The sequence below is a fragment of the Silurus meridionalis genome, chromosome 4 (assembly GCF_014805685.1).
Source record: "Silurus meridionalis isolate SWU-2019-XX chromosome 4, ASM1480568v1, whole genome shotgun sequence".
NCBI classification, from domain to species: Eukaryota; Metazoa; Chordata; class Actinopteri; order Siluriformes; family Siluridae; genus Silurus; species Silurus meridionalis.
In genome coordinates this window covers 24779511-24922618 of record NC_060887.1, presented here as the reverse complement: position 1 = coordinate 24922618, position 143108 = coordinate 24779511, and the positions used below count along the sequence as shown (strand labels likewise).

Below are 143108 nucleotides of genomic sequence, written 5' to 3'. Positions count from 1 at the left end.
CTTGGATGGAAGACACTTTGGGATTTGTGGTGCTGATCTGAGTCACACACAATAACGGTTCAGAGATACTCAATCCAAAAGACAAATCCAAATTCATGGACAATAAAAACAGGAAAGTGCTGGCACACAGAATATCAGAGGCAAATTAAACAAAGGAGAATTCACAGTGGGAAAAGCGGAGAAGGTTTTACGATTAGTACAAGGTCCATGTGCTTTATATATGGTTGTGGCAGGAAATTAGCATAACATAGAAGAGTTCAAAATTCAGGGGAGGCTGACCCTCTGTGGTTTGATTGAATGAAATTTCCATGACAGTATTAACAATACAACAATGATATTTTATATGAAATCTATACAGGGCCAATGTTGTTAGAGTGTAGAATTGTAAGAGTGTTTAGGAATAGCAATGTAATAAAATCTGATTAAGATTAGTGGGAAAGTGCAGGTATGGTAGGAGTTAGATAGGCTGTGGTAGGCGCCTTACAAATTGTGAACAGGCAGACATTGCAGTCATTTCTGTACCCATGTAACTACTTTATTGCTCCTTATGCTAACAATATGTTTAGCATTTTCTAAATGGAAAAGAATGATAGTAAGTTTCTCTGTTTAGCTGTAATAAAGAAAAACAACTAGTCTCTACCATTCTATTAAGTAGAGTGTCTTTATCAAAGCATTATAACCACAAGAATAGTTAAATTTGCTTGAATATTGCACACATTTCTGACTTTTATATGACCCTGCATATGAACTGAACATATGAATGTTTTCCATTATTGCCTGCATCATGCATACAGTTGACCAGCATATTTTTGAAAACATGCTGTAAATTATTTAACCATTGCTCATTCATAAACATGTTAAGAAACCCCAGTGGATAAGTAGATAATAATTATAACATTACACTGATTACTAATTGGAACAGTTGCTCATATAAAAAAATACATTATTGCCTATAGTGATTAAGCATTATTCCTAAAGATTACTGGTAATTAGATGCTGAGTGAAAACCGACTGTAAACACATATCACTTGCAATAGACTAGGCTATATATTGGGCATGCGAGTGAATAATTATTAAACCTATGCATGAATGCCCTCTTCTGGATACACAGAAACCTTGTGTTAATGTGCACCCAATAAGAACCCATAATCCATCAAACCTAATACTGCAATGCATTGTAATGCATATTTATTTTATATATTATATAAAATATTAATTTATGCATGCATGTATATAGATTTAAATGAATCAATATAATACAGATAAATTCAGGTGGAACATTCCACAATTTGAAAAAGTAAATAAGAACCAGTGTACACAATGGCTTAAAGGGTAAAAAGAGAGAAATAATTTAGCCATCGGTAATGCAGGCTACAGCTTGCTGCTAACAAGCTGGTGAGGAAAACAAGTTTTTATAATTTTTGAAAAGCTTGAGCTATGTGTTGCATTCATTGCAAACTACTTATGAAGGTAGATCTGACCAAATTTGTAGAGCAGATGGATGAATAGTTTGGTGCCAGTTCTGTTGAGATGGAGATTATTAATCTGCAAAATGATGTACAGCTATAATTTAAACAATATGTATAACCTTTCTAGATTATTATTATTATAACATTTTAGGAATAATCACCAAGCAGCATTGAAAGAAATAACAAACACAAAACATTGTGCACGTTCATTGTGGACTTGACTGATCTCACTAAATGTGTAAGAATGATTAAATACACACCAATAAACTCTAAAGTGACAAAGGGGCAAATGATGTGATAAGCATTTTTTCAGATGAGCAAGAGGGTTATAAACATTTTGTAAATTGTTATCTAAAACAGTAACATTGCCCAAAACTAGATAAATAAAAATATTCAAATAATATATCAATATTAATATTATATCTACAAGCTCTCTCCCCATTTAAAAAGTTAAACAGTTCCTAATCTATTAAAAAGATGACAGAATATTAAAAAATAAAAATCAGCATGTTAGAATATGGAAAATTATAGCATAAAATGAGCAAAAAAAGCTCATTACCAAACTCATTATCAAGCTGATGGTATTTCAGATTGAAGCTTTATAAATCCAAATCATTAAAAAAACTGCTTTGAGGCACCTAGTGGAACAATTATGTTGAAAATCTAAACTGAAAAGTATGTATTAATTTTAACACGTCAATTTGAATTGGCTACGTATTCATTCTGCCTCTCACTTTAATGGCATTTCCATTCTGAAATGACAAGAGTGATGTGGAGAGGTCCTGTCAGGCAAACATTGCACAGTCGCCTGTACACTGCAGCTCTTTAAGCATTCACTGCAAAGTTTTATGAATGCTTGGAATCTAATGAAAATCTTCACCCTCTGAAGCCCTCCAACTTTACTGTCACCACTGCCATTGCAGTAGTACGTACATACTGTGTAGGTGTCCGGCTATTCTCTAGTTTGAATGGCTCATCTAGGCACCACTGTGTTCAGGGGTCATAATCAGCAACAGCTTTCTGCACATTCTTAGGCTTAATCTGCACAATTTTTTTTCTGGCCAAGGATTCTGTCAAAAGCAGCTTAAGCTTGTTTGGTGTTAGATTTAAGTACTTTAACTACTTTATTAGCTGCTTTAAAAACATTTTCAAAACATGTAGCTTTATGCTTTTATTCCGTAGGTGTAATCTTTTTTTTGCAATACAATTTCCTCTGCAGGGAAGCCATCAATGCCCAGGAACTTTTTAGAGAGCATAGACAGTGTATAAAACTTTCACAATAGTTGGTGTTTGGTTGAGGTTGAAAGAGGCAAGTTCACTGGTAATTTGTTATGCTCTGACCACCTTAACAGTAGCTTATTTTGGTACATCGGAATTAAATATCTTTTTTGAACATTGGACCTCTTTGAGTGTTTAAAGGCTCTGGCATGGAGAAGCTGGTGTTGGATCTATGATGATCGCAAATGTTGAGCTCTTTTATAAGTTGCTCAGTAGCTCCTGGTTATATTATCTCAAATAACTGTATAAGACTGTAGGAAGGACATTACTCATATTCACACTTTCCAGTGCCCATGATATTAGTTCTCACTCTCCAGTGTTCAGTATTGATTAAAGATGTATAATCACACTCTTGATATCACCCAAATGAGGATGGGTTCCACTTTTAAGTCTGGTTCCTCTCAAGGTTTCCTCCTCATAACATCTAAGGGAGTTTTTCCTTGCCACAGTTGCCATGGCTGCTCATCAGGGGTTAAATTCTATAAAGCTGCTTTGAGACAATGTCTGTTATGAAAAGCGCTATAGAAATAAACTTGACTTGACTTAAAATATTAAATGGAATAATTGGAATAAAATATCACCCGCAGTTTCAAAGGTGGGATGGAACAAAAATCTAGATGTTTTGCCATAATCATACAGAATTCTGCAGTTATCATTGCCTTTGTTATGCAAACATCACTGATGTCCCTGAACTTCACTATAATGTAATTAAATAAGTTTCAGTATTTAAATTGGGTGGGTGGGTCATGTTCAGAATAGAGGTTGACACTGTAGTGAATTAGGCAAAACCATGTGTATTAAGCAATATTCCATCCATATTCCATAAACTGTTGCTGAATTCCACCAAGTATTGAAGACATCAATCAAAGTATTATTATGTTTGGGGATCAGATGAACACCTTCATTCATTTGTTTTTGCGACCTTTCCATGTGGAATTTGGGTGCATAAGTACTGAGTTAATGACCAATGTGCCTCTGGGCTGGGGGAACTTCTGGGCTGCAGGAAACTTTCAGTTATTCCAACAGGTGTGTTGGCCAGGTTTAGAATTAACTGCCTGACTGCTAATCTTACACCATGCAGGTAATGACTACTACAGGCATAAACTTACCAGAATAAAATAAGTATTCCAATCATTCCTCATACACTGTATAGCCAAAAGTATTAGGGCACCTAACCATTTCACCAACAAGGATTGTAATGACGTCCCATTCTAATTACACCAACATTAACATAGAATTGGTCCCCTTTTGCAGCTATAAGAGCTTCCACTCTTCTGGAAAGGTTTTCCAGTTTCAGCACTGATGTTGATCTACATTCTAGTTCATCCAAAAGGTGCTCAATGGTGTTGAGGTCAAGAGTCTGTGAATGCCATTCAAGTTTTCCAATCACACTCATTTAACCATGTCTTTGTGGACCTTGATTTGTACACAGTGGCACAGACACGCTGGAATAGAAAATGGCCTTCCCCAAATTGGAAGTATAGCATTGTCCAAAATGCCCTGGTGTGCTTAAGTATTATGATTTTTCTTCACTGGACCTAAAGGCCTTACCCCTGAAAAACTGCACAGTTAGCACAATGCAGTAAGCCGCAACATTCTCTTGGCATCCACCAAACTCAGACACCCATCAGAGTGCCAGACAGAGAAGTGTGATTCATCACTCCACAGGTAACACAATTTCATTGCTTCATAGTCCAGTGGCACTCAATCCAAGTCTTGGCATTGTACTTGGTGATGTGAAGCTTGCACGCAGCTGCTTGGACATGGAATTCATTTCATGCTGCACGAATATTTTGCTGGTAGAAATTACAATGGAAGTTTGGAGACCTTCAGCTATGTAGTCAGCAGAGCTTACAGTTGACCATGGCATATCTACAGTAATATATTCTTTCAACAGAAATACATACAAACACACACACACACATAAATATACTGTGTATATATATATATATATATATATATATATATATATATATATATATATATATATATATATATATATATGCCTGTCTGAGATCCTCCAGCACTGCTCGACTGGTACTCACCTTCTCTAAGTAAGTATCCTTCAAGGCTCTGTTCTTGCACCGAGGTGGTGGAATGAACTTCCCCTAGATGTCCGTACAGCGGAGTTCCTGGCTATCTTCAAGCGATGATTGAAGACCTACCTCTTTCTGAAACACTTAAATTAGCACTTTTCAAGTTTGTTTTGTAGAATTTAAGAGTTATATTTATATTAAGTTTGTAATCTTGCGTACCAGTGTAGATTTATTCATTCCTAGAGACTCAAAGCACTTTTGTACGTCGCTCTGGATAAGGGCGTCTACTAAATGTCGCAAATGTAAATGTAAATGTATATATATATTTTTCGCTCAACACCAGCTACATCACTAAGAAAGCCCAGCAGCATCTCTACTTCCTGAAAAGGCTGAGGAAAGCCCATCTTCCTACCCCATCCGGACCATGTTCTAAAGTGGGACCATTGAGAGCATCCTAAGCAGCTGCATCACTTCCTGGTTTGGGAACTGCACCGTCTTGGATCGCAAGACCCTACAGAGGATAGTAAGGACAGCTGAGAAGATCATTGGAGTCTCTCTTCCCTCCATCATGGACATTTACACCACACGCTGCATCTGCAAAGCCAACAGCATTGTGGATGACCCCACACGTCCCTCACAAACACTCTTCACCCTCCTGCCATCAGGACAACACTCACTTTGTTACTGAACTGTACAACCTAAACTCAAACACACACTCATTACCCATCTCAATCCATTTCACCACCATTTATTTATTATTTATATTTCATCTTATTGTACTGTTTACTTGCTGTTTTTTCGACCTCTCAACTGCTGCTTCTGTGTTTTTGCACTGCATTGTGTTTCTGTTTGCAAATACTCTTTGTTCATAGCCCTTTATAGTCCTCATTTGCACAGTACTGTATAATCAGAGCAGTGGCAGGCGGTCAGGGCCAGCAAAGCCTTCTCGGCTGGCCTAAACATTATCAGAAACACTGACCTACATTTATAACCTATATTCTAATATTTGTTCCATGAAATAGTATTTATTTATTTCCAACAGTCTATTCTCTTCATTTCGTTGAGTTTCTTTTGGCTGCACTGCTTCCAGTACGTGTATGTGGATGTTAGATCTTTTGTCCAATCAGATTTCAGCCTCTATGTGCTGCCATGTCAATCTAATCTGTCCAGGACCTGCAAAGTCGGTACTGCTGGCCCGTTTACCATTGAGAATATTACCAACGGGTGTGTTTCTTTAACCAATCAGATTTCATAATCGCCTCACAGGGCCAGCTAGTTGGCCCAGAATAGAATTTTCATGCTCTTCATTCATGGTCTTTGACAGGTTATCTTCAGCTAACAGTTTGTAGGCTTTCTTGTGAGCCAGCTTCATAAGAGGCTTCCTTCTGGGATGATTGTCATGCAAACTGACTTGTTGCAGTGTGTGGCATACAGTGAGGAAAATAAGTATTTGAACACCCTGGTATTCTAAGTTCTCCCACTTAGAAATCATGGAGGGGTCTGAAATTGTCATTGTAGGTGCCCACTGTGAGAGTCTCTAAAAAAAATCCAGAAATCACAATGTATGATTTTTTAACTATTTATTTGTATGATACAGATGCAAATAAGTATTTGAACACCTGAGAAAGTCAATGTTAATATTTGGTACAGTAGCCTTTGTTTGCAATTACAGCGGTCAAACATTTCCTGTAGTTTTTCACCAGGTTTGCACACACTGCCGGAGGGATTTTGGCCCACTCCTCCACACAGATCATCTCTAGATCAGTCAGGTTTCTGGCCTGTCGCTGAGAAACACAGAGTTTGAGCTCCTGCCAAAGATTCTCTATTGGGTATAGGTCTGGAGACTGGCTAGGCCACGCCAGAACCTTGATATGCTTCTTATAGAGCCACTCCTTGGTTATCCTGGCTGTGTGCTTCGTGTCATTGTCATGTTGGAAGACCCAGCCTCGACCCATCTTCAATGCTCTAACTAAGGGAAGGAGGTTGTTCCCCAAAATCTCGCAATACATGGCCCCGGTCATCCTCTCCTTAATACAGTGCAGTCGCCCTGTTCCATGTGCAGAAAAACACCCCCAAAGCATGATGCTACCACCCCCATGCTTCACAGTAGGGATGGTGTTCTTGGGAAGGTACTCATCATTCTTCTTCCTCCAAATACGTTTAGTGGAATTATGACCCAAAAGTTCTATTTTGGTCTCATCTGACCACATGACTTTCTCCCATGACTCCTCTGGATCATCCAAATGGTCATTGGCAAACTTAAGACGTGCCTGGACATGTTCTGGTTTAAGCAGGGGAACCTTCCGTGCCATGCATGATTTCAAACCATGACATCTTAGTGTATTACCAACAGTAACCTTGGAAACGGTGATCCCAGCTCTTTTCAGGTCATTGACCAGCTCCTCTCGTGTAGTTCTGGGCTGATTGCTAACCTTCCTTAGGATCATTGAGACCCCACGAGGTAAGATCTTGCATGGAGCCCCAGTCCGCGGGAGATTGAGAAGTCATGTTTAGCTTCTTCCATTTTCTAATGATTGCTCCAACAGTGGACCTTTTTTCACCAAGCTGCTTGGCAATTTCCCCGTAGCACTTTCCAGCCTTGTGGAGGTGTACAATTTTGTCTCTAGTGTCCTTGGACAGCTCTTTGGTCTTGGCCATGTTAGTAGTTGGACTCTTACTGATTGTATGGGGTGGACAGGTGTCTTTATGCAGCTAACGACCTCAAACAGGTGCATCTAATTTAGGATAATAAATGTAGTGAAGGTAGACATTTTAGAAGCAGACTAACAGGTCTTTGAGGGTCAGAATTCTAGCTGATAGAAAGGTGTTCAAATACTTATTTGCAGCTGTATCATACAAATAAATAGTTTAAAAATCATACATTGTGATTTCTGGATTTTTTTTTTTAGATTATGTCTCTCACAGTGGACATGCACCTACGATGACAATTTCAGACCCCTCCATGATTTCTAAGTGGGAGAACTTGCAAAATAGCAGGGTGTTCAAATACTTATTTTCCTCACTGTATGCTCTGAGCACTGACAAGCGGACCTTCCACTTCTGCAATCTCTAAAGCAATGCTGGCAGCACTCATGCATTTGTTTTTTGAAGCCAGCTTCTGCACATGATGCACAGTATGAGAATTCAACTTCTTTGATCACCCTTGCAAGGCCTGTTCTGATTGGAACCCGTCTTGGAAAACTTCTATATGACCCTGGCCACTGTACTGTAACTCAGGGTGTTTCAGGGTGTTACCAGTCTACTTACAGCCTAGACCATCTTTGTGGGGAGCAAAATCCTTAGAAAGTTCTTAAATCTTCAGAGAGTCTTTTGTCATGAGGTGCCATGTTAAACATCCAGTGGTCAGTATGAGAGAATTGTACTCAAAGCATCAATTTTTTAATTTCTCTAATACAAGATACAGAAATTTGTATGGTCCTGTCAAGAAGACAAAAACATGAACATTATAACTAGGACATGGTTCTTTGCATGGTTAAACAATGTACAGCTGTTATCACTTAAGGTGTACTCACTTTTGTTGGCAGCTATTTTGACAATAATGGCTGTATGTTGAATTATTTTCAGAGGACAGTAAATATGTACTGCCATACAAGCTGCACATTGACAACTCTAAAATATATCCGTTTCATTTCTATATTATTGTCCCATGAGAAGATATACCAAAATGATTGATGAAATATATATACTTCTTCAGCAATTTGAGCTCCAGTAGCTCATATGTTGCATCAGACCAAAGAACTGGCAAAAACCAATGCACACAACTCAGTGGCGGGCCTTCAGTGAGGACCTACTCAACTTAATCCACCTCTTGATACCACCACTATCACGTCGCAATTATAGAAACCATCAATACCATAGAAAAACGCAATATAACAATGCTGGACATTACAGAGAGAGGAATTTTGCATATGGAGGGTGAATACCATTTTACAAAAGCAAGAAACCCAGTAAAGACAGCTCCAAACCTCTTCACTACAACCGCAACTGTGCACCTACATTATCTGAAACAGTTCAGAATCAATATTTGACTAATAGCATGACAAAAACCATAAAAATGTCAATTAAATACAACCTACTCAACAGAGATTTCTTTCCTGGGCTAAGACATGCTAGCTAGCTTCGGGGTTGGACGACCTCTCCACGCTTTTCTTGAAAATGTATTTTTAAATATGTCCGAGACCAAATCAATTTCTCTTCTTCCGTTTTCATTTAAAAAATCTAACTCAGATGTATTAATGTGTGCAGCGCTCTACAGACGTGTTTTGCCAGTTGAACTTGGCTGAAACAGTTTCCCTCCCAATCAGAGGACAGATCAATGCTGACGCTATTCTTTTCCAGATAGCTGGCCCTGTGAGGCGAATATGAAATATGATTGGTTGAAGAAACAGAGCTATTTTAAGAGACAATGGTAAAAGGACCAGCAGTATTGACTTTAAAGGCTCTGGGCAGATTAGATTGACATGACAGCACATAGAGGCTGAAATCTGATTGGACAAAAAATCTAACATCCACATACACGTACTGGAAGCAGTGCAGCCAAGAGAAATGCTACGAAATAAAGAGAATAAACTGTTGGGAATAAATTAATATAATTTCATGGAACAAATATTAGAATTTAGGCTGTAAATGTAGGTCAGTGCTTCTGTTTTGGCCAGCAGAGAAGGCTTTGCTGGCCCTGACTGCCCACCACTGACCCAACTACTGTACATAGAAGCCTGGCCAAAAGTCGTCTCGATGGAACAATTGGGTCAAATGGCAATAAAACCATACCTCTGACATTAAAACATGACACACAAAATGCATAGAAACTGGTGTGAATAAAAATTACAGCTGGAGGTCTGGACTGATGAGTCAAAATCTGAACTATTTGGCTGTAGCAAAAAAAACCAAGTTTTTTTGTTTAACAAAGAGTTGGAGAGCAGTACAATGATGAATGTCTGCAGGTAACAATGAAGCATGGTGGAGGTTTCCTGCAAGGCATCTCATTGGCCCCAGATTTATACTGCAGTAGGACAATGACCACAAACATATAGCCAATGTAATTAAGAACCATCTTCAGCTTAGAGAAAAACAAGGACACCTAGAAGTGATGGTTTGGCACCCATAGAACCCTGATCTCAACATCATCAAGTCTGTCTGGATTTACATGAAGAGACAGCGGGATTTGAGGTCACCAACTTCAAAAGAAGATCTATGTTTGATTCTCCAAGATTTATGGAACAACCTACATGCCAAGTTCCTTCAGAACTGTGTTCACGTGTACCTAGAAGAATTTATTGTTTTGCAGGCGAAGAAAAATTACACCAAATATTAATTTGATTTGGATTTCTTCTGTTCATTTAAATATAATTTTGTTAATTGATAAAAATAAATTTTTGAAAGGGTGTGCATTATTTATTTTTTTATATATAAAATAATATTGAAGGCACTGAATGTACCATTGAACACTGTCAAAAACTTAATCAATACTATGGAATGAACTAATAAGAGCCATACAAAAGAGATCACCTTGCAATTTTAACTTTTTTTGCAAATAACAGTGGGATAAAATTCCAAACTTTAGATGAGTGAAGTTAATAGAGACTTATTTACAAAGACCTGATGCCGGAATAAAGACAAATGGTGCTTGCACAAATTATTAGTTGGGGGGGATGTGCAGACTTATGCAATCAAGTTGGGGTAGTTTATTTTATTGTATTTTATTTTGAAGTGGTGCCAAATTGTTTAATATTTGCTTTTTTTTAGGATTTTTGTTTGCTAGATCACAATAAAGATATAACAAAACAGTTCACATTTATTTTGTTATTATTGTCTTTTATATTTATATTTATATAGGTTTTTTTATATATTTTAAAAAAAAAAACCTGCAAGGTGTTTAGAATTTTTTTATATCCACTGTACTTGCACACGTCCGTCATAATGGGGAACTCCAAAGGGCTTTCAATAGAAAACAGTGGTTAAATTATTAAGGTAATGGTTATGAAACATACACATACTTTATACAGAAACTCAGTCAACCAATTCACAATATTTACATTTACGGCATACACCTTCATCCAAAGTGACGTACAACTGAGCAGGGGAGGGTTAAGGGCTTTGCTCAAGGGCCCAATAGTTGCAGCTTGGTGGGATTTGAACTTGTGACCTTCTGATCCAAAGTCTTAACCACTGAGCTACCACCTCCAATATTAAGTTATGGCATTATGCAGAACTTTGAAAGTCTGGGACAACATTTGCATGTTTGATAGAGAAAATCAGCTACTAAGGCTATAAATTTATAGGTGAAGATTTTTGGTGGCTGTTGTAAAGATTGATGACATTATAAGTTCTGCTAAGCACTGGGATAGTTTAACCCAGAACAGCTCTGATTAGCTCTGCTATTTTTTAAACTATATCACGATTTTAATGCAATAAGACTGCATTTTAAAAGACCAAGCTCAGTAAACACATAAAAAATAAAGCAGACTATGTTTAGACAAGCAGTTTGGATGAGTGTGGTCTTTTAAAAAGGATCTCATCACAATAAGCTAAGTTAAGCTTTTTTCCTGGACAGTTTTTTTAATGGGTAAAAAATGCTTTAGGGCGTTTAATTGGTATTCGGGACTCTGCACAAAGTATCCTTTATTATTAATTTGCATACCGAGTTTGGTCTTTTAAAAAAGCTGTCATTGCATTAAACCATGTTCAACTATTTTAAATGCCACTTAAAGAAACGCTGAAACGCGTCACATACATTGCGGAAGTATGTTCAAGCAGCCATAAGCAGTCGCCTGATTGATGACGTACTTCCGAGTCGCCCGCTGAACTCCGTAATAACACGTGTGCTACTACGAGACGAAGTTCTCCACTTCTTTTTGTTTTATTATTTTTAATTCACGAATAGTGATCTTGAACTAGCGAGCAAAATGGTGAAACCACAATTCAAGGGGAAAAGTTCCATAAATCCGTCCAATTCCAGCAGTAATCCAGGTAAGAGACGGCTTCCCCCGTCTGAACGTTGAGAGCTCATGTTAGCCTGATCACTTCACTGTTATATTTAAAAATCAGACCACCATTGTGTAATTCCAGAGCATTGTGTACATTAAACACTTGAACAGAAGACAGCTTGGCTCATACACAACGCGTATAAAACACTAAAGAAGAGCGGAGGGGGTTTTGTGTGTGTGTGTGTGTGTGTGTGTGTGTGTGTGTGTGTTTTCGGGAGACATGGTGCTTTGGTGTTGGGTGAAACTGCCCTTCTTAGGTTTAAAAGCAATCGCAAAAAAAAAAAATAATTCCCTTGACTTCACGTGAGAAAAAAAGTCACGCAAGCAGTCACGATTGTCTTATAAAGAGCTCCTGGTTGCTATAGGCGGATACATTGGTTGTTGTTTACTGTACATAGCGCACAATTATTCATTAATTCTATCGACTCAAGATAAAATTGTAGCACTACGAAAACACGCCTGGGTTGTTTTTGTCAAAAGTCCGTTCTCAGGTATTAAAACGATATTGATGTGTTCAGAAACGTTTGCAGCTGTTTTTGTTGCACTGTTCAAGCGTGCAAGATCTAAAGAGGAGTCATGTGCTCCAACTCAGTGTTGGTCGTGAGCTATTAAGGCACATAAGCCACATGTTTTTTTTATAGGAAGCTGTGAAATTGGAAAGTCTTTATTTCTTGTAGTTTCTCACGAAAAGTGGCACGTATTCGCTGTTCTTGTCTTGTTTTTTGATCTGCTACTGTGGACTGCATGCAAATGCTAACAGGAAAGACTAAAACTGTAAGCAATAGATTGAGGGAAAAGAGGCATGCTTTTAGATTGTCGAGTAATGTGAGGATCTGATCCACACTTCTAAGCAGATGATGACTTTAGACAACCGCTTTTAGTGATTTTGGAGAAGTAATGCAGGGTTATCATCCTACTACAGCTTTGACTTTGACACCTGGTATTACAAACCAAAATCTAAAGGTTTAAGGAATGGCAAAAAAAATCGTCTGACCTTCATTACATGGAATATATTGAATAAAACACTACATTCACTAGTGTTGTTATTATTGTCATTTGATTGTCAAGAGATTAGGCATATATGCATCTTTGGGCTGCCTCGAATGTTTTCTGTTCTTGTCCTTAGGTTAACATCAGCATCAGATTTCTGTTTTTTTTTTCTTTCTATTTTTACATTTTATTTAAATTGCCTATGTGTAGTATAGATTTCTTATGCAGCTATTGGCATTAATACAAGATTTTATTATTTAATTGTTTCCTCATATAGAACTGAAAGGTTTTACACATTCGATTTAGTGGAACCCTCTTCTGTTCTAAGAAAGCTATTTATTTAGTTTACTTTACTTTACTTTTTTCTTTGATTGTAGTCCATTTACTTATTCCTGTTCATAGCCTTTAAGTATCATACAACATTTTTTCTAGATCGTGTTAAGGGCTCTGGAGGGAACAACATGAGGGACCGTGCCACTATCAAACGTCTGAATATGTACAGACAGAAGCAGAGATGGTAAATGTGTAACACGAACAAGGCTACAGTTTAACTAGTCTGTAAAATAGCATTTTGATGTAATTACTGTGTGCTTACTAGATCACAGGTATGTCATATTTTCATTCATGTGCAGATGTGTGTACTAACTATTGGTGTGTATACTGTTAAAAAGATTGTAGACGACAAGGTCCAGTATAAGGTGTCTTTCATTGTTAAGATCAGTGATGGGAATTCAGTTTTGTTTGTACATTGTCACCAAAGCAGTTTTAAAAATCAGTCCATATAATTTTATCCCAAATAAATTTATCCATAATGAGCAAACCAGTAGCAGCAGTAGGAAGAAAACACTCCCTGAGGTGGTATTTGGAAGAAACCCTGAAAGGAACCAAGAACTCAAAAGGGAACCCATCCTCAGCTGGGTGATATCGAATATCCATTCATTATAGTTCTATCACTGTTGAAATTATAAACCAAAACTGTAGTCCTAATCTATTGTAGCAAACTGTTTACATAAATTACAGACCAAATCCCATGGTTTCTAAATTTCCTTCTGCTATGTAACATTTAATTTTTTAGACTATTTATGTGGAACCTTCTTCAGTACCAGTGAGTGGTCTCCAGTTGAAAATAACTCTATCCAGAGGATGAATAGGGCTGGTCTGGGAAGAAGAAAAGGGTGCGCTCACTGCTAGCTTAGGAGCATTTTTAACTCAACCTTGATGAGGGTGAAAGAAAGAACTTTAGCAAAACTATAGTGGTTTAAAAAAGTTTTCCTAATTTCTTTTTTTTTTTTGCATGTTTGTCACACAATGTTTCAGATCATCAAACTAATTTAAATATTATTAAGGGATAACACAAGTGAACGAAACATGCATTTTTTTTAAGTGAAGATTTTTATTATTGAGGGAAAGCAAAATCCAAACTGCATGGCCCTGTGTAAAAAAAAGTGTTTACCCCCCTGTTAAAACTGCGGTTTATCACACCTGAGTTCAATTTCTCTAGCCACACCCAGGCCTGATTACTGCCACACCTGTTCGCAATCAAGAAATCTCTTAAATAGGACCTGCCTGACAAAGTGAAGTAGACTAAAAGATCCTCAAAAGCTAGATATCATGCCGAGATCCAAAGAAATTCAGAAACAAATGAGAGAGAAAGTAATTGAAATCTATCAGTCTGGAAAGGGTTATAAAGCCATTTCTAAAGCTTTGGGACTCCATTAAACCACAGATAGAGCCATTATTCACAAATAGCAAAAACATGGAACAGTGGAGAAACTTCCCAGGAGTGGCCAGCCATTCAAAATTACCCCAAGAGCACAGTGACGACTCATCCAAGGGATCATGTAAGACCCCACAACAACATCCAAAGAACTGCAGGTCTCACTTGCCTCAGTTAAGGTCAGTATTCATGACTCCACCATAAGAAAGAGACTGGGCAAAAATAAAGGCTCGTCTCAGTTTTGCCAGAAAACATCTTAATGATCCCCAAGACTTTTGTGAAAAATCTTCTGTGGACTGACGAGACAAAAGATGAACTTCTTGCAAGGTGTGTGTCTTATTACGTCTGGCGTTAAAAATTAACTCTGCATTTTATAAAAAGAACATCATAGCAACAGTAAAATATGGTGGTGGTAGTGTGATGGTCTGGGGTGGTTCTGCTGCTTCAGGCCCTGAAAGACTGTGATAAATGGAAACATGAAGTCTGCTGTTTACCAAAAAATCCTGAAGGAGAATGTCCGGCCATCTGGTCGTGACCTTAAGCTGAAGCGAACTTGGGTTCGGCAGCAGGACAATGGTCCAAGACACACCAGCCAGTCCACGTCTGAATAGCTAAAGAAAAACAAAATGAAGACTTTGGAGTGGCCTAGTCAAAGTCCTAGTCAAACCCTATTGAGATGCTGTGGCATGACCCTAAAAATGTGGTCCATGCTCCAAAACCCTCCAATGTGGCTGAATTACAACAATTCTGCATAGATGAGTGGACCAAAATTCCTCCACAGTGCTGTAACAGACTCATTGCAAGTTATCGCAAGCGCTTGATTTCAGTTGTTGCTGCCCAAAAGATTGCACTTGGTGGCCCAAATGGTGGTTAGGTTTATGGGGCAAACACTTTTTCACACAGGGCCATGTAGTTTGGGATTTTGTTTTCTCTTTATAATTAAAACCTTCATTTAAAAACTGCATGTTGTGTTCACTTGTGTTATCTTTGACTAATATTTAAATTAGTTTGATGATCTGAAACTCTAAAGTGTGACAAACATGCAAAGAAATAAGCAATCAGTAAGGGGCAAAGGGAAAGCAAAAAGATAATACAGACATGAGGGGTATCCGGTATATAAGATGGCCTGCCACTCCATAATTAAAAACTTGAGTGAACATGTAAAAGTGGAGGGACAACAGCACCCAAACATCTCAGTTTATACATCTGCACAATTTAATTCATTCAGATATTGCTGAGCTGTTATGAAATTTGGCAAACCTAGTATTATTACTCCTCACGTCCCACACAGTAATAGCCACTGATGTTATGCTGGTCCAAATGTTCTCACTGCAATTACTGTAATGTAATGACTCATTTTTATTAGCTCAATATGTTTGATTATACATTTTTATAGATGAAAAAAAGATAGAAACTGTTTCTTAATTTTTGTGCAGTAACAATCGGGGTAAGGTTATCAAGCCTTTACAGTACCAATCCACTGTGGCACCTGGAACTGTGGCGAGAGTTGAGCCCAACATCAAATGGTTCGGTAAGTATATCTATCCTCATATTTTTTTAAATATAAGCATCAGCAGTGCAATAAAAATAGCAGTATGGATATAGTTGAATCAGGACAAAAAATATGCAACAGTGTCATTAGTTGTGCTACCAGTTAAGAAGGATAGGATGTTTCCACTCTGGCTTTTTTGCTGTTCAATTCTGGTAGTGCAGCTGAACATCAGGAGAAAAAACTAAAACAACTAAATGTTGGCTTTGCTTAAGATACATTTTCAAAAGCATGCTGTCTTTTGTTCCACTTGAAATGCATTCTGATAATTTAATAGCTTTTTTCTGTCTTGCCCCGGAACTTGTGCAGCCAATACTCGGGTAATCAAGCAATCTTCACTGCAGAAGTTTCAGGAGGAAATGGATGCAGTGAAGAAAGACCCATACAGAGTGGTGATGCGCCAAAGCAAGCTGCCCATGTCCCTCCTGAATGACCGAATCAAAGCACATGTACGTATACTCATCAGTACAATATGCTTTTTAAAGCTTTCCTAGAGAGCGCACAGGATACTGAGATTGCAGCACTTTATACTGATTTTATAATCTAAAAGGTGATGACAGAAATTGGGTAATGTTTTAGATACACCTTAAGAACATTCAGAGTAATCAATAGTATGTTAGAAAAGTTTCTTTTTTAAGATTGGTGAAGTATATTGCCCTTTTTGGCGCTATTCTTTTTATTTTTTTATATATATATTTTTTTTGTGAGATTAGTAAAGTATATTGCCCTTTTTGGCACTTTTAAGATTTGCTTTTGCCAAGACTAAAGAACAAAGAGATTAAAACATGCTTGAAATAACACTTAACATTTGCTTGGTTCCTTATGTTCCAGCAGCAAATGTTGTCTTTGAAGGATTTTTCTCTCTCCTTAAATGGTTCCAGGTTTTAGTAGGGCCTTTATACACTCAAAACAAAGTCTGGTGAATGTCCTTTACTTTAGTTACATTTTTCATGCTTTTGTTTTTTTTTTCCTTATATCTGCAAAAAAAAAAAATTACATTATGCCCCATTGTTGTGTTGATTATTGTTCATGTCATATATTTCTTAATGTTAGTATGGTTGTGGTAAGCATCTGTGAGCATGGATCGGCAGTCAAACCAGTGTGCGTTGGCCCTGTCTCAAAATTGTGTATATGTAGAGCAGTCAGCTGGACATAATTTCAGCATGTTTTCTCTTTTTGCTCACTTAAAGACATGTATGATGTGATCATTTATATATATATATATATATATATATATATATATATATATATATATATATATATATATATATATATATATATATAATTTTATTTATTTGGGGGTGCTAATTATGGGATTTATAGGTTGAGTGCTCTGTATGTGGTACATCACCAACAACTTCCTTTTTGTTTTACATTTTTTACTGTTTAGTTCATGTCTGATTTTAGTTTGGCACACATTTTTGCTTTAATAAATTGTGGTTTTGGTAGATTGTTCTATTGTTGGAAAGTTTTGTCTCCTAATTTAAGGCTAGACGCAAATGCTGGTCTATTTCAGTAACTGTACCAATTATTTGTGCTCAGCATTGTAATGAAAGTAAACACAAATCTTGTGATCTAAATACATGATTACCACAACGTTTTTCTGTGAATTACTAGTACACCAGCACATCCAGAATAATCCAGAATAAAATTTAAATTAAAAATTAAATCAGTGAGTATGTGATTAGATTGATCAATGTCAAATTTGAATTTGAGGGCATTTATATTATTTACACATTTACATTTATGACATTTAGTAGACAACCACTAGACATGACTAACTTGGCCTCTTTTCCCCGAGGTTACGTTTGTTTATTATGTTTTGGTTAGTTTATATATAGTCATTTCTTGATTTATATAAAAAAAAAGTTGAAGGTGTGTTGTAATGTACACCTCATATATACTATATATAAAACTCTTGCCCACCCATATACATGTATGTGCTTATATGTACAGTACAGACCAAAAGTTTGGACACACCTTCTCATTCAAAGTGTTTTCTTTATTTTCAAGATTATGAAAATTGTAGATTCACACTGAAGGCATCAAAACTATGAATTAACACATGTGGAATTATATATGGAATTATATACATAACAAAAAAGTGTGAGACAACTGAAAAATGTCTCATTCTAGGTTCTTCAAAGTAGCCACCTTTTGCTTTAATTACTGCTTTGCACACTCTTGGCATTCTCTTGATGAGCTTCAAGAGGTAGTCACCTGAAATGGTCTTGAAGGAGTTCCCCGAGAGATGCTTGGCACTTGTTGGCCCTTTTGCCTTCACTCTGCGGTCCAGCTCACCCCTAAACCATCTCGATTGGGTTCAGGTCCGGTGACTGTGGAGGCCAGGTCATCTGGCGCAGCACCCCATCACTCTCCTTCTTGGTCAAATAGCCCTTGATGCCTTCAGTGTGACTCTACAATTTTCATAGTCATGAAAATAAAGAAAACTCTTTGAATGAGAAGGTGTGTCCAAACTTTTGGTCTGTACTGTACCTATTAGTTCCTGATAAAGGAATTCTTTTTTTGCATCATAGGGAAGCGGTACATATTATACAAGCCCTTTATGCTTTCTCTTATGTTCTCTGAAGCCTTTTTTGACTTTTGAAATGAATTTATTTATTTTTTGGTGCAATATACTTTTTTTGGATTTCAGTAAGTAATACCTGGGATTGTGATTGGTGTAGAAAAAGACATTTAATTTTCTTTCTACAATAACATTATATTATTCAGGGACATGGAAGGGAAAGAAAGAAGCAAACACTCTTTTGAGGTTGGGAAGAGCTTTTTCGGTTGACCCATGTGTCTTTTGCTCATGCCTTTCAGAACTCAAAGGTACATATTCTGGACACAGAGACGTTTGAGACCACATTTGGGCCTAAGGCCCAAAGAAAGAGGCCTAATTTAATAGTGGGGGAGCTGAAAGAGCTGGCAGAACAGGCTGAGGCTTCGGCTGAAGGTTACATTGCAGAGAAGGACCGTGACCTGGTGACTGAGGACAGTGGGGTCAGGTGAGATAATTGTGAAGCTTGGTGGTGATTAGATTTGAATGCACAACCTTCTGATCAGAATTCCAGTATTTTAACCACTGAGCTACCATTGCCACTAACTTTATATCAGTTCTGTACTGTAATTTATAACAGAAGACTCCTTCCTTTGATATATTCACATCTTTGGTTTGTTTACTATTAGGCTTACATTATGTAGAGTATCTACATTATGAATACCTGTAAATGAGTTGTTATTATACAAATGTTGTTTTAAAGCGAACACATTAATTTAAAGCATTTGCCTTACACTGTTTCTATGAAAGCATAAGGATCAGTTCAAGAATTCAGCCACACCTGAACCTTTCTGTATCCCTGGGTGAAAGTGGACAAATCAGGACAACGTGTCTCATTTACTTAAACGTTATTCTACTTTTGTCACAGGGATGAGGTTCGTGAGGAAATCTTCAAGAAGGGCCAGTCAAAGAGAATATGGGGAGAACTTTATAAGGTACTTCAATTTATTTTAAAAAAGACGTTTAACATGTTGTGTATGTTGATTATACATATCTTTTTTATATGAGCTACATAGAATATTCTCTAACATTTCTTTTCAGGTAATCGACTCTTCAGATGTTGTGATCCAGGTGCTGGATGCTCGGGACCCAATAGGTACACGGTCTCGAAACATTGAGATCTACATGAAGAAAGAGAAACCATGGAAACACCTGATCTTTGTGCTCAACAAGTGTGACCTCGTTCCCACCTGGGTAACGGTGAGTCCATCTGCAAGGCTTCCATACCCTTTATATTGACTGTATAACTAAGGATTTCTTTGTGGTGGTGGTTTTTGTTTTTTTTTGTGTCTAGGGTTTTAGCCTCACCTCAACATTTGTCAGTAATAGTCAGAATTCTTATAGGGCACAATTTAAAACAAGCTAGACAAGTTTACAACAGCTGTTAATTTTTAAGTGCTTTTGTTTTTTTATAGCCTGTGAGCTCTTGGATAATTTAATGAGCATTTTTGCTCCTAGTACTCTTATAGAAATGTTGTTGTTTTTGTTGCTTGTTGCACTTTAAGCATGCGTCACTATAGCCGCTGATACCAATGTCTTATTTCCAATGAACATGGGACCAATAAGCATTTGTCCAATATGTGAGCAATAAGCATCTGTTTGTCCTGTATGTGTTTTTCAGAAACGTTGGGTTGCAGTGCTTTCTCAGGAATACCCCACATTGGCCTTTCACGCCAGCCTTACCAACTCCTTTGGGAAAGGCTCTCTTATTCAGCTCCTCCGTCAGTTTGGAAAGGTTAGAGCTCACCCTAGCTATTTTGGCTTAAGCATGAGAATGACGTGTGAAATGTAGTTACATTTGCCCAATTGCTGTTTCAAGTTATCTTATTCCTAAAGGTATCAGTGTTGAAGTTTTGAGAACACCGTGTCTCCCACACCCAACTGCTATTACTACCTTTACAGTTACTAGGCTCCACTTCTACTTCCACATCTGTTTTGCACTATGTTTGAGACCCTAACCATAAACGTAGATTTGGAAGCACACAAAAGGAAGGCAGATTTAAAGTATAAACCTAACTTGAAAGTTATGACAGAAGCAGTATTTTAGATTTAGAAAACAACAGACATCAAGGTGACTATATGATGGCTATATATGTGTTCATCTAATGATTTTTTTTGTTTGTTTTTTTTTTTTGTTCCAGCTTACCTGAAGTGTGTATCAATGTGATTTATTTTCATTGCTTAGTTCCCCTTTTTGGAAACCAAAGTAGCTATTTTTGTTGTGCTGTTTATATTCTGCTTAGATTTTCATCTGAGATAAAAGCAGAAACACTTTTGAACTATGTTTGACTATTTGCTTGCATGGCACTGGGTTATGCAATTGATTCTTTTTTTTATTTATTTACTTTATGTTTTGATGTTCATACGTCCATGTCGCTTTTTTAAAGGTGGTTTTTATTTAAAACCTTGATGATCTGCTAGTCTATTTAAACAGACATAATGACCGAAACATCAGAGACAGTTGATGTAAATGTCTCTATATTAAATTGAGTTGTTTTCCTTTTCTTCCCCAGCTCCATGTAGACAAGAAGCAGATTAGCGTGGGTTTCATTGGCTATCCCAATGTAGGGAAGAGTTCAGTCATAAACACACTTCGTTCAAAAAAAGTCTGCAATGTGGCACCTATTGCTGGTGAGACTAAGGTAAGCATTGAACTAAATAGAATTTTAGTACAACATGATGTTGTACTTTAGTTTGCACACTTTCAGTCCATCCTACCATGTTTTATTGGTTAGAGATAAATTATTCCCGTGACATGAATGATTAATCATCATTAGCCAGACTGAGCAATCTTGCAAAACATTGAATACATACTATTCAACAAATTTAGATTTGTTTATAGCGGAGTACACTGGCGATCAAAAGACTACATGCAAGCAAGACAGTGCATGAGTTCTTGACATATGTTAACATTTTGGGTGTCTTTACGTTTCCAGCAGTTTGATTTTTAGCCACAACATGGTTGCATTTATGCCTGTGTGTGAAAATGGGTTGTTTATCCCGTCTTCATCTTGTCAAACTTTTCTTCTCACTGTACAAACAGGGGACTGAATAATGGTTTTCAGGGAATTAGAGAGAGATTAGAGAGCAGGATCAGATTGAAAACAGGCAGCTTTCACTAAGTTGTATTTTATTTTTATTCTTTTTACAAAAAAAATAGTTCAGAACAATCTTGCTTCAGATTTCCTTCAAGGCTTGAAACTACAGTGTTGTTATTTCCATTTACTCTTTTTTTTTAATTTTTTTAATTTATTATTATTTATGTTTAAGTTGTTTATTTTTTGTCAACTTATTTTTGTGACTAGGGTAGAGAATAAGGGACATGACAGATTACAGATATTTGTGTACCAAACTGATCTACAAATATGTGAAACAATATACTGCCACTTTATTAGGAATATCTGCCCATTACTGCAACTGCCCAGTCAACCAATTGTGTGTCAGCAGCACAATGCATATGCCAGTCAGGAGCATCAGTTAATGTTACACTGAGCATCATTTTGTTAGTTGGCTGATTTTGGGTGTTTCAGAACCTGCTGATTTTCTGGGACAAATCAGTTAACAGTGTTTATCCAAAATGATGTGAAAAAACATCTAATGAGCTGCCGTTCCTGGGCCTTTTGTCAACAAGTCAGACTAGTGATGGTTGTGTAATGGTGTGGGGAATCTTTCCTTGGCACACATTTGAATATTTTTGTTGACCACATCATCTAAATGGCTACTTCCACTATTATAATGCACCATGTCACAGTCATCTCAAACTAGTTTCATAATCAACACAAAAATCATCATTGTATTTCATTGGCCTCTTTGACCATCAGATTTGATTCCAATAGAGCACCTTTGGGATGTGCTAGAACAGGCGTTGAATGTGCAGCTGACAGATCTTCAGCAATTATGTGATGCAATCATGTCAACATGATCCAGACTCTTGAAGGAATGTTTCCAATGGTTTGTGGAAGCCATGCCGTGAAGACTTGAGGCGGTTCTGAGAAAAAAAAACTGTCTCTTACCCAGAAATTACTATGCTGCTTGTAATAGAATGACCAGTGTTTTATGCATATCACTTTATATTCTGTAAATGCATAATATAGTTATACAACATACTTATGCATATTTACACATCTTTACATAAAAACTCGTACATTTATGATTTCTGTTATAAAAGTAAATTATTTGACGTCTTCAATCGTTTTCATAAGAACTGGGGAAATTATTAGATTTACATTTAAGACAAGCCACCTGAGTTCTCATCACTCTTCTTACATACAGTAATGTTGCTCAACTAATTATTAGCAAATAGTCAGCTAATTAATCTTATTTAGATCACTAGGATGAGTATTCTCTATGGCTGTAACTGTGGTTGGTGGTCAACAGCAGCCCCTTTGGAACAACAGATTATTTTTACATTATTCTGAAGTTTTACGTAGGACTGTTCAAATGGCTGTTTACTGAAATCTGAAAGCAAATGTGCTTGCCACAGGTTGCAGTTGTAGTTTCAGGCCCCATTTTTATTTAGTCGTGCATTTTCCACAATTTATAAAAGCACCTCAGGGCAGTTTTTAGCCTTAAAAGGAAATGAGATGCTTCGAGTTTCCTTTGTCACATAACAAGCATGATGGACTGAATCCCCAGTCTATAACTTCAAAAGGTCAGAGGCAGGATACTGTGGCAGCTAAATAGTTATTTATTTCAGTTAGTTGTTTATTTATTCCTTTATAGGTATGGCAGTACATCACACTAATGAGACGCATTTTCTTGATTGACTGCCCTGGAGTTGTGTACCCCTCTGAGGACAGTGAAAGTGACATTGTACTAAAAGGAGTGGTAAGTTTGTCACATTCAGTCTGCTTCTGTTTACTTTTCTTTGTGTCCCCACCTGAGCATTTTGTCTTATATGCCTCGTACCCCAATTATAGGTCCAGGTGGAGAAAATCCGTAACCCAGAGGATCACATCAGCGCCGTTCTGGAGAGAGCAAAGGCCGAATACATACAGAAAACTTATCACATCCCATCATGGAGCTCTGCTGAGGATTTCTTGGAAAAACTGGCCTTTCGCACGGGAAAATTGCTCAAGGTGTGGCTTATAACTGTGGTCAAGCACACGGCACGCTAAAGTACAGTTCCAACTCAGAATTTGTTTACTCTGTCCTTTCGCAGTAAACAAGCCCAAAGCTCCGTTACATTCGTGCATGTCAGCAGAAGTAGAAGAACGCACATAATGGCTGTAATCTGTTTGAGTGGATATGTGGGTTTTTATTCCTGATTGTTAATGAAAGCATGCTTTTAACTATTCAAATGTTTCCATTTATAAATACTGAGTAAACTCTAAATGAAAATAATGCCAATACACTTTGTAGATCCTGCTGCTTTTGGCTTCTGCAGTTTTGTCAAACAGTACAGGCATCTGTATTTGGAAAGAATGAACCATCATGCACGGCATGATGGTAATGAAATTTATGGAGCCAACGTGAACTTGAAGTATTTTGTCCTTTAATTCTACAATTCTTAACAAATTTAAATTTAGAAATATAAATAGTGTGTTCAGAGGTAGTGTGGTGCAGTTTCTGAGTGTTGAACCATTCCATGCTCCTGTCCAATTAATTTTGAATGATGTTATTAGCCTCTGCTTAATTTTTATAATGTAGGATCGCATGTCTTAGTCCTGAAACAATAAAAAAAACTGGCCTGAAACAAGAAATGTAATTCCCATTGCAACAACTGCGCTTAGCTCCAGTTGGATCACTGAAAATTAATTGTCTGTGAAAAATATAAATGTTTTTAATGCATTCGTATTCAGAATTGTTAGTCATTTTAAGTAAAGTCGTAAGTGTTCACCAACAATGTTGTTTAAATCCTTACATTTATAATCACTTAGTATTCATTTGCGGTTGCTGTATTATGGGCACTAAGTTTCTGTGCTTCATGTGCAGGGAGGGGAACCCGATATGCCCACTGTCTCCAAAATGGTGCTAAATGACTGGCAGAGGGGACGCATCCCTTTTTTCGTCAAACCACCTGGACCTGAGATAGACGTGGAGGTAATATGAAAGTTGCTGATGTACAGTATTCTAGACCAATGGTCTACTCTTATAAGTGTAAAAACACTAGCTTATCACTTTGTAAATTAGGTCTGAAATATTTTTTATAAAGCTGTTGTGAACAGGTAAATTAATGAGATCCTAGTGAATGATTGTTTTTGTTTGTCAATGAATCAACCAATATGAGTGAGTGATACATTTGTGTCTCTATTTTGTATCAAGGCTAGTTGGCTAGCTTCTAATTGTGGCTTCCTGTGCAAGCATTATACTATGGAGCTACCAATACACCTTTAACCAGAACTTACATTTTAGCTAACTATTCACAATTGGAGAACTACTTCATTTTGTAGTTAATGTGCTTATGATTCCTTCCTATACACATTCTTTATCAATGTATATAGACTTAACATTCACACCTAATTTATTAATCCACACATTGGAGAATGTTGCAGTTAAACTTCATTATTAAGTATTATTCTCTGCATGTAAAAGCATTCTCTCACCAGAGAGGTCTTCATACATTCTCTTGTAATGATCCTCCTGATGACAGCCAAGAGCACGAACCAGAGGTGCATGTCATGACAGGAACACCCGTCATTTGTCTAACATTTCTATCACCAACAAGGTCAAAATGACCCAACTAAACCATCTGCAAATTAACATTTGTCGCAATAATTTTTCAAATGTACTAGGCAAAGTGATCCAAGCACACATTTCTGGCTGGAAGAATCTCTGGTGTTATGATATTTCATATTTATAAAACAATTTATAATGGGTTATTTTGACCTGAACAGAATATATGGTCATTCCTGCCAATAGACTTTAGAGAATGAAGGCATTGTTAAACTCTGAACGTGAACAGATTTCAATGTAAATAAAGAAAGTAAAGACACCCCTGATCCTATATTACATTAGCCATGGTTTAAATGTGGGTTGTTTTTGTGAGAACTGTTCATGCCATTATGATTCCACCCAAAAAACTGCTTATATTGGAAATATTACAGTCTGGCCTGAGGAACATAAATGGTTGGCATAGCGAATAACAAAATAAAATAGATTTAGAATCTGACTGACATTTAAACAGGAGAAAAAACAAGCTCATGTTGCTTAAATCTCCTAGTTGTAGGAGGTCATTGTAGGCTATCCAAGATATTCAGTTGCCTTGGAGAATCAACATTAAAAGACAGCAGAAATATATTTTCCAAAAACTTTGCAAACCTAAAATATGAATCTAAGAAAAAAAAGAACAGTTTGTATACATATACATTTAGTGTAAATATAAATGTTTGTATGCTTTCTGAGCATTGCAATATTTGGTATACTAAGTTCTTATTCTCTTATTTGCAGTTTTATCAATATAAGAACGTGACACTCTCTGACGTACAGATTTGGCAATGCCACATTATTTTCATCTCTGTTAGTCAGTGTTCTATTTATTTCCTCAGACAATTATTGTTTAGTGTAGTGTATAAAAAAAATATATACTGTATTAATGTTTTTTTTTTTTTTTTTTATTATTATCGTAAGGGCACAAGGGAGCAATCTGAACAGATTTTAATTTGATAGACTTATTCCAAACAGATATACTAAAAGAAAAACATTTGCATGAGGTCACTGCTTTGTTCACATGAGTGGCCATTTTTAAACAGTTGATAGGACCTAGTAATTTCATCTTTAATTAACTTTATCAGAACCCAGCAGGTTAAAAATCCACGTTATGCAAACTGGCTTTTAGAAGCTTTAGATTAGCCATTTGTCATAATTGGGTGTCAGAGTGTTGATTGAAAAGAGCCTGCTGTTCCAGACAGGGCTTTTTTTGCCCATGATGACACTTAAAAATCCAAGCAATTTCCTTCGGAAAAGTTTCTATACAACCTAACAAACTACAAGCATCTGTACAAGCTATTAATAAAAAGAGCACCATCAGAGTTGTAAAGCAATGGGGGTGGCAGCTATTTTGAAATAGACTAGCATACGCCGGCCATGTAAATGTCTGGGACTTCCAGCAAAACAGTGATGCGGAGCATGTTGCTAAGGTTGTAACAAAATGGCATAAAAACCTTAAATTACTGGTGTATTTGGCAAAGCCCTGATCTGAATCTCATAACAAAGCTGTCCACTGAACTAAAATGTTGTGTCTGAGCAAGGAGGATCACAACAGTGGCCGAGTTATACCAGTCCTGTCAAGTGGGACAGACTCGAGTCGTGGAAGGCTACACCAAGAATTTAGTTTGGTTTAAAAGCATTTAAAAGGCAGTGCCTTAGAACACTTAGTGTTTAACCATTTGCCCCAAAAAACTTGTAGTTGTTGTTTTGAAATGACCTATTAGGGAAATAAAGTAAATATCCCACTTATTAGAGGGACTGCGCATATAGGACTTTTTTTTTTATTATTTATTTTATTTATTTTTTTATATAAAAATTTAGTTAGCCGAGGAGTATACAACTTTTGGCTTTAATTGTTAATGACCTAATAGAATAATGGCATGTATTTTGTCCTTCCTCACAGGCTAAGGAGCTCAGTGCAGTGGAGGAAGTTTCCGAAGCCCATTCAGAGCAGCAGCATACTGAGATGACCGAATCCACCGAGTGTGATGCAGAGCTGCAGCAGAGACAGAAAAAAGAACATGTGCAAAGGATCATTGCAGGTGTCAAGCAGAACTTTGGCAAAATTAATGTAGCTCCCGAGTTCACAGAGGAAGATCTTGTACCAGTAGAGATGCCTGATCTGCCAGACTCCTGTGGATTAGAGGAGGATGAAGAAGAGGCGAGTGAGGATGAGGATGAAGAGGAAAATGGAAATGCAGAAGAAGAGTGTGAAGAAGCAGAGGAAGAAAACGATTTACGTGCAGCTGGGTCTTCAACCAGAGCAGGGGCCAAGAGTACACGCGAGGTGAACAAAGAGTTGGATGAGAAAATCGCGAAATTGAAGAATTTCCTGGATAGTGCCAAGTCTAAACGTTTCTCCACCATTCGGTTTGTATGCCCCTTCATTCTTTTTTCTGCTGAATTTTCATGTGTGCTTCCTTTTCTTTTTACAAGCTTATGTGAGGCTATGCAAGCAGGGTTGTGTAAGGCGAACCTTTTGTGCTTTTTCCACCTCAAGACTCATTTCTGTTAACTCTGGCAAGAGCCTTGACTTGCCTAATGATTTATGACGTATTTTATAATGTTTTGTGACATTGCATTGTGTTTTTCTGGGTTTTGGGATCTGAATCAGTCTTGGAAGCTCTGAGCATGATAATAAGATGGGTGGCCTGTAAGTAATAAGATGTCTGCATTTGCTTTCAACAGAATCCCTAAAGGCCTTTCGGAGAAGGTTTTTGTTTCAGGTGAAAAAAAAACGGAACAGAAGATGATGAAGCCACAGCCTAAAGGTAAATTGAATGTTGTGAATTTTTTATTAATAATTTCTATTCACACAGTAGCAAATTAAACATCAGGATGGCATCTGATATAAGAGCAAAGGGGAGGGGGATCCACATAAACTTTTTTTTGTGTAACCATACACAATCAGGTTGACAGGATGAAGGAGGTTTAAATTTCAGGGTACTGAATATTCACACGAATCACCTTCTCTTTGTTCTTTAGCTACCGGGCATGTAGGCAGAAAGAGAAAAGCTTTCGACACCGAGGAGCCGACACAGCAGAACAAACTCACATCTAAAGAGGTATGTACTTTTCTCTCAGCACCCCACTGATCCCAGGCATTCTCATATATCTACCCAGACACTGCAAATTGATGTGTGCATTTTTCAATGTTGTTTGTGTACAGAGAATGTTCCTGGTCTTCATCTAAACAATTCATAACCATACATATATATGTTCTTTTGCTTTTAATCTCCACAGAAAAGAAGGCTCGACCGTGCACAGAAAATAAAGAAGGTTGGCGTCCGTTATTATGACACCCACAATGTTAAAAACAAAAATAAGAACAGAGAAGTGCCCACTGAAGGCAATAAAGGAAAAAGAGCTAAGCGATAAAAAGAAATATTTGCTTGGTCACCGCTGTATTTCCATGGACTTGTCTGGTTTGGGACAGGGGATGTGAGACTTGCAGATGTATATGAGGAGCATTTAATTTGAGGATCTGAAATTTATACAGAACTTCTCAAATGCACTTTATTCAATGCACCATCTATTCACATAACAACAGTATGGACCCCTACACTAATTTCTCACAATAAACTCCAGAACAGTGAAGGACTCGCTGTTTTTAATTTAACAATGCTGTCGTTCCACAGTTGTGAAAATGTTTATCACTGGAGAACTTATCAATAAAAATGGACATGTCAAAGCAACGTTATTGTAGTTATATTTAAAATCAGATGAAACATAACACCTTCATTTCTTTGGGGCGACGAGTGCATCCAACTGCGCCTGAAAAGGTGAAAAAGTATTTCCAGATGTAAATATCAGTGTCTCACAGCTGTTTGTCTTAAATGTAGTGTGTGGCTTATAAAAGGCAAACCTTCATTTGCTGGTTGGTGCTCTTGAGAAACTGAATCTCTTCGGTGTACCTCTTCTCTTCGGCCTGTCGCCGTTCATTTTCTCTTCTCTCAATTGCCTCACATTTAGCTTTCTCCTCATTCAACTGTCTTTCCAGTTCCATCTTCTCACTTTCCAATTCTGCAATCTGCCCAAGTTACAATTTTAATTACAGAAGATGTATGAAGATGGTATAATATGTTTATGAAATGGGGATGAACAACAGTGACTACCTTCTTCTCAGTGTCTGACCTCCCTTGCTCAGCCTGCAGAGCTTTCCTTATCCCGAAGGCCACACTGCTCTCGTATAGGGTCTGAAAGGCATCGATGGTCATCCGAATCTCATCTCTTACTCGTAGAAGCAGCACTCCTCTCTCAGCACAGTTAATAGTGACTTGTCTGATTAGTTCATCTAAATTACAAAAAAAAAACTTTAGTATATTTTAAAAATCAGTGTGAATTTATTTCCATAGTTTTATTCTTTTTTTTTTTGTAGCTGTTTAAAACCAACATCAACGATTACACCAGAACTTTTTTCCACAATGTTGCTAAAAATTTACAGTCTGCTGTTTAATACCAATAATTTACCCACAATGCATATTATTTAATCCTGTTTTAAACCAAACCCTTTTTTTAACCTACCAAAGCACTGTGTGTAGAGTTCTCTGCGGACAGGGCAAATGCCTGTATCTCGGGCCTGTTTCTGCTGCAGTTTGAGGTCCAGTTCCTCCTGCAAACGAATGACGTCTGTCCGTGTGCACGGTGTACTGGACACCTGCTGTACCCACAGCTGATTATTCTCCATCCATTCCCTGTGACATGTTCACACACACTCTTAAACTGTCACATGTTAGGACAACTATGAAATAGTGGAATGGTCTTACCTTGGTGGTAGGAGGGCATTAAGAATTTCATCTGTTTGCTGCTTACTAGCATCAAATGAAGGGCTTATGGGTTTTGGTGGAGGAGGAACTGGACCAGAGATGGCAGGCTGTTGGAGACTTGCATTCAGAGCCTTAGGACATGAAACGTGTGAAATTTTCAGTGATGTGAGGTAAGTTACAAGTTTGTTAACATGAATAATTTAACACAGTTCTCAGGTTTTAACAGTAGCAATTAAACTCAACTCTCTGATATATGTATCATATTGAACTGCAGCTAGTATGTTTTTCTCCAGTTCTATTGAACTAGAAAGGATTAGAGCTGGTGCTAGTAATCGTTACCTTTGGAGATCTCTTGTCAGTGGTTTTGCTGACCAACTCCGGATTGTCATACTTGAGCAAAGACTCAACAGCAGGAATCATATTTTTTTTTTATATAAATTTTCCTTCTTCAGTTGAAATCAGTAAAATAAAGCAACTCTGATCTTCTCCTGACCGTCCGCCCGCCAGCGTGCTTGTTCGCTGTTTACCGTTACTATAGCAACTCATGGAGTTTTGGCGAGTTCAGGTGATGAGGCGAACGCAGAACTTCTCACCACGTGTTCATATTTAAAGTCTCTAAGATTTTTTTTTTTTTAGCATTATTATAAAATATTTTTACTAAATACTTTTTTGTTTCAAAAGCAGAGTGATGAATAAATATTAATTAAATCAACCAAATCCTGTGTTCATTTGTTGGGTTTTTCATACTGACCGCAATTTCCGAGTCAAGACTTATTATTATTATTATTATTAATGTAACAGATTTTATTTAATTTTGTTATGCTGTACTTATTCTGGATCAACTGGTGCTCATTGTATGTGTAATCCATTTTTTCCCTCGGGGCTTGCCATAGCTAGGCAAGGGACATGCGCACTTGGGGGTGCTGAAGTGTCGGCGACAGAGGGTAATGGTGTGTAATAAAGTTGTGAAGAGTTTGGATAATCTCGTTTATTGTTTTACTTAATATAAAGTGTTTAGGCGAACCCTACACGAACGCTCGGTTACAATAATAAGCTCAAATGTCCAGTCATGCATCAGTAATAATCTGCTCTATAGTTATTGTTTAACGCATACATGTTACCAATAGAGCTGTTTCCTGTTTGAAAACAATGTAAGTCAAAGGTGATCTTAATGTCTGACTTTCTCAAATACTGTTAAGAACAGCTAGTTTCATGTATTTCAAGAAGCACACTTTCTATGACCGTTAGTGCAGCACTACCAATGTAAAACAAATTATTATATTTAAATTTGAGATGTATGAACTTGAACAGGCAAAGCTGATCAATGTGGAATGTAGTTGCAAGAGTCAGGTAGTCAAATAGTGCAACTGTGATAAATGAATGTCCCTATATTATTATTACTAATATATATATATATATATATATATATATATATATATATATATATATATATATATATATATATATATATATACACACACACTATACTATTATTTATATATATATATATATATATATATATATATATATATATATATGAGGGCCAACAAGTGCCATGCATCTCTCGGGAACTCCTTCAAGACTGTTGGAAGACCATTTCAGGTGACTACCTCTTGAAACTCATCAAGAGAATGCCAAGAGTGTGCAAAGCAGTAATCAAAGCAAAAGGTGGCTACTTTAAAGAACCTACAATATGACATACTTTCAGTTGTTTCACACTTTTTTATGTATATAATTCTACATGTGTTAATTCATAGTTTTGATTCCTTCAGTGTGACTCTACAATTTTCATAGTCATGAAAATAAAGAAAATTTATTGAATGAGAAGGTGTGTCCAAAATTTTGGTCTGTATTGTGTGTGTGTATATATATATATATATATATATATATATATATATATATATATATATATATATATATATATATTTAAATTTAAATTTAAATGTTAATGTAAAAAGTAGCCATTACTACTACGGTTTTAGTGTCATTCTGATAACTGGACCTCACATCATATTAGTATAAAGGCTGTCAATCGATTAATATGCATGAAGACAATATATTCTTGTTAACATTTTAAAGTAATTTTTGTTATTATTATTATTACGTAAATGATCAGTTCACCAAACGGAACCTTTGCTATGTTTCCACACGGACGGTTAATGAGGTGATACCGGAGAAACTGTACTTATAACTTTCATACAGATTACATAAACAGAGAATATTTGTATTTGATTTCAATTGGTTTATTTAAAAGTAGACATTTCGAGCTTTCTATACATATATTTATTATGTCTGTGAGGCAGATATTTACTGAGATTCAGGTTATTTTATTTATGTATGTGAAGAGAGGAGACGGAGATTACAGATTTGAATAATATATTGCTTTTATCTGTACGATCGAAAATTATGAGTCATTTAAATTCGTTTCGGCGTTACAAGAAAAAAAATGCCACAAAACACGCTGGCGTATTTCCGACCTCAGAGGGTTAATTGTGTTTATCATGCCAGAGTTTGGTGCTGATTTGAGACTTGGCGCATCAGTAAAACAAATGTTTACTGATTAAAATGTATTTTTCGGTGGTTTATTTATTTATTTTATCTAGTAAGTATATATATAGTAAAGAACGGACGTTTTAAATAAACGCGTGTCACGCTGAAGGTTTTAATTTTGCATCTTTTATATTTATTTATTTATATTTTTAATAAAAATGGTCAAACAGAAATGCGCAGCACATTAATCGTGCGTTAATAAAACCAGTGGTGTTAAAATTCATTTGCACTTTAACAACAATGATTAATATATTAACACAAAATTATCTAAAAATGTTGTAACCTAATGAACGTATCCAGGCTGAACATCCACCATATAGAACAGAAGCAGAGAAAAGATGATGATCTGCTATTTTCAGCGACTGGCAGCTTCAGCGTCTACGATTCTCACCTCCACCACCGTAGACATTAGGGTTGCACAAACCAGTGCACTCTTAGTGTCGGTCCCATGCCCAGATAAATAGGGAGAGTTACGTTAGGAAGGGGATCCAGCATAAAACGTGCCAAATCAAATATGCGGATCACGATTTAGAATTTCTGGCCTACTGTTGGCTATAGGAGAGAAGCAGAGGAGGAAGACGTCTCTGTAGACGTCAACTAAACTCTTTCTTTAGGATCACCCCTGGCCTTATTCCCAGAAACTTTTGAGGGGTGTTTAAACTGTTTTATCATGGTGTGGATGAAAAGAGAAATGGTGTAGGGGTGAAGGAAGAGTTTAGTAAGTGTTTTGAAGGTGAAGAGAATTTCTGATAGAGTGATCAATGTGAAGCTGGAATTTGAAGGGGTGATGAAAAAATGTCATCAGTGCTTATGCTCCACAAATTAGATGAAGTGGTGGAGAGTGTCACTAGAAAAGAACAATTGGTGATTGGGGCAGACTTCAATGGCCATGTTGTTAAAGGGAACAGAGGTGATGAGGAGGTTGTACCAATTAGCTGGGCAGAGGATGTGTTGCAAGTTATAGCAATGAGGGATGAAGATGAAAATGTGTTGACTAGTGAGAAGAGTGTGTTAAGAAGGTGGAAGAGAGTATTTTAAGCAGCTGATGAATGAGAGAGAGAGAGAGAGAGAGAGAGAGAGAGAGGTTGAATGATGTGGAGATGGTGAAGCAGGAAGTGGTAGGATTAATAAGGAGGAAGTGAGAGCAGCGATTAGGAGGATGAAGAGTGGAAAGTCGATTGGACCAGATGACGGGAATAAAGTTGATCAGACACACCATGAATTTATGGTAAAAAGTATTGGAAGTTAGGCTGAGGGAAGAGGTGACCATCGGTCAGCAACAGTATGGTTTCATGCAGAGAAAGAGCACTACAGACAAAATATTTGCTTTGAGAATGTTGATGGAGAAATATAGAGAAGGTCAGAAGGAGTTGCATTGTTTGTTTGTGGATTTAGAGAACGTGTACGACAGGGTGCTGAGAGAGAAGTTGTGGTATTGTATGAGGAAGTCAGGTTTGTCAGAGATGTATGTGAGGGTCGTGCAGGACATGTATGAGGACAGTGTGACAGCAGTTAAGTGTGCAGTAGGAACAACAGACTGGTTTAAGGTGAAGGTTGGATTGCATCAAGGATCGTCTCTGAGCCCTTTCCTGTTTCTAGTGGTGATGGACAGGTTGATGGACGAGGTCATACAGGAGTCTCTATGGACAATGCTGTTTGGGGATGATATGTCAGTAGAAGTAAGACAGAGTACATGTGTGTGTGAATGAGAGGGAGGGCAGTGGAGTGGTGCAGGTGCAGGGAGAAGAGGTGGTGAAGGTGGATGAGTTTAGGTACCTGGTGTCAACAGTGCAACGTAATAGAGTGTGTTAGAGAAGTGAAGAAAAGAGTGCAGGAAGGGTGGAGTGGGTGGAGAAGAGTAGCAGGAGTGATTTGTGATAAAAGGGTATCTGCAAGAGTGAAAGTTTATATATAAAGTGTGCAAGTGGGAAATGTTAATTTTCTATTGGAATGAATAAAGTGTCTATCTGCCTGTCTATCTAAATTCAGGGATTTCTTAGGACTAAAGTCAGATGTATGATTAACCAGTTATAGCAAACAGGTTTTAATGATAATTAATTTCATATGTAGGGTGAAAACACGATTATTAACCAATACAGAAACAGCTGTGTAGGATGATTAAAACAGGCTGAGAAACAGCCAATCTCTACCACTTAATTAGAAATTACATTTACTTTGTTACTGTCCGCCACTGCATACACCATAGCAAGACTGAGCGCAGCAACAAGACACAAGGTCTCCTTCAACAAGGTCTCTCCTGGGCAAAGATTTCAATTCACACTACAGTTCCAAAAGAGGTGCTGTTCAAGCTATTTTGAAAAAGCAAAAAGAAATGGACAATGCTGAGAAGCACAGGCACAGTGGTTGGCAAAGGAATCTTAATGAAGCAGATGAAAGACATATCATGCTCACCTCCCTTCAGCGTCGGAAAGATGTCCAGCAGTGTCATCAGCAAAGAACTGGCAGAAACCAGTGGGACCAAAGTACATCCATCTACTGTCTGGAGATGTCTGGGCAAAGGTAGTCTTTATAAAAAAAAAGTGGCCAAAAAGCCATACTTCGAATGAGATAACAAGGCAAAGCAACTCAAATACGCATTAAAACATAAGAACTGTGGTACAGAAAAGTGTCAGCATGTGCCCTGGACTGATAAGTCAAAATAAAAAATATTTGGCTGAAGCAAAAAACAAGCTGAAGTGTATACAACGTGTATCTGCAGTAAAAAGTGAAGCATGGTGGAGGTTGCTTAGTTTGAGGCTGCAATTCTGCAAATGGAGTTGGAGATTTGGTCAGAATTAATTGTGTCCTCGGTACAGAGGAAAACAAGCAGATACCTAGCCATCATGCAGTACCATTAGGGTACTTATACACCAATTATTTTGTATATTGATAAGAAACTATTAGAACTTCTATTTTTGGAAGCATTCTTAAATTACTGCATTTTTTTTTACACCTGCTTAAAACAAGGCATGCTAATAAAACCATCAGAGGCAGGAAGCAAGAGATGGAGATAAGATGCAGGGTAGGGGATAGGGAGAAAATAACATGTTTCAAACAACATGCTGTGTTATAGAGCAGGTGAGCAATAATAAATAAAATGTACATTGTGTGTTTTTATTAGAAGTGTCCTGGCATTCACAACTCTGACATGAACAAGTTTTATTTTCGCATTCATCAATGTGTAAATGGCAGTAAAATAAATAGCCATATACGGTCTGCTCCAGAATAATTTTCACCCCTCATTAAACCTAATTATTAAAAAAAAGAAAGAAATCTTTGTTGCTGATGAAGTGAAAATATGATGGAGCTAAATGCAGGTACAATGTACTAAATGCAGGTTTGCATTTAGTACATTGTGCAACCTTTTATTGCCAACATAAGTCTTAATGCTTCCTGAAATAGAGAATACAGAGCATTTTATCTGATAAGGACATTGTCAGACCCATATCCACTGTTAACACTGAGACATTTTTACTGCCATCGCCTGATTGATGAAGTTAAATGCACCAGTGTCTCATTTAATTTGTGCTCTTTAATCTTTTCAATTCTGATGAATAACTGAGTAATCAGACCCTGTCTCTCACCTTGTATTCCTGAGTGAAACAGGAATTCAGGGTTGGCCAGACAAGTGTTCCAAAACACAAAAATACATAGAAATCTGCTTAGCTACATTTTCAAAGAAATTTTAAGGTCACTTGTAATATTATTATTATTATTTTTTTTTATTTTGTTGTCTAATAATAAATTTACTATTAAAGTTAAGATAATATTAGACTCGTTGCTCAATTTTTTTTTATTAAGATGTCAATCTCAGTTGATATTTAGACAAGTATCTGAGCTCTGCCAATAAATAAATAAATAAATAGAGCCAGTAATGTGCCAGTGATGAAATATTGAATATGTACAGTGGCAGGTTTCGGATGTGACTATAAAGAGAGGAATGAAATACAAGCCTGTATCTGATGTTCCCTAAAAATAACTACTGTGCTAACAACAGAGCACTTTATATAAGTTTATAGCCACTAATGTCTATTTAAATTCCATTTTTCATCTTCATATTAGTGGAGTTCACACGAGCAGATGGGACCACAGGCAGGAGAGTGAAGCCCTACAATATTGACCTTGGTTCAGGTCCTCATACCTCACGTACCTCGTACCTTAACTATCAGCATATATAACCACATTGTTACTATGAACTCAAAGCTCAGTGCTGAAATTAGGCTTCAGCAGCTGCAAGTACAGAAAAGTAAGATCCCTGGACTTGCCTAATAATTTATTACAGATTTTTTAAATGTTCAATGACATTGCGTTGTTTTTTCCTGGGATTCGGTATCTAAATCAGTTTTGGAAGTTCTGAGCATGATATTTAGATGGGTGAACTGTAATAAGCTGTCTGCATTTGCTTTCAACAGAAGGGCCTTTTGGAGAAGGTTTTGGTTTCAACATAAAAAAGCCACGGCCTAAAGGTAAACTAAATTTACTAGTGAAGGCAGCAAGTGTTTTTATATACACTTGGAGGAAGGGGTAGCTCAATTGTTAAGATGTTTCTTCTGATCAGAAGTTTGTGTGTTTAAATCCCACTAATTGAGCAAGGCTCTTAACCCTTAACTCAGTTGTATGATTGAGATAATTGTAAGTTCAGAACTACAGTTTGCATCTGACCACGATCACTGCACACCTCAACATCGTTTATCTGTAATAAATGGACACCCAGATAAGGATGGGTCCCTCTCAAGTCTGGTTAATCTCAAGGTTTCTTTTTAATGCATCCCGGGGAGTATTTAATTGCCGCAGTCGCCACCGGCTCGCTCATCATGGACAAACTTACACATAAAAAACGTTTGTTTTGTTTTTTTTTATCACCACATCACTACATTATCTGTGTAAAGCTGCTTTGAGAAATGTTAATTGTTAAAAGCGGTATGCAAATAAAAATTTATTGAATTTAATAGAATGAGGTCACTCTGGATAAAGTAAATTTATTAGTCATATATATGAACTGTATTAAACAAAGTACAGATTATATTTTTATAATGGGAACTATTTTGAGGCACATATAAATTGTTTCTGTCTAAATTTTTAATCGCTACATTTTTCTGAATAAATTCTATTTACACAAAGTAGCAAAGTAAACATGGAAGTGGAATATGATATAAAAACAAAGCAAATAAAAAGCATGCTTCTACATAAACTTTTTTGTGTAACCATACGCAATCAGGTTGACAGGAAGAAGAAGGTTTAAATTTCAGGGTACTAAATATTTACACTAATCACCTTCTTTTGGTTCTTTAGCTACCGACATGTAGGCAGAAAGAGAAAGGCTTTTGACACTGAGGAGCCGACACAGCAGAACAAACTCACAACTAAAGAGGTCCGTACATTTACATTTGCGGCATTTAACAGACGCCCTTTTCCAGAGCGACGTACAAAAGTGCTTTGAGTCTCTAGCAATGAATAAATCTACACTGGTATGCTAGATTACAAACTTAATATAAGTATAACTCTTAAATTCTACAAAGCAAACTTGGAAAGTGCTAATTTAAATGTGTTTCAGGAAGAGGTACGTCTTCAACCGTTGCTTGAAGATATCCAGGGACTCCGCTGTACGGGCATCTAGGGGAAGTTCGTTCCACCACCTCGATGCCAGAACAGAGAAGAGCCTTGAAGTATACTCACCTCTCATTCTGAGAGAAGTAATCTCAGACAGCGTGGTGCAGTGTGAGGTGTGATGAGGTCTCTAAGGTAGGATGGTGCTGGTCCATTTTTGGCCTTTGGAATCCAGTGAAAAGAAGCGCAGCAGTGGGGTGGTGTGGGAGAACTTGGGCAGACTGAACACAAGTCGTGCAGCTGCGTTTTGGATCATTTGCAGTGGATGAATGGCGTTCAGAGTAAGACCTGCAAGCAGAGAGTTGCAGTAGTCCAGTCTTGAAATGACAAGAGACTGAACAAGCACCTGGGCAGCCTGTGTGGACAGAAATGGTCGAATTCTTCGGATGTTGTAGAGAAGAAATCGACAGGAACGAGCCACATTAGCGACATGTGAGAAGAAGGACAGTTGATTGTCCATAGTTACCCCGAGGTTACGAGCAGTGGCTGAAGGGAAGAGCAGAGGGTCATTAAGAGTTATTTGGAGATCTTGACCTGGAGATGAATCACCTGGGATGACAAGCAGTTCTGTTTTGCTGGAGTTGAGTTTTTGTTGATGAGCACTCATCTATAAAGATATGTCTACCAAGCATGCCTAGATCCGAGCGGAAGCTGTGCTATCTGATGGAGGGAAAGAAAAGATGAGTTGAGTGTCATCTGCATAGCAGTGGTAAGAAAACCCATGTGAGGATATGACTTCACCAATGGAGTGAGTATAGAGCGGAAAAAGGAGGGGACCAAGTACTGAGCCTTGTGGGACACCAGTGGTGAGTCTGCATGGGGCAGATGTGGATCCCCTCCATGTTACCTGGTATGAGCGACCTTCCAGGTAGGAAGCAAACTATTCCCATGCTGTTCCTTCGAATACTGAGGCTCTTGAGGGTAGACGAGAGAGTCTTGTGGTTGACTGTGTCGAATGCTGCTAAAAGATCCAGGAAGATATGTAGAGATGACAGCTTGGCTGATCGAGCAGCATGCAGTTTCTCAGACACAGCCGAAAGGGCCATTTCAGTGGAATGTGCCGCTTTAAACCCAAACTGGTTTGGATAATGGAGGTTGTTCTGTGAGAGATAGATAGACAGTTGGTTAAAAACAGTGCGGTTCAGAGATTTAGAATTAAAGGAGAGAAGTGATACCGGACTGTAGTTGTTGATGTCTGATGGGTCCAGAGCAGGTTTCTTTAAGATGGGAATGACCCTTGCTTGCTTAAAGGTAGTTGGCACATAGCCAGATGTTAAGGACCCATTGATGATTGTGGAGATGAAGGGCAGGAAATCTTGTGTGATGGTCTAAAGCATAGTTGAAGGTATTGGATCCAGAGGCCAGGTGGTGGGATTGCAAGATTGGATGACTTGCAGTATCTCATCTTCTGTTAAGGTTGAGAAGCTTGACAACAAAGGAGGAGTGGATTCCTGGCCATGTTGTGTAGTCATTGTTGGGAAGAAAGTGAAGGTCTGGCAGATCTCCTTGATCTTTTCATCATAAAAGGAGGCAAAGTCATTGGCAGTCAGGGAGGACAAAGCAGGTGTGGCAGGGGGGTTGAGTAGTGAAGGGAATATGTTGTGGATCTTACGAGGATCTTGTGCCGAGGCCTTGAGCTTTTCCTTGTAGAAGGCAGTTTTAGCAGAAGTCACATCCGAAGAAAATTTGGTCAGGATTGCATGGTAAGATGCGAGGTCTACATTGAGTTGTGATTTTTTCCACTTCCTCTCTGCTGATCTGAGTTCTCCTACTCTTCTCCCAGCACCCCACTGATCCCAGGCATTCTCATATATCTACCCAGACATCGCAAATTGATTTGTGCATTTAATAATGTTGTTTGTGTACAGAGAATGTTCCTGGTCTTCATCTAAACAAATCATAACCATACATATATATGTTCTTTGGCTTTTAATCTCCACAGAGAAGAAGGCTCGACCGTGCACAGAAAACAAGGAAGGTCGACGTCCGTTATTATGACACCCACAATGTTAAGAACAAAAATAAGAACAGAGAAGTGCCCACTGAAGGCAATAAAGGAAAAAGAGCTAAGCGATAAAAAAACATTCGTTTGGTTTTAATTTATCAATGCTGTTGTTCCACAGTACTGAAAATGTTTATCACTGGAGAACTTATCAATAAAATTTATTAATAAAATGGACATGGCAAAGCAACGTTAATGTAGTTATATTTAAAATCCGATGAAACATGACACCTTCATTTCTTTGGGGCGACGAGTGCATCCAACTGCGCCTGAAAAAGGTATTTCCAGATGTAAATATCAGTGTCTCACAGCTGTTTGTCTTAAATGTAGTGTGTGGCTTATAAAAGGCAAACCTTCATTTGCTGGTTGGTGCTCTTGAGAAACTGAATCTCTTCGGTGTACCTCTTCTCTTCGGCCTGTCGCCGTTCATTTTCTCTTCTCTCAATTGCCTCACATTTAGCTTTCTCCTCATTCAACTGTCTTTCCAGTTCCATCTTCTCACTTTCCAATTCTGCAATCTGCCCAAGTTACAATTTTAATTACAGAAGATGTATGAAGATGGTATAATATGTTTATGAAATGGGGATGAACAACAGTGACTACCTTCTTCTCAGTGTCTGACCTCCCTTGCTCAGCCTGCAGAGCTTTCCTTATCCCGAAGGCCACACTGCTCTCGTATAGGGTCTGAAAGGCATCGATGGTCATCCGAATCTCATCTCTTACTCGTAGAAGCAGCACTCCTCTCTCAGCACAGTTAATAGTGACTTGTCTGATTAGTTCATCTAAATTACAAAAAAAAACTTTAGTATATTTTAAAAATCAGTGTGAATTTATTTCCATAGTTTTATTCTTTTTTTTTTTTGTAGCTGTTTAAAACCAACATCAACGATTACACCAGAACTTTTTTCCACAATGTTGCTAAAAATTTACAGTCTGCTGTTTAATACCAATAATTTACCCACAATGCATATTATGTAATCCTGTTTTAAACCAAACCCTTTTTTAACCTACCAAAGCACTGTGTGTAGAGTTCTCTGCGGACAGGGCAAATGCCTGTATCTCGGGCCTGTTTCTGCTGCAGTTTGAGGTCCAGTTCCTCCTGCAAACGAATGACGTCTGTCCGTGTGCACGGTGTACTGGACACCTGCTGTACCCACAGCTGATTATTCTCCATCCATTCCCTGTGACATGTTCACACACACTCTTAAACTGTCACATGTTAGGACAACTATGAAATAGTGGAATGGTCTTACCTTGGTGGTAGGAGGGCATTAAGAATTTCATCTGTTTGCTGCTTACTAGCATCAAATGAAGGGCTTATGGGTTTTGGTGGAGGAGGAACTGGACCAGAGATGGCAGGCTGTTGGAGACTTGCCTTCAGAGCCTTAGGACATGAAACGTGTGAAATTTTCAGTGATGTGAGGTAAGTTACAAGTTTGTTAACATGAATAATTTAACACAATTCTCAGGTTTTAACAGCAGCAATTAAACTTGTTGTTGTTGTTGTTGTTGATTGACTTTGAAGCTCCACTTTCTCAAGTATTTCTTTCCCCGTTTGCCATCCCGATTTTCTCTGCACCATTCTTGCGTTTTGCATCTACCTGATGCGTGACAAATTAGAACTTCTGAGCCGCTCTGTAAAGCGCTGTGTTTCTAAATCTCACAAACGTTAAGACACACACACGAACTTGGCTCAATTGAGGTATTCATTATAGTGCTTCCACACCGATTATAGTGCGAAGAGGCCATTTAAATACCAAAATTATACAGGATATTGTGGGGTTCTGCTGAGCCAACCGTTCTGACCCTTAAAATCTGCCTAACCCTCACCCCGTTACAGCGCCCCTACTGGCGTCTGACTTATCCGTCTCCATCTTACTTTCTTGTGTGTTTAGCGTGTTTGTTCTCCACCCATCAATCAATTAATCAATCAATCAATCAATTAGTGCAGTAGTTTGATTTATAAATTTGAACAATACTTCAAAACAAAACATACTGAATTTAAAGTACTGTACAATAATATATTTTCAAAATTACTTTAAAGAAAGTAGAAGTACGCAAAAAAACTACTCAATTACATCAACGTGAATAAATTTAATTTGTTACTTTCCACCTCTGGGTATTATGTAATATGTGTATCATATTGAAATGCAGCTAGCATATTTCTCTCCAGTTCTATTAAACTAGAAACGATTAGAGGTGGCGCTAGTCATCGTTACCTTTGGAGATCTCTTGTCAGTGGTTTTGCTGACCAGCTCCGGATTGTCATACTTGAGCAAAGACTCAACAGAAGGAATCATCAACATTTTTATATTAATTTTCCTTCTTCTGTTGAAATCAGTAAAATCTTTAACGGAACTCTGATCTTACTGACCTGACAGAGCACCTGACAGAGCACCTGGCAGAGCACACGTGTTTACTGTTTACCGTTACTACGGCAACTCATGGTGCCTTGACGAGTTCCGCTCAAGTCAACGCAGATCTTCTCATCACGTGTTCATATTTAAAGTCTTAAATATGCTTAAAATCATTTTAATAATCAAAATCTTATACAAAAATTATGTTTTTACAGACTGTTACGGACTTCATTGTACCCTATTATTTCATAGTTTTAAGCCGTTTTCTACACATTTTGATATTGTTACTTCAGGTTTGTGTTCTGTAGGGACTCTTATTGTGATGGGTGTTATCATTTGGAAATACTAGTTAACGGCATTAATGAATAGGGCGCGCGCGCACCTTGTTCCAGTTCATCGGAGGGTGTTTTGTTTTTTTGCTGGAGGTAGTGAGAGTGTGCAGGTCAAAGTCTCTCATTCGGTCTCATGTTATCATACATGAGAGAAAAACAGTATTGAACACACTATATATATATATTTAAATAACTTTAAACTATTAAATAAAAATGGACAGCCTCCTGCACTGTTTCATAACATCAAACATACAATGAATTAGTACAAAACAGCATTTTATTAATTTTTTCTGATAAAGGTTGCAATATTATGGTAAACAATGACTAAAAATTACAATAAAATCCTTTATTTTAATGAAGCAGCCTATTCTTCAAACAGTCTTTTGTTTCAAAGAGTTTTTGGTGCCACATTTCCTGATGATCCTGAGTGTCTGTCATTTCAGTTCATCATCCTCATGTGAATCCTTAAAAAAGAGAATAAATGTGTATTTACTTGACACATTTGTGTAAATTAGATTGTTTTATAGTGGTAAACAGTGTTGGGGTAACGCGTTACAAGTAACGTGCGTTATGTAATAATATTACTTTATAAATTTACACATTAATAATGCGAGTTACTTTCCAGTTAAATTATTTTGCATAAAAAATAAATACTGAATTAAAATGAACGAAGTCACGTAAGTCAACTCAAGTTTATTTCTATAGTGCTTTTCACAACAGGTCTCAAAGCAGCTTTACAGAAATCAACAGTTAAGGTGAATGGTGTGTATTTATCCCTGATGAGCAGCCATGGTGACTGTGGCAAGGAAAAACTCCATTAGATGTAATGAGGAAGAAACCCTGAGAGGAACCAGACTCAAAAGGGGAACCCATCCTCATTTGGGTGACATCAAGAGTGTGATCATAAATCTTTCAACAATACAAAACACTGGAGAGAGAGAACTAACATGAGTACTGGAGTATAAGATTACTGTTATACAGTACAATGTGCAAAAAGAGATGTAAACAAGAGTTTACTTGTAAACATATACACAAAATCTTGTGCAAAACAGCAACACCAGCAATCGAGTCGGTACAATCGTCACTCCCAATGAAAATCGCAGTATCTTCATCTTCAACTCTGATACCTTCAGTTTCGCTTCCTGTCTTTTTGTTCATACCCGGGAAAAGTCCGCTGTATTGCTGCTATTCCCAATTATTGGCAGCTTTGTAGTGCACAATTCTCACCTCTACCACCAGGTGGGGGTAAAGGTACCGACAAAACGGAACTAAAGTCCTTCTTGAGGTCTGAGGGGAAGCATGTTGAAGACGTACACAACAAAACCGGAAGTGTTCACTGAAAGTGTTCTTTTAACATGCTGCATTTAGAACGTACATTTTCTGGTATTAGTATTACTGTGAGTATCTGTTAATATCGAGGTTGTCGTTCGTAACCAGTCGCTGATCGTGATGGATCACAGGAGAAAAGACAAAAGGTCTCCTGTTCGCGACGGCAAGATGAAGATTAAACAGGAAAAAGTGAGTCCCACCAGGCCTCCGAGATCGCGGCGCTCGAGTTCGGGTTCAGACCGCAGCAGTGCGAGTCCTCCGGCGAGAAGACGGGAGCACAGGTGCGTGACTGACTACTTCATTGCGCTTTCTTTTCCACTTTGCTCTTTTATTTTAGTGGATTAATACACGCAATCGCCACAGTCTTAACAGCTAGTGTGCCACTTGTAGCAACCACCTTGACGCGAATCCTTGCTGTTTTTTGTTTGTTTGTTTTGATCGCCCGCCAGGGAAAGAGACAGATCGCCTGGAGAAAGAGACCGCTTACCGGGACGGCACGGGGACAGACCAGCCCGAGACAGCGGGAGGAGTCGGAGTCCACCCCACGGAGCTGATCATAGGATAAAGCGGGTACATTTACAATACAATTCACATCATTATATATCGTCACGACACTGTGTATTTATTTTAATTTTTTATTACATGTAATCACTCCTATACAGGACTACTTAAACTACTGCAAGACTAGTTAAGACACCAATTGTTATTGTGTAAACTAAATTCAATGCTGTATTTATAGACCATTTTAAAGGCCATTCGTGAGGAAATAACGTCTTTGGTCCTTGAACGTTTCCGGTTAGCTAACGCGGGCATTCTCAACATTAGATAACATTTACTCAGTGATATTGCGAAAGTTTGTTTATTCTTGCTATGTCCAAATTAGATCTAGGACCATGTTGTACATGCTCTTTTAGACCAGGAACTAACATGCTGTCAAATTAAAGTGTTTACATTCGTGAAAAACAAAACGCAAGTAGTTACTTGGAGTGATATCGACTAGAAGATAGATAGATAGATAGATAGATAGATAGATAGATAGATAGATAGATAGATAGACTTTATTGTCATTGCATTGTACAGGTACACAGCAACGAAATGCAGTTTGGCATCTACCAGAAGTGCAAAATGTAGCAAAAGTGCAGATAAATATGTAGCATATTTACAGCATGTAATATATATTTAAGCATATGTACAGTGAATAAATATAAAGGCTATAACAGTGCAAAGATGTGTGGACATCATTAAGATGTACAGAAATGGCTCATACATAAGCCATAGCGGATTATAAAATGCATCTCATCTCTCTCCCTTTGCACTCTCACAACCCCCACACAGACTGGTTTCATTTAATTATCTCCAGATCTTATTTAAAGTTGATGTACTTTATTTATAACCTTAAACGTTTAATGTTCTGAGTAAAAAGTTGCCGCCTCAGTGTCTGATTTAAGGAGTCCTTTTATTCCATATTATCATCTATTTGTATTAGCTTGTATAAATATCTTAACTGTATTATTTTAGCTTAACTTAAAAAGTATGTGTTAGTCATTTTGTTTTGACCGCTCTGTGCTTTAAAAAATTGTGCCACCTGAAATGCTTTAGGGCCAGACATGTGCAGTATCATCACAACTCTTTTGTTATTGTTTACATCCTTGAAATGGTCTATAGGTAATGGCTGTTCTCATATTTTTAAATAGGCTTATTAACTAATAATGTTACCATTGTGTACAGGAAAAAGAGGACCATAATGAAAGAGTAAATAGGTTTCATGAGCAGAGAGCAAAACGAGAAGAACAGCGGCATCACCAACGAGACCGTGAAAGAGGCCAGGAGCGGCACAGAGACCGGTCTCGAGAACGGGAAGCAAATCTGTACCAGAAGCAGCAAGCAGAAAGGGAGCAACAGAACGAGCGTCGTCGAGAGAACCGTCAGAGGCTGGAGGCAACTGATGGAGATGAGACACAAGCCTTTGGCGGTGAAGAGGAAGAGACTGAGGCCCCTGCTGCCGAGAAAGAAAAGCCCAACTTTGAACTGTCAGGTGCTCTGGTGGAAGATACCAACACGTACAGAGGTGTGGTTATTAAGTATAACGAGCCTCCTGAGGCCAGAATCCCTAAAAGACGATGGCGATTGTATCCCTTCAAAAATGACGAGCCACTTCCTGTAATGTACATCCACAGGCAGAGTGCTTATCTGCTTGGAAGGCAAAGGAAGATAGCTGACATACCTATTGATCATCCCTCCTGTTCCAAACAGCATGCTGTATTCCAGTACAGGTGGGGAATAATACATAAAATTTACATTTATTGTTTTTATTAGAACAGTGTCCTGATATATGAACTTTATTTTAAATAGAGAAAATAAAAAATGAGGATTAATGAGAAGACAAATATTATATAAATCCATCTGTCATTTCTTTACTCCCCACTAGGGGAGTGCACCCCACACTTTAAAAATCGCTGCTTTAATTAAACCAAATCGAAGAGTCCTTGTCACATTTATTGGCAACCCTGCATTTGGTACACTGTGCAACCGTTCATTGCCAACATAAGCCTTAATGCTTCCTGAAATAAAGAGTACAGAGCATTTTATCTGAGAAGGATAAAGCCTTCTTAGACCCATATCCATTGTTAACACAGAAATTTTTATTGCCATCACTTGATTGATGAAGGTAAACGCACTAGTGTATTATTTGATTTGTGTCTTTAATCTTTTCAATGCTGATGAATAACTGAGTAATCAGCCCAGTAATTCAGTGAAACAGGAATTTAGGGATGGCCAGTTAAGTGTCCCTTAATATATTAAAAAGAAATTCTAGGGTCACTTGAAATATGATATAAGAATTTAATTTAAAAAAAAATGTAATTTTGTTTACTAATAATAGATTTACTCTTAAAGGTAAGATGATGTGATATTAGATGGATGTTTGATCAGAGGCGTGAGTCGCAGTTGACATTCAAACATGTGTATTTGAGCTCTGACAAAAAAAGTCAGAATGTGCAGTGGCAGGTTTAGGATGCTAATGTCCAGAGAAGAATGAAGAACAAGTCTGTTATCTAAAAATAACTACTGTGCTAACAACAGAGCACTAAACTGTAAAGTCACTAATCTAATGTGTATTTGAATTCTGTTTGTCATCACAGATTAGTGGAGTTTACACGAGCAGATGGCACCACAGGCAGGAGAGTGAAGCCCTACATTATTGACCTTGGTTCAGGCAACGGTACTTTTCTGAACAACCAGCGTATAGAAGCACAGCGCTACTATGAACTCAAAGAGAAGGATGTGCTGAAATTCGGCTTCAGCAGCCGCGAGTATGTGCTCCTGCATGAGTTTTCCGACACGGCAGAGGTCGATGCTAAGAGGGAGGAGGAGGATGACGAGGACGAAGGCGTTGATGAATAGTCACTGCTCAGTTTACCAAAGGGCTTGTTTTAATAGACTTCTACAAAGAGATCCGACTGTACAGTCTCGATCGCTTTGATAGAGCAAAATGTTGCCTGGTTTTATGGTTTTGATGTGACTATTATGTCTAAATGAGGTTTATCGAGAAATACACTGATGGGCTTTGGCCTGCCTGCTTTCTGTATAAATCTATTCTCAGGTGGACAGCATTAGCATCATATCAGATGGCATTGTGTTGTCTGGTACTGCCCAGGGTTGTCCCTTTATCCCAAGTGCTCAACGCCAGATCAAAATCTATATTTTTTGGATAATTTGTTGTCAAGAGCATCTAGATTCTGTAAATATCTTGAATATCGTCGGTTTATTTTAGTTTGTAATTCTTAGTCATGAGAAATGTTTTTTCTAGTTTGAAGACTTTTCTTTAGCATAATGATGACATTATATTCATTATTGTTCTACTCATGGTAATAATCTTTTTTGAATTTTTTTTTTATTGAGTTGCAAAATATTCCATACGTGTTTTGTGTTTTAGAGGCTTTGTATTGTAAAATAAAAACTGGATATAATGTTTTTTTTTTTTTCTTTTCTTTATTTCTAATTTAAAAAAGCAAAATGTGCCAACATTGTCTTACAACCACCAACAGGCACTGAGGGTTGTGCTGAATTCTCACTGAGATTTTCCAGGTATTTATATTTCCACTTCTGCATTATTCTGATTTTGTTGGGGTGAACTGATTGGGGTTGTATACATATTAGTGCAGTGGATGCACATAAACTCTACTGTATGTTAAAATATGGTGTATTATTAAGACTTTTTACGTTTTTTAAACATATTTAGGAAATCATTACTATTGCATATATTCAATTATTAGAATTATGAAGCAATACTTAGATCAGATACAGAGTTTTTGTAACCCACCTGAACATACCACTATATTGTCACTGAAATTCATAGATCATGTCATTGGTGTTAAGTTTTAGGTTCTTGTGATTTGCCACATGGGAAGTATTTTTGTAAGAATATTTTGATGTCCAAAAGTAATCGACAAATAAGATTTCACCATCGTATGATGTTTACGTATCAAAATTATAACTGGCATAAAATTCTAAGCACTTTGTCTTTCATTATTAGAATATTTGTTGATATGTTTTAAACAACAGAAAATTAATCAATGTTTTATATCCATGTAAAGCAGACAAACATTTTAAATTTGGCACAATAAGAAAGGGATATGCAATTTAATTCCAATTATGATTATATTATCCACTCTTATTGAATTATGTAAGTTTTTTAAAATGTCATTGGCACATGTTGTATAGTGTGTATATATAATACACGATCATGGTTTCTTGTATTAGCTACTCTTTACAATTTTGTTCCATCTTTTAGTTGTATAATCACCTGTACTGTTCACCCTGTCTCATGGAACTATGGAAAGATACCAGTTCCACAATAATCACTGGTGAAAAATTCAGACTGGTCTAAAATACCCACCCACTGATAGACTATTTCTATCTGCTGATAGATTATTTTTGCCAACCTTACTATCCTGGATACAAAGGGATACCAAGTTAAGTTTAACTAAAGTGCAACAACTCATCTCCGATGCCTGTTCATTCATGTGGTATCAGCTTTTCGAACCCTTTAATCTTGATTTCCAGTATTTTCTTTTAAAGAAATGATGGTGAGAGTAGGGAGCAGGTTGAGATGAGCTGCTGAGGTGGAGGTACAAGCTGAAAAAAAGAGGAACGAAAGTCAGTAGGAGAACATGCATGTGAATGAGAGGGAGTGGAGTGGAGTGGTGTGGCTGCAAGAAGTATAGGTGATGAAGTGGAGTTTATGTACAGGGGGTAAACTGTACAGAGTAATAGAGAGTGTGTTAGAGAGGTGAAGAAAAGAGTGCAGGGGTGGAGAAGAGTGGCAGGAGTGATTTGAGATAGAAGAGTATCTGCAAGAGTAAAAAGAAAGTTTATAGGACTGGTAAAACCTGCGATGTTGTATGGTTTTAAGACAGTGGCATTGAGTAAAAGACAGGAGGTGGAGATGGAGGTAGCAGAATTACAGTTGAAGATGCTGCAATTTTCATTGCGAGTGACGAGGATGGACAGGATTAGAAATTAGATTGTTAGAGGGACCACACATGGGGGACGTTTTGGAGACAAGGTGAGGGAAACGAGATTGAGATGGTTTGGACATGTGCAGAGGAGGGACGTGGGGTATATCAGTAGAATGCTGAAGATGGAACTCCCAGGGAGGAGGAAAAGAGGAAGGCCAAGGAAGAGGTTTATGGAAGTGGTGAGGGAAGACATGCAGGTAGTTGAAAGAGGCAAATTTAGAGGACAGAGTGATGAGACGGTTGATCTGCTGTGGCGACCCCTAATAGGAGCAGCCGAATGACATATAAGAAGGAATACATAACTTGCAGATACGGTAGTGGTGATTAAGAAACAGTGTTTCGGCGCAGTAACTAGCAAGGAAAACCATGCTTACTATTAGTATTTATACAAATATATGCTGGTTTATCTTCTAAAATGGCATCTGCGTGGCTATCATCCTTACGAATCCTTTAAATAGAGACTTTTATTTTGAAAGTGTTTACCATGACCCGGATATGATAGTCGTTGCATTGCCGGTCTTCAGGTTGTAGGGGAGTTTTTAAAACGCTGTAACGTGCCGTGTAACGTAACTTTTTTATTTACTTTCTAATGGTTTGTTTAATACCATGATGTTGCTTGTTATTTGTTTTGCAGGACGTATCTGTTTGTAATGCGGTGTAATCGCTGAGTGCTTGTTGAATTCATGTGCAGTTTTGACAGTAGAGGAGATCAGGGTACAGGGATTTGAGTGTAAATAGTAGTGCAGTGACACGTTGGATTTCTATTTATACCTTTTTATTTTTGTATAAAATGCAAAACCTCTTGTTTTATTGTGCATTTGTATCTCATGGAGCGCTTGAATGTAACGCATTAGTTTGGTGAGAGCTCTGGGTGGGTTTGTGTTTGTTTGTATTTGTTTGTGTTGTTAAGGCTGTCATGAGCACGTGCACTGGAGCTCAGCAGGCTTCTCTGCGCTTTGGCCAGGTCGTTATTGGGCCACCTGGCTCAGGTAAAACCACCTACTGCAGAGGCATGCAGGACTTTCTCAGCCAAGTCGGGCGCAAAGTAGTGGTGGTTAACCTGGATCCTGCAAACGAGGGTCTGCCATATCAGTGTGCAGTGGACATTGCTGAACTAGTCACGCTTGAAGATGTGATGGAGGGGATGAAACTAGGCCCAAACGGTGGCCTCATCTATTGCATGGAGTATTTAGAGGCCAATTTAGACTGGTTAGAGGCTAAACTCAAGCAGTACCATGACTGCTACATCCTTTTTGACTGCCCTGGTCAGGTGGAGCTCTACACTCATCATGGGTCAGTGCGAAATATATTTGGGCAGCTATCAAAGTGGAATTTCAGGGTGAGTAATGAAATGTGAGTATGGCAGATCTACTTAATGTTGTGTGTAAGAGTTATGACATCCTGTTCTTTTGTGTTGTGTTGGATTTTCGTTCATGGTTCTAGATGACCGCAGTGCATCTGGTGGACTCTCATTACTGTGCCGATCCAGCCAAGTTCATTTCTGTGCTGTGCACCTCGCTGTCTACCATGCTTCAGGTGGAACTGCCTCATGTCAACATTCTCTCGAAGATGGATCTTATTGAGCAGTATGGAAAGCTGGGTGAGTAGCTTCTCTGAATTAGTGGTTCTCATCAAAGTGGTTTCAAGCTGCACAGAGATCAATGAGTGTGTGTGTGCGCATGTGTGTGTGTGCGCGTGTGTGTGTGTGTGTGTGTGTGTGTGTGTGTGTGTGCGTGTAAATAAACACCCCACCAACATTTAATATCAGGTGAAGGGGTAGGCATACATCAGGACACCAAGGTTTTGGAATAAACTACTCTTGCATGTCCAAACAGCTGAGTCACTGTCTTCAAACTATAGGTGAAGACCTACTTCTTCCTGAAACATTTAAACTAGTACTGAGTTAACTACTTATTTTGCCTGTTTGTCTTTTATAATTATATATAGTATAATTCCATCCAACATAATTTAGGTTTATGGAATCCTAAGTTTGCAACCTAGTGAACCAGTGTTGGTTTATTCACTGAATAAGACTTTAACGCACTTCTGTACGTCACTCCAGATGAGGGCATCTGCTAAATGCTATAAATGCAAAATGTATCAGTCTTAATTTAGATACGCCCTCAAAAATAGGTAGGTATATAACTTGTTGTTGGAAAATAAAGGGATAAAAAGCTCAATGGGTCGGAAATAAAAACAAAATCTTATTGCACACATTTAATCAATGAGTCCAATATTTTAATAATTTGATTATAATACACCATTTGTGCAGAGTAGTACTGTGAAATAGTTTATATATATATATATATATATATATATATATATATATATATATATATATATATATATATATATAAACTATTTCACAGTACTACTCTTTATATATATATATAAAAAATACACACTAATGAAGTGTATCTGGCTGCAAAAAAATCCTGTCCTACATGATAAACGTTTCATTGTGATATTGTGTTTTGCATGTCCAACATTGCTGATTATATAATAGAATAGTCAAAAATGTACAGCATGATGAATTTTTTAAAGGCTCTTTAAAACCCCCCTTTCACCATCTTTAACCAAATGTAATATCGTAAAAAGGCCCCATGCTGTAAATTTGTAAATTACCTTTAGCAATAACGATGCTATTTTGGATCCAAAGGGATACCAAGTCAAATTTAAACTACAGAACAACAACCCTTTTCTGATATCTGTTCATTCATGTGGTATTGTCTTTCAAAGCTTTCAATCTTGATTTTTACACGGAGGTTATGGACCTGTCATACCTGGTGGAACATTTAGCCACAGACCCATTCTTTAAAAAATTCCACCGTCTGAATGAGAAGTTGGCTGAGGTGATACAGGATTATGGCCTTGTGTCCTTTGTTCCTTTGAATGTGCAGGTTAGTTCTCAGTTAGTTCTCTCTCTCTCTCTCTCTCTCTCTCTCTCTCTCTCTCTCTCTCACTCACTCACTCACTCACTCACTCACCACCACTCACTCACTCACCACTCACTCACTCACTCTCTCTCTCTCTCTCTCTCTCTCTCACACACTCTCTATCACTAAGTACAAACAAGTATCAGATGTCAATTACTTTTCCCTACTGCATTTCCTTATACTTTTCCTACAGGACAAGGAGAGCATGATGCAGGTCCTTCGTACAGTGGACAAGGCCAATGGCTACTGCTTTGGTGACTTGGAGGAAAGAAATCTCCAGGCCATGATGTCAGCTGCAGTTGGTGCAGATTTTCAATTTAACTTGTATCCTTATTTAATCCGATGTCCTGTTTCTTTTTTTTTTTTTTTTTGTCATTTTTTTGAATAAATAACCTTTATTAATTTGGCAGATCGATATATCATAAGTGACAGATATAATTAAAGGATAAATCCAACCATCAATTCTCCACTGCTTCATATTCCTGTTTCTGTAACTGGTTGGATTTTAGTGGTTAAATCTATTCTGTCTTTGAAATATTTATTTATTAATGTGGGTGAAATAGATTTCCTTAATATTTTTTATTCCAGAGCTCTTGGAGTACAAGAGAGATATGTGGAAACCAGCAAAAAGACTTTGGAAGACGAGATCATGGATTTGTAATTGTAATAAATGCTGACTGTAATGACTTGGTATTGATGATCTTTTCTTTAAACTTTAAGATGAGCTTTATTGTAGTATGCAAACCGATTAACACTTGTATGAAATAGCACACTGTGAGCATCTACATTGAACATTTTCAGAATGATGAATAAGCAAGAATAACATTATTTTATTTATAAGTACATTTAGATATAAGGAATCTTTCCCATGTAAACTGAATTTTTAATATTGTATCAAATATTTTTGCATTAAATCTACATTAACTTGAATAAGACAAACATACATAGACACCAAGCCTCTCGTGTCTACTTAATTCTTAAATTAGGGAAAATGTATTTATAAAATAAAACATTAAACACACTTCCACACTCAGTGTAAATAGATTCTCCTAATTTACTAATATCAGTGACTACAGAAAGATTTTCTAAAATTCAAATGTATAAATACAACCTGGGTGTTTTGGAAAATAATAGTCAGCTAAATATTATAAGATATGAAATGCATGATGTCCTTATGTTTGTTTTTTTCCCCCCTTCGCCTTCCTCCCATTTTTATTTGAAAAGGTGTAAACGTTTTTAACCAGGACACAATGCACCTCCACCATGCTGTACACGGTAGTATTTTTCAGGTCCTTGTGGCGAACCCCATATGGGAGGAGCCGAAAGAAGAAGAAGAAGTTTCGAAACCTTGCGTACAAACGTGTGCTCAATAATGACACTCGATCCAAATGATCGAGTTAAATACATGATCTCTGTGAAAACGGGATGGATTTAATACTGATCTCCAAACCATTTTAAAATGACATTTCAAAGCTCATCCACTAGAGGGTGCTGTGGTAAAGAAGACCTGATAAATATAGGTTGCTTTCATGGGCTGTGTAGGCCTGTACTTATTTCAGACCTATAGGCGTCTTATATATTTTTTTTTTCAATTTATAGCTGTGAGTGTATGGTGAAATAAAGGTGTAAGGCATGGTGGGTAGGTTAGGTGTTAAATGAACCAAAAGTGATATGATGTATATATGTATATAATTTTTTTAACGAATAAGAAATAAAATACACGACAAATCGCAACATAAAGTACGCAGCCCCGGCGTTATAACACTTGTTTCTGCGCTCATTTGAGAGTCTCATAGTGGAGAGACTGCTGCATGCGGGACACCTTTCCCATCATGTGCTGCCTGGACCTTGTAAAGGCCCTGTCACCCGCGGAGGAACACTGGAATGCATTGTACACGCGAGGGAGAGATGACAACTATGTTACCTAGTGCCTTGTGTTTTTAAAACCAGTCTTTTCTGGTTTTCTTTTCTGTTTAAAAATTACGATTTTCGTGTTATTTTGGTCGATCCGTGTCACCCTGTACGATTTACGTCGCCTTACAGTCTCCTTGGGGTTTTGCGCTAATAATCACCTTAACGCATACTTGTGTGCTTACGCGGAAGGACTTGTGAGACTCCAGGGTTGTGCGTCGCCTCCTAGCGCACTCGGTGTGTGTGGGCGTCGCTAAAACACGGAGCGGAGCCGCAGCTTCACACATCCTCATTCCACTTTACTTACAAGCACGACCGCTCCTTTGTGAGCGACGAGATATATTTCAAGTGTGAAATGAAGCATTTGTCTCATCTCACTTTCGAGAATATGATGTCTTTTTGACAAAAAAAAGCCTTAGGAACATTTTAACATATTAGAAGAAATCTACTGTCTAAATGTACAATGTAAGGAGTAAACACATGATGTAATCTAGAAAGAAAATGGTGTGTAATATTGTACAAGCCTTAGATTACTTTTTTTTTTTTTTTTTTTTTTGACTGGATTTATACAGTGGAGGACTAACAACATGAGCTAACTATAACATTAGAGGTGCAAAGTTTATGCCTGTGAAATGTACAGCCTTTTAAAAAGAGAGGGAAACAGTTACTTGTCTTCTTTGTTGGTTTGTTTGTTTGTTTGTTTGTTTGTTTCTGCCCTCAGGAGTTTAAAAACAATAGTTATCGAGTCTCGTAAAAGTACTGAAGACTAACACAGACTCTGAACTTTAGTTATGGCCTAGGAAACTGTGAGTAGTAGGCCTGCCTCAGCTAAGAGGAAATGTTTCTTTTAATGTTTGTAAAAAAAAAAGTTTCTACCATTACAACAATTCAGTTTCATTTTTACTTTCTAGACATGAACATATTTAACTTTGTTGATGAATGTGCTTGCTAAAATTATAGCAGAGATAATAGATAACAGTAATGTATAGCCTTAATAATGAGTCTTTGTGCAGCCAAATAACTGCAGGACTATTGGAAGGCAGCACAAATATAATAAACTAGCTGTTTTGTGTAAAATCCTGTTCACGCTCCGCACCGCTCCTCTATCATTATAAAGCTGGGAAAATGTATAGTACTATGCAGCACCCCCTCCTCTTTTTAAATAATATATAAATAACTATTTAAGATTGCATTTTATATGAGATATATATATATATATATATATATATATATATATATATATATAAACTAAAAGAAAACTTCAGCAATGTGTCAGAAGGAACATGCATGTACTTTATTGCATTCTGTATGTAGATTTTCCAGATGATCAACATATGTCTTCATTTTTCATTCTTCACTATGCGGGGTCCATATCTTATGTGCAGTCACATCTTTGTAACATGTTATTGATGATTCTTTCAAAAAACAAGCGCAGGGGGTTTGGTAGACATGGAGCAAAGACTGAGAAAACAGGACGCAATGAGAGAGAGAGAGAGAGAGAGAAAACAGTGTGAGCTACTGACTCGGTCCATGATCCAGTCCACACTTTAGTTCGAGCTGCATGGTAAAATCAGGAGCCAGACAGGCAGGAGTTAGTGATGTGAAATTCGCTTCTGCCTTCCTAGGCTTATGAATGTACTAGTTTGACAAGTTGCCTACCCTATATTTCTAGTTTATATTCTGGTAGATCTCTGAGCATTTGGCTCTAAATTGTATGGAACCGGAACCATTTCAATTATATACAATAAACAAAAATGTACCTTTCTTTTTTATGCATTTGAGTCTATTCATCATGCTGTTTTTTTTGTTGTTGTTTGTTTTTTTTTTGAGCATGTGATAAACATGATGACTCCTATCTTCTCTCTGGTATACTTAATATTTCATTCTATATAGTGAAGTCACTATATTACCTACTCATGGTCTCATGCTTGAAACAAAGGAAATGTAGCAGGTTAATTGTAATAATAATAATTATTATTATTATTATAATAAAAAAGTAATGTGGGCTTATAATATGCCCATGCCTGTTGTCTTTTGGTTTGTTGTGTGTCTGTGTGTTCTGAGTGAGGGTGGGGGGTTTGGTTGTGCGAATTCACCCACATCTATGCTTTCTTGAGCTGGTTTCTCAGACTGCCACTTCTTTCCTTAGCACACTTGAGAGAGAGAGTTTGTGTGTGTGACGGCTGCCCAGCAACCTGCTGGCCAAGGCCCAACTTCCCTGTGTGTGCTCTGGTTACTTTGTAGATTCCCATGTGGGGGTGTGTCTGAGTGTAAACGATTGAATGAACCACTAATTGAAAGAATGGCTCCATACAACAATCTCCACCTTTTTTTTTCATTGCCTTGACTCTAGCTTATGTGTGGTTTATTTTCATGTTTATGGCAATGAATTTGCCTGGTTCAATGTTAATATATACTATATATTTTATGCATATTGTGTATTTTCAATTAAGTATATTTTATGTACATATCTGTATTATATATAATAATCTTTATAAATAGTTAACACCTGTAACTGTCTAATTCAAAATAAATTCAACAACATAGACATATCAAAAACATATACAAATATCTATCATATATCATTTCATCATCATGCTTTTTCATAAAAAAAAAAAGAAATATACACATAATAGTAGAAAGAAGGCTGGGGTTGATTTCTTTCTAGCCCAGTGTAGATTCATGCAGCTTGTCAATGGCCATTGTGTGAGGTGATTTGATCGTATGTTTATATGGGCTAATATTCTTCAGTCTGGGGAAAAAACACATGAAATATAGTTGCAGGAAATGTCAGCATGATGGAATTGGAATATAACAAAAAAACGGACAGACTTGAAACAAATAATATATAAACATTTGTATCTTCCCTCAGGTGTGATGTGTAACAGTTCAACCCACATCGTTCTTATTATGTAATCTATAATATCCTGAAATGCATTGCTCAACACTAATACTTTTATTGATGAGCCTTGTTACTCTTACATTATATAATCGGGACAATCATTTCCTACTTTTGGTGAACAAACGTTTTATATTTTAGTCAGCTTAAGGCTAAGACATACAGCATTACTTTTTATTTTTACATTAACAAACAGTGACACCTACATATAAATAGCTAGTTGTACAACTATGATGGAGTTGGAAAAATTAACTACATGTTATCAGCTATTAATGAGGTCCAGAAGTAAAACCCAGAATGGCTTAGTTTGATCTGTGCTAGGTTTGACATTGTTGGTATTCTAAAAAAAAAAAAAACAGTAAGCAGCACAAAATAACACTTATATTTGCTCACTATGAGGTTTTCAAATAAACCCAGGTCCACGTCTACTTCTCTTGGGATCACTGGTGGCAAAATAGAGAGACAATAGTCACATACCGTGTGAGACGCCAGTCAAATGCAGTACACCATACACAAACACATTCACACCTTAGGGCCATTGAGAGTCAACCATCCACCTACTGCTGTGTGAGGTGGGAAGAAACAAGAGACCCTGGAGGAAACATGATCACCAAACAGTGGCCAATTCCTATGTTGTTGCATGGCATAATATGTATTTAATGTACATGTATTATTTCTCAATAACAGTTCTATGATTGCCCAGCCACTATTGTGTTTGTAATTAATTAAATCTAACACTAGAGCTACATGAATATAATCCCACTCATATTGTTAATAATTGTAGTTAATTTAAATATAAAAAGTTAACTTTTCTTCAAGAAAATCAGACAAGATTTGATTCCTATACTCAAGACTAACCCTGGCCTTCACATTCTTGGCCATCTATGGCCTGTAACAGACACATGGTTTGATTTATCAGCCTTCGGTCCATTCATTAAAAAGGGAATATATTGTTTTGAATAAATGCAAAAAAAAATTATAAGTCACAAAATTAGGTAGAGGAACACTGTGAAAGGGATGTTAAATCATAGTTCCAGTGTACTCAGTTTTAGTTACTGTTTGCATTGAATTGTTGTACATCTTTTCTCTGTGTCTCCATGTGTTTCTTCCAGGTTCTCTAGATTTCCCCCACCTCAAAAAAAAAACCATACAAATAGGTGGACTGGCAGACTCTAAGTGTGAATGAGTATGTGCATGGCCTGCTTCGATGGACTGGTGTCCTTCAGGGTGTGTCTCTGCCTTGCGCCCACTGTTCCTGGGATAGGCTCCAGATCCACTGCCAACCTGACCAGGATAAAGAGGTTACTGAAGATAAATTAATGAACAGAAATAGTTAAAACTAGATAATTGCTCCAGATGGAAAATTTGTGTGGGTCTAATTAAAGAATTTGGGAACAAATTAAGTTGACGGTCAGCAAAGCAAAAAACATGATCATGATCTTTAAACTAATACTAGTCTTTTTTTTATTTTTACTTCCCTGAGGGAGTATTCTCAGCACATTTCTGCCAGAGTGGCTGTTTTTAAGTCTTTCCTTCCATATTGTTTTTTTGTAAAGAAATCCTGAAAATAAAATGGTTTCAGTAGTACATTCATGAATGATAAAATACTTCAAATGTATTGATTGAAAGAGGTTTAATTAAAAAGAAAGAAGTGTACACCACTGGTTGAGGCTGGAGTATGGAGTAGGCCAGCAGTAAAGCAGTAGAGAGAGAGAGCGTGTGTGTGTGTGTGTGTGTGCGCGCGCGCGCGCGCGCTGCACTGAAGCCGCGCTGTGCTGTGTGCTGTGTTACCCATCCCCCACAGTCAGGCTCTAGCAGCGTTCGGCTTCTTTTGCAAGCAGCAAGGCTTCAGCTAAAGAGAGACAGAAAGACAGAGGGGTGTGGGGCGGGGAGACGTGAGCAACAAGAAACGAGCTTTATTCTTGTGCACAGAAAATGATTGTCCCTAGCGAGATCCTTCTTTCTGTTTCTCTTAGAGGCCAGAGTGAACTACAGGGTAAATAGGCAGAGGTTATTTTGTGATGATAATGTATTCTGCTTTTTCAACCGCTTGCAGTGTTTTATCTGATTTTCTCCTCACCCTCTCTCTCCCTCCCTCTCTCTCTCTCGGTCTCTTTTTTTTCCATTTTCACTTCCTGCTTTCAGTGGAAGCCCCGCCCACCAGCAGCCCTATCTTCTACTGCCTCTTCCTCTGCTACACTCACAAGCAACTCGCCCTTATTCTGGGTTCCTGTCGAAACACAGTAAAGATTTGTAAACCAGCTTCTGCCAAATTTCCTTTTTTTTTCTTTTTTTAAAGCTTATAGGGTATTAAATGTAGTGCCATTTCCCAATACTTCCAACTGAATATCTGTGTGGCTGTATAATGCAGACGCCATATATTATCACATTATTACAGTGTGTATATTGGCACAGGCCTTGTATCCAGACAGTTGAGAAATTCAAGGTGAATGTATGCACATGGCATGAAGAGGCACATTAAATGGTTTGATGAGTATGCAAATCAATCACTTTTGTTAAAAAAAAAAAAAAAAAAAAAAGTAACACAAACCCTAAGTTTCATTGTATGTGATTTTAAGTAAGATTATGACTTGCAGAAAATGATTCCGAAAGATAAATTTTTGGCTGATTTCTGTAACATAACATTAAATAGCATCATCAATCCTACGAAGATCATATAACCGTTGACCTACAGTTAAAGAAAATTATGACGTCCTGCTTGCATCATTAGTCAGCACAATATAGGCTTGTACATAAACAGCCAGTCTGCAGAGCAACATCCTGAACATTAGGGTGTATTTTTTCTAATTCTTTACAATGTTTCGTTTTACATTTCACAAAAATTGCCACTAGCGTGGCTGTGGATGTCCTGGTACTTCTCATAATCCTATGATGTCCTCATATTGGTGGCCTTCAGGACCAGTGTTGCAGTCACACTAAGGTTTTAATAAAACTCTGACACTGTTTGGTCTCAGACAGTAAACCAGTCACTAATCTCGCTCACAATCAAAAAAATTTGTTTTATGATTGACAACAAACCCCGTAAAGAAGTAAAATGTAAGCCATTAAACAAAAAGTTAAAATATGACTAAATAAGCATAAAAAAAAGGGATTATATTATTTTAGCTAATGTTAAGGAATGACCTGATGGGTAAACAGTCAATACAAATTATCGTTTAAAATGCATCATTAGAGATTTAACTTTTTTTTTTTATGTCAATTGATGTATTGCTAATGAAGGTGTTTTTCTTGCTGTTATGCAACGTCAAGCTCCCCACTTTCCCCGCCAAACGAGCCCATTCCGCACTGTGAGGTAAATCCGCTCCGGGTTTTCAGTGTTGCAGTGTGTGTGTCGGTAAAATGGCTGTATGAGCCTCGTGCTGGTGTGATCCGTTCCTCCGCTGTAGTCTAGTTCTGTAATAGAAACCCCCACAAATTCCGTGTCGGGTAAATTCATTCCCTGGGAACACAGTTTACTGCTCAGAGTGCTCCTAAAAAGCAGTGCTAACGGTGCAGCCCGGATTCGGTCCGGCGGTAAGGGGTGGGGATGACTCGAGATACGGGCAGATGGTTGTAAAACTGTTGTATTTACGTTTCAATGTTTAGCGTTCGTTTGTGACTTGACTCGCCGAGAGGGAGAGAGAGCAAGAGAGAGAGAGGGGGGTTATCATGGCCGCTCAGGTCGCCAGCGCTACCTCTCTCAACAGCAGCCCGCCTTCCGAGCTGAAAAAAGCGGACCGAGACCCAAAGGAGGAGTCGGTACCGGTGGAGAAGCAGCAGGAAAATAAGGATCCGGGATCAGAAATCGGATCACCGGGCCGCGGCGAGCTGCATGAGCGGCCCGAGCCTGGCAATGCTACGGGAGGAGGGGGAGGAGGAGGGGAGTCCGAGATGAAGAACGGCAACGGCAATCCTCCGCGGCTCGCCAATAATCAAAATGATCCCGCTGGACCTGAGGCGAACAGCCACACGGGCATGGCCCATCAGCACCACGGTTCCGGTTTCGCGCCGCCGTCCTACGGCTACGCTCACCACTACACACGGGGCCCTTTTCATCAACATGGCGGACAACAAAGCCCTGGCATGGCAGCCGCGGCGCCCAGCAACATGATGGAGCCGTATGGACCGAACTCGCACGACCACGGCTTTCAGAACCATCAGTTTAACAGCTACGGACAATTTCCGAACCGAGCGCCGTATCCGAGCCCGGGCTACGCCATGAACTCGCCGCGCAGCGCTCCGACTCAGGCGGCTAAGCAGCAGCAACAGCAGCAGCCAGCGGGAGGATCTCCGACCATGGCCGCGTCCTACAATAATCAGCGTTATAACATTGCAAATCCACAGGCCACGTCCACACCGACCCTAAATCAACTCCTAACCTCGCCGAGCTCCAGCCGCGGATACGCCAATTACCCGCCGAGCGACTACAACAACCAGGAAGGCGCTAACAAGGGAGCCGCGGATATCAATGCTGCTGCCCAGTATGGAGGCGGCCATCCGGGCTGGCAACAAAGGAGCCATCACCCGCCACCCATGAGCCCGGGAAGTACTGCTCAAACCCTCGGTAGAACCCAGGTGAGTTTCAAACCAAAGTGGCTCATTTGGTTCCTCTTGCTTTTTTATCATTGGCGCTGTGATGTGGTGCCATGAGCACGCTAGGCTAACTATTGTCTAGCTAAGAGATACGATAAAATGGCTGCCTTCTTGGTTTTTTCCTACAACGCCTGGTTAACGGCTTTATTTTAGGCGAAATAGTGACTGGCTTGCGATTGTAATGCGTATGGAAAGAGGGGGAAAAAAGGCGAAAATACGAGCTGCAATCCGAAAGTCAGCAATAAAGTAGGTGAAAACACGCGAAAAGGCTTATTTGTTAGCTCCAAGTCGCTTTTTCCTCATCACCAGATGGCTTCAACATAATTAGCTGAAGGTTATATTGGTGTTCGGTTTGTTGACGTTTTGTGTTCAATGTGGACTATTGATGGTGGAGAATAACCCCGTATGCATCGGATAAGGCATGGATAACGCTTTTGCGATGGTAATATTTGCTTGAACGTGTTTATTTTGCGGGCTAGCGGACGTTTCACGCCTAGTTATTTGCAGGACTCGGCGTTTGCTTAAGTTTCCAGCCTGGAGCCCAAATAAATGCCCATGCATCTGTACGGCTTTTACATGTAATCCGAAAGGTTAGAAATGCCCCGGGTGTGAGCAGAGAGCTTAGATTTGATCGTAAAAACGTGATAGTCGAGTCGTGAAGCCGGGTTGTGCGGTATTAGCCAGCTAGCGTGTGCCTGTAAACGCCAGCCAAGTGATTTGAGTAAGGCCAGATTGCTTTGCTCTGGGATTTGAATTGTGGAGGTAAAATGCTTGTGTCAAAGGCAGGAGACAGTTGGTCTTGGGTTGACACGCGAGTCGAGATCTGATTGGCTCTCCATCCTGCGCTCATGGCCATTTATAATTTCTCATGATGTAACACAGCAACAATTCCTCATTAGTTAATGTGCTTCATCTCCCTCATCCTCCTGCAATTACTCTAAGTAATGTTTCATACACTTATTAAATCTCATTAATGCATGGATATGTGCACTTTGTCTTTTCATGCAACTGTAATTGAGTTCATTATTTGAGATACAACTAAGCTTAGATTTTTTTTTTTTTTTTATATTAGGGTTTTTTTTTTGCATAGTGAAATAAAATCAACCAACATTTATTTATATGTTTATATATTAGTACTAAAACTAATATTTTTTTTTGCTATTGAATTTAACTCTAATAACTAAAGAGCAGGCAAATTCTGCAACCAGTTGTGGGATCAACAACGGATATCTCAAACATTGATGATAATAGTCAAAACTGATGCTACAATTGAATTTAATCATACACACTTTTACCATACATGTACATATGCATGTGTTTTTGTGTGTGTGTGTGTGTGTGTGTATATATATATATATATATATATATATATATATATATATTTTATAATGTGTTTGGAATAAGGTTAAATGTATTTTGCCGTTTACTGTTTTATGAATTGTGCCACATTTCCAAGTGTTTCAGAGCAACATTCCAATTTACTCTGTTATCTTGGATTGCTAATGTAAATTATTGGCAATTCCTGTAGTTCTGCTCTTCCTGACATGGTTAAATATCATATTGCACTAGCAGTAACACATCTGTGCCTAAGCTCATGTGAAAATGCAACTGCATGTTTGTGACATCAAGTTATGATAATATTTTGCTTTAATGTATATTGTGTTCCTGCTTTTGTGCAGGCCTGTGTTCGTGGGGAAATTGTGTATGATTAAATCTGGCTGTAACAACAGTTTCACTATCATAATAAATTAATTCATGTTTGGGATATCTGTCTACAATATTTAACCCCCCCACCAAAAAAAGTGTGTAAATATATTTAACCGGAATAAGTTTTATTTGCGGTTAATTTAATTAAATACCATAATTATAGTGTTCGTGTTATTGTAGTCGATTAGTATATTAATTTGGGTTTTAATGGTTCAAAAAAACAAAAAGAGAGGCTGAAGAAAACATTAATTTAAGTCAGTGTATAGCACAGTTAGTAGTATAGTTTTGATTCTTTTGCATATGGGTTATTAAAATGCTTAATTTTTATGCTGGGTTTTCTAAGAGTATATAATTTTCTAGCAACTTATATACAAAGCATTTTTGTCATCATGATTATATTAATTGACAGTTTAATTTTTATTGTAAATATTAATTTTATCTAGGTAAAATGGGGTAAGATGCATGTCATTTCTGTCATGTAAATAAAGAGTAGCAGGCGGTGGCAGGTTTTTAACTGAAGCTGATTCATCAACTGGTTGTATATTCACTTTTTTGATCTTTCACAAATTAGATTGACAGTTATATACAGCAAATAAAAATAATTGTTGCTTATTGTCAAACTAAGTATGGAAATTTTCAGTACATGCTTTGCCAAACCTTGTTGTAATCATTGCATAGTTGGCAGTCTATTTCTATAAGCATTTTCTCTCCTAGATTATGGCCTTTTAATTTGTCGTTTTATAGCTTTTTGGTGATAGATTTGAGTAATATCCCAATATTTGTATGCGTGTATCCTCATAGTCACATGACTGCCATAGATTATCTGTACAGTAGTATCTTTTCAGTATTGATAACTGTATGTAGTTAACATGCTTGTATGTCATTGTTAACATTTTAAAGATGTTAACAGGGTTTTTATCTATTTGTGTGTGCTTTTCCACAGCAATATTCTACATTTTGTTTTGGTAATTTTAGTTACACACTAAATAGTTATTCACATGAGCCGGCCCTCATTTCACTGCCTCTTATTTATTAACATTCTACTGGTGTGCTGCCCATAACAATTAGGAGCTTTTCCATTGCAGAGAAGAGTAGCTATTTATTTACTTATTTAATACAAAAAAAACAACGTATTTCAAAGTATTTTATATAAAACTATTTCAAAATTCAATAATTTGTCATTTTCATTTTTAACCTGCATTACCTTTTAATGTTCTCAGTTATACGATTTTATTGGGCAAAATTATAAGATTTCGCAGAGTTTGTTTTATTGGTGTGGGCGTGTTTCAATTCATTTGAAAATATATAATATATATTTTATAGCGAGATGATTTTAATAGTGACGAGACGAATCACGGGGATGCCTCAAATTTGATTAAGATACGTAAAAATTTAATTGAAATGCAATTGCGCAACATTTAGTTTTCTTTGATTTAATTTACTCAAAATAATGTTTTAGTTCTGTGCCCAGCTTTGCAGTACATATAAAAAACATGCTATTGTAAGCATGCTATAGTAGGTGGAGTGTTATATAAATTGTTTTAACTGAAAGTTCAACTTGCATAATGACATTAACCAACTGTTGGAACAGAGATTGACGGTTTGTGCACAACCTCTGACATTGTTTTAGCATTTATTCGATTTTTTTTCTGTCTTAGACAGAGTTTTAACAGTTGAACTCACCAGTGTGCTCTACACACCATATGTAGCATGTGACAGATTTTCTTCTTTTGTACGTGTCTATTAGCAGACACAATTCTAGTCTTTGTTGTATGATGTCATTTTGACAATTACATTGTGGAAATCTCTATTTTATTAATCAAGAACAATCAGTTCCACGCTCTTTGTTGATCAAGCTGTTAGTCTGCACTAAAGTTCTTTTATTTGTCCATATATCTAAAGACATTATATGCCATTACCACATGTTAAATTTTCAGATAGAGCTTTCAACAGTTCGTGTGTTGGTTATTTGTTAGTAAAAAAACGTTAGGGTGTATGTGAGGATTGTGCTTGGCAAGTTTGGTAAAGCGCTTGAAAAATGTGATTAGATCTGTGGTGTCTTTCAACCCTATATAACTGTGGTCCTACATTACAGATGGTAATCTTTCACCCAGTAAATACATTTACTACCTGATTCAGTACCTGATGGATGTGGTTTGAAGATGTTAGCCTCACACAGGTAGCTTTGTAGTTGTTGGTCTTGTGTTTTGCAGTTGCTCAGTGGCTTGTGATGAGAGCAGTGACTGCTGTGCTGTATGATGTCCTCGAGGCTCTCACTTCATATGTTGGTGTGCCAGTGCCCTCCCCATCCCCCACAGCCAATCAAAGAGCCAGGCCAGCTTTGTCTCCTGCCAAGAGAGCCTTCGTTTTATCTTATGCAGATTAGCCATGTGCTGCTTTTATTTATTTTATTTTTCAATTTGGACTCTGGAAAATGTCAAGAGCTGCTATGGCTCAGCCTCTTAAAACTGGGGTTGTTTATCAAAGGAGGCCTTCTGTCAGTCCTGCAGAGAAACACCACTGCTTGTGTAAATAAACCCTAGGGCTCGGCAATATGACCGTTGATATGGCGATACGTTGTGCAGCAATACGTTTTTCTTAAATATTGTGGATATTAGGATAGTATTTTAGTAGGCTAGAGGATAATTTTATACAGAAGTACCTCTTATTTTTTGTTTAATATTTTTATATACATTAAATTGATTGAAGTTCATTTTTTAATTTCATTCTTCTACTGGTTATTAAGAAAACCCATATTTTCTGGTGTGTGTGTGCGTGCATATAGAAAAGAAATGGCCAAGTATAAGGGGTTGTTAAATATCAAGTACATTTCAAGTGGCGCTACATGATTGATTGTCATTTGTTGTTTTAATTTTTTTTTATAGTAAGACTGTAAGTGGTTTATTTTCGAATCATTACAAATATCTTGGCTCTTTTGACCTTTTTTTAATTGTATTACTTAAGTTGACTTACTCATCTAATGTAGATGAAATGTTCTGCACAAAAGGGCAGTTTCTAACAAAATGTCTTTTGCTTCGTCATTTATCAGGTCAGTATCTATAAAATTATTTAGAAAAGGATTTTTTTTAGAGTTAGTTTGAAGGAAGGTTTTTGGATTTATTCTAAAATCCATCCCTCGTCCTGGTACATGTCTATACCATTCTCGGCTAATGTCGTTATGGCTCATGTCATTCATTCGGTGCCAAGAATGCTTGGGGAAGCCAACTTGGCTCAGGCTCAAACAAAAGTACAGCTGGGATGTGTTAAATATTCGGCAGACTGGGCCATTGGAAATGAGTTATATATAGCACTCTTGACTTCCTTAACTAAGGCAGAAAAGGTGACACTCAGGTTAATAACCGTGGGAAAGTGTTTGTTTTCTGTGCCTCTTTTTTTTTATTTTCTAAAACTCTGTTATTGCTCTTGCTTAATGTATTCCCTTTTTCCTATTAACCCTGGTATCAATACTTGTTAGTGTTTCACAAGATTTACTTCCCCACGCTTTGGTTTCTCTAAGAGTTTGTTAAAGATTTAAATGTATGTCTGTGTTAAACCAAAATAATGTAAACTAGAATAAAAAAACTGGAATTTTTCAGATACTGTAAAATTTTTATACATTTGGGGGACATGTTGACGCAGTTGCTGCTTCACAGCTCCAGGGACTTGATCCTGAGCTGTGTGGTGTTTCATAGGTTCTTCCTCTGTCTTTGCTGGTTTCCTCCAGTTTCTCTAGTAGCAAACTACCAAATATCACCCCACACCTTATATATTAAAAAACACATTCTCTCTCTCTCGTTCGTTCGTTTATTCATTCATTCATATATATATATATTCAGCGGCTGAATAAAATCTTTTAAACTACAGTTTATTTCTGTGAAAAAAGCTGGTTCTGGGTTCCAGCTATATTTGTTGAAGGTGGTTAGCTAAGTAAACATTCCTCTTGTGTTTCCTTTTGAACGGAGGATCTTGGAGAGAGGTATTTTGTTCAAGAACTGAACCTGTCTGCTCTTTGTAATGTGGTGCTTAAAATTTAATTGCTGTTTCTTATTGATTTGTCTTCAATGTTTGTAATGGTTTTAATTACATATGGCTGCATTGAATATTTGATAGGAACTGACAGACATTAAAAGTTATAAGCTGTAATTATGCTGATGGGTTAAAACAAAATGGTCATATTACTGGTAAATGCTGTATTATGTCATGTTTTGTGAATTTTCTCATTATACTCTAAACCATAATTCTTGATTCTTTCTTGAGTCTTTTTATTATGTGAAATGTATGAGCCGCATGCTCCAATCGAATCTATGCTGCTTCCTTAGACTCCGGGCACTATGGATCAGATGGGGAAGATGCGAGCCCAGCCATATGGAGGGGGCAGTCCATATTCCCAGCAGCCCCATCAAGGACCTCCAGGAGGGCAACAGGGTCCTGCATATCCAGGCCAGAGTTATGGCCCTCCTGGCCCTCAGAGATACCCTATGGGCATGCAGAGTCGCATGCAGTATGGCCAGCAGGTCAGTTTTTTCTAATGCATAATGAAATTTCTGAGGAACACAGTCATTCAAGGTGAAGATTATAGTTTTCAAAAAGATATAGGAAAATGAAGCTGCTTAAATTGTGCATGTATGTTCTGACAGAGGCAGATACGAAAGCAAAATACATTTTTGTACTGTTCAGGTTGCGGGGCCTTTTTTTGACTATTTAGATGAACTTTGTAAGTTTTATTGCAGTTTTTGATGTTTGATCTTTTGCTGCAAGTTTGCTATGCCATCATATAATAGACAATATACCTTTTCTGCAGTTATGAATGCAATATGTTATTAAAGACAACTCTCATCTGCACAACAGTTAAAAGTAGTTGCACTATACTGTGCGATCGTTTGCTCCATATCAATCATGGCATTAGTGTACTTTATTTTTATATGAAATAACCAAGGTTTTAATAAGCAATTAAACTTGCTTTTTATTTAATGAGTGTGGTATTGCTTATTTTTGTAGATGGCATACGGGCAGCAGGGACCAGGTGGTTATGGGCAGCAGGGGCAACAGCCTTATTACAGTCAACAGGGCCCAGGCACTCTCCCTGGTCAGCAACAGTCACCGTACCCTCACCCTTCACAGCCGTCTGCCCCTCATGTACAGGGTGGCCATCCATACCCACAGCCCCACATGCCTCAGCAATCCCAGGGGCCATTAGGTGCACCTCCATCAGGGCCTTCCCAATCACAGCCTGCCTATTCTCAGCCTCCTACGCCACAGTCCACTCAGTCCCCATACCCTCAACAGCAGACACCCCAGTCCCAGCCTTCTTCACAGGGAGCCTCTCAGGCTCCTCCAGCATCACAGGCCCCGTCCAACTATACTCACAGCCAAGCAGCCCAACAACCACCATCACAGCAGACCCCGCAAGCACCTACGCCAGCCTCGCAGCAACCCACAGTGCAGGGGCAGCCATCTTCATACTCCCAGAATCCTTCACAGCAGCAGCAGCAGTCTTCTTATCAGCGTTTTCCTCCTCCTCCTCAGGTAATTTGGGAGTTTACAGTCCACTATGCTTGAAGATGCATTTTCTTTTGCCAACTGGCTGACACATCCTATCTGCATTCCTTCTAGAAACATAGTCCCCTGTTAGTTTAGAAATAGAGTTGCTTAGTGGCCTTTTATAAATACTGAAAATGTTAAGGACAATTCTCATTTTTATAAATTAACATTTTTATATTTTCAATTTGAATGGTCCGTGTTCAAGGTCCAAAGGTGTTGAATAATGATTTTTTTTATGCAATTCAACCACAAGACTGGTTAGGTATAACATCAATGAAATTACATGAGTGAAGAAATGTTCTCGATTTTGTGATTTAGTCTGACTTAACTATTAAATAATTGAGAATCTTTATAAATATACATTTGTTTAAATACTGGTTGTGTATAAAAGGCTCTTTTTAAAGCCTTATTGGTTCCTTAAATGCAATAAATTATTTAGGATTTAAATAATGTCCACCAGGGGATATAATACAAAAATGTAAATGATTGTTTTCCTATAAATAAAATTTCCAGAAGGGCAAAGTACTTCTTTAAAGAGCATTTACAAATGCGCAATGTTCACGGACTCTTCTGTCTGTCTGCATTCTATTGCTTATTTCTGCCCCTTTCCGGTACTCAGCAGTGCATTGGAGCAGCATCAGCATTACAGTTGAATTAAATAATTGTATTGAAAGTAGAAGTGGTCAACTCATGTTAATTCGCTTGCCTTCTGGGCAAATTAAAGCTATTTTCTTAGCTCATTTTGTGTTTTGGTTGCCATTTTGCTGTTTGTATTCTCATACTTGTGTCTTCTTGAATCAGAAGAGATCAACTGTCATTTTGGCAGTGCTTGCAAACATAGGAATGTAACTTTTATCCTATGTCCAGATAGCACAAAGAGGTGTATAACATTTTTCACCTTCCTGGTTATTGAAGTAATCAGTATTTTTGCTTGTGTACTTGTATTTCAGGAGATTTCCCAGGAATCCTTTAGCTCACAGTCCAGTGCTACTGCCTCCAGTCAGCCTGTGGCCTCAACTAAGAGCTCCTCTGAGGACATGCAGGGACGACCCTCCAGTCTCCCCGTAAGTCTTTTTGAATTTTTTTGAAAGGTCATGCATTGAACTACTCATCTACTTGACAGAGTTCGCAGAGAAATTTTAATATGCAGCGTGAAATCTGTCAAATTTCCACTTATGACACGAGTTCTGTTTCTGTCTAAACAGTTGCAAACTGTGAGAGATCATTAAGGAAATCCTAATTAGCTGCTGTGTCAGCTTGGGGGATTCCTAATGGCCCTGGTGGGGGAGGGCAGGAGTATATCTTTCCTTGTGTTAATAGTGATTATTGTTCAGTTGTATTAGAATTCTCAGAGGTAAATCTCAACTCAGAATGGGACCTCTATTGATTTTTTGTTTCTTAATGAAGTGGATTTGAATGTTGAACACCAGAGACAGACGACAGATGTTTTGACCACTGAGCCTTAGACAGATGGAGTGAACTTGTCTGTGCTGATTCAGCACATCTGCACTTTACCACTGTAGCCATGGCAACCTTGGAATGCCTTCGTTTTTTTTTTTTCCCTTCACTATCTTCAAGTTGAGATAAATAAGGCTGGCGGCATGGCTGTGTTTGCTGTTTGTGTCTCAGCAGAAGTAGTTTGCCTGGTACATGTGTGGGAAAATGTTCAGAAATAAAGACACTTTTTCATTTTGCTTTTATTTCCCGTTTACAGCTTTGTTCATGATTGGTGTTGAATGCTTTCTCTGTGTGTCTTTTTTGCTTAAAAAATTAGCTGGTAAAATATAATGCAATAAGGACAGTTTTAAAACTGACATTTATACAATATTATAGTTTAATGCTAAAATGGTTTAAGAAGACCTGTTCTCTTTTTCATACAACATGTAGCTACATAAACAGGATTTTTTTTTCCAGTTGTTCAAACTTGGTTGTTTTTGTAATTTTTGCTTATAAATGTCATTGTGTCCTAAGACTAAATATTGCAATACATACTACATTCTGAAAAATCCTACATCTTTCACCCTACTAAACCTATTCAAAAATAATACTCATACTACTTCTCATACTTTTCATTTGCGAACTGATGTTCGCACATACCTGCATTTCTGACCTTTATCTCCCATTACTTTCATGTTTTTTTCCCACTTCCTCTCCAAATTGTGTTCTTCAAATATTGCAATTTTATCCTTGGTGTATTTTACATGTAAATTATGTGCTTATGGTTTTCAAATTGAGGTGCGCTTTTGTGAGGCTTAGAAGTGCTCAGTGCATTCATCAGTTGCACTTAGATTGCTGCTCTTTACAGTGATTAGTCCCTGTTTTGTAAATCATATTGGTATTATGTAGCTTGGTAGAAAAGTAATATATAGTAAACACAATCTTTATAAATGTAAGAAACAAAAAAATGTTGAGAAAAGTGCTTAATTACAGAGGGAAACTTGATGTTAATACAAAATATACTATAATATTAGAAGGCTGTCTGTACCTTTATTTGTTAAGGTATTCTTAGCCAAAAATGATTAGTTAGCTATATATGTGTGTGGATTGCTGATTTTTGAACAGCTGTAATACCAGATGTGAGCAAAATTTCACATTTATTCCCTTCCAGTTTACTGGAATAAATCTACTAATCTTGCAAATATGGGTCATTTGAGTGCCTTTTTGGGGTCAGTTGTTATTATTCAATGTGTTTATACTACAGCAGTATATGCTTGGATGCAGGTTTTTAAGCATTGTTAAGCAGTAGTTAACAAGCTGTCATGAACGTGCTAAATGAATCTGAAAATAATTTGTCATGCAACGGCACATTGTGAGTAACCGAGACATTCTGTTGACTGAACCTTGCGAATATACAACTAGCAGCTTGTGAGCTGAGGATCGCTGTTCACTGAACCACCCCTTTTCTCCCAGAAACACATTAGAATATATAATAATTCCCTAATTTCGCTTATTGTCTCAGAATAAATTCACAAAGATGAAAGTCTGGTGTGATGATGCTTGATGTAAACACTAGCTTGCTAACATGATATTTTTGAGGATGATGTTCTTTTTCCATTTTTATGCTGTGCTCAAAAATTTACCTAAGAATTGGTTTTACTAGTTCTTAAACAATTTTTAAAAAATGTAACTTTTTTTTCTTGTGCAAGGGATTTTTGAACTTTAGCATACTGGACAGCCTATAGACAGAAACGACATGGCATTGATGATTTTGTTGATCATAACTTCTACATTTTCATCATCTGTGCCTTATTTTGTGTAGGATCTGTCTGGCTCTATTGATGACCTGCCTACTGGTACAGAGGGAGCTCTCAGCCCTGGCGTTAGTACATCAGGTGTATCTAGCAGTCAGGGCGAGCAGAGCAATCCAGCACAGTCTCCTTTTTCCCCTCACACCTCCCCTCATCTGCCAGGCATTCGCGGCCCATCACCCTCTCCTGTTGGCTCACCTGCTAGTGCCACAGCATCTCGCTCCGGACCTCTTTCTCCAGCAGCCATGCCAGGTAAGAGAGCGGAAGAACAGTCAGTGTGGGCAGATGCTGTTACCACATGTCCATTTTGTTTACATTTTAATCATAGTAAGTTGAATTGTAGTTTTGTTTGTTTGTTTGTTTATTTATTTATTTATCTGACAGGAAACCAGATGCCTCCTCGGCCCCCTAGTGGTCAGTCTGATGCCATTTTGCATCCTGGTATGAATCAGCCTGGCATGGGGCAGGAAAGAGGTAAAACCTAGTCTAGAGAGAGATTGTTATGCTTCTATTTCCCTTGGTTTTATACTTACCTTTTTTTTCTTAACCAGGATTCATGCAAAGGAACCAAATGCCACCTTATGGCTCTCCCCAGTCTGGCTCTGCATTGTCACCTCGCCAATCGTCTGGAGGTCAGATGCATGGCGGAATGGGACCTTTTCAGCAGAATAACACAATGGGCAGCTATGGGCCTCAGGGTGGCCAATATGGCCCACAGGGTGAGCAGTACAAAGCTAATAAACATCATCTGAACTCTGTTTAAAGGATTGTATGTTCCAAAAGATGTTTCATATGTAAATAAATCAAGCTAATTCATGATTTTGACATGTTCAAGCTTAAAGTACATGTGCAATAAAGATTTTAAAATTCTCTAAACAGGTGTACATCTGGTTTGAAATCGAAATAGATCAGTATATACAAAAAAGTTTACCTCTTTTTGAACATTTGAATATTGCACACATACTACATCTTTTAAATTCCTGACTGCATCTTGTTTAGTTTATATCTGGCAGGTATCTGAAAACTATATAACTGTAGATGATAAATGTCATAGAAGATATGATTCAGATAATTTGGCATCCGTGTTTCGTTAAAACCAGAACTGTCATTGAAGCTTATGTAACGGTACGAATCTGTTTGTGTTTATTAATATTCTTATTATAGTGATGACCTTTTTACATGTGAAATTTATCACTCGGTACTGGTTGCACAAATCATGATTATTTTCAATAATGCTTTTAGAATCCTATTGCAGAGCACCATTTGATAAAACGAAAGTTTGTTACATTTCTAATTACTTTTAATAATGTTCTTTTCTTATGCCTACAGTTAATTGTTTAACTATTAATTGTCAGAATTTGATTTAATTGTCAGAAATTGATTTAATTCAAATGAACAGTCTATTTGGCTAGCGTCAAATAGCATTTTATGTATTTAACGTCTCGATAAACTTAACTGAGTTAATGTTGACTTTTAAAAGTGTAGGTGTAAAAAGTTGGGAAATGAAAAACTCATCATCTAGGACTTTAGCTTGCTCTTGCGTTTTCTCCGCCTTGCTCTTTGAGAGCCCAGTAGATCACAGTGCGGCTATTTTTAGCCTGGGTGAAAAGAGGCAGCTGACGTAGCACAGCCCACGTCAGTTGAGCTGCCACTATGACTAGGTGCTATAGCAGCACTCTGGCTTGCTAGTATACCGAAGGCCCTGTAAGCCACTAGTGGGACATTGTGTAGTTATGTGAATTTTTATGAAACTAAAAGATAATTAAGAAATCATTTGTGAAAATGAGTCATAACCTTTAATTGTTTCAGTTAATGTTATGAATATAGTTTTTTATTGGTTCTTTTTTCAAGTGGCCACTTAAGCAAAATAGCTATATTGGGTCCTCTCATGATTAGCCTAACAGAGTAAGTTAAGTGGTGGTGCAGGCAGTGTAATATACCTAGAGCTGCATGAGAAGATGGCCATAGAGAGTATGTGTTTGTTGTTTATTATAACCAGTAATGGTATACTTTACAATTATAGTTTTAACTGGTATAAGTATTATTTATTGAATTGATTCATCCTTTGTGTTTCTGCAGGTTACCAAAGGCAACCAGGTTACAGTGGCATGCCCAATGCCAACTACCCAGGCCCTGGCATGGGAGGATCTATAAATCCTATGTCTGGCCAGGGAGGAGGACCACCTTTTACTGGAATGCCACCTACTAGGATGCCACATGGACAGATGGGTGGGCGTCCTTATGGACCCAACATGGGGCCCAACATGGGGCCCAACATGGGGCCCAACATGGGGCCTAACATGGGCAATATGCCCCCACAGGTTGGTTCTGCTATGTGCCCTCCACCAGGCCTCAACAGGAAGCCACAGGAAGCATCAGCTGCCATGCAGCATGGATCTACCAATTCTATACACAACAGGTACAAAGCACAATGGTGCTCTTAATTTTAATTTTATCATTTTGTAGTAACCTTATGCCATATTGCTGCAGTTTTGTAGTCTTTAAATTATTCATATAGTTAGTTCTTTGACATCTTAAATTTTTTTGCTATGGAGCCCACTTAAGGGAATCTGAGGGGAGGGGTCAGACAGAATTCATCCTAATGACCCTCATGAAAGATGAAAACAAATGCTTTGGTCTGTAAAAAGGTTGTGCACCCCTCCTATATTAGGGTTACCACGACTAAGTTGTAGTGCTTGGCGATTGATCTGGCCACCTATGTAACCCAGTTTGGCTTTGCCTGTAATGGCAGCGTGGGGCCATCTTGTGGACTTAACACCTGCAAGCTAAAGAGTTTGGGGTGCTTAGGTACAATTCTAATCAGGCAGATGTGTGACAGATGGTTTGAAATGGAATGGAAAACTGATGTTTTTCAGAATTACCACTGAAATGGGAGGTCAGAATGGGTTGAGCAATGCTTGGGTCTTGAGAGTCAACTTAAAAAGATGGCATTTGTGGCTGTGCAAACTGATAGACATTCTCTAAACTCATAATCATCTTGTCACGTATAAAATTCCCTAAACTGCAGCATTCCGCTTTGTTTTGCAGGATGCCGGGTTACCCCAACATGTCTCCTGGTATGATGGGCTCAGGACCTTCATATGGGCCCTCCATGAACAATATGCCAGGAATGATCAACACCCAGGGACCCCCCTTCCCTATGGGTGGAAACATGCCAAACAACAGCAGTGGTGAGCAATGTATTTAGTTTTATTTACATTTGTTTAAACAATCAGTATTTTTGTTTATTAAAGTGATATTCCCATTACATTTGTTTTCTCTTCTTTTATTTTTAGGTATGTCCCCTGGTCCAGAATTTGGCATGGATGGGAAACTCAACCAGACACCAAAAATGAATAACAAGGCTGAAGGGACGCCCAAGACGGACTCCAAATCCAAGGTTTGCTCCACACATAAAGTATTTGATTAATTTGGGCTCTACATAAACACAATGTACCAATTAAATGTCTATTAATTATGGCTGGCACCACAGAGATCATTAGAACATCTAGACTAGGTTCAAAACTAGATCAAAACAAACTCCAGTATTGATTTACCAGACTAAAGGAAGTGAACCAAATATTGTGTTTTGTGTTGTGGGCAGAAGGTTTTGTAGCTGTTCTAAACTGCTAAATTGGCCCATGAGGCACAAGTCTTTGTGATCCCTGCTTGCACGTAGTAAAGACTTTTATTTTATCTTATTTATTTCTTCCTTTTTTATTGCTGTATTTATAAAAAGGGATTTTTAAGCTTTAAAAGCATTTAATGTTGATAAAATGGATTGTGAGAGCACTCTAAACTCAAACTAGTCTCAATCTTCTGATTTACTGGTTATTTCCTTCCTTGCATTCAGAAGTCAAGCTCATCTACAACAACCAATGAAAAGATCACTCGTCTGTACGAGCTTGGTTCTGAGCCTGAACGAAAGATGTGGGTGGACCGTTACCTAGCATTCATTGAAGAGAAGGCAATGGGCATGAGCAACCTGCCTGCTGTGGGCCGCAGACCCCTTGATCTCTTCCGCCTCTACATGTCTGTCAAAGAAATTGGAGGTCTTACACAGGTGAGAACACTAGCAGGTAGTGAGGCTGCATCCATCCTCGCATATAATTGACCAGAAATGATGAAAAATTAAAACTTCTTATCGGGCTAATAGTCTTTTGTCATGTGGCTGTTTGCAGGTCAACAAGAATAAAAAGTGGCGAGAGCTTGCCACCAGTCTAAATGTTGGCACATCCAGCAGTGCAGCTAGCTCGCTAAAGAAGCAGTATATCCAATGTCTGTATGCTTTTGAATGCAAGATTGAGCGTGGAGAAGATCCACCACCTGACATCATGTCTGCAGACAATAAGAAGAATCAGGCTAAGGTCCAGCCACCCTCTCCAGGTATGTGTATATTTTCCAAAGTTTGTGACCTTGGTGCAAGTTATTATCCTGTAATAATCCTTCCTTGCACTTTTCCCCTGCTTTTTTTCCCCCATGGTCTAGCTGGATCTGGTTCTCTGCAGGGACCTCAGACCCCCCAGTCCACAAGCAGCTCAATGGCTGAGAGTGGGGATTTGAAGCCTCCTACTCCTGCTTCTACCCCACACAGCCAGATGCCCTCAATGCAAAGTGGCAGGTGAGTTGAGGCCATTTGACATTCATCATGTCAGACGGTGTTATTTGACTGTGAACAACTACTTATCTGGTGTGTTTCATAGGAGCAGTGTGAATCTCCAGGATCCATTTGCTGATAGCAATGACCCAGCCTTTTCTAGGAGAAACACCATGACTCCCAACTCGGGTTACCAATCTGGCATGAGCACTCCGGAGATGCCTAGCCGCATGGCTCCCTATGAGCCCAACAAGGACCCATTTAGTGGCATGCGTAAAGGTAAGAACTTTCAGATTTATCAGAATATGATGCATGTGGAAATGTAATGGCTACATCAGAAACAGTCCTTTCTTTAATTTATGGCTTATGAATAAGAATTCTGCTATTTTATCTTAACTGTTTGAATATACAGTGTTTAAACTGGTGAGCTGACTAGGCTACAACAGTCAACCTGAAATACATACTTTCTAATGATGCCTTATCAATCTAATCACAATAGTGATTTTATGACTTTAGATAAAAGGTTTGTTAGGCTTTAAATTAAGTCAAGCTTTTATGGTTTGTCTTTCATAACAAACGACACGTTTGTGTGAGTGATTTAAAATGTGTGATTTGTATACCACAGAGTGAACAAACTTGACCACAAACAAGAGATGTGGCCAGATTAAACCCACTTGTATTCTTTCTTTGTGTACTGTATTTAGGCAGGTCTTTGTGTGGCGAACAAGATATCTTTTTACAATGTTTTTTATTTTTTATGATTGTAGTTGGGGAGCCTTTCATGGCTGGTGGACAGGGTCCCAACAGCAACCTTGGTGAGCAGTTTAACCGTGGATCAGGAGGTCCAATTGGGAATATGCCAATGGGACAGAGGCAGCAGTATCCATATGGAACAAGCTATGAGAGAAGGTAAACATCTAACTGTCTGGAAAATTCTTATCTTATGATAGAAGAGAGTAGTTTTAGTTTCAGATACTGGTTTTATATAGGAATTTTTGTATCACACAATTGTTTTTTCTTTTATTTTCTAATTGTATAGGCCAGAATCAGGGATGGGCCCAGAAAACAATATGGGACCTGGAGTACCACAACCAAACCTGATTCCTTCCAACACCGACACTGGGATGTACTCACCGAATCGCTACCCATCGCAGCAACAACGGTCAGTTGCCTTTTTAGGAACGATACTGTGTCGTTTTTAAAGAATGAATTTGATCAGTCAGATGCTTTCTGCTGAAAACTGATTTTAACACATGATGTCCTTTGCAGGCATGATTCCTATGGTAATCAGTATCCTGGGCAGGGTGCGCCTCCTGGTGGTTCGTACCCGAATCAGCAACCAGGAATGTTTCCACAGCAACAGACTGTAAGTGATTATATTAACTCAACTGTTTCATTTGTAATGAATTTTTAACATTATATTAGATGGTAAATAGTAAAGGTAAATTGCTTTATAGATTCGCTGAAATCTGAAACTATCCATAAATAGTGTTAACATAAGAAGAGATTAGTTTTCTTATAGTTTTGAATATCACGAAGTTTGTGTTTAAAACAGCATGAAAAAGGCCAAAAACAACCCTCCAAACCAACAAATGTGCCTTTTTATTTAAATTATATTTTAATGGCATTTATCTCCAAACAGAACTACAAAAGACCAGGGGAGGGAGGCTACCCTCCTGCAAAGCGCCATCATGATGGTGAGATGTATGGTGGGCCATTTGGTGGTCAGCAACCACAACAGCAGCCTCAGGCACCTCCTAATGCTCCATCTTCAGCTCAGCCAGAAATATACAACCAGTTCAGCAGCTCTTACCCTGGACCAGAGCGACGGCCTCCGGGACCACAAAACCAGTTCCCTTTCCCTTTTGGAAGGGATCGCATGCAGCCTGGTTCAGGCCCCAACTCTCAAGGGTCCATGCCACCTCAGATGATGGGAAGCTCCATGCAGTCAGGTCCTGATGGCCCTCAGGCCGGCATGTGGCAGGGCAGAGGTGAGATGGGCTACCCTAACTATCCAAACAGACAAGGACCCCTTGGTGGACCCACTCAAGGCCCTGGATATCACGGCATAAACAGATCCGAAGAAATGATCTCATCTGAACAGCGTATGAATCATGAAGGACAGTGGCCAGGGCCAAGGCAGCCTGCGTACAGCCCTGCAGGGGCTGGGCCACCAATGAGTCGCCCCATGCAATCCAACTACCCGTCTCCCCAAGCCATGCAGAACCACATTCCACAGGTGTCCAGCCCCACTCCCATGCCCAGGCAAATGGAGAGCAGGACATCACCAAGTAAATCTCCCTACATGCACAGCAACATCAAGATGCAGAAGGCAGGTCCACCAGTGCCTGCATCTCACATCATCCCTTCACCTGTACAGCCACCAATGATGAGGAGAGATCCACCGTTTCCTCCAGGGTCTGTAGAGGCCACGCAACCTGTACTCAAGCCACGTAGGCGACTCACAATGAAAGAAATTGGTAAGGGTTTATTCTTTATACACCTTACTCTGTAGTTTAAGATACAACTGATATCTCTGAAAAGTACCACAGTGTGTTGCAGGGGAAGAGTGATGACTACAGATGGTAGGCTAGTACATTTATTAGGACTTGACTAGCATGGAGATTTTATTGATGCTGAGCTATTAATTTCAGTAAATTTTACGGTGAATGGTATATTTTTATATGGTCATAAAGACATTATAAATGCCTGTACAGTTTGAATGAGAAGAGATTGCGTGCTCTGTTACTGGGCACATACTACATTTGAATTGCATTGCACCTTGTTAAAAAGTACTACATGACATCATAGTATTAAACCTAGTTCTTTTGAATTACGTGTGCCATAAGTGATCAATATTATTTATAAAATATTTATGGCAAATTGCTATCCTATAAAAGTAAATAGTAGGTCAGTTTTGATTTAAAGGCTTGAAGCCTTCACACACCCCTCTTTTTTAAATTCGACCAAATAAACATGTTTAGTGTTTGTATAGTTCTCTTTTACTCAGAGCTCTGAAACGAATGGATTCGATTTAATGATTATACCGACAACAATAACTTTAAACATGGGGCTGCGTTTAAAAGTAACATGGCAGATTGAAAGTAAATCACTAAAAGAAAAATTTGTTTTTGAGCATTGTTAAAATATATTTATTCTAACAGGTCTTTGTTTTTTTTTTGTTTTTTTTTTCCTTTCTTTTAAAAATCTTTGCTGTGAGGTTCATCCTCGAGAACAGTAACAGAGTGCTGCTAATAATCTGGCAAAAAATCTGACCAGTTTTATCGTCTTTGGTCTGAATATGGTTATTCTGCATACTGTTTTGGATTGATGCAGCTGCATTATGAAATATTGGGTCTAGTGTACTGATTATACATTTAAACTTCTCAGGCACACCAGAGGCATGGCGAGTTATGATGTCACTAAAATCGGGCTTGTTAGCAGAGAGCACATGGGCTTTAGACACTATCAACATCCTGCTGTATGATGACAACAGTATCTCCAATTTTAATCTTATTCAGGTACATTTTCTCAAAGCAGTGTACAAGATTACCTCAATCTTTTTTTTTCTTCTTTTTTTTTTTTTTTTTTTTTTTTTTTTTTTTTTACACTTTGTTTAACCAACCACAGCCTTCTTATCCTCATCATATGTTTGTCTTTACAGCTCTCTGGATTCCTGGAACTAATAGTGGAGTATTTTAGGCGTTGTCTCATTGAGATCTTTGGCATTCTGAGGGAGTATGAAGTTGGTGATCCAGGACAGAGAACCCTTCTGGACCCCAATGCTCTCAAAGAAGGAGTGAATGGTGAGGATGAAGAGGAGCCAGCTATAATGGGAATGGATGAAGATGGTGAAACAGATGAGGAGGGTGAAGGAGAGGAGAACTCATCACAGCAGCGTGTGGATTGCGTGTCCACAGTGCAGCCTCAGATAAAGACTGAGAAGAAGGTGGGCGAATCAAAGAAAGATGATGATGGCAAAGTGGTGGAAAATATTTTACCTACAGAGCTGAAAACAGAAGCACCCCCTTTAGATCTTTGTGTGACTCAGGAGAGGCCAAAACAGGCCAGCAAGTTTGACAAACTTCCCTTAAAAGTGGTGAAAAAGAAGGATCCATTTGTGGTAGACTGCTCTAGCAAACTTGGGCGGCTTCAAGAGTTTGACAGTGGTCTGGTGCACTGGAGTATCGGTGGAGGTGATACTACAGAGCATATTCAGACTCATTTTGAGAGCAAGATTGATTTGCTGCGTTCAGGAACTCGGACACAGTCTGCCCAAACATGTAGAAGGAAAAAAGCATTAGAAAAGATGGAAAGTGAGGGGACTGTAATCCCCTCATGTAGTGTGGAGCAAAGGAAAGATGAGGAGCAGAGACAACCACAGCAATCGTCTACCAGACAGTTGACTGATGGTGTTTCAGAAGAAAAGGAGGAGAAACCTGTCATTGTCCAAGAGTCTTCAGTGGAACCAGTGTCACAAAAAGAGGAAGAAGAACCAGAAGGATCAAGTCAGGAGGCCAGCAAGCTGACTCTCCCCAACATCAGTTCTTCACAGAGTCAGCACTCTGTTACTGTTCTCGAGGATGAACCTCACAGCAAGGACGAAGCCCCACTAATTACGCTTTCAGACTGGCAGGACTCGCTCGCCCGCCGCTGTGTCTGTGTTTCCAACATAGTCCGCAGTCTTTCATTTGTTCCTGGCAATGACTTGGAGATGTCCAAACATCCAGGGCTGCTGCTGCTATTGGGCCGCCTTGTGCTGCTGCATCACCATCATCCTGAGCGTAAACAGGCCCCTTTAACATATGAGAAGGAGGAAGAAGCCGACAAGGAAATCGGCCAGAAGGACGAATGGTGGTGGGACTGTCTGGAGCTGCTGCGAGAGAACTGCTTGGTCACACTGGCTAACATTTCAGGTCAGCTTGACTTTTCCATCTACTCTGAGAGCATCTGCTTGCCTCTGCTTGATGGCTTGCTCCACTGGGCTGTGTGTCCGTCTGCAGAAGCCCAGGATCCCTTCCCTACTCTCGGGCTTAATGCAGCTTTATCCCCTCAGAGACTGGTTCTAGAAACCCTCAGCAAACTCAGTATCCAAGACAATAACGTGGACCTTATTCTGGCAACACCTCCCTTCAGTCGACTAGAGAAGCTTTTTGGGAACCTTGTACGTCTGGTCGGTGATCGAAAGGTTCCTGTATGCCGGGAGATGGCAGTTGTGCTTTTGGCCAACCTTGCCCAGGGCGACAGCCTTGCAGCCCGTGCCATTGCGGTACAAAAAGGCAGTATAGGGAACCTTTTGGGCTTTCTTGAGGACAGTTTAGCAGCTACACAGTTCCAACAGAGCCAAGGGTCTCTGCTGCACATGCAGGGGGCGCACTTTGAACCTACAAGTGTGGACATGATGCGTCGGGCTGCTCGGGCTCTACATGCCCTCGCTAAGGTAGAGGAGAACCACTCAGAGTTTACACTCTATGAGTCGCGGCTACTGGACCTCTCAGTCTCCCCTCTTATGAACTCTTCAGTGTCCCATGTCATCTGTGATGTACTGTTTCTGATTGGCCAGTCATGACAGCTGTGGGGAGCGGTGGCTCCACCTTCTCTGGTTTTTGTTCTCTCCTCTCCTCCTGTGTCCTTGTGCAGGGAATGAAAAGCAGAGAAAATGACTTTTTCCCCACCCTTTTTTATTTATGCAAGGATTTCACCCTTTGGTCCCTTTTTGCTGTGTCTCACTTTGGGGAGGTTATCACAAATTAGCTGTGGATCATAAACCAGAGACTCGAGATAAAAAAAAAAAAAAAAAAACCACAAACTGTAAACTCTGCCAACTAACTGATACGGCCAGGGACCCCAGGTTTTATGCGCTGCCCGGTGGGGGAAGGGTGGGTTACTTTTTTTATATCAAAATAAATAAATGAATAAAATAAATAGCAGAGAACCTTTTGACCAAAGTTGCTGTCTCGTTTACAGTGAGTTTGGGGTTAACTGTGCCCTTGCTCTCCACTAAAGGGCGAAATTGAGTACACATCTCTGGTATTTGAGTCTGATTAGACGAGTGAACACTTTGTTGGTGTTGTAGGTGTTGTGATGCTGCACGTTCAACCCCGAAGGAGCCACTTATCAGCCTTGAGCAGGATACTCTTACAATGGAAGCCTGTGCAGTAGATTGTAGACATTTTCTGTACAGCTCTGTAACCCTTTTCCTTATGACTGTAAACACTGCAGCACTGTTTCATGTGGAGAAATCTTGGCTCAGCAGCTCCACTATTGTTTTTAAACAATTTTTAAACTTTAGTTTGATGGTAAAGAGAGAGAGGATTTCTCCCCAAAGTATTGAGAACCTTGGACACCCTTACTGTCTCTCTTTAACCCCTTGATTGTATGACTTGACCCTTATAAAGAAATCACCTCCTAGGACTGATTTTGAACTAAGATACAGCCCATGCTATGATGTATATAAGATGTTGTACATTACACTTTTTCCCCTCTCTGTCTCTCTTTCTCGCCCTGTCTTTCACACTTATGCTTCTCACTTGTCTATGAAGAATGAAAGCGGACACTCAAGTTGGATTCATAGCATAAAATCTTTAGATATATAAACAGAACCACCTTTTGGCCTCCCCACAGTTTCTCCATAGTACAGCAAATTTAATTTCTTCTCCTGGTACAAAATAAACTCTAGATGAAGAAACACAGTTGAGATTTTTTTTTTTCTCCAGTGACATGAACTCTTCATATTTGTATTTCAGACTATGTAGCTAAAACGTAATGTAAATTCCTCCTTTCCCCCCTTTTTGGCTCAATGATTATCATTTATTCAGTATGAAATCTTTATACTATATGTTCCATGTGGTAAGAATAAATGTACATTAAATCTTCGTAAGATGTTTGTGATCGTTTTATTCATTTGAATGGCTAGTGACAGAGCATGAATTGAAACTTGTGGTAAACAATTATGAGAAGACAAATGTTAATACTATTTACTGCATATTGAACTCTACTTCTAAAAATTTCTAAAGTCTTAGCCAAAGTCCCAGTTGTTGGGTCTTTGTTGGAGAGATCGGCTAAGCTGACTAAGACTCTCTTCTAACAGATCCACGATCACACTCAGGGTTTGTTTGTATTTTTGTTAGTTTTTTTTTTATGCAGGTAATCGACTTTGATTAAAAAAAAAAAAAAAAAAAGAAAGATTTGACTGTAAAAAATTCAACGTTTTAACAATCATTTAGTAGTATTTTAAATAAAACATTGAACTGATAATTTTGAGCTACTTGAAATGTTTTCAATCCATGTGATAAAACAAGAATTTGATTTATTTTTATACATTATGAAGTGTTTAGAAGCAGACATTATTTTGACAGTCAAATTCTATCAACAATGAATTAATGTTCAGTATGATGTTTTTGTGAATGGTGGTTCTTGTGTAATGTGATGAGCAGCAGATGAACAGTACTGCTAACTCCAGGACCAGGTACTTGTTGTAGGTTAATAACATGCCATAAGTTTCAGATTTAAAAAAGGCCCCAAAAAGGTTTTTGAGTAAACAGTAAACTCTACAGTACGCTTTAGAACTTTGTATTTTACTCTTCAGTACGCTAAAATAATCAACCAGGCAGCTTTATAATGATATGTGTTTCTTTTATGGAAAGATGGATACACAAATGGATGCAGGGTAATTTTCTCAAATACCCATTTACTATTTAGGGAGTTTGTTGTTTGTTGTTTGTTTTGAATATTCTACCTTTTTATTATTTTGAATTTGAAAGAGGGTAATCTTTGACAGATTACTAAACTGTGTGTGTGTGTGTGTGTATGTATATATGTATGTGTGTGTGTGTGTATATATATATATATATAAATAGATAATAGGGGATAGAGAGATTACATCAAGTTTTACATCTATAATTCTATAGTGTAAGTATTACAAATTAAATACAATTGCAGCTATCCTTTATATTCTAAATAGCAGGTAAGTGTTTCGACAGGGTTTTATGTATAATTATCAGTATCTAACAGTATCTAGTATCTTATAGTCTCGCTTTGTGCAGTTCTTCACAATCTTAAACTAATAGAAGTAACAGTTGATTAATGTAGAGGGATAATAATTTTAATGATTAACAATAAATAAGCAAATATGATGTTTTTACCTGTTTGAAATGAACAAGCACAAGTATAGATACACAATACCTTATTCGGAAATGTATGATCACTAAGTGTTTGAAGAACATCCTTTTTCTTCCTCCAGCGCATTCTGCTTTTATTTTGAAAACCTGTTTCTATAACACACCGGAAGTACAACCAATTCAATCCAGGACTAGTTTTACTTGTTTGTAAATGTTCATGTATTTGTTATTATAATTTTATCAGTTTGTGTGTATCGAATTCACCGCGTTGTTAAACTGTATGACTATTAATATATTTATTGGACATTAAAATTTGCTTATGCGGCGGAAATATCAACTAATCCCCATAGATCCTCGGTGTGTAGTATGAGCCGAGCTCCTGAATACTGAGCAGAGCTCCTGAATACTGAATACTGAGCAGAGCTCCTGAATACTGAATACTGAGCAGGATTTGTGCATTATGCTGATTTCCGGTATTCATGCGAAAAAGGATATACGGATAATTGTGCGGTTTGCTGCTTTTACTCGAGTATTGGCGCTAATTTTGCAGGTAGGACATCACGGTTTCCTCCCTAACTTGTGTGTTTATTAGATCATTGAGTAGCTTTGGATGGAGATCACCTGTAGCAATCAAGCAAACAGTGGTTTCTGGAAAAAGATAGTGTCTGGTGGTGTTATGGAGATACTGATATGAAAACTGTATTCTCAAATAGTGTTTCATTATATAATAATTATATATTTGTAAATAAACACTATTGTAATTGAGCAAAACGGTGACCAAGAAACAACCAAGTTTATTAGGGAAAAGAATTGTTAGTATTAAGTATAATTAAATATAACGAGTTGTAGTTTTAAAAGGAATTTTGCCTTGTCCTCGTTTTAGGGCATTTATTTAAAAAACATAAATAAACTATAGGATTTTAATACGTGGTGTGTGTACTGATAAATGTACATGTGGTTTTATTTGTTTTGTGTACAACCAGAATAATATGCCATCTAACAACAAAAAATATGCAACTGTATTTGCATGTGTTAGTCAGAGGAAACTGAGGAAAACCATTGCTATTCTTCTTTTTTTTTTTTTTTTTTTATACAGGCTGTGCTAAATGCCCTAATCCCTGATCATCAAGCAGATGCCTTCAGTCCTCCTCGGGCAGAGGAGCCACTCATCTTGGACCATGCCGTCGAGATGCTCTTCAGTGGCTTGGGTCGCTGGGATGCTGAACATTTTCTATTCATCGCAGAGCATGGCTACCTGTATGAGCACAACTTTGCTTTCTTCCCACTCTTTCCACTGGTCCTGCGTTCGGTAGCGACCCTCTTGCTTTGGCCTCTGAGTCCCGTTCTAACACTACATGGACGTTTACTTGTGATGGTGGCTATTGCTAATAGCACACTCTTTGTGACGAGTGCACTGGCACTTTATGGACTCAGCCGTCTGGTTTTACAGGACAGAAAGCTTGCCTTGATCTCAAGTCTTATCTACTGTCTCACGCCAGCCAACGTTTTTATGGTAGCGGGCTATTCCGAAAGTCTTTTTGCACTTCTCACCTTTGGTGGTTTGTGTTTATTGGAGAGGGGCTTTACAATTGGAGCGTGTCTCCTTCTAGGTCTTGCCACTGCAGCACGTGCTAATGGACTTGTGAATGCTGGCTTTCTGTTATACCTGCCCCTGCAGCGGAGTCTCAATCAGGTGTTTAATAAAGGATCTGCATTTCGCTACAGTCAAGCAGCTCTGAGATTTTTGCTTACATCTCCAATTTATGTTACAGTCATTGTCCTACCATTTTGCCTCTTCCAGTTTTATGGCTATTACACATTCTGTGCACCATCTCTGACCAAGGAACAGATTTCTCCTGCTTTACTCAACCTGGCCAGGGAGAAAGGATACAGAGTTCCTGATGCAGCAACGCCAACACCAAGCTGGTGCATTAAACCTGTTCCAGTGCTTTACTCCTACATTCAAGATGTTTACTGGGATGTCGGTTTCCTTCGTTATTTCCAGTTAAAGCAGATACCCAACTTCCTCTTGGCATTTCCAGTTGCCGCACTGGGTGCACTGGCATCATACCTGTACATAAGAGCTAATCCACGTTTTTGTTTGTGTCTCGGCATGGGGGAGATGGGAAAGGAAAAGAGAGAAGGAAAACCACCAACTGGCCTCTACTGCCCAAAGGTGTTTGTGTACATCGTTCACTGTTCTGTATTGTTAACGTTCGGCATATTCTGCATGCATGTTCAGGTAAGTTTGTTTTAAACCTAAATGTAGGTATTGGCTTAAGTAATATAGAATACCTTGCCAACGTGGCTGTTTGTTTATTTTATTATTTATGGCAACTGCCAAATATATCTACTGTCATAATCTCTATCATTAAATTATTATTGTCAGCCAAAGTTTATATTTTCTTCATGATATTTTAAAGTAGCTATAATATTGTATTGTTTGTTCTATACCATCTAGCTCGGGGGTAAAAACAATGCAGTACACAATTTTGCACCTTAACATTGTGTTTAAATGTTTCCACCAGGTGCTTACCCGTTTTCTAGCCTCATCTACGCCAGTCATTTATTGGATTAGTGGTCACCTACTTCTTTCCTGCGAACCCTTATTAAAAGAAGATAAATACTTGACTTATGGCCAACGACAAAACACTTTGGAACAGCACATTTGTCAGTTTTCCCTAATGTACATTACCAACCCCATCACTCAGCTCCTGGTGCGCTGGAGGACTTGCTCCTTTCCCACCCAATGCATTCTGGGATACTTTATCTCATATTGGCTGTTAGGTTTGGCTCTGCATTGCAACTTCCTACCTTGGACGTGATTGAAAAGATATGATATAGAAGGACTCTGTTTTGTTGTGAGCCACATTTGTGCATCTGCAGTAACTCTAGTTTCTGTTTGTGGATTCTCATGAAGGTCTGCTTTACACAATTATTTTTACGATGTTGGTCTTCATGTAAGATGTCAGCTGTTGTACTGAGGACCATGATTGTTTTGGCTATTTATTTCAATAAAAGTTTTTTTACTTAATTCATTGCGTTTCAGAAAGAGTGGGTGCACTAAAAACATTGATCTCAATGGATTCAATAGATAGATTTGTTGCATTGCCCCACAAACATTACTTGCTGTGTTTTTTGTGTTACATTTCCAAACAGATTCTTTTTCTGCTTTCGGCTGCTCCCATTAGGGGTCGCCACAGTGGATCATCTGTCTCCATACCCCCCTTTCCTTTACATCTGCCTCTTTCAACCCAACTACCTGCATGTCTTCCCTCACTACATCCATAAACCTCCTCCTGAACAGATTAATCATGACAAAAACAAGCTAAATATAAACATACATTCTCAAATTGTTGAAAAAAAAAAGTAAATGCTACTGCAGTTAATTACATGTGGGGGAAATGTGGATTTCCTCAAGGTTTTCTAGTTTCCTCCATACGTGAATTGGCTACACTTAAATGTCCCTGGGTTTGATTAAATGTGTGAATACTGTTCCATTTTTATCTAACTCCTAGTGTTTCAGATGTATTCTTGCGAGCCACTGTCAGCCTGCCCTGGACAAAAATAGTTACTGGTATGTATAAAAATGCTGAACAGGCCCAAAAGTCATTGATTTCAGATCAAGATGGCAAGATCCAAATAACCTAAGAAGAGTGTTCATTATTGTTGAACTGACAGGAACATCTGCATTTAGATCTTTAGGGTAATTGGTAAACAGTCTGCAACAAAACCAAATTTTTATAATATTTATGTGCATTGTAAGAGATGTTTATCTCTCCCACAGCTTTCATTTGATTTACGATCATGCTATTTGCCTGGCCTGAGTTGTGGCGCCACCTGGTGGTAATAAACTAATCTTAAAAAAAACAGTACATCTCTCAAACGTGCATATTTGTAGTTTTGAGCACAAATGAATTATAGAGATATAGACTAAAATGTTATGTATTGGGAAAATGAATACAAATAAAAACGAATCTTTTATTACTTCTAGGCTTCTGTGAAGTAATTAAACCTGAAATCATGTGCGATGTCAAATATATCTTTATTTTTTTAAAAAGTCTATACTTGCAATACTTTTTTAAAATTAATTAATTAATTAATTCATTCATGTCATTAATTGAATTGAAAGTGTAACTATGCACCGCCCTCTTGTGATGATGAGGATCCAGGAAACATCCCTCATTGGTCAGACATTCAGAGGCGGGTTATAGGGTTTGGTCTCCTAGCCAATCAGAGGTCTCGTTCTTCAGGCCGTTAACCAAGCTTGTAAAAAAAAAAAACACACACAAGGGTTTGTTTTATGATCAATATACCTCGTAAAGCGTATCCGTGGCGTATTGACAAACAGAGCACCTGTACCGTAAAGGCTCGTTCCCGGAGCTCGACATGCCTTCAGCGTCTCTTGGTAGAGTCTAAACCTAAACCTCGGCTGTCAGACATCAGGCATAGCCTAGCATAGCCTAGCCTAGCCTAGCCTAGAAATGTCTGGACTGGTTTAGCTAATGATCTAGCTTTGCTAGCTAGAGGCCGTAAGGGTTATACAATGGAAGCATGTCTTTCATTGTGAGAGAAAATGTCATGTGTCGGAATATGAATAGTGTGATTAGATTATAGCTTTTAACACCAACATACAGATGTGTCTAAATATAATAGATCTGGTTCTGGATAATCGGATAGACGGGCTTAGTCTAGTAGCTGATCGATTTATGTCTTTTGTTAAATAATATCAGTGTTTAGTATCTCTGTTCGATCAAATATATAAAAGACGAATTCATACGATATCATGTGAATATTTATTAAATAACAGGGAGATTTTAACAGTAGCTACACCTAACTGTAAATGAAGGTGAGTGTAATGTTATCAGAGAGTTCATCTTAATAATGAATCTAGTATTTTCTGCTACCTGTGCTTTTGTACACAAACTCTGATGCGTCATTAATTGAAATCTATTGGCAAAAACTATAATTACATTTATGTATATTAGTTGGTAAAGTCGTTAGTGCGCCACCGCGTGGTGATTCCTAGCGACTCTGTCTACCTCGTCTGAATTCACTGCACACAATAGCTTACAATGAAAACCTGTGAATACCAACAAATTGATCCCAGAGCACTCGGAACCCCAGCGTCTACACCAGCTTCCACCCTGACACACACCAGAAAGGAGCTTCTCCCCCCGAGGAGGAAATGGGAAGTGTTTCCTGGGAAGAACCGCTTCTACTGTAACGGACGGATCATCGTGGCCCAACAGTGCGGTGTGCTGCCGCTGACCCTCAGCCTTATTGTCCTCACCACTACCTTATTCTTTATATTTGAGTGAGTACTTTTGACCTTTTGTTCTTTCAGGCATGTCATAATTGACTGCTATTTGTACCAAAACAAATACAACCACCACAATATCTCATAATATACTTCATATCCAACGCCACTTTTGTAGGTCTATAAAAGTTACTCAGTTCCAGATTTGTAGAAGTATCAACTCAGAATTGAGGGAAAGGTTATCCTGTTGCTAATGAAATATAATCATACATTTTGACAATCGCTTGATTTCATCGCTTGATTTTTCCTGGTCAGGGTCTCGCATTGGATCTCTGGATGCCTGGGATTGAGACAGTAATACAGTCAAAGTGCGCAATGCATTCACACATAGATTCATTTCGGCATAACTGGTCCACATACTGACTTTTTTCTTCTTCTGAGAAGAGGGAAACCAGTGTAGGGAGAACCTGCCCAGAACCTTCAGCCTAACCTGAGCTCAAGATTGAGGCAGCAAGGCTACATTGTTTTTGTTATGATGCTATAGTAGAAAATATATCCAGCAGTTTGTTGCCTGATTGTTCATTTCAATAACTTAACTGAGTTTTACTCTTTCTTTGCCTATAGTTGTCCCTTTCTAATGGATCACCTAACCATCTGCATCCCAGTGATTGCTGGATTGCTTTTTCTCCTTGTGATCATCACACTACTTCGCACCAGTTTTACCGACCCTGGGATTTTACCCAGGGCTTTACCAGATGAAGCTGCTGATATTGAGCGTCAAATAGGTAAAAATAGTTGAGTTTTAAATGTTAGACGCGTTGATTTATAGTTGTTGTATTGTCTGTAATATGTGGTTCTGTAATATGCTGTTTATATTCTTAGATAATTGTGGGTCAGCTACATATCGACCACCACCTCGAACTAAAGAGATCCTCATAAACGGACAGCTGGTCAAACTCAAATACTGTTTCACCTGCAAAATGTTCCGTCCACCTCGTACTTCACATTGTAGTCTGTGTGACAACTGTGTAGGTAAGGCTTTCTTTTTATGTCTGTAATTGTATTAGTGATCAGTATCTTTTTTTAAATTTTTTTTTTTTTTTTAACTGTACAACTTTTAAAGCAAACAGATCAATTACTTAGTATAATTGTGTATATATCTGTAATTAATTGTAATGCAAAGGCCTGTGATTGATTTCCCCATACAGAGCGCTTTGACCACCACTGCCCATGGGTGGGAAATTGTGTTGGAAAGCGCAACTACCGCTTTTTTTACACTTTATAGTTTCATTGTCATTTCTTATCTCCTTCATCTTTGGCTGTGTGATCACTCACCTCACATTACGTAAGTCGAATAGCATATATTATGACTCTGTATGTTATAATGTTTTTCAAGTAATAATTCAAAGCTGACTTATCCTCATGGGTAGTTTTTATAATGTTATTGAACAAATATTTGTATTGGGGTCAAATCCACTTCTCTAAATATGCACTAACATCAGATTACCAGCAGGTGGACTCATACAGTCAGATATTAATTTTTTAAATGTTTGCATACATGAGGTACAAAGGCATTCGGGAGCATGTGATTGGGTTCATGGGGCAATGAAAGCAATAATTCACCAAATGTAACACACAAACATGCAACCACATTAATTGTATTACTCCAGTGTGAATATTGCTCTGAAAAATTCTATCTACAGGCTCACAAGAAGGGAAAGGCTTCGTACAAGCCTTACAGGAGAGTCCTGCCAGATATCCTTTCTGTCTCAATACCTTATTTATGGACATGGGTGATTCACATGTCTCCAGAATCACAGCCTACCAATTCTTCTTTTAATCATAATCCCATTCATCTAAAAATGGTTCTGTCACAGCTCTGGGCTATACAATAATTACTCCCCTTCCTCCTCATACGGTACTACCACTGTCTGATTATAGCATACCTGTTTGCATGATTTATGCTTGTGCTGTATTATTATGTATGCCTAGATAATCATGGATGCAACAGTAATTTGTTTATGGAGTGGATGTATCACTTCTATCACTGGTAAACCTTAACACCCCGGGTAATGTTGTGGAACTAGTTGTTTGTTTCTTCTCCATTTGGTCTATCCTGGGTCTGTCTGGCTTCCATACCTACTTAGTGGCTTCTAACCTCACAACCAATGAAGATGTAAGTGTTGTTAAAAAATCCAAAGCATTGCAAATTTTTTTTTGGTACAAAAGCACACATTCTGCTAGACTGTTTATGACTCCATAAAAAGCATCTTAACAAATGTACCTGTTATTCAACTTCTCAGATTAAGGGCTCTTGGTCAAGTAAAAGAGGTGTGGAAGAATCTGGGAACCCTTACAGCTATAACAGTATCTTCACTAACTGCTGTGTGGTTCTGTGTGGTCCAATGCCTCCCAGGTCAGTTACGTATTAGAATAACATTCAAAACACATACTGTACTAGATTTTACGTTGCTGTCATATATGCTAACATAAGTGTGATGATGTGTTTCAGCTTAATTGACAGAAGAGGGTTTTTACCTCCAGATGTCATCCCTCAACCAGTCACATCTGAAACTGAGCTCCATCCTTTCATGGCAAAGAATGACAACAACATGGTAAGAGTGCCATCTAGAGGCGGTTTATAAAACTTGTTTATCTCCCTCGTGTGAGTCTTTTAAATGCTTGTTTTCATTGTGCTGGTTGATGTGGAAAAAAAAATGATCTGGTAATTTTTTTTTACATGCATTAGAATAATTGCACCAAACTGTCAACTTTCCAGCTGTATCTTGTTAAATCAGGTGTGATTAGAACCCCTCATAAAATGGTGCTTGTCAGCACCAAACAAAGCAAATGATCATAGTTACATGTCTCCCTAAGATTGAAAGCTATGTGTAATCAAAATACGTGTGAGTTAGTAGCATCTGTTCACACACAACTACTGTTAACTAAGTATTTGTGGAAAAATTGATTGTCCAGTGCTCAAATAACACTGTTCAGTAAATGTAATTTCCTTTTGTGCAAAGTAAATGACTTTTACACCCTTAAGGACAAGTATGTCCTCTTTACTTTTAGATTTGATTCCAGTTCAGTTTAAGACGTTTTTGTTGTGGTTTCTATTTAATATCTTTAACTCCACGAAATTACATGTCTGTATAGTCGTTCCAAAATTAGTACTTTTTTTTTCTCGGATCTCTTGTACTACATGTACAGTTACCACAGTATAAAAAATGTGCCTTTCCAATTTTGGGACCCCCCTGATTAGATCTTTATCCCTGCAATTTGTAATGAAATGAGCTGATTTCAACAGGAAGGGAACTGTCAGGAATTTGCTGTCTCATGCACTGCCTGATGGCTGGCAGATCTGAGTTTGGAGGGTAAGATTGTGTTCCGAGACTTTCTGCATGCAATTGTCGCCATCTTCTTCTCTCATGACCTTAACATCATCTCATATGTTTAAAGATTAATTTCATCCACTTGCTTTACTTCATGTTTAGCTGTCTGTGCGTTTACTCTGAATGTCCGTCCTTAACTTCTAATATTTCTGTATGTTGATCGTGTATGTGTTCAAGCAGCGGTTTTTCAAGACTTAAATGTATTCCACATTGCTTAAGCTTACATGAAGATGAAATCGCTAACAGGCTCATTTAACAGGGACATGTTTGTTTTCTTCTACTACATGTTTGCACTTCCATGTTTTTTTTACTTCATCTGATACTCTCACAGGCACACCCAGGTTCATAATATTTTTTCCCCCAACTACTTGTATTCTGTTACCATGCTCAGTGTACTCTCTTTTTTTTCTATTGGCAGGGCAGCTTGGGTTTCACAGCTTGGAGCTCACTTTTATACTCCTGTATTTCTTTCCTTCATATGTTGGTTGCTTCTGCTGATTTAAACTAGGTCAACTTTTAATCGTTTAGTGACCCTAGGGAAACTGTTTTCTGTACAGAAATGTACCCTAACGTAGCTGCTATAATGCCTCATCTGTATCATGATGTTTTCTCCAGTTTTTAGTGCGTATTAAGTTGTGGTCATTGAACATTATACAAATAAAAAAATCAGTTTTTACTTTTTCTCCCTCTTTGTACCTGTCTTTTCTGTGTGCAGTGCACACAAGGTGCCAAGGAAATTTTGGAATCAGTTTCTCACTCCTCAGTGGTCATGAGCAGCTGCAGTTCAGCCACACCCAAGACCACTCCATTGACCCAGGAGAATCTGCTAACTGCTGTCCCAAGCACTCTCAAGTCACCATCTGGTAGGCCTTCAACCAGCTGCTTTGGAAGACAGAAAAACCATGAGATAGACAAGACCTGCTTTCAGCTAATGAGCAAGACATCCAAACAGGATGCCCAGGCACTCAGCATTCATCTTTCATCCTACTCTGTGAGCCATAGTTCATAGCTCATTCTCAGCGATGTGTCTGACATGGGCTTACGCCCACTGAACACTGAGTCCAAATGCACCAGCCCCAGCAGACAGGCAGAGCACCAGACCCCCGTTCACTCACTGGACTGAGAATATTCATGCTCTGTTAAACAGATGGCATTTTGCTCAGGAAGTTCTCAGGGGTCATACTGTCTCTAAACAGTAAAAAAATAAAATAAAATAGCCCATTGGACTAAAAAACTATTTGACAAAATTGCAAACAGAAGATTGATTTATGATTCATTTTGGGTCTCCGTTTCATCTACAGAGTGGGAATAGTAAGAAGTACAATACTCATTTGACAAGAAGGGGCCGTTTCCTGTTCTCTCCACACTGTGCACAGCTGTGTTTGGTTCCACTAAGCCTTGAGAAATATTTAAGATTTACCCATTGACTTGCGTTCATAGCAGTGACTTTTGTTTAAAGTTCAGAGTTGTGTAAGAAGTCTCCTGACGTGTGCTGCACAAACAGGCCTCACATGTATAACCATTATGAGCTATGAAACACAGAAAGGAACAAATAATCAAATTTAATTTGTAAACAATTACTGAGTGGATGAGTGTTTAAGTATGTATTGTGAGAGCCTTAAAGGCTGTTTGTGGTTGTTGGTAAATTGTTGGTCACTTATTTAAGCTCTGGAATGATAGGAAGTGGTTTTCAGACCTTTAAATTTAGCAGTGGAGTAGTTGCAGAAATAAGAGTGGGCTCCTCCAATATTACCACCAGTAACACAACAAGTGGAATGGAAGAGCTGTTTCTCTATTTAGAATGCTATATAAACCTTGCAGCATGTGGTTGGACTAAAGGAGCATACTGAGGAAGTAACATTCACTTTACCAACCATGTTCTTGATCCCAGTCTTAATATTAAAAAAGAAAAGAAAAAGAAATATAAGTCAAGAGTGGACTATTTCAGTGTGCTGCTCAGTACAGTGTATTGATTGTAAAGAGGTGCAGTGAAACTGTCCTTGAAAGCTGGGACTTCATTTCGATGCAAAGAGAATGTTAAATAATGCTGACTATGTGTGCATTTGTTAATGCTTTTCTATACTTTTCATTAAACATGTAAACAGTGTCCACTAAATGTTTAGGTCGGTGTACCCTGAGCACATGCAGACGAGTTTGAGCATCGCTGTCTAAAGATTTGTTTGTTGGTTGACAAGAGTATGACTTTGTAATGTTGGTTTATAGAAATCTTATATAGATAGATAGTTATAGAAATTTTTGACATTTTGCTACACCACAGGTATTAATTTCAGGTATGAGTTAGTAAGAAGAATACAAATGCAAGTGTTGATTTAACAAGAGTCAGACAAATCAAGTATTTCAATTGGATGGGGCTCTGAAATTACCTGAGAGATAACTATTGTCTTCAAAGCAAAAGCAGAACAGTTTTGAAAGCAACTTAGCTGGAATTCACCACTAATTGAGGAAATTTATGCCGAGGAGACGGACAATGTAGAAAACATGCTGGCAGCTATTGTTTTTCTTTTTTTTTATGCTTTAACAGAAGTGAAACCTGTCCAAATGTGAGTTGTCATGTGAGCATGCTGACATTATCATTACTGTAGGTTTTATGAAACTTAACACTTGGCTGAACCTGGGACTGTAAGAATGTGTGTTGTATTTATTTACATTATTTTTTCGAAAACCACACAAGCCAGTGTTCATAGACAATACTGTTAAAGTGATTGTTCCATTACTGTATACAGTACTGCACAAAAGTCTTAAGCACATGTAAACAAATGTCGCTAAGTAAAGAGACGGCAGAATTAAACAAAACATTTCTACATACTAAGATTTTATAAAGAGCAGTAACCAGTAGTAAACAAAGTTCATTAAATTTGAACCCCTTTGCTTTAAAAAAACACAAACATTTGTATTTATTTGTACTATATGTGCAGTTGTATGAGGAAGTTAATGTTCATCAGTCATCACTTAGGATACTCTTTGATCAGTTCCAGAAACCTGGTTGTCAACACTAGATGGCACATTTATCCTTTACTTTAAACAAATGCCTTTTCAGGCTTGTCTTGTTCTGGCTTGCGTATTGTGTCCTAATTTCAAGCACATGAAATTCAACACATCCTTGTACTGCACTGCTGTATGATTTCTATTCTCATATCAACAAGATTCATCACATTAAAACTATGATGAAGCGATGAGTAAAAGAGCAACAAAAACAGCTATGCCATTTTTTTTTTTTTTTTTTTTTAAGTTTTTCTTTTGGTTTTATTCTCTTTTTCTTCCAAATTTAGCGTGTACCTGATAAATATCTCTCTAAAGCAACAGGCTCTTCTACTTGAGTCTGACACACATAGTGCTGGTTCTTTGCCAGGTTCCGGTCTTACCATCAAAAAAGAGGAATGTTTAAATGGTATTTATTCCTCATTCTTTTATATGTCTATGTTTGCCTTTGTATGTTTTAATAAAAACAAATGTATTGAACAACGAAGGAGTGAAATTATCAGTACTTTTTTAAAACCCTCATGTCATAAACTAAAAATTTACATGCTGACAGTTTATTTCCTTAGATCACTCCTTGGTGTTTTCCCTGCTGCCAGCATATCTAAATCAGTTAATCTGCTAATGAACTAGTCAGTGTGTTTAAATAGTTAAATTAAAGCAGAGAAGACACTAAAATCAGGTTTGGAAACCTGTGACTTAACCTTTAGGTGTAATGGCCCCTGAAAGTCCTGAATATTTGCTAATGATTAAGAATATATTATAAAAAGATTTGGCTGGTTTTTCCCAACCATTTAATGAAAGGTGTGTGACATCTGGTTTTGCAACCTAACCTCTGCTACAGTATGACAGTCTGCTCTATTGCTATTGGTACATTAACAAGCAGGTTTAACAAGTATTTCTTAAACACAGTACTTCAGAAGTAATATCCAGGTGTGGCACAAACAAAGTCGTCATCACCTTTTAATGTAATAGCCATCTCTGATATTAGATATTAGTTTTGTCCTCAATCTTGCAAACAGTATGTTCTAAACAATATTTGAGGCAGGTTGTGGAATGAAGGTAAACCACAGTGTGGCGGGATTTGCATGTTATGGACTTGCCTGTCCTACATGGCTCTTCATTTGTAATTGGATCTGAAGCCTGGCAGGTATTGGATTAGATTAGTTAAAGGTAAGAGTTATTTTGTGTTCTTGCATGCACTCCCTGCACAGGCCTCTATGTGCATGATTAGTAGCAGTCACCATGTGTGAGCTCACATCCTTAACAGATCCCAGCTTACAAATGTCTAAGATCAGATGGACCTAATAAACTATTGCTCAGCACAAAAAAACCCCGAGCACTGGAAAATTTTGTTCATCAAATTTTACATTTGTACATTTTTTTCCCCAAACTATTTTTTGGTTGTTTGATCATGTCTTGACGAATTGGAGTACACGTACACAGGTTTTGACCAGAATTATCTGGTAAGTTCAGGTTTGTAAAGACCACCCACACATTCTACAACGTGCTGTTCAAAGGTGAAGGTTTCGGTCTTGTTTTAAGACAAATAATTATTCAGGTGATAATTATTGGCTAAACTTTCAGCTTTTCTTTTCTTTTTTTAAGCTGCTGTAATACAGCAGACCTGCCTAATCACATCTCAGTTTTCCTTTTTGAAATACACATAGTTTTCATAGCTAAACATGCTACCTAAATGGACTGCAAAGTGGTATCTGTCTTAGTATGATACAAATAAAACAATTAACATATGTGGAGAAAAAGATAATTAAGGTATTTTTTGATGTTATAGTATAAATCCAGTTGAATTGTCCATATTTTTAGGTAACCACACAACCATAAAAGCATGTACAGTACTTGTTTAATGGCATTTCTACAATAAAGCTAAAGTAATAAAGTAATAATAGTCTAAGTTCAAGTAAACATGTGCATGTGTGACTTGACACATCAGAGACAGACAACACATTGCTATAGCAGGACACCTATGTTTTATTAGCAACAACATTGGGGGTCAAACATTTTTTCTTATGAAACTCCTAAATTATTGTACAACTGTCATTAAAATAAAATGAGCAGTAATTTATAATGTACACAAGTATATTGTAAACAAAAAATTTTGATATTTAAGTTTTTATTTTGCCTAAAAAGATCCTAAATTTAAGCAAATAAAATTCATAAATAGTCTATTCTCATCAAAGTGCTGTTTAAAAATAATTAACACCCGTATAAATGTAAGTTAAGGCTTCCTTCAGAAAATATAATAGCACAGAGTCTTCTTGTCTTATATTGTATGCATGATCTTGATTCACTCCTAATGCAGTTTGTAGTTTATAATGAAGTTTTTTCATATTCATGTCTTGTTTATATTGACCTACTTCTTTAATACAGATCACCAGTATACAAAATTAGATTTTATATTATACATATTAGATTCACTGCTCCAGAGTTCTGGGTTTGATCCTGAGCTCTAATTACTTCCTTTTAACAGTTTTGCATATCATTTCAATGGGTTTTCTTCCACATCCCCAAACCAGTAAGTAATATGATGGTTCTAAATAGCCTCTAGGTGTGAATTAATGTGTGAATGTATGTATCTATCTGTGGTGCCCTAAAATGGACTGGCATCCAATTCAAACTTGCATTCTGGTCTTCCTTCCAGTGTTCTTGGGCTAAGTTCAGAATAAAACCCAAACAACATTTTCATCGTTGAAAGCACCGTCTATACTAATATCTTAATATCTTAACATCTTGAGAGAGGCAACAGACTAGACGTCAGCAATACTCTGATTATTTGGAAATAATAATAATAATTGTAAATATTGTATTCATTCTCATTAAAGCGTGGCAATCATTCTGGAGCACTACAATATATATATATTTTTTACAAGAGACTATATATTTTAGAAACCCCTGAAATTTAGTAAATTATTAATGTAGGCCAGATGCAAAAGAACCTAGTGGTTTATAACCGTCATGGTTGAAAGTTCATCCTATACAAACGTTACTCTTATGTGTACAGCTTGATGGACTACGCTTACCCGTCTTGCCACAGAATGACCTGTGTATTTTTGTTGTTTGAAATTCATTCAGATATACAGAAGCAGATGGAGTCACTACATTGTATAAAATGTCAAGCTGTTACATAATAGATAGTCTGTTGATAATGCAGTCTTTATGCAACCACAATTAAAAAAAAAAAAAAAAAAACTAGCTGATAAGATTGTGGCTATAAACATTCTTTATGCCATCAGACCTAAGATTGTTGTTTTCAGTGCTTTGTGATTAGCAGACAAGCAAATATTTTGTAAGAATAAGGAATCACCTACAGAAAATTACTTAAAATCATTTTCCTCATCAGTGAAACAGGATGTGCTACACTATCATCTTGAGTGAAGGCCGATAGACATATATGCTGCTTCATAAGAGTGGAGCACAGGAACTCTGTACAATATCTGAACAATATCCGTTATCTTACAGGACTCTTTACATGTTCTTTTACACTGTTTGTATTGTCATATGTAAACATAGGGAGAGGTAATGAAGCTTGGAATAAACCAGATTACTGAATTTACTAGAAAGCATTTAATTCAATATATTTTTTTAAAGCTCTGTTTGTCTCAGTGTCTCCAAAGTGTGAATAAAGTGTGTACTAACAACAAATGAAAACTATGTATTGCCTGCAGTGCTGGGCTTCACTGACTCCCTATTGACTTCCTAGAAATGACTTTTCATGCATTCCATTCAGCCTCCTACAGCATTCTAAACTTTACTCTGCTGTATTACTGAGAATAGGTGCTGGCACACAAGAAAGTAAATGTGTCAACTTTTGTTGAATGGTTGTTTCTTCAAAGAACCTGGGCTCTGTGCTGTGCAATTTGGTTAAACTACACTTATATTTTCTTTCTCTCATATTAGCTTCACATCAGTGGGTGATGAAAATGGGTCACAATGATGACTTTATGACTCTGCCACTATGCTCCTTTCACAGGATTTTATTACCTTACACAACCACTACCCATTCTAAGCCTGGAAGACTTTTTGACTGATCTGTTCTCTGCCAGTAAAGCACTTGGATATATAGAGACAGGAATTGCTCTGTTCTACAAATGAATGTGATTGTGCTATCCACATATAGATCAAAAGCTTTACTTTTATATCAAAATATATATGATGTACCTGGTTGTAAACATTTTATAAGTTTTGCTAACAAGACTGGTAAAAAGAAAATAGCTTTATTTTGCTGGCATGCAGTAATCACACTAATTGGAGAGGCAGATGTAGAAGCAATGGTTCTGAATTAAAGATTACTGTGTAAATAAGAAGGTCTCATTTAAGATGTTTTGAAATACTCGTTTCAACTGGTTTACAAAGTTACCTGAAGTACACACCTTGTTCAATTGTTTAAATCAATGATGTTATGTAATGATATATGTAACTGTATGTAGATTTATATACATTACAAGAAATCAAAGGACAACCAGATAACCAATGATTGACACTGTATACAAAAACTTTGATTTCAGTTTAAAAAGAATATAAAATAAACATATAAAATAAACCAAATAAGTGTCTCGTCACCTTATAATGAATGTTTACTCTTATTTCACAATCGTTATCTAACAATACTTTTACAGCCCTTTTTTTAAATCAGTGTTGATCTAAAAATGATCATTTTGCTTTTTTTCAAGCTTCCAGTCATACGTCACATCTAGCTGTAATGATAAGTACATAATATGGCCTGCCTGACGCACCCTGTTTTCTGTGACACAGGGCAAAAACAAACAGAGAGAGAGAGAGGAAAAAAAAGAAAGGGTAAGAAAGAGAGAATAGTATAACCCCTCTGTTTTTTAGAGTGAATTTTTTTAGGGCTAGCCAGTTCCTTTGTGTACTTTTATATACATTTTATATTTAGGTTTGTGTATACTGTGAAGAGTAAGAAATTAGATATCCCACTCTCTGGTATATAGGATCACTCTGTGAAATCTATCTATAAAAAAATCTAGTTGTCTGGTCCTGGAGCATTGGAGCAAAGGAGATGTCTAGTTTCCATTGTTTGCCTGCCACTATAAGGCTTCTCAGTTAACAGGTAGCGAGGACTTTGCGTATTTGCGTCACAGGTAGGGCTCAGTTTACATAAGTCTGTTCAGGAGATTGAGCTGTTAGAGTCAGATGGCAAATAAGAGTTCCTGCATCTTATCAAATGCTAAGCAGAACAAGTATACTGTCTGTATACAATTCAGAAAGGAAAATCCTGCTCCACTGACGTCATCCAAACAATGTTGTTGCCATAGAAACCTTTAAGCCATGTTAGTTAACTTTAAGGTTTACTCATATTAAGCTCTACTTGTTTCTAAATAATTATTTACAGATATAAATGTAAATAAAAAATTGGATGACACAATAGTCAGTTTTATGAACTATAAGAAAGACCAGAGACATAAACTGTGTTGCTTTAGAGAACAACTTTAGAGAGTCAAAGCACACATTAATGTGTAGGGGGGAAAAAACAAGCTTGATGGACCCCACAGTGCAATGATTCCTGTCTTTTTCGAAACAGAATACAACAAAAATATTTTAATCATCACTTCCACAGAAATCACAATATCTGCACAAAGCACAGCAAATCTTAACTCCTAAAATAAGCTGCACACAGTTTCCCTTGTACACAATACTGCTGTTCACACCAGGGCTCTCTTATAATAATGAGATTATTCCCACTCTATGGTGAGCTATTTTTCCTCAAAAGCGAGAAGCAATAAATAGTTTAAAAGTAATATTTCTTGTTTTGAACAGCCCTATTTCATATGCCCTGATGTGAAGCCCCCCGACTGGGAGCTCAGTAAATCAAAGAGAATCATATTTTTGTTCTCTACATTGCTGTAAACTATTCTGATTCTTAGGTCATGAGTGCAACACTGCACATAAAGTGTAAATAAGTTTATTTTTATAACATAGTATGTCAATGTCTACTGCTTGGAATAAAAAAACCTGCAGGGATCCAGGAAATTCTTATCCTGCTAAATTGTTTGTATTTTCCATCAAATATACAATCTGTATAGTGTTTGCATAATGCATTCTTAGTTAACAAAAAACCCATGACAATAACTTGTAACAAAGTACTGTAGTGTTCAATTACTCACAGGGGCTAATTATGATTAAATGAATGGCACATTAACCCCCAAGTCACTAATAATAACTACTAGGAAATATTGGGTAAATATTCAGTAAAAAAAAATGTAGGTAGTTTACTATGAACAAGAAGCAACTATATACAATATAATTTTGTTAATCCTTGAATAATATGAACAAGAAATGATGTGCTTAAAGGGCAGAGGTCAACAGACCCAATATTCACCGGGGTTCTTTTTTACTTTTCCCTCTATTGTAAATCTTTATATGTGTCATAAATATACAAATGCTTATAATTAACAGAAGTGTTACCATGTCCTTCCTTCAGAGTTAATGATGGTAATGCCCAAAAGATTGTAGTGTCCTTCACTTGGAATTATGGTCTGCAAGCACATGATAACCCATTACTAATTACTTAACTAGTACAAGCTAGTAGCTTCAGAAGTTATATACCTTTTTACTTTAATGAATTAGCAATCTATTACTTTATTATTGCTTACTGTAAATACCAGTTAAAATTATCCAGAATAAATTAGTAGTTAATTACAGTGACATAAGTCCTCTAAAACTGAAACTAATCTTTCATATCTGTGCATTCCCACAAAAGCTACTTATGAGTTATTGAGACAATGAAGGCTTCTGTGTATGCTGCTGGTATGAAATATTAAATGTTTTACAGTATTTTATTATAAAACTAAATCTAAAAAAAAAGTTTAAGTTCAAACCGAAATGTACAATGTAAGCCACACAGTTGGGTGTGCCACAAATTAATTAGCATCTGCACTAAAGTATTCACATACAACAGACGTCTTACTGAGTTATTCCACTCTCACGAAAGAAATGTATTCCTGAGTCATTGCGTTGTCATAACTGGTAAAAATGATTTCAACCACAAACTAATGGTCTGTCCTGATTCATTATGCAAAACACACTGACCTCCTCCTCAGTTTGAAATGCTGCTCCTAGATGAGTTTGATGCAGAGCACTCTCATTATATCCAGCTCTGTTTATTCACTGTCACTATGAATAAGAACTGAATGTATAAATGAGTATTAATTTATTACAGTATCCACTTTTTTTTGCACCATGATATAAAATCTTCACACATTTCTTCACTTTAGTTCTGTGACAAGTTCTTGTAGCACCACTTGTCAAATCCACTTGAGTAATTATAGTAAAGTGCAAAAAATACATCAAACGATCACTTCTTTCAACATATAAAAGCTTTTTGAAATGGTAGCGTTAATAGTCATAATTTGTTGTTTCTCTGACATCAAAATATCTATTGGGTAGTGTGTATGAGTATTCATACTTATAAAAATTGTTTTTTGGCCCAATAGGAAAAGTTTTAACAGGTAAAATGCCACAGTTTGCACTAAGTTCTAAAAAAATCACTCAGTTCAGTTTCGAACTATTTTTTATAGAGTCTTTATTTATAAAAATTCCAAATATGTCTATTCTGTGGTCTTAAATGCACTCTAGTTCAGCTCAGGCCATTGTTTTTTTCTCCCACACTGCCTGCTTGCCACATGGCAGGGTTTTTTATGTACATCTGTGAAAAAGGTGCTGCATATCTTCAGCTGTACAGGCCACTGATGGTGGCGGCTTCTTTCTGGTATCCAAAAGATGCTCATATTGGTTAACACTAATCTGCCCTAGATTAAAAAGCTATAAAACAGCTAATTAAAGAATATTTACTTTATATATAACAATAAAGTAAATATTTATAGTTAAACATACTACTGAGTTATTACAAAAAAAGTTATAGTCATTTTATAAATAATCCATATCAGCTTCTGAAAAAAAAAAATTACTGGGACTTCCGTGAGAACCACTATATTAAGGAAAGGCCAATGCATGACATACAGCTGCTTTAAGCTTTATTGAGGACATTAAATCTTCTTCTTCTTCTTCTTTCGGCTGCTCCCATTAGGGGTCGCCACAGCGGATCATCCGTCTCCATACCACCCTGTCCTCCACATCTGCCTCTTTTACACCAACTACCTGCATGTCTTCCCTCACCACATCCATGAACCTCCTTCTTGGCCTTCCTCTTTTCCTCCTACCTGGTGGCTCCATCCTCAGCATTCTTCTACCAATATAATTCATGTCCCTCCTCTGCACATGTCCAAACCATCTCAATCTCGCCTCCCTCACCTTGTCACCAAAACATCCTACATGCGCTGTCCCTCTAATAAACTCATTTCTAATCGTATCCATCCTCGTCACTCCCAACGAAAACCTCAACATCTTCAGCTCTGCTACCTCCAGCTCCATCTCCTGTCTTTTACTCAATGCCACTGTCTCTAATCCATACAACATCGCAGGTCTCACCACAGTCCTATAAACTTTCCCTTTCATTTTTGCAGATACCCTACTATCACAAATCACTCCTGTCACTCTTCTCCACCCACTCCACCCTGCCTGCACTCTTTTCTTCACTTCTCTAACACACTCTCCATTACTTTGCACTGTTGACCCCAGGTACCTGAATTCCTCCACCTTCTCCAGCTCTTCTCCCTGCAACTGCACCACTCCACTGCCCTCCCTCTCATTCACACACATGTATTCTGTCTTACTCCTACTGAGTTTCATTCCCCTTCTCTCCAGCGCATATCTCCACCTCTCCAGGCTCTTCTCAACCTGCTCCCTACTCTCACAACAAATCACAATATCATCCATAAACATCATAGTCCAGGAGACTCCTGTCTGACCTCGTCCGTCAACCTGTCCATCACCACTGCAAACAGGAAAGGGCTCAGGGCCGATCCTTGATGCAGTCCAACCTTCACCCTAAACCAGTCTGTCGTACCTACTGCACACTTCACTGCTGTCACACTGTCCTCATACATGTCCTGCACCACCCTCACATACTTCTCTGACACACCTGACTTCCTCATACAATACCACAACTCCTCTCTTGGCACCCTGTCGTAGGCCTTCTCTAAATCCACAAATACACAATGCAATTCCTTCTGTCCTTCTCTATACTTCTCCATCAACATTCTCAAAGCAAATAAGGCATCTGTGGTGCTCTTCCTCGGCATGAAACCATACTGTTGCTCACAGATGGTCACCTCTTCTCTCAGCCTGGCTTCCACTACTCTTTCCCATAACTTCATGGTGTGACTGATCAACTTAATTCCCCTGTAGTTACTGCAGGTCTGCACATCTCCTTTATGCTTAAAGATCGGTACCAGCACACTCTTCTCCATTCCTCAGGCATCTTCTCACCTTCCAAAATCCTGTTAAACAATCTGGTCAAAAACTCACTGCCATCTCTCCTAAACATCTCACGCTTCTACGGTATGTCATCTGGTCCAACCGACTTTCCACTCTTCATCCTCTTAATCGCTGCTCTCACTTCCTCCTTACTAATCCTATCTACATCCTGCTTCACCATCTCCACATCATCCAACCTTCTCTCTCTGATTTTCCTCATTCATCAGCTGCTCAAAATACTCCCTCCACCTTCTCAACACACTCTCCTCACTAGTCAACACATTTCCTCTCCATCCTTTACTGCTCTAACTTGCAGTACATCCTTTCCAGCTCGGTCCCTCTGCCTGGCCAATCTGTATAAATCCTTTTCTCCTTCCTTAGTGTCCAACCTCTCATACAGCTCCTCATATGCCTTTTCCTTGGCTTTCGCCACATCCTCTTAACCTGCTGCCGCATCTCCTTGTACTCCTGCCTACTTTTCTCATCACTCTGTCTATCCCACTTCTGTTTTGCCAACCTCTTTCTCCTTATGCTCTCCTGCACTTCCTCATTCCACCACCACGTCTCCTTGTCTTCCTTTCTATTTCCAGATGTCACACCAAGTACTTTTCTAGCTGCCTCCCTCATCACTCCTGCAGTAGTTGCCCAATCATCCAACACCTCCTTAACACCACTGAGCCTCTCTCTGACCTCTTCCCTGAACCTCACACTACACTCTTCCTCCTTCAGTTTCCACCATCTTATTCTTCTTTCAGTCCTCACTCTCCTCCTCTTCTTCTTCGCCTCCAAAACCATCCTACAGACCACCATCCGATGCTGTCTAGCTACACTGTCCCCTGCCAACACCTTACAGTCTCCAATCTCCTTCAGGTTGCATCTCCTGCATAGCACATAGTCCACCTGTGTGCACCTTCCTCCACTCTTATCGTCACCCTATGATCCTCCTTCTTCTTAAAATAAGTGTTCACCACTGCCATTTCCATCCTTTTAGCAAAATCTACCACCATCTGCCCTTCCACATTCCTCTCCTTAAAACCATACCTACCCATCACCTCCTCGTCACCTCTGTTCCCTTCACCTACATGCCCATTAAAGTCCGCCCCAATCACCAACCGTTCTTTCCTAGGTACACCATCTACCACTTCATCTAATTCACTCCAGAATCTTTCCTTCTCCTCCATCTCACAGCCAACTTGTGGAGCATAGGCACTGATGACATTTATCATCATCCTTCAACTTCCACCTTCACGATCATCACCCTATCAGAAACTCTCTTCACCTCCACTACACTCTTACTGTACTCTTCCTTCAGAATCACCCCTACACCATTTCTCTTTCCATCCACACCATGATAAAACAGTTTAAATCCACCTCCAATGTTCCTGGCCTTACTCCCTTTCCACTTGGTCTCCTGAACACACAGCATATCTACCTTTCTCCTCTCCATCATATCAGCTATCTCTCCCTTTACCCGTCATAGTACCGACATTTAAAGTACCAACCCTAACCTCCACTCTCCTACACTGCTCCTTTCCCTGCCGTCTCTGTAGACGCCTTCCTCCTCTCCTTCTCCTCCTTCGGCCAACAGTAGCCCAATTTCCACCGGTACCCTCTCGGCTAACGATACCTGTGGCGGTCGTTGTTAACCCGGGCCTCGACCGATCCGGTATGAAATTCTCATTTGTGATCCGCATATTTGATTTGGCACATGTTTTACGCTGGATGCCCTTCCTAACGCAACCCTCCCCATTTACCCGGGCTTGGGACCGGCACTAAGAGTGCACTGGCTTGTGCCTCCCTAATGGCTGGGTTATTGAGGACATTAAATAATAACACATTTTATAATTTGCGTTTGCAAATTTTTGTAAGTGGTTAGTTATTAGTCTGTCAACCGACTGTTATCTGTAGTTTATACTCTTGTAAAGCCTGTGCAATAAAAACGCATGCTGTGATATGTATATGCTCATTTTTTATACAGTGCTTTTGTTATAAAGGCTAAATGTACACTCTCCAGTGAAATTTGAAAAGAAAAAAAAGGACAATGTACTTCATAACATAAATAATGCACTTGTGTATAAAGTCATGCTGTCTTAATGCAAAATGTGGCTTATATCCTTTGGAAGCCAAACTTTTTGCTCTTTGTGCTGATGCGAATTTAACAGTTGTGCTGTTGAACATAAAAATAAAACTCTAAACAATAAAAATCAGTGCACATAAATTCATAATGGAAAATACACTTGAGAATTTATCTTGAGTGGAAAAAGCCATGTCTTTCTATTCATGGCTTATCAGTCTCTGTAAAACTTTGCAAACTCTGTAAAGACCTTTCCAACTAACTATCAAGATTTGGACCACACACTTATGTGGCAACATTTTTCTTATTGTTGTTAATTATTATTTTTTATTATTAAGACAGACGCTGAATTTTATGCTTAAACTTAACTTTAACATTGAACTCAAATAACCAGACAGTTGCATTTTAGTTGTTTTAGCTTTTAAATTCAAGCTGTAATCTTCTTTTTCTTCTTCTTTTTTTCATGGTCAAAACATGTCCACACCATGTCAGATGTGAGAACTAGTCAGAGTTTGCAAAACACATCTGTAGTAAACTTCACAAGCCCAAATATATTCATGTGGATTTAATGTCTGTGTTTCATATCACAATAACTGACAAAAGAGAAGAAATTGATTTGGTCGCTGATATACGTACAACTTTTTCAAAGATGGACTTTTAAAGAAAAGCTGGACATCATCAGGAAAGGTCAGCCAAAACAGTTCAAAACAGCTGTTTAGACTCTTTTTTAATTATTTATACTGTTGTGTTTTGTTTCCAGCTGAATTTGCCAAAGGTTTGTCTTCATTTCAAATCCAGAGGAAACTGTAATGCACATATATTCACAGAAAACCCGGGGTAATTTTATGAGGTTAATTTTGATGCTTCTGCTGTATGCAGTGCAGCTGTGGCTGCATGGAAAAGAAACTTGTTGAAACCCAATTGTTAATTGGGTTTATTGCTTTAGTAATGACATTCATTCTCACTCCATACTTGTCAGTGATGCAGCACTCTGCTATACTTTGTTTCTGTATAATATTGGTTTCTATAGTCATTTCATCATATTGATTGTATTAGTGTATTTATTCTGGCAGGACACCACTGAAGGCCTTAGAATGAAATGCACATAAGTTTAAATGACATGTGGGTATAGAATATAGATTCTATTATATATAATGTGTGTATGTGTGTGTCTGTATATGTATGTATACATAAACTGTGTGTGTGTGTGTGTGTGTGTGTGTGTGTGTGTGTGTGTGTGTATGTATATATATATATATATATATATATATATATATATATATATATATATATATATATATATATATATATATATATATATATATATCAAATCAAATTTTATTTGTCACATACACATACATACAGGGTATGACATGCAGTGAATAGTGAATATATATATATATATATATATATATATATATATATATATATATATATATATATATATATATATATATATATACACACAGAATATATACAGTATATATAAACAACATAAACCTCATAATAATTGTTTTAAAAAATAACATTCTACATGGCTCTGGCATGAAGGAGTTGGTGTGGGTCCTACAATGAACTGAGATATAGCAAATTTAGAAGTTTAGAAGCACAACTCCCACTGCCTTTATTAGATTGTAGAAAAGACAGAACTCATAACCACACACTCCGATGCTCATGATATTTCTCACTCTTCACTGTTTGTATTGTTTTTAAGATTTATAATCACACTCCTAAAATCACCCAAATGCGTACAGGTTCTCCGTTTGAGTCTGGTTTCTGTCAAGGTTTCTCCCTCATACCATCTAAGGGAGTTTTTCTTGCTACAGTCGCCCCAGGTTTGCTTGTCACGGATAAACACACACAATTCACTTACATGTAAATATGTTTGTTCACATCATATACATTCTGTAATGTCTATTTTAAAATAGACAAGTCTAGAAATAAACTTGAATTGAAATTCGGATTAAATTATAGGTTAGAGGATCGTTCTGTTTTTTTTCCAGTCATATTATACTAGTATTTCAGCTGTATTTAAAATCAACAACGTCGCATACATTCTTCCAGTAACTCCAGTGGTGAAGTCTCTTTCTGAAGCTTTAAACTCGCCTCTAGCGCTGGGGGCGTGTCCATGTACCCCAAACCGCTCCTAAAAAGCTTTCCGTAACCTCATGAATTATTCATAAACTATCGTCCAATCAGCAACTCTATGTAAATGAGATGAGTATAAATAATCGAGCCGGAGCGCAGAGCGTTTCAGAGAAGTTATGAATTAGAGATTGTGCGCAGTAAAGTAAAACCGAACCGTAAAAGGACCTGAAGACGTCGAAACTTTTAAAGGCAACCAGCACAATTTAGACATAAAAAAAATACCAAAGTTAAACATTTGTTAGATTTCAGTTTAGAAAGCTGTCTGTTTTGTGCTGCATACTATCCAGCGACCAATATCTTTTAGGAAGCATATTTTTTTTTGCGATTGATCTCCTGTCTCTCATCGCCATGTCAGTCGGTGACACGTTGGAGGACAGTCGGCGATTCTGTGTCTTGTCTTGGGAACAGGTGCAACGTTTGGACTCTATTCTTGGCGAATCGGTTCCTATTCACGGCCGTGGAAACTTTCCGACACTTTCTGTTCGGCCGCGGCAGATCGTTCAGGTAAAACAGAACATTTGGCTTCTATTCTATTCTATTCTATTCTATTCTATTCTATTCTATTCTATTCTATTCTATTCACTTTACTTCTTGACTTTTTTCTCTTTCTTTTTTCAACATATCCTATCATAGGGGAAATCCTTGTAAAGTGCTTGTAATCTAATTACCAATCGTTTTAATTGTAATGTCTTTTTTTTCAGGGCAATTAAAAACATTATTGGTTTTGTAAAACAGATATTTAATATTGCATACCCTCTACAGAGACCTCATTTTCTACAGTAAAACAAAAAAAAAAGCACCAATTTATATCACAGAAATTTCGGTTATAGGCTGTGTTTGCAGTGTGTAGGTCTTAAGAAAGTTTTCTTTAGAAAGTATGGGATAAGCAAACCCTTTCAGCCTTTGCCCCTTGAGTCTTCCTGAGCTGATTAAACTGCGATATGAATGAGTCAGATGTTCCTTTAAATGCTGGCCTTCTCCCCCCTCGCACCCCGCCTCCTTGGGACAGCACTCTGGCATGATTTCCCCAAATCCCTCACATAAAAAGTTTTGTCAGTCAGGGGAATCCTGCATTTTGTAAAAGTCTTTTTGAATCCCAGGAAAGCTGTGCATTTTATGTGTATAAGCAAAACATCCATCGATCTAAAAACATGTGTCTGGTTGCCCATACTGGGTCTGGAATCATAATCAAATTTCTTTTATATTAAAAACCTAGCCACTTAATAAAAGTGACTGACAAGTAGACTGATTTGAAATAGGATCATATAACAGATGTTCAAGTTATGTGGTGTTGCATAAAGGCACCATCCACTTGAAGCCATTGCAGACTCTCATATTATTGCCATATTTGTATAGGTCAGTTGAGCTTTGCCTTGAAATTTTTAATTCCAGATGGCTTTTAACACAGAAGATGATGTGTGCATGCTTAAACATAACTAGTTCTTGTTGGCTCCACCTTAACTGAGAAAACGAAACATGAAACCTAAAGTTTGATGTGTTTTTCAGTTTTTAAAATAATACCTTATTATCACACACACACACACACACACACACACACACACACACACACACACACACACACACACACATTTCTTTTTCCATGCTTAGGGCACAATCAATTAATGTGCATTTTCTTATGCTGTGGAAAGTATGTCAATGTTAATCTGTTAGAAAAGCATTCTATCAGGGTTAACTGTCTGATAGTACTGAATAGTAATTACTATGTTTTCTTCATTGGATACCTTTCTTAGCCTCCCTGTTCTAAACATTTTACTGTTTAACTGTGTAGGTGTATTCTTCCAGGTAATAGTCTTTCAGCTTTTAGGTAATAGTCTGAATACATTTGACTGACGTGTAGCCTTGTTATATACATTACTATGTAATTATGTTGTTATGGATTTAATACTTTTAGTGTTGACTCCCTAATTATACTAATGTAAAGGTATAAAAAAGAGATTTTTAGCTCAATTAATTTTTTTTTTAAGTTTATTTGAGCAGAGGCTTTTAAATCGTCAGATGTAAAAGCCACTTTGACATGCGTGTGTAATAGCTCTGGCAGAGTTAATGGGAATGTATGGCCCCTTGGGCATATTTTATAAAAAGCCTTACTCATAATAAAGTTGGGTAATGTTTCATCTACTGACTTTTGCCTGAAGAAAGAGAAATGCTATAATTTGTATTCCCAAACAACAGAAAAAGACCGATAAACAAACTTTTTTGGAATGTCAGAGTAAACAAGAAGTTGTAATAAATCCAGAGATATGCAAAAAGTCATAGACACACCTTTCAACCTACGTACGCTCTAAAGAACCAGATTGACCTAATAATTATAAGTAGCAGGGTAATTATGTGACTGATGGAGTTAGCATTTGTTTTTATGTGATTAATTCTACTGTTATTTGACAGTGATTACAGGTTCACACAATTTTTATCTGCAGGGTGTATTCCACACAAAGTATACAATAACTCTATTTCAACAGACCTGGCAAAATTCCAATAATATTTCATCCCACAAAAGGAAATATTCTTAAATTATGCTTGGTTACTGTGGCAACAATATCATTTTAAAAACATACCTTGTGAAGCTTAGCTTAGCTAGATTACTTCTACTGGATATTCCACATAATGTCACGATTCTTTTCGTAATACTTAGATATTGATCCAAGATATAAAAGCTACTATTTACTTGCAGGTACATTTAACTAGGCAAAGATTATATTTTTAGGTTATTATTACCATAGTAAATTTAAGGTCGTAAATATGATGACCTATATTAAAGCTTATTGCATTATTATACATATAGTCTCGCTAGATAGAGATTGTGTGTAAATCATCCATGACACCACTTCCCCTGTCATTTCAAGACAGTGGAGATCCTCACACATTTCCAGAGAAGATTTTGTGATTGCTGTGATTGAAGTATTAAGCACAAATTGAAGTGAAACTAGAAATTCCTTCTCAATGCTTGCCTTTGGCTTCGACTCATGTCATATTTTTTTGTACTTGTTAAAAATGCCCTCTTGAATTATTATGTTATTTGATTCTTAGTCATAGTCTACTGACTAAGTAGGCTTTTGGTTTTCTTAATTGGTCACTCAGAGATTTCTGTCCAAAACATTTCTATGGCTTTATTGATGCCCAAGGGATTTTTTTTCTTAAAATGATGTGTTCTAATATATAATCTGCGCTTGACAAAAGGGTGCTTTTTCTTTACAGTCTTTAACAGACTTTTTGCTTTTTCTGCAATCAACTGTCGAGACTGCTAGAGTCAATTACTGCGGTTTTGCTTGAATAAGTGGGAACATGTTGTACCTGCATTTTGTCATTGGAGCATACTGTGTACTATGGAGTGACTGTCAGGCTTATTTTAGCAAGTCTGTTTCAGACAAACCTGCAGTAGTAGATTTTATGACTTTTTTTCTTTTGCATGGAATACCACCCAAGTTACAAGTAGGCTATTTCAATTCAGTATAGTCAGCTGGAGGTCAGGGTGTATACCAGTGTAAAATATGTGCACCGTCACAGTTTCTTTGCTGCTCTTCAATCTGTTCCACAATCATGGTAAACCTGCGTATATGATTTAACAATTCAGCTCACTACATAAAGCCCATACTATATTTCAAAATATAAATAGCATGTATAGTAGTTGAACTTATATGTTGCATTTTGTGTGAATTGAATGACCACTGACCCAGTGTTCATTGTGGAGGGAGGGAATGCAGACTACATGTGATGACCTTAATTGCACTCGAGGTCATGCACAGGTTTAGCTCATTAACCTATGACTCTGTAAATAGTGTCTCCAAGTGTTTCAACATTTACAAAACTCCCCAGTCATTCTGTTTTTGTGGTTTTTTTTTTTTTTTTTTACAATATCACAGATATTGATGAGAACAAACTGTAGCATATCAGTAAATCAGTAAACTCAAATTGCATGTTTAAACAATTCTGAGAAATGTTCGCTTTCTTACCAAAGATAAACTTAAATAATGATCTAAATCTGTGGGGGGTATTTGCATTTCCGTTTCATTTTACAAAGGTATTCAACAACTCACAATCAGCAAGAGTTGCAGGCAAAGTTAAAAATATATGGACAAATAATTAAAAGCTAAATTCACTGAATATTAAATGTTGTCTTTGTCTTTCTAGGTTGTACGAACTCGGCTGGAGGAGCGAGGCATCACTGTGCGGGATGTAAAACTGAACGGCTCTGCTGCCAGTCACATTCTGCATCAGGACACAGGACTAGGCTACAAGGATTTAGACCTGATCTTTGGCATATCACTGTGTGATGACCAGGCATTCAATCTGGTTAAAGATGTGGTTCTGGACTGCCTGCTTGACTTCTTGCCAAAGGGCGTCAGCAAAGAGCGCATCAATGCACTCACTTTGAAGGAGGCCTATGTGCAAAAATTGGTGAAGGTGTGCAATGACTCAGACCGCTGGAGTCTCATATCTCTGTCCAACAACTCAGGGAAGAACGTGGAGCTCAAGTTTGTGGATTCGCTGAGGCGGCAGTTTGAGTTCAGTGTTGACTCATTCCAGATTGGACTGGACTCCTTGCTGCTCTTTGACCGCTGCTCCAAGACGCCTATGTCCGAGAGCTTCCACCCCACGGTGTTGGGGGAAAGCATGTATGGAGACTTCCAGGAAGCTCTAGGTCACCTTCATCATAAAATCATTGCTACACGCAGCCCAGAGGAGATCCGGGGTGGTGGCCTTTTGAAGTACTGCCACCTCCTGGTGCGGGGCTTCCAGCCAAAGTCAGAGACTGAGATTAAATCACTTCAGCGCTATATGTGCTCCCGGTTCTTTATTGACTTCCCAGACATTGGAGAGCAGCAAAGAAAGCTGGAAGCCTACCTGCAGAACCACTTTGTGGGCATGGAGCACAAGCGCTACAGCTGCCTCACCACACTCTACCATGTGGTTAACGAGAGTACTGTATGCCTGATGGGCCACGAAAGACGGCAGACATTGAACCTTATCTCCATGTTGGCACTGCGGGTGCTGGCCGAACAGAATGCTATAACCACGGTCACCACGTGCTACTATCAGCCCGCTCCTTATGTACGGGATATAAACTTCAGTAACTACTACATAGCTCATGTGCAGCCACTGGTTCACCCCTGCACTAACTCCTACCAGACTTGGCTGCCCTGTAAATGACCCAAAGAACTTGAAAAAAAGAGAAAACCATAGAAAAGCCCTTGAAAGGGATAGTTGTCCCACCCAACCTCTGGTGGAGTGATATGGATGCACAATAAATTCCCTTCTTGTTTTTTTTTCTTCTCAATGAAAATGAGATTATAAGCAATGGCATCCTGAAATTATGTTTCAGTATAAATAGTAAAGTGGACTGATAATTTACTGCTGTATGTCTGAGATGAGCCAATCCTTTTGCATATTGTCTTGCAATTCATTTTGCTGACTGGATTATGGGACAGTTGGTCTTTTTCAAATGTAGCAATTATTATGTCTTGCAGCACTTTTTGTTAGCCTATAAAACAAAAGCTGCGTTTTTGAGATAATGTTCAAAACTTTTTTTTTTACTTTAGCCTGGCTGTGGTTCAATCAATCTGCTTCCTTCTGTTAAAGGACCAAAGGCATTTTTTTTAAGAAGGCAATGTTTGTAGCAATTCCAAGTGCCTAAAACATAATCCATGTCCAAAAAGGTGAGAACTTTTGTGCTCTCATTATTTCTGTATCCTATATTTTCAGGGATAGAAGCATGTATTTTCATGTGATTAAAAGAAATACCAAAATCCATCTTAAAGTGTCCCAGATATGGTTCATAATTTTAACCTAAAGCAACTTCACATTTTGCAACAAATGCAACATGAACTGTAACTTTGTAGTCAGATAACCAATGTATACTGAACTGAAAGTTATGGGCTGAATATGTGCTATGCTTCAGATGATGGCTCCATTACAGTTCCGGTACATGAAACAGGATCCTTTCTAAAGCACAATGACTCCTCTTTCTTGTCTGACACTAAAGCTAGATACAATAGCCTTTTTGTTCATCTACCCAGTAGAATCAGAATCAACTTTCCTGTAAATTGATGCTATACTTATGTTTGCTAAGTTCATCAACTCTTTGAGAAGGTAATTAAATTGAGGATGATAATATAGCAGGTGATTGCTTTGGCAAATCTTGCTAGCAAATTGGTAGACCTCATGAGTGATATTTTGACGTAAGAAGGTGAGTAAAAAAAAATTTCCAGCTTACAGGAATATAGCCCTGTAATATGCAATTTATGATTCACAATAACTATAATATGAAACACATTTTAATTTCCATTAAAGGGCCGAGGTGCAATTCTTATTGCCAGCAAGATATTAGTGGAAGACATACAGGTCATTTATACATACTCCGTTCACACTTGTAAGCTCTGTTTAGCAAACTCATGATGAAAATCATGATGTCTGGAATGGACTCCTGTTAAAGTTTATACAAAATGCAGTATTTATTGTCATTGCAGCCTCTTGTTTATTCTTTTGTGTCACTTACATAAAAGACATTCTTGTGTTTGGCCTTACTGTTTAATAATAATAAAAAAAAAATAATAAAATAAATATATTAACTGCGAATAATCACAGATTAAGGGTTATGATAAAAAATTTTTGTTCATTGCAATTACTCAGCAGAATTAACAAAATTAACAATTATTTCAAAGTTATTTCAAATGCATTTAATACTAGTAAATCAAGTGGCAATCAAGCAAAAATGTATTCAATCCTAAATTAGATTTTTTTCAGAGCTTTTTTGCAGTTGGTTGAATAAATCAAATTTATTTTGCAGTTAAATGTCAAGCACAAAGAACAGCCTGAATAATTTAGAATCCCTGCATTTACATTTCTGCATTTGATAGATCTACATCGAAAAACAGAGATGCCTAATATAAGCACAAGACTGACTCTTTAAACTGCTCTCTAGGAGTGTATCAATGTTGAATAGTCCTATGAGAAAAATCACGAATCCTGTAAATGGTGTTAATATATTAAAGTATACTTATGTTTAGAATAGTTAAATATATATATATATATATAAAGTCTATGGATTTCTGCTGTTGGTACTGAATTCTAAATCTTCCATCTGTGTGCATGGTCAGAAGGTTGTCCAGTTTTGAGCCTGTGCACATTTCTGCCTCACTGCCTCTGCCATTTCTGTACTATTGTGCTTGAAAATTCCAGAAGATCAGCAGTTCCCAAACCAGCCTGTCTAGCACCAACAATCCTGCCATGGTGAAAAAGACTGAAATCAAATTCTTTCCCCTCTCTGATGGTTGATGTGAGCTTTGCCTGAAGTTGCTTTACCTGTATTTGCATGATTTTATGCACCGTACTGGTGTGACACGTGCAGCTCATGAAATACTGTCATGAATCAGTAGGTGTACACATGTTTCTTATCAAGTGTTCACATGTGTGACCACAGGTATGTGAAGGGCCCCCTGGTTAACACAGTTTTATTTTCCCTTATTATGCTAAGCTCAATGTACTGTATAGCAATGTCTTCTATATAAATAAGATTTATAAAATAGTATACAAATTGGAAAATTTGCGATGTTTTAATATTTAGTACAAATTCTAATAGATACAATCCAAACACAGCAGAGGGGTTAAACTTTGACATTTGTATCCATTTTCATACAAATGCACTTTACAAATGAAGGAAAACAGTGAAGTTTTAATGGTAAATTAATTTAGTCCTTTTGTCCCCTTTTCTCTGTGATGCAGGCAACCAATGTGACTACAAGGTCCACAAGGAAAGAAAAAGGCAAGCTCTTCTGTGATGCAATTCAAAGAATGAGCAGCTGATAACAGAGGGTTCAGCCGGCTCAGCCTTGTGTAGTCGAGAGTACTAGCAATATTCCTACTGTACGTTGGTACACAGAGAAAGAGTTGATAGTGAAGAACAGAGCTTGGTAGTGTTTAGGACATCTGTCTAACATGTAGTGACATATTCTACTCCACTTTCACTGACTGCCTCCTATTCTCTAAGCTTGCAGGAGAGTGCTGATAGCCCACCAACAGAGCACTAAAAGGGGAACATTAAGTGTAACCCCAGAACGTGACACACAGCATAGAGACCACCTTGGCAAAATTACAACTTTATCCTCCAACTAATGCATTGGATCAAATGCCTGACACATTTCGTTGTATATGTGCCCAAGCAAGTAACTGAACCTTTACTCACTGCACTATTTTAATAAAGGAACTCTTATATTTATTAGATAGTGGGTGGAATCTGTGACTTTGTATGAGAACATTCATATTGGTACAATGACTAATTTGTTAACCATATGGCTAAAATCAGTGTCACTAGTACAGAGGCGGTTGGCCTCTCTAATGGTAGGAAACATTGCGTCGCAAATCTCTGTGGCAAGAGCTAGTGGTGTTAGCACTTGCCGTTGGTCCTCAAGGAGATAAATCCCACATGGTAGATTCAATGTGTTCTTATGACAGCACTCCGATTTAATGAGAGCCATAGCCATGTGCATGGGAAAGCTATGGGTCTATTTACACAATTGAGATTGACTCAAATGTCATACAAGTGGCTGGTAAAAACAGCAGGCAAATCATTGGTTTACAGACACAGATTCAAAAGGCATTGTATGACTGTATCTACTTAGTTTAAACATGGGCTAAAAATATGGAAAAGTGGGCTACATTTGGAAGCCCTGAACCATATACAGTATTGCTTTTTGTTGAACTGCCTTTCTAAAAGACTGGGCATAGGGGAAATTATGTAGGATTCAGCATGCACCACATTGGTACCAGAAATAGACCAGAATGCAAAAACAGAAAGCAGGTCCAGATCAGGAAAGATAGAAAGAAAAACAAACAAAGTTAAAACTGCCAAATAACAATTTACAAGAACCTCACATCAATTGTGAAATGGTTTAACCCTCTGCAATTCATTTCTTGGAGGTCTGAAATATCAGATCATTGTGGCAACCAAGCACACTGTTCACATACTTTAATTAACAGTTCAGTTGTTCTGTATACAGAGGTGCAAGGACTGATTGACTGAGGAAGTGCAGTACCTGCTGGAGAAAAAGGCAGTAGAAGTTACCTGAGTAGCAGGCCAGACAACCTGATGAGATTATTTTCAAGATTCCCAAAAACTATGCTTAGTTCACCACATTCTTAATGTCTCAAGACACTAATGTATTATTAAAACAGCTGCCAATCTTTATGTTGTCCATACCAGATGTGCTGTGCAAGGTACAGGTGAAGTCAGGGTTCAGAGTTGATTACTGCTGTTAGTACTTGGCTATGAAATTAGCGCATAAGAAAACAGCACTAGTTCCGAAAGGAAACGACTCTGGCAGTCTTTCACTTAGTCACCTACCATTTTGTGTTCTATTTTTGTACCTTATAAAATTTCATGGAGGTGTATTTAAGGGTCAAAAGAGAAACAGCTGCTGTCACATTTAAATGGAGGAGGTGCACTTGGCTATTCATTCTCTGGTTTAAGGTGTCTTGTTTCAAGATAATTAACTGATTATATACGCATGCATTTAGAAGACTGCCTGAAACCATAAAATACATTTAAGTACTTTTTTTTTTTTTACATATTATTTTGTGTATGGATTGGGGTTTAGTTAATTTTAATATACATTTTATCTTTGTTGTTTTCTTCTTCTTCTTGACACATTCTTGACACAGTCTTCTTTTACATGTGATAAAAACGAAAAAGGACATCTAATGGCATTAGCATAAACAAATTGCTTAAAGTTTATGTTAGTAGTTTAATCAAATAAATTATTTGTATTTATTAGTTAATTTACTGGGTTGTCATGGTAATGAATTGTGTAGCACTGGTTAGCTTTAAAAAACTGCCATTATCTATGCTTAATTATTGTAGGTGTTAATAAATATGTGTGCACACAGTACATGTACAAAACATGACCAGTGATGCATGTTTAAATTGTTTTTACTCTAAAGACAATACAAACATGTTCAGCCAACATTTCAAACTACCTGATGAGTCTGTTTTGATATGTTTCATTCAACACAGTGAATTTGTGTTAATACTGGCCCTTTTCCAATGTATGTTGTGTATTAATTATGTGAGATGCTTGATATTTCAGCACAAGGGAAAATGCTCATTATCTTTTTACTTTTTTAATTCTTGGATAAAGCATTGCAGTTAGACTGAAAGTTATAATATATATATATATATATATATATATATATATATATATATATATATATATATATATATATATAAAATACTGCCTGAGAAGATGTTCCACTAGATTTTGGAGTGTGCCACTTTAAGAAGCGTGTTAATCAGCCAAAAGAGTATTATGAAAGTCAGGTACTGGTGTAGGTGAGGAGACCTGGGGTGCAGTCAGTGTTTTAATTTATCCCAAAGGTATTCAGTAGGGATAAGATTAGAGCTTAATAGCAGGCCATTAATGATCTTTCTCTCCAAAGCATGTAAACCATATTTTCAAGGAGCTCACTTTGTGCACAAAGCTGGAATAGGTTTTAAAGTTTAAGTGAATGCAAAATTTTATTAAAGTGCATCTAAAGACGTCCGGTACAATTGAGTGTCCTCCAGCTTTGTGGTAACAGTGTAGAATAGACCCACAAAACATTTACTACAAAAATTTTAATGGATAAATTTTAGAGTAGTCAATGTGCAGCTTGTATAGCAGTATAGATTTTCTATATGATCTCAGCTTTACATTGTTTAACCACACAAAGTCACATGTCCTATTGATTATGTTTATGTTTTTGTCTGCTTGACAGAACCATACAAATTAATGTATCTTGTATTAGAGCAGTTACAATTTGGTGCTTTGAGTACAATTCTCTCATACTGATCACTGGCTGTTCAACATGGCACCTCATGGCAAATAACTCTGAGGATTTGAGAATTAGAATTTTTACTCCCCACAAAGATGACATAGGCTATAAGAAGGTCAGTAACTCCCTAAAACTGATTTACAATACAGTGGCCAGGGTCATACAAAGGTTTTCCAAGACGGGTTCCAATCAGAACATCGCAAGGGTCAATCAAAGAAGTTAAGTCCTTGTGCTGTGAGTCAGGTGCAGAAGGTGCTTAAAAAAAAACGACGCATGAGTGCTGCCAGCATTGCTTTAGAGGTTGCAGAAGCGGAAGATCCACTTGTCAGTGCTCAGACTATACACCACACACTGCAACAAGTCAGTTTGCATGGCCGTCATCCCTGAAGGAAGCCTCTTCAGGAGGATTAAGGCAGTGCTAGATAACAATGGTGCTCACACAAAACACAGTTTTGACATGTTCACTCACTCACTTTTTCTTTTTTTTTTTGCTAGCTATTTAGACACTAATGGCTGTATGTTGCATTATTTTCAGAGGACAGTAAATCTGTACTGCTATACAAGCTGCACACTGACTACTCTAAAATATATCCAAGTTTAATTTCTATAGTATTGTCCCTTAAAAGATGTAATAAAATGGTTGCTGAAATGTAAGGGGTGTACTCACTTTTGTGACACTATATATCAATATATACTTATGCTTTGTTTCTAAAGGTCAATAAGGTCAGCAAAGATTTAAATATTTGTAAAACTGTCTTTTAGTGGGTTTTAGCAGACCAGACAGAGGTTACTCACTCAGGATACCACAGAGAAGCAAAAAGCTAAACTTTCCTGCAGTCACACAGCAGGCAAACCATCATATTTTACTGATGATAATAGCTTCAGGTTGGATATACCCTGAACAATTTTTTCAAATGACAATTTACTTGATATCCTGGTGAATATTAGAAAAGGGGAATTTCTTGCATCTTCAGAATATTGCAAAACTCTTGGCCTTGACAGTATCATTTGTAAAACCTTATCTAAATATTTATGTACACAGTGCATCAGTGTAGGAGAGTTGGAGTTGCTAGTAACAAATGAATGAGTATTCGCATAATGGTATTTATAGTAGCTCATCTACCAAAAATCACACTCTCTAAACATATGTGAGCACATGCGGCAATCTTTTTTATTTTTATTTTTTTTCTGTACATCTACCTCACTCCATGAGTATGGAGTATAATTGTTGTTAAGCAATAACATCAAGTTATGATCTAAAGAGTATGTGAGGTAAGTGTATACATGGTGATGTCACTTGGAGTGATGAAGTGCAGTGGGAAATGACAGTGGGACAGACTATGTGGTGTATATGGAATCTTCATGTAAAGGAGTTGAGGACCTACTGGGGAAGTGCTGCAGAGAGCCCAGAATAGCACACAGGCAGAAATGGCATCTGTTATTTCACTCAGTCACAACTTCTGTCTCTGTGGATTACCTGACATGGGCAATGGATCATCCTGAACAAAACAGAACCATAAAAAAATGCAAAACAAGTATACATGAAAGATAAAAGACAGTGGAGAATACAAAATCAGAGCAAAACAGCAAGAGATAAAGACAGTCGGATAGGCAGAATGTCTCTCTTTTCCATGCTATTTCTCAAAGGGGAACCAGAGCTCTGCATTCCATGCATTGCCACTCGCTGACAAACAATCCCAACTTTATCTCCAGCACGTGGAGCAGCTGAATGGGTGCAGTGTTCGAGAAGGAGGATGGAGTTTACCCAGTGAGGGGGGCAGAGCCACTGCCTGCTTGGCCAAGCACCAGTGCCCCTTTGAGCTTATGCACTCACAAACCAAACACATGCTGGTGTTAGGTAACCCAGAAGGCCAGAGTGTACAGAGAACACTTTGGAAGCAGATGGGCCGCCAGGGGCCAAGGGCAAGCATCCAGTAAAATGCAGCAAGTAAGGACATGAATGAAAAAGCAACTCATAAATTCTAGCACTGATCACTTAGCTCTAGAAATTGTAGATTAAATATCAAGATATTTTATTTGATTAATATGATTGCTTCAGTTTCTGGAATAATAATTGATCCAATTCTATTTGAGGTGAAGATGCTCAGCCTTCTCTTTTATTGCAATTTTGATTGATTTGATTCATTTAAGGAACTGTAGCCTTATTGGTCATATCAAATGCTGCTTTGTTGCTGATACGGTGGATGGGAAGAATAGGTTTAAATCACTTCTGGTAGAATATAGCAACTTTTCACCATAGTTTTAGTGTCATTGTTTTCCCAGTCCAGAAATACAGTATAAAACCCCAATAGCTTTAGTAAGAGCTACTTTTCTGTTGCAGACGTGGCATACATGTAGGATGATGAGGCAGCGAGAGAGACAGAAAACAGAGAGCTCTTTCAGTCTGTCTGTATTTACAGTATCTAACGATCCACCCATTTCTCATCCCCCATGCTGTACAAGGTCAGATGAAAGCTGTGAGCTGTTCTGCCCAAGACCAGATGTTTAGGTGAGGCCTTTGGCCACAGAGGTGCCCCACACATGCCTTGTTTAATGTCTTTTGGGAGAATTAGCTTTGTATGTTATCGCAGCTTGTTGCCCAATTTGTGCACAAAGGCTAATAAAGGATGTGCAGCAATATGTGTTGGGGATGTAATCTCAGATGTGGGCTTTTTCCAGAGAAGAAGAAGCAGAACTTATGGTCCATTATCTCTCAGAGCATCCCACTTGTCTGCTCAAACAGTGTACCATTGTCTGGACTTAATGCTTTATGTCTCTTATGCCAAGGACTTCATAGATTCTCTGGAAATGAAGGTTTTTCCTCACTGAGAAGCAAAATAAACACACCCAAGGAACACTTGCATTGCTCAGCTTCTATAAATATCCACCCACTAACCCATATAAAAAATTCAAAGTGCACAATAATTTAACGACATCCGCCCAATTTTGCAATTAAAAATCTTTTTGTGGACATTTAATTCTACACAAAGGTTGCAATTCAAAAACATGTATAATACTTATTTGTATGCAAATATGGATTGTTTTATCTTTTCCCAAGTTAGTCTTATTTTTGTTTGTTCTCGTGTTTTTAATAGTTTTTTTTCCACTTATGTTTCCTTAATCTTGCCTCTTTTTCTACTTAGCCTGTTTTTCTCTCCATTTGATCCTCATTTTCCCTCAATTTGTTTTTCACTGTTTTTCTCTTTACTGCTTTGAACTGGATCTGCGATTTATTCCAATATTGAAAATGTTTGCCAATATTTATTTTAGGAAAAAAGCTCACCAATCATGGACAAATGTTTCCTGGAAATTTGACCTTAATTGTACTAATATATATAAATATTATATAAATATAAACAAATAGTTATAATTATTTGCAACAAACATAGTTGAAATGTGTATAAAGCATATAAGCATACTACTGAAACAAAGAAGCAGGTCACACTAAACACCATGGAGTGGGAGTTCTATGGGAATCCCATTTCCTGAATTCCAAGAGAGGCTGTTGGGAAGTGGAAATATCAGTCCATGATCAGTGTTGAAAAAACATACAGTTCCTAATGGGATGCATTACATATACATAAGTGCACTCCTACATACCTTACAAAAATATACATAATGTTATGTGCTGCTCTAATCACAAGGCTGAACTTTCTGTCTAAATATATTCATGTATTATTCTGTAATACACTTTAACAGGAATCTAGGCAGCTTTGTTTATCAGGATATTACAGAGCAATCTCTAAGGAAGTGTATTGATTTCTGTTTACAAACCTGCATTTTTAGGCGATGAGAAAATCAGCATGGTGATGATGTTAATGCAGCCAGATATTCATATAACAGAAGCTTATTTAATTAGAAGCCAATGCATATAGAAAAAAAAAATTAGAATCTTTTCTTTTGATAGATTTACTCCTTTTTCCTTATTTGTTACATATGTCAAATACCTAAATACCATACAACTATCTCATGGGTTAAATTGTTTTATTATTATTATTATTATTATTATTATTATTATTATTATTATTATTATTATTGTGGAAGGTAATGGCCAAAATAACTTTTGAATTCCTTTATTACCATCACATGGGTATACATTTCTATATTATTGTTACCTTGATTCATGGCCTTCTTTAAAGGCTACTAGACTTTTAGGACAGGGCAGTTTTTTTTAATGTGTTTCAGGAAATAGTAAATAAGGCATTCAGTGGAAAATGTGATGGAAATTGAGATAGTAACATACTGCATATATACTATGTCAAGTCAAGTTTATTTCTATAGCGCTTTTCACAACAGACATTGTCTCAAAGCAGCTTTACAGAAATCAACAGTTAAGGTGAATGGTGTGCATTTATCCCTAATGAGCAGCCGTGGCGACTGTGGCAAGGAAAAACTCCCTTAGATGTTATGAGGAAGAAACCTTGAGAGGAACCAGATTCAAAAGGAGATCCCATCCTCAATTGGGTGACATCAAGAGTGTGATCATAAATCTTTCAACAATACAGAACATTGGAGAATGAGAACTAGCATGAGCACTGGAGTGTAAGATTATAAGTAATGTTCTTGCTACAGTCTTATACAGTCATTATTATTATAAAACTAGGACTCATAGCTTATAAAATAGCTCAACATTTGTGATCATCACAGATCCAACACCAGCTTCTCCATGCCAGAGCCTTTAAACAATCCAGGAGGTCCAATGTCAAAACTCCACACATGAAGTGGGATCCAGCTGGCACTGTGCTTTGACATGTCTTAGTAAATATACAGCTTTTAGTTCAATTGCTTCACGGGGATCAGCCAAATATCTCCACAGTGTTAAAACTTTATATACTCCCAAATTGCTCCTTTCACATAATTTATATAATTTGTTAGTCTTAAAAATACTCCTATTTTAAGCTTAAGGTTTCCCATAACTTTTACTTTAGCCAAAAAAAAAGCAGTGAGCCTATTATTTAAGACTTTGTGCTCTATTAGTAAAATTAGAAAACATACACACATTATGTTCATTCTGACCCAACATAAACTCTGAACTAACATTCTCTCTGATCCATTCGAGCTGAATTAATACAAATATTACATTATCTAAGAAGGTTTTCTACCAAGGTTTGCACTGATGGGAGTTTTGGGTTGGAACATGTTATTTGGCCTTTGGCTGGACTTTCCAGAGATAAAGTTTGAGAGATTTAAAATGAATTTGGAATGCATGATTTATTTTAAGAATAAAAACTTCCATACATTATGCAGCTAGGTGAAAGGGGTTGTTTGGGAGCTGTAAAGTTGGATCTCTTTAATTTTATTTCATTCTTACATGGTGGCACATAGTGAAAGATAGAAAGTGAAGGTAATAATCTAGCACAGGGATAAATTGTTGGACCAAATGCAGACCATTAGACATTTCAGATGCAAAGACCAAGGTACTTTTTGTAAAGAAAGAAAGGGTTATTAATGGTAATGATAAATGATAAAAGTAACCTGGTCTTTTGAACTAATTAAAATGTAAATTATGTGATATAATTATTGTGCTGCTATACAGCTTTAATCTGCAGAGCAGGGAGTGAACTTATACAGTAAACAGCTTATATACACTAGACTGTAACATGTTTCTGAAAAAGTCAGTTCTTGTTTTTACTTATGTCACAGTTGTTTAAACATTAATTCCTGCCAGCTTCTCTATTTTCCTTAAAGCTTATAATGATACTAAGAATCTCCCATTGCAAAAAACTGTATGAATGTTTCTCACATTGAAACTGAAAGTTTATTGTAAAAATGTTTCAATTTAAATAACCAAATGTAATTTTTTTCTGCTAACTTTTCTCAGCTGGTCCATGTAGTAAGGGTGTTGTATTCCAGGCAGGGAGCTGCAAAGACTATCAAGACTTGCCAATAACATAACATTTGGTGTACACAATTTACTCTTTACTAGAATAAAATAATGTTTGTTGTTAAACTATTTCTTAATTGGATTGGCATGTGAAGAAGAGAGTAAGATCTGCTGATGACAATATATAATTAAAGGGCAAAGCAATTGAAAGCCAAAGTTCTCAGCATACTGTAGGTGTGACTATGTTAGTTGCTAAGGACTTGTATCTGTTTATACATCTATACACGTAAATGATGCTTTCTTTTTTAGGAGTGACAAAAAATTATAAAACCCATGTTTTTAAATCAGGAATTAGGATCAGTCAAACATGTGGAAAAAATATTTACAGTAAAGTATATCAGTATCTACCCACCAGGAAAGATGCTATATGTTTTTTTATGTAAAGAAACAGAAGCTGAGGGGAAAAAGGTGTTCTGAAGGCTTTTCTGGATGGAGAATATGATTTGACTTTTCTCCCGAGTGAATTCGAAGGAGCCAAGGAATATTCCACAGGCTCACTGGAAACAAGACACAATCATGGGAGCCAAGTCTGTGCCTTTTCCACTTGGGCTACATTATATTAGTACCATCAGTCATTCATTAGATTTTTTTAAACATTACAATTCCTAAGAATTATAAATATTTAACATCCTGCTTGCCCCAGCTAAGATTTATTTTTAAAAACGAGCATTTAGTCTGATTGGGAAAACAGTTTCACCACACTTCCCTGTCTCTCTCAAAACCTCAGCACCCCCATCCTCCCCCTCCTTGGTCACTGAAAAGAGGCTGTGTGGTGGACAAAAAAGCTTTTATGAAAGGATGAAGCCCTAGGATGACTTTGGGGCCCCTGTAGACTGTTTCTCCTCTTGTGTTACTCTATGAACAGGCCAACTGCTGGTCATGACTCCTCATGTGGGCCTCTGATGACATCATCTATACCCTGATTTTACTGGTCATTTCCTTTTGACCTGTCAATGACCTTGAGGCCACCTAAAAGGCTTTTTTTCCAATTATGTAAATTGTATACAATTTCTCTTTCCTTTGGCCTGCTGACATCTTACTTGTCTTTCTATAAATCCTGTGAGTGGAGATATATATTTAAAACATCCTTATGGTTCAGCCACAACTACCACAGCTACACCAGTCTCACAGACTAAAGAAAGGAACATTACATTATGACATAATTCATACACACACACACACACACACACACACACACACACACACACACACACACACACACACACATATATATAGTGACAAAAGTTGCTAGAACAAAGAAATTCTCAAAGATTTTCAACCTAACTGCTGAATAAGCAGTTTAATAAGTGTTATTCCACGGAATGAAATTCACTTAGTGATGGCATGTGGATTCAGAGCAAATGTGTGTAATGTGCAGTTATGGAAAATTAAATTCAGAAAATCTAATCTAATTATCTAATAATCTAATATCTAAAAATCAGGTTTATACTCAGTGGTAGGTGAAGCCATTCATAATTAAGAAAAACACTTGTTCTCATGTTAAGCTTTACAATTAAATCTAAGAAACCTAAACACATGCAGCAAATAACAGGTCACATCTCTTGTGTAATAAGAGTGAAGGGGTCACCACTTCATATTCTCATGGATGAGTGAAGGGAAAGATTTATTAAGATCAAAGGGAAGTGTTTGCTTACAAAGCTGTTTGTATAGCCACACATAGCTTTATAGTTCTTTTCTTTATTTTAACTGTATTTTTAGCAGGACAGATTAAAATGGTTCTGAAATGGCCTCTAAGTACATTACTTAGGGTTCAGCAAAGACATATCTAGAGGTATGTTAAAGTATATTAGTATCCTTGAGAAAGAAAATTTCCACCAGATTACTAAGTATATTCTACACATGTGTAATGCTAGAAATTATTTAGGCCTTAATTTTATTAGCTCTTTTGTTTCTCCTGATTAAGCTGTTAGGGGAATCTGGAGTTTGGAGGTAGATAAACAAAGAAGTGTCAGGAAGTGTGTAGTCTGTGTAATGGGATTGAATTGTTCACACAGATTAGCAGCAGGCAGATAAGGAAATGAGAGTAAGAGGAGATTTGCACGCTAACATATTTCCGACATTAAGCTTGCTGTTAAGAAGTGCATCTCTTAGGTAAAGAGGCAACCATATTAGCAAGTCTAATTCATTAACTGGAAAACTGTAATTGTAAAAACATGTGTCAAGGTATTCAAATTGGCAATTAGAAATTTTTGGTTTGATAAACACATGGTCCCTAAAATAAACTGAAATCATACATTTTTATTCAGAGACAATTTTAAAGTCGCTTCGACATTAATATTGAACTGCGTTAATATGAAACTGCTTGAAGATGATGTCTTTGGCCTGTAATTAGGGGAAACAAAACAGGTTTTTTTAAACAACAAACTGTACTTAGGTGCTTGAAACTGTTAAAAACATTATCTTGTCATAAAACATTTAGTGGGAGGTCTTCAAAATGAAAACCAAGCTTTCTCTGTATTCAGTGGCTTAGAAAACCAGACATTTAAGGCAAATTTTACTGCTCTGTCTCCTGCTGTCAAGAGCTGGTTGGAGCTGCTGACTGATGTGGGATGCTCCCAGTGGGTAATGATAGATCTGTTTCCCAAAACTTAAAACCTACTGTAATTCAGAGCTTTTTAAAATGCACATTGAGCCATTTATATAGTTAGAGTTATGCAAGCAATGCAAGTGGAAAAACTTTGCAGCGAGGGTATTTAGGGTGAAAGTAGTCATGAAGAAAAGTTAAATGCTGTGGATGAAGGAATATATACAGTGGAGAAAGTGATTTAATGTGAGAAACCACTGAGGTCATTACAGTGGCTTTGTTGAACTTCTTGCTACAACACATCTCATAGTTTGGACTTATTTTTATCTGAATAGGGTAAATGCAAAAACGTGTTTCATACGGTATGCAAGAAAGTATGAAACTACTCAAACTCATACTGGCTTTTAAATTTCAACCATACCTTCATGTCAGTGTGCCCTGAATCTTACCATAAGAGCACATAATGTACCCAGTAGAGTGGTATTTGGTTTCATTTGTGGTTTCTGTCTGGTTCATGAACTGGAACAACAAAAAATACCTCGCATTAAATTCAGGACTTAATGCTTCACTCAAACTTTCACAAATAAGTCAGTCAGTTCCCAAACACCTAATTAAAAAAAGAAGTACTGTAGCTATACATAGAAAAAAGGTCTGTTTGCTCAATAGTAAAATGGCTCAATAGCGCCTTCCTTTGGCTGACAAATGGATTGCAGACACATATGTAGCAATTTTGTGTATGTAGATATATTATACTGTTTGGAAAGTTTTCCCAGCCTTAGATCTGTCATCTTCCAGGACAATGCCAGCTTTTGGGATATGGATTATACCTACATATAAATATTAATCATAAATAGCATTTCCTTGCAATGTAAAAAAAAGATGGAACCAGTTTGAATATACCAAATATACTAAACTCATATAAAACTCGTGTACACCAGGCCTAATGTGTATTTAATAGACGTTAAATGATGTTACTTGACTTTTTAAAACTTAAGAAGCAACATTTTGGATTGGATACATTATGTATAAGAAATACACTCAATTGATATAGTGCAAATAATTGTCCACTGAATTATTCTTGAATTTGGCATTTTGATAATGATGTAAATGCGATAACTAGAATTTAATTAATCGATAAATTACTATTGAAGTGCAATGTTCTATAAATAAGTGTTGTTTGCATTGCCTGCTTTATTCCCCATAAGAAAAAAAAACACCTTCGGTAAATAATTTGGTGTAGATATAATATAATAGATAAATAAATAAATATTCGGTGCTCTACACATTTCTGCAGCACAGTCAAGAGTCGGAGCATTTATGATATCTAAGTTTGGCTGATGTCAGTTATATGAGATAGAGATGAGAGCCAAAGTCCTACTTTAGTCCTGCAGAACACTAGGATGATATTTGACACCACACTGCCGTCTGCTGGACGATTTATGAAACATGTTCAGCTGTGCTCCAGCTGGCCTATTTTTAACAGGACACTACAACTTGACTAGTGTGATTAGTTTGGGATCAGTCCCTGGTGTCCATTTTACTACCGTGTCCGGCTGGTCAAAAAGGACTAGTGTCCATTTTTTTAATCTAAAACACACAGCTGTAGTAATAGCATGTTACAAGTGTTCATTAGGGAGAATAGCTGCGAATTGCAGGTGTTCATTTTTGCATTTGTCTTTTGTAGGACGCATGAAACTGCACTCCAGAGACGTATTTTTCTTACTGAAATAAACAATTTGCATTCAGTATTGGTAGTAAGCTTGTGTCCGACCTTCTTTCTATTCCTGGCACTTGTCATGTGTCCAGGGCATTTGGCTTAGAGGCTCGTGCTGTACAGGCCCGCCCCTGAGCCGAGCGGGACGCTGCAGGAACAACTGCGAACCAAACTTCTTCCATTACGCGCGTTTCTCTTTTTGTGTGTGTGTGTGTGTATTTTTTGTTACATTCTCTAAAGTCGATCCACATTCATTTATACTTTCACTTGCTGCTGTAGGCAAAACCGATGCGTACACAATGACACGAGAGGAGGATCTGATACGGATTGCGAAAAAACTAGACAAAATGGTGTCTAGGAATAACACGGTGAGATTATTTATTTTGACTTCAACCTGTTGTTTTCCTCTTCTTTTTTTTTCCAATGGTTCCCCGTGTGCCGTGTTTTGAGTTGTTCTTGGTACGCCATACGTCGTACATTTCGCTTATTTTGCATGCATATGCACACTTCCTATGTTGATTACTTACACAAGTGTGGAATAGTGTGGAATAGTGTTGCTGCGCGCGGCCGCGCGTCGGGACACGCGCATGTGAACAGGTGTCCTGTAGAGCACTGAGCAGTTGCTGTCTGGGTTTATGCGATACGAGCATGAACAAATGTGGAACTACAGGCAAAAACTGGACTAAGTATTTTGCTTGCAAGTATTTTTTGACTTTTGGAAACTTTGTGCAGGTGCGTATATTTTGCGCCGTATAAATGTTTACTCACTTCATGCGTGTCACTGAGCCCTAACAACAAGATGGAGGAATTACCTGATTAAATAGGAACCATTTATAGATAAGTCACTCAATCCAGAATAATAACATTTAATCAGCAAGGTGTAACAAAAAATCTAATGTTTCTTTTCCTTTCTTTCAGGAAGGCGCTCTTGACCTGTTGAGAGAATTGCAAAAATTTGATATGACCCTAAAGTTGCTTCAGGTATGATTAGCTCATAGTCAAAAAAAAAAAACAACAACAATAAAAACAAACTATAAATTATAAACTTTAAAGCATTTCACTGCATGTCGTACCCTGCATGTATGTGACAAATCAAATTTGATTTGATTTAAATCAGAAAAATAATCACTTTATTCATTCAATTGATTTTTATTTGTATAGCGTTTTTAACAATGAACATTGTCTCAAAGCAGCTTTACACAGATGATGTGGTGATTAAAAGTGAATATGTTCTTTATAAGTAAGTTTGTCCCTGATGAGTGAGCCGGTGGTGGAAAAACTCCCCTTTATTCAAGTTAAACATCAGAAACAGTGTCAATCCAAAGACAAACTGGAACACAGCAATTGACACAATCGTCAAAACTATCATACAACTAATATATCTATATATAATAGTGTTAGAATTATGATTATGATGCATGACGGTAGTTCTTTATTCTTTTGTTCCAGGACACAAGAATTGGTATGTCTGTCAATGGAATAAGAAAACACTGCAGTGATGAAGATGTCGTCTCCCTTGCGAAGATCCTGATCAAAAACTGGAAGAGGCTATTAGGTAGCTACGATGTTTTGGCCTATTGATTATGAAGTACTTTAAAATACCCAAACGCTTCTGCAAAATAAAGAGGTAAAATAGTAATAATACTTGCAATGCATTATAGAATCGAGCCATTCCCAGAAGGCTGAAAGACCAAACGAGATCAAAAATGGGAGCACGGCCAATACACAGTCACCCAGTGGACCTTCTCCAGATGCAGAGTCAAGGTAAATCCTGAATTGAAGCAAATGAAACTGTAAAGTTTAAGTAAAAGTGAAACCAAACAGTATTTATATCATATGTAGGTTTTTATGAATTGAAACTAAGTAAGAAGAACAAGAAGACCAATACACATTTAAATCTAATCTTTTTGTCTTGTCAGTCCGAAATCTAGTTTAAACTCTCCCAAGAAACCTGTTGATAAGCACAGAAAGGTGAAAAATGATGCAGTGTTTAAGAAAGAAAGACATGTAAGTGACCACAAAAAGGAAAAAGCTGACAGTAATCACACAAAGGAGAGGGAGAGGTGAGAGCTTGTGCCTTATGTGGATTTCTTGATGTATTCAGTGGTAAAATATTGTCACAAGTTTGAAGAGTTCTTGTGTTCTGTTAGGATGAATGTTATGGATTCAAGTGTATCTTCCTCTGCTTCACCACTCCATCATCACAAGTGCTCATCTTTGGAAGTGAAGAAAGACAGGTTAGGGCTATTGTATGCCATCAGAGGATGTGCCTGGCATTAACATATTAACATTCAGTGCCTGCAAAATACTGAACGGCTGTGGTTGATAAACACCAAATTACATTGTGGTGGTGTGCTGAGAATTGGTGTATGTGTTTGGGTAAATAACAGGCCTGGTCTATCAAGATTAGCTCATTATCATAGTTAATCTAGTGTGATAAAAAACTAATCATTATCTTAATGTAAACACTATCATATAGGAGTGTTATTTCAGATAATGTTTTCTCTATTTTTCCTACATGTGTTTATTCATTCATGTACTCCTTTATTGAAAACCCACATACAAGGTTAATTTTTGTCTCATTCTCATGTTAGATTATTTTTCAGTAATTTGTTACAAACCATATTAGGCAGTAGTATACTTTAAGGCTACTGATTAATAATAATATGTGCTGAATAATGTGTGAAAGCGTTCAGGGAGATGCCCCTGATGTTATTTTGCTTTCTGTTTATTTTCATTCCATTCTCACAATTAAGGCTTGTATATGTAGAAACAAACAGCAAGCATCATGTTTTCTTGCTTGGCAAGCTCTATACAAGCTCTATACAAGCTCTATACAAGCTCTATACAAGCTCTATACAAGCTCTATATGAGCTCTATACAAGCTCTATACAAGCTCTATACGAGCGCTATGCAAGCTCTATACAAGCTCTATACAAGCGCTATACGAGCTCTATACGAGCTCTATACAAGCTCTATACAAGCTCTATACAAGCGCTATACGAGCTCTATACAAGCTCTATACGAGCTCTATACAAGCTCTATACAAGCTCTATGTAAACGACTGAGAAATATATATTATGACTTGACAGCTATTAATATTTTCTTCTAATTATTACTTCAGTATTAGTGTCATTTTGCTGTTTTTGAGGTGCTGAATACAAAATTAATTACACAGGAGAGAGGCTCCCGATCCCCACAGTCTTCCTCAACTTCTTCACCTTCACCATTCTCTTCCTGCTCATATTCATAAACACCAGCCTGAGGTGAAGAGAGACAGGTCAGCATCATTGGAATGAACAATGACAAACTCTGTGAGAACACGTTTAAGAAACAGTGGATGGATGCGTTGAGATCTTAATTTGTAGAAATTGTATAAATTACTTTCAGGAGAGTCACACCAGAAACTTTGACCTCTCAACATTCTCAGTCTCATCATTCCTCTTCTAATAAAAGGCCATCTCTAGAAGTTCCTAAAGAGAGGTCAGAATGTGTTTCAGCATGCCTTTTAAACTCATGTTTTCATTACTATCAACAAAAATAGTCTGCCTTGTACAAAGATGTATGCTTATAGTTCAGAATATATAGAACATTGTGATTTTTTATTTTTTTTTGCATGTATTAAATAACTAAAATAAGCTGCTTATTTAACACCTAGAAAAAAGACTTCAGATCCAAATGCCCCACTGCCTCCTTTACCTCTTCATCTGCATCCTCCTGCTCAGAAACAGTGTGCTTTAGAGATGAAGAAACTGAGGTCAGATCATGTTTGCAATGGTGACTTAGACCATAGAAGTAATTTGTTGTTGTGAATATATGTAAAACTTGCATGAAATTTGAAATAACTCTTTGTATCTGTCTCTGTTTGCTTTATTCAAGTGCAGAGTATGTTTTATTTAACTGAATTTATAAAATCCAGATTTAACCTTCTAACTGCTTTGCAACCATCAACTACTGTATATAAAACTAATGTATTTTAATATAGAACTCCCACAAGCTTTTGTGGTGATTAGGAAAAGTTTGTGGATGCTCTATTATTATAGTATAAGTGTACAGTACACTACTCATTGTTTAAACATCATAGAAAGTATTGAAACCTGAAGGAGTTTATGCCAAAGAAGCGCAGCAATGCAAATATCACTACGTCTCTAGCAAATATGGCACACTTTAACTTGGCTATGTACCAAGAGATCAAGGATTTGGTTTTAGCTGATAACATCCTGTTTGTTTTATTTGTTGTGCCCTTGAGAACCACATTCCATACACAGTAAAGTGCTGCCATTTTTACTACAGGACTTCAATATTATTATTTCCGTTTATAATGTGACCAGGGTTACTTAGAACTCTTCTGTTGTACTGTATCATAATGTTTAAATACATGGGAATGAGTTACAATCAACTGCTCTTTGAAAAACAACTTTTTTTCTTGTTCTGCCTATCAGGTTTTTTTTTTTTTTTTTTGCATTTATTGCTTTTAAGGAAACACATCAGGTTAATTATTGTGCATTGCTACTTTTATTGTGTTACTGCAACAGAGCTGCATGACTGTAAAGGATCCTTGTGCAAAATGAATTTAAGGGTAAAAAAAACCCCTGAGAATCAGTGAAAAACATATCCAAAATGTAATTATTCAAATACTTAAGTAATAATTAACCATAAAAACAAACAATATATGACACAAGACATTGCACAGATATTATATGATATATGATATATATATATATGTATATATATATATATATATATATATATATATATATATATATATATATTTTTTTTTTTATTTTATTATTATTATTATTTTTTTTAAAGAATGTATTAAACAACCCAGAAAGTAGTAGTAGGAGTAGTACATTTAGCTTTAATGACAGTTTGGCATTTGGCATTTTCATAGAATCACTGCGTGAGTCAGGCCTTCATGGTTGAATTGTGGCAAAGAAATAATTTCTTTAGAAGAATGACAAGCAGAAGAGACTTGCTTGGGCCAAGAGACACAAGAAATGGACATTAGCTCAGTGGAAAACTGTCCTTTGGTCTCATGCATCCATATTTGGTTCTAACTGCCATGTCTTTGTTAGACGCACAGAGGGTGAACGGATGGTTCCTGAATCTGTGGTTTCCTTATTGAAGCATGGAGGAGGAGGTGTGGGGGTGTTTTGCTAGTCAAAATTGAGGGTACACTTAACAGCACAGCATTTTGCAGCAACATGCTATCTTATCTGGTTTGTGCTTAGTAGGATCATAATTAGTTTTTAAAAAGGACAATGATACCAAAGGTCCTTCTCTATGTTATGGAAGAACCATTCCAGTTGTCTACTTCATGAAGGTGATTTGGAGAATTCCAAAAGTGTGCAAAGCTGTGATCAAAGCAGAAGGTGGCTACTTTGAAGAATCGAAAATATAAAACATATTCTGGGTTATTTAACGTTTCTATTTACTACATAGTTCTACACATGTAATAGTTTGCATAGTTTGGATGCTCTCAGTATTAATGTACTATGTTGTTAATGATGAAGAAAAGCCACTGAAGGAGAGTCCAAACTTTTCACTGGTACTCTATAACCTTTGTCTAATCCAAAGTGATTTGGGAAAGTATTTTTTTAAAACAAAGTATGGTAAAATTTATTCTGGAATAGTTGACTCTGGAGGCGAAATCCAGCAGTGTCAGCTCTTACAGAACTCTATCGGCCAGATTTATGTTTGGTTGCATGTGGAAGTCCTGCATAAGTGAGCAGTTTTAAGGCTTTCCCTTACAACAAGGCCAAACTACTATTTACCCTGGCACCTGGGCACCTGGAGTCCAAAAAGTTTTAGGTAAACTAGTTGGGCTGTCAGAGAATCAAAGTAGGTGGACTATGAGCTCCATTAATCTACATGTTTTACAGTGAAACTGCTAACTAGAAGATATAGATAACTGTACCATCCACATGGTCTTACTGTATTTTTATGTAAGATGGTTAAAGGCAATTCAAGTTAAAATGTTAAGTTCTAAAGCATAATTCTGTGTAGGTCCTGGGTTGGACTAACCTAAAGTAAAGCAGGCAGTTGTAAAGATGGACCTCAGTTAATCTCAGTTAATCCCTACAGTACTGTGTTTAGAGGCTGGAAACTGGTTATGAGTAACTAGGCTTACAACACGTTATAAATAAGTAGGGTAACCTAAAAGTGTTCTTTCAATTGTGACCTCTGGTGGTGGAATTTGAGATTGTTAGAGAAATGTGTAATGACCACTTTACAATTCATCTGTTTAAATTGCATATGACCTTCACAATAGATTCTACTCCCTTCCATGTGTATGGTTAACCTACATGGCTTGAATTTAAAATGTGTAAGCAGTCATACTGCCATTAGTTTACAATTGCAAATTATTATTGCCTAATTTTAATATATTGGCATGTAATTAAAGCCCCCTTAAGATATTGGTTCTGGGTTTGAAAGTTGCACACCAGCTTGCTTCTTTTATTTGGAAATCATCCTGTTCAAATTCTGATAATGCCACAACCTTCCATTGCTGGGAGTCAAAATAGCAAAATTAATCATGCTTGCTGGGTGGAGGGATGGCAAGTTCTCTTGTCAACAATAGCATCATTTGGAAATTGTGGGCACCTGAGAGTACATGTATAAAGATGAAGGCTGATAGCTTTTTGCTTGAGTGTCTCCAGCTGTCTCGTGATTCAGCATGACTGGCTTTGACTGGCTTTATGTGCTTGAAAGGAATGTGTTTGCCCCCCTCTCCTCATTGGGCAGCTGTTTTGTTATTATTATTATTATTATTATTATTATTATTATTATTATTATCATCAGCAGCAGCTGTATGCATGCAGTCAGTGCAGTACCAAAATTGTCCTGCAAGTTGTGTTTCTGTGATGCATGTCTAGAAGAAGAATATGCAATATATGTGTTGTCATGTGATTATGCCTTTTTCAACAGTTAATTGTTGTTGTTATTAGGAAACAGCCTGTGAATCCTGATGCTTCTCTTCCTGCTCTTCCTCTCCACCTTCATCCCTCTACTCTTACAAAGCGTCCTCCCTTAGACATGCAGAAAGAGAAAGAAAAAGAAGCCAAAGACAAAGAAAGGTTATGGTATAGGATTTTCAGCATGCTGGGAACCAGACATGTTCCATATGTGTTTATCTGAACAGATATTTTTAGTATTTGTCTCACGGTAGTTTATTTCTCCCCATAAAACATGTAGAAAAGACATGCCAGCACCAAAACGAAGTGCACAACAGCTGATATCTGAACATCAGAAACACAGGTCTGAAGCTTGTAACTTATCGGTCTTCAAAGCTGGAATCTCTCATCCTGCACGTGTCCCATGTCTTGAACTAATTACAGATATGTGAACCGCCTGATCATGGTGAAAGGGAATGCATGTGGTGAAATAATGTATTTGAATTGTTATTTAAAATGTTGATTATTGCTCCTGTGTCAGCAGAGATCTGGGGGAGAGTAAACCAGCCAAAAGACTGTCTACAGACATGAAGAAAGAAAGGTCTGAATGACATAGATGTGTCATTATGGATGAAAGACAGGGGGCAGTATCATTGCACTAATTAGTTTAGCAGTGATTTCATGGTCTCTAATTTTCCAGGGATTTTTTTTTCATATTAAATTGGTAGTGTTCATAAATTCTTATTGTTTTTTTGTTGTTGTTGTTTTTTTAAGAATGGATTCGTCAAGTTTTAGTCAACAACCTCTGAAAAAGCCGATTAACGACACAAAGAAAGAAAGGTCTGATCAGAAACATCAAATGTGACATTGGAACAGTTCATGATAGAGTGGAAGCTTTATAACAAAATCTTTTTTCCTTTCAGAAAAGACTCCACCGATTCTAAGTCTATCCAGAGGCAGCAATCAAGTGACTCTAAACCTCAGAGGTACAGTATAAGCCTTAAACCTTTTTTTTTTGTTGCCAATTTTTTAATCATTAGAGCAAATGTTACTGTTTAGGGCAGATAATATAAAACATTTTTACACAGAAGGGACTCAGTTAACCCAAAGTCAGGAAGCTCACCCCTGCCTAAGAAGCTCTCTGAGGAAAGGCAAGAATAACGCACACTTCTACACTATACAATCATTAGTTTTCAGAACTTAAAAAAGAGAAGTTTGAGAATATTTGCTTGTGTCTTCCAGGAGAGAAGCTCATGTTCCTAAGTTGACTCTACCAGGAGCCATACAGAGAAAGGTGTCCACAGACAGTAATGATGAACGGTAGAGTTTATATAGCATCTGATGCTAATTGCTGTTCAACATTTCATTTATTTTAGTTAATTTTCATATTTTAAATGTTTAGATTTTTTTGTGGTCTAACATGCTGAAATAAACTTATCATTACTGTCATAATTTGGCAATAACTATTATTAAGTGTGTTAGATTAGACATATCATTGCACAGCATGTGCTTAGACTTGAGTGAGATAACTCAAAACCAAGTGACTTTTACTGAGAGTTACTGACCCCGGCAGCTAAGGCTATGTTTGGAAAATTACACTAAGTCTGATTCATATCACAGTTATAGCTCAGAGAGTTATTTTAGTAAGCAATGAAAAAAGTTTGCTGTGCCCAGCTCTATGTAGATGTCACTACAGTCAAATCCACAGTAACATTGTGTATGATGCATATCTGAATCAGTGGAAATAAGATTCAATAATGTTTTAATGCAATATCATCATGATATTTTGTCCCTTCTGCACAGAAAAAGTAAACCTGAGACTCCAAAGACACCAAGCACCCCTACCACCCCTCTGTCCCCTTCATTTAGCCCTGCTGGTGGTCCTCTGTCCCCTCACCTGCTTACTGGGGACTCCGTTAGGGACAAGTGCATCGAAATGCTGTCAGCTGCACTACGCACAGATGGTAGTAAAACACAGAAAACCCCAAATGTACAATCATAACATTTCCCTTAGATTTTATGAGTATGAAGTTTATTAGTAGATCATAATTAAGTGATATTCCCCACCTTTTATTTATTGATTTTCTTTTTATTTACAGATGACTACAAATATTATGGAGCAAACTGTGATGCCATGGCAGCTGAAATTGAAGATCATATCCTTTCAAAACATGAAAATGAATCTTAGTAATCTTGAAATGAAAGATATTTTAAAGATGTATTTATGATATATTTATTTGTTGGTTGTATAAGACACTATGCACAGTATACCACCAGAGAAACAGCTCTATCAGAAAGTGATTATATTAACACATTTCAGTTAAAATGTAAACAAGAATAATACTAGATAGCACTGATGGCTTTGATAATTACCATTGATGCTGGCAAATCTATTAAGGAGAAAAATGATCAGTTGACTAATGTCATCTTGGTAAAGTGTAATTGTTTTTGTAGGATTGTGTGTTGATTGGTGGCCACAGTGTGAGACAAAGTTAGCAACTCTGCTGCAACAGTCAATGTGAGATGACAGGATATGAAATGACAAATAGCAGAATTAGCCTTTATCATGCTGCTCAGCTTTCATAAGCGAAGACTCTTCAGTGAGAGATTTACAACATTAATTTCTCCTTAACTGAACTTGTCTCCTTAAATATCTACCAGGAGATTAAAGCCAAAGATATGAAATATAAAAACAGAGTGCGTAGCCGCATCAGCAACCTGAAAGATCCGAAGAATCCAAATTTACGCAAAAATGTCCTGGGAGGCGCTATTGAGCTGAGTCGCATAGCCTCCATGTCTGCTGAGGTGTGTATAAAGTATTTATGTTTGGAATTATAATTATAACTTTTGTATTTAGGTGTTGATGACAAACATATGAGATTTCAAACCTATTAATATTAATGAAAACTCTCCACCCACCTGAATTAATGTTTAGTTTTCCTGATCTTTAGGGGTTATGTGTCAGTTATCAAAACATGGTAAAATTATACAGTTATTTATTAAGCTTTTGTGAAACGTATAAATGCTCGCACTCTTGGCAGCACTTATGGAGTCATTTTAAACTGGCTCTGTAATGTTCTCTGTGAGTTAGGAAATGGCCAGTGATGAGCTGAAGCAGCTGAGGAACATTCTGACTCAAGAAGCCATCCGCGAGCACCAGATGGCCAAAACCTCAGGCACGACTACTGACCTGCTGCAGTGTGGCAAATGCAAGAAAAAGAATTGCACATACAACCAGGTATTTTTCTGAAACGCACAAAGACGCTAAATTAAAGTTTTTCTTTTCACTAGAATTTTATGTCGCACGTATGCTTCGACACTAATGTTATCAAGCCAGACAAAATTCAAACAGAGAACAAAATGTTTAACTGTCTTCTGTAGCAAATAAATGAAATAAGCACCAAAGTACTAGAAGTTAAATGTATTAAAACTTAGCATTTTAAACATGTTATTGATTATCGAATGTTAACGTGATATTGCACAGGTGCAAACTCGGAGTGCTGATGAGCCGATGACCACATTCGTATTGTGCAATGAGTGTGGAAACCGCTGGAAGGTGAGAAGCATGAGTTTAAAGAACAAACATGGTTTATTTCTGATATTCAAACAATTTCCTGTACTAGTAAACTTTTGCTAAGATGGTTTTTGGATGTGGTGAGGAAAGACATGCAGGTAGTTGGTTTGAAAGAGGCAGATGTAGAGGACAGAGTTGTATAGAGACTGATAATCTGCTGTGACGAACCCTAATGGGAGCAGACGAAAGAAAAAAAGTTAGCTTTCGCTATGATATATATTGTATTTATCTGAATTGTAAACCATAATACTACATATCACTTTATCCCACTTTCATGAAATATATTTTGAATAGATTTTAACAGCACAACTCATTGATGGATTTATTGATCTAAATATAGAGAGTTTGATTTATTGGTGGTCCATGTATATTGTTGAATATTTTTTAAATATATATTTCAGTTTTGCTGATTCCTGTTCAAAGCTCCATCTACAGTGAACACTTGGGATCCTTTGTTTTTTTTGTTTTTTTAATTGCAGATTACACTTTGGTGTACAATTAAAAAAATCCAAATGAATTTTAAAGGCTTATTTGAATACTGGAGTTTCAAAAATGCCACACATGAGACAATACAATCTGTATAGTATTCAGTAATTTTTTTATTTTTTATTTTTTTCTACTGCATATATTAACTGCATGATATGAAGTTTGGAATAAAAAAAGTCCATTTGGAATATTAATCACAACCATAATGTACTGTTGTACATGCTACAGCAATAATTAAACAGAAAGCAAAAAAACTCTACATCAATGAATAAAATAATTATAACACATTAAAAAAATAAGAAATGGATTTGATTATTGTGCAGCTGAAGTGTTAGCAGGTCTTCAGACACTGTTTGACTTCATTTGTTCTACAGTAATAATGTTAATTATCGAGTGTTTCCTGTAGTATAAATAAAGTTGTATTTGTACTGAAGCTGTATCTTTGTGGTCTATATTTACTTACACTCCCATAATATAACTTCCGTCAACACAAGACATAAGAGACGTCTGTTCTTTTTTAGATAAAGGCAGTATTACGTGTGATGAACACATCCGCTGCACCCATGGCTACCAAGAGATACAAGCCTGAGCTAATAATGCCCCTGTCTCTATAGTGAGCCTTAATAAGTACTATGCTCTTTGGCTCATTCTTATTCTCTGCACTAAACAACTGACTCAGTGTGGAATTACCC

General features: G+C 37.5%; 10 protein-coding genes and 1 long non-coding RNA gene across 20 annotated transcripts; 8 read left to right on the top strand and 3 right to left on the bottom strand.

Annotated features, from left to right (window-relative positions):
- Window positions 1-11572: 11572 nt before the first annotated feature.
- Window positions 11573-28952, top strand: gnl2 (guanine nucleotide binding protein-like 2 (nucleolar)). Its single transcript, XM_046847975.1, has 16 exons — window positions 11573-11773; window positions 13213-13297; window positions 15934-16028; window positions 16356-16495; window positions 18873-19057; window positions 19478-19544; window positions 19651-19809; window positions 20231-20344; window positions 21123-21251; window positions 23332-23436; window positions 23529-23687; window positions 24544-24651; window positions 27161-27627; window positions 27946-28028; window positions 28243-28322; window positions 28501-28952. Exons 1-16 carry the CDS (start codon window positions 11710-11712, stop codon window positions 28633-28635), a joined length of 2175 nt encoding a protein of 724 aa, XP_046703931.1. The 5' UTR covers window positions 11573-11709; the 3' UTR covers window positions 28636-28952.
- Window positions 28851-30530, bottom strand: LOC124384953 (axonemal dynein light intermediate polypeptide 1-like). Its single transcript, XM_046847977.1, has 6 exons — window positions 30363-30530; window positions 30024-30154; window positions 29782-29951; window positions 29373-29551; window positions 29123-29287; window positions 28851-29031 (listed from the first exon to the last, which is right to left on the bottom strand). Exons 1-6 carry the CDS (start codon window positions 30441-30443, stop codon window positions 28996-28998), a joined length of 762 nt encoding a protein of 253 aa, XP_046703933.1. The 5' UTR covers window positions 30444-30530; the 3' UTR covers window positions 28851-28995.
- Window positions 30531-40264: 9734 nt separating this feature from the next.
- LOC124383924 (axonemal dynein light intermediate polypeptide 1-like) lies at window positions 40265-42590 on the bottom strand. Its single transcript, XM_046846308.1, has 6 exons — window positions 42402-42590; window positions 41436-41566; window positions 41194-41363; window positions 40786-40964; window positions 40536-40700; window positions 40265-40451 (listed from the first exon to the last, which is right to left on the bottom strand). Exons 1-6 carry the CDS (start codon window positions 42486-42488, stop codon window positions 40416-40418), a joined length of 768 nt encoding a protein of 255 aa, XP_046702264.1. The 5' UTR covers window positions 42489-42590; the 3' UTR covers window positions 40265-40415.
- A 1581-nt stretch (window positions 42591-44171) lies between these two features.
- Window positions 44172-48712, top strand: snip1 (Smad nuclear interacting protein). Its single transcript, XM_046846156.1, has 4 exons — window positions 44172-44481; window positions 44650-44770; window positions 45929-46473; window positions 47341-48712. Exons 1-4 carry the CDS (start codon window positions 44321-44323, stop codon window positions 47600-47602), a joined length of 1089 nt encoding a protein of 362 aa, XP_046702112.1. The 5' UTR covers window positions 44172-44320; the 3' UTR covers window positions 47603-48712.
- Window positions 48713-49971: 1259 nt separating this feature from the next.
- On the top strand, window positions 49972-53341 carry gpn2 (GPN-loop GTPase 2). The gene is made up of 5 exons (XM_046847424.1): window positions 49972-51058; window positions 51163-51319; window positions 52459-52619; window positions 52849-52979; window positions 53244-53341. Exons 1-5 carry the CDS (start codon window positions 50636-50638, stop codon window positions 53314-53316), a joined length of 945 nt encoding a protein of 314 aa, XP_046703380.1. The 5' UTR covers window positions 49972-50635; the 3' UTR covers window positions 53317-53341.
- Window positions 53342-55869: 2528 nt separating this feature from the next.
- On the bottom strand, window positions 55870-66181 carry LOC124384193. 3 transcript variants are annotated; one of them, XR_006925360.1, is made up of 5 exons: window positions 65908-66181; window positions 59123-59317; window positions 58965-59026; window positions 57943-58749; window positions 55870-57318 (listed from the first exon to the last, which is right to left on the bottom strand). It is a non-coding gene; the product is annotated as an uncharacterized LOC124384193 (long non-coding RNA). The 3 variants fall into 3 exon arrangements; XR_006925359.1 differs by lacking the exon at window positions 65908-66181 and adding an exon at window positions 59546-59579; XR_006925358.1 differs by lacking the exon at window positions 65908-66181 and having other exon boundaries at window positions 59123-59461.
- Window positions 60630-84031, top strand: arid1aa (AT rich interactive domain 1Aa (SWI-like)). 2 transcript variants are annotated; one of them, XM_046846853.1, is made up of 20 exons: window positions 60630-62040; window positions 68085-68279; window positions 68764-69291; window positions 70257-70370; window positions 72566-72806; window positions 72939-73028; window positions 73106-73273; window positions 74634-74973; window positions 75603-75745; window positions 75851-75954; window positions 76408-76617; window positions 76736-76940; window positions 77043-77175; window positions 77264-77430; window positions 77919-78060; window positions 78191-78313; window positions 78421-78517; window positions 78794-79631; window positions 80542-80672; window positions 80816-84031. In XM_046846853.1, the coding sequence occupies exons 1-20, from the start codon at window positions 61135-61137 to the stop codon at window positions 82718-82720; spliced, it is 6780 nt and encodes a 2259-aa protein (XP_046702809.1). In that variant the 5' UTR covers window positions 60630-61134; the 3' UTR covers window positions 82721-84031. The 2 variants fall into 2 exon arrangements, with proteins under 2 accessions (XP_046702809.1, XP_046702808.1); XM_046846852.1 differs by having other exon boundaries at window positions 60631-62040; window positions 77258-77430.
- A 1388-nt stretch (window positions 84032-85419) lies between these two features.
- pigv (phosphatidylinositol glycan anchor biosynthesis, class V) lies at window positions 85420-88305 on the top strand. Its single transcript, XM_046846069.1, has 3 exons — window positions 85420-85821; window positions 86368-87513; window positions 87800-88305. Exons 1-3 carry the CDS (start codon window positions 85732-85734, stop codon window positions 88094-88096), a joined length of 1533 nt encoding a protein of 510 aa, XP_046702025.1. The 5' UTR covers window positions 85420-85731; the 3' UTR covers window positions 88097-88305.
- A 1192-nt stretch (window positions 88306-89497) lies between these two features.
- On the top strand, window positions 89498-97410 carry zdhhc18a (zinc finger DHHC-type palmitoyltransferase 18a). Its single transcript, XM_046848124.1, is given in 10 exon segments — window positions 89498-90588; window positions 91156-91316; window positions 91414-91563; window positions 91740-91805; window positions 91808-91876; window positions 92235-92286; window positions 92605-92707; window positions 92835-92947; window positions 93044-93146; window positions 94639-97410. Coding segments are annotated over 10 exon segments (1353 nt in total). The 5' UTR covers window positions 89498-90346; the 3' UTR covers window positions 94933-97410.
- Window positions 97411-110594: 13184 nt separating this feature from the next.
- On the top strand, window positions 110595-116262 carry tent5ba (terminal nucleotidyltransferase 5ba). Its single transcript, XM_046848126.1, has 2 exons — window positions 110595-110997; window positions 114643-116262. Exons 1-2 carry the CDS (start codon window positions 110842-110844, stop codon window positions 115660-115662), a joined length of 1176 nt encoding a protein of 391 aa, XP_046704082.1. The 5' UTR covers window positions 110595-110841; the 3' UTR covers window positions 115663-116262.
- Window positions 116263-131333: 15071 nt separating this feature from the next.
- Window positions 131334-142849, top strand: tcea3 (transcription elongation factor A (SII), 3). Of its 7 annotated transcripts, none has more exons than XM_046848119.1 (22): window positions 131334-131828; window positions 132379-132441; window positions 132910-133015; window positions 133122-133224; window positions 133380-133523; window positions 133611-133697; window positions 134639-134740; window positions 134851-134943; window positions 135119-135217; window positions 138411-138539; window positions 138658-138720; window positions 138898-138957; window positions 139131-139196; window positions 139280-139342; window positions 139445-139507; window positions 139599-139676; window positions 140160-140320; window positions 140456-140512; window positions 141007-141161; window positions 141448-141594; window positions 141841-141912; window positions 142332-142849. In XM_046848119.1, the coding sequence occupies exons 1-22, from the start codon at window positions 131760-131762 to the stop codon at window positions 142338-142340; spliced, it is 1989 nt and encodes a 662-aa protein (XP_046704075.1). In that variant the 5' UTR covers window positions 131334-131759; the 3' UTR covers window positions 142341-142849. The 7 variants fall into 7 exon arrangements, with proteins under 7 accessions (XP_046704075.1, XP_046704073.1, XP_046704074.1 ...); XM_046848117.1 differs by lacking the exon at window positions 131334-131828 and adding an exon at window positions 131870-132192; XM_046848118.1 differs by lacking the exon at window positions 131334-131828 and adding an exon at window positions 131871-132192 and having other exon boundaries at window positions 138901-138957.
- The last annotated feature ends 259 nt before the right edge of the window (window positions 142850-143108 follow it).

What these genes read in the sequence shown, in the direction of transcription:
- gnl2 (XM_046847975.1), top strand. Translation starts at nt 11,710, where the DNA reads ATGGTGAAACCACAATTCAAGGGGAAAAGTTCCATAAATCCGTCCAAT. An exon ending in CAATTCCAGCAGTAATCCAG is followed by an intron (nt 11,774 to 13,212) that starts GTAAGAGACGGC and finishes CATTTTTTCTAG; the next exon opens with ATCGTGTTAAGGGCTCTGGA. An exon ending in ACAAACTCACATCTAAAGAG is followed by an intron (nt 28,323 to 28,500) that starts GTATGTACTTTT and finishes TAATCTCCACAG; the next exon opens with AAAAGAAGGCTCGACCGTGC.
- tent5ba (XM_046848126.1), top strand. Translation starts at nt 110,842, where the DNA reads ATGTCAGTCGGTGACACGTTGGAGGACAGTCGGCGATTCTGTGTCTTG. An exon ending in GGCCGCGGCAGATCGTTCAG is followed by an intron (nt 110,998 to 114,642) that starts GTAAAACAGAAC and finishes TTGTCTTTCTAG; the next exon opens with GTTGTACGAACTCGGCTGGA.
- tcea3 (XM_046848117.1), top strand. Translation starts at nt 132,109, where the DNA reads ATGAACAAATGTGGAACTACAGGCAAAAACTGGACTAAGTATTTTGCT. An exon ending in TCTCCAGATGCAGAGTCAAG is followed by an intron (nt 133,225 to 133,379) that starts GTAAATCCTGAA and finishes TTGTCTTGTCAG; the next exon opens with TCCGAAATCTAGTTTAAACT. An exon ending in ACAGACATGAAGAAAGAAAG is followed by an intron (nt 138,958 to 139,130) that starts GTCTGAATGACA and finishes TGTTTTTTTAAG; the next exon opens with AATGGATTCGTCAAGTTTTA.
- gpn2 (XM_046847424.1), top strand. Translation starts at nt 50,636, where the DNA reads ATGAGCACGTGCACTGGAGCTCAGCAGGCTTCTCTGCGCTTTGGCCAG. An exon ending in TATCAAAGTGGAATTTCAGG is followed by an intron (nt 51,059 to 51,162) that starts GTGAGTAATGAA and finishes TCATGGTTCTAG; the next exon opens with ATGACCGCAGTGCATCTGGT. An exon ending in TGAGCAGTATGGAAAGCTGG is followed by an intron (nt 51,320 to 52,458) that starts GTGAGTAGCTTC and finishes TGTCTTTCAAAG; the next exon opens with CTTTCAATCTTGATTTTTAC.
- LOC124383924 (XM_046846308.1), bottom strand. Translation starts at nt 42,488, where the DNA reads ATGTTGATGATTCCTTCTGTTGAGTCTTTGCTCAAGTATGACAATCCG. An exon ending in GGTCAGACACTGAGAAGAAG is followed by an intron (nt 40,701 to 40,785) that starts GTAGTCACTGTT and finishes TAACTTGGGCAG; the next exon opens with ATTGCAGAATTGGAAAGTGA. An exon ending in GCACCAACCAGCAAATGAAG is followed by an intron (nt 40,452 to 40,535) that starts GTTTGCCTTTTA and finishes TACCTTTTTCAG; the next exon opens with GCGCAGTTGGATGCACTCGT.
- pigv (XM_046846069.1), top strand. Translation starts at nt 85,732, where the DNA reads ATGCTGATTTCCGGTATTCATGCGAAAAAGGATATACGGATAATTGTG. An exon ending in TATTGGCGCTAATTTTGCAG is followed by an intron (nt 85,822 to 86,367) that starts GTAGGACATCAC and finishes TTTTTTATACAG; the next exon opens with GCTGTGCTAAATGCCCTAAT. An exon ending in TATTCTGCATGCATGTTCAG is followed by an intron (nt 87,514 to 87,799) that starts GTAAGTTTGTTT and finishes TGTTTCCACCAG; the next exon opens with GTGCTTACCCGTTTTCTAGC.
- snip1 (XM_046846156.1), top strand. Translation starts at nt 44,321, where the DNA reads ATGGATCACAGGAGAAAAGACAAAAGGTCTCCTGTTCGCGACGGCAAG. An exon ending in GCGAGAAGACGGGAGCACAG is followed by an intron (nt 44,482 to 44,649) that starts GTGCGTGACTGA and finishes ATCGCCCGCCAG; the next exon opens with GGAAAGAGACAGATCGCCTG. An exon ending in CATGCTGTATTCCAGTACAG is followed by an intron (nt 46,474 to 47,340) that starts GTGGGGAATAAT and finishes TTGTCATCACAG; the next exon opens with ATTAGTGGAGTTTACACGAG.
- arid1aa (XM_046846852.1), top strand. Translation starts at nt 61,135, where the DNA reads ATGGCCGCTCAGGTCGCCAGCGCTACCTCTCTCAACAGCAGCCCGCCT. An exon ending in AAATTGGAGGTCTTACACAG is followed by an intron (nt 76,618 to 76,735) that starts GTGAGAACACTA and finishes GGCTGTTTGCAG; the next exon opens with GTCAACAAGAATAAAAAGTG. An exon ending in CCAATTTTAATCTTATTCAG is followed by an intron (nt 80,673 to 80,815) that starts GTACATTTTCTC and finishes TTGTCTTTACAG; the next exon opens with CTCTCTGGATTCCTGGAACT.
- LOC124384953 (XM_046847977.1), bottom strand. Translation starts at nt 30,443, where the DNA reads ATGATTCCTGCTGTTGAGTCTTTGCTCAAGTATGACAATCCGGAGTTG. An exon ending in GGTCAGACACTGAGAAGAAG is followed by an intron (nt 29,288 to 29,372) that starts GTAGTCACTGTT and finishes TAACTTGGGCAG; the next exon opens with ATTGCAGAATTGGAAAGTGA. An exon ending in GCACCAACCAGCAAATGAAG is followed by an intron (nt 29,032 to 29,122) that starts GTTTGCCTTTTA and finishes TCACCTTTTCAG; the next exon opens with GCGCAGTTGGATGCACTCGT.